This window comes from Typopeltis vanoorti, chromosome 19 (genome assembly GCF_054136105.1).
Source record: "Typopeltis vanoorti isolate ZY-2024b chromosome 19, IOZ_Tvanoo_1.0, whole genome shotgun sequence".
Lineage (NCBI taxonomy): Eukaryota > Metazoa > Arthropoda > Arachnida > Uropygi > Thelyphonidae > Typopeltis > Typopeltis vanoorti.
In genome coordinates, this window is record NC_143567.1 from 54,398,187 (window position 1) to 54,542,365 (window position 144,179).

The window sequence follows — 144,179 nt, forward strand, 5'->3', positions numbered from 1 at the left end:
GTTCTGATATATAATTCATATACAAATATTTCATATTTACTGGAAAACAATCATTAATGGTCGGTAGCCGCGATTTTATAGGTGTCGCTAGACCACAAGTTAATAAAAAATAGTTTTTAAATTATTTTTAAAATATTTCCTCAGTTCTACAAAATGATCAGTATTTACGCTTTAAAGATATAACCTCTAGATATTTATAAAACATATCTCTTACACACACAATACTTCTAAACACATTTCCACATCGTATGCAAATAATGTACTGTAGTTGCAAACTAAAGTCATAATCGTTTTTTTTGGTGTTTATATACTAATAGGGTATATTAGATATTATGACAGTCTAACACACTATAATTAATTTCCGATCAATAACTATGCTTCTAAGCTGGTCTGTTTGTAAAACACTTCTATCTGCAACCCACATGATCTTCGCTTCCTCTAGATGCTTTTTTCAAGTTTTGCCGTAGACACTTCTTTTATTATTATAAGACACCTTTATGGATTCCGACGACCCATCGAGGGAGGTCACTGTATTACAAACACTTCACGATCTACCGTCTGCACTACACGACTGTATACAGTTATTTAGGCGTTCTTTAGCCGGTTTTCTTGTATACGGAAGCAAATACCGAGGGAGGGGGGGGGACCATTATTAACTCCGCATGAGATCGGCTGATTGAAAAAGCTTATTGAAAGATTTCTCAATTCATGACGAGCAGTGGCGGCTTAGGAACATTTCCGTATTGAGGCAGTTGCTAAGGGCGCTGGTGTTAGGCGTCAGTGACAGAATATATTTTGCCAATTATCGAAAGAGAATTAAAGGCGTTTAGCTGTGCATTCGTCAAGGGCTTTAAAATCCTAGTCACACTGCTCATGACTGAAAATGACTACCTTAGGTCATTTTCTAGTGGAATGGCGCAATGTTCCATTGTTCTTCCAAATGCACTACAAAGGGAGATGCTTTGCAAATCCTTCATTTCCAATTCTACTCAAAGTGCCCTACCATCGTAGATTAGTTCTTACACATTCTTGAATATTGATTAATTACTTTCTGATATCTTAATTTTGAATATCCCCATTGAATTATGTCAGCTTTAATGCAACTTTCCTAGTTAAACGTCCATACAGGTCATACTGTAATAAATGAATAAATTATTAATTAAAAAAAAACCACTGATGTATCCATAGAGATCATAAATGGCACTGGAAATGTATCCATATGGATGAGAGATACTGCAGTTGGCTGAGACTTGACAAAAAAAAAAAAGCATTGTTTATACTCAAATTCAGGTGAAGATAACAGAGTTTTAGGTAAGGTGTTTTAGATAACAGGTAAGAGGGTTTTTTTCTACCGGAAACTCGGTTTTTTTTTATCCCCCATACAGGCAAATCGGCCTTGAGAACACACGCAGTTTATAGCGAACGATGCTGATGGCGGTAGTGGTATTCTGTGAATTGGTGTTTTACGAGTGAGTAGTGGAGACGGAGGGTTGTGTAGTAAAATGTCCTCCTTGGAGGTGTCAGGTAATAATAATAACTGACTGCATTACTGTCTCAATAGACAGTAATGCAGTCAGTTATCACGCTATCGAACGAAAACGTCCCACAAAATGCTTTATAAAAGTAAGTTTTATAGTGCATGGTTATTCTTAGTGACTGTCCTCCCCCCATGATATACGCCATTTCCTTTTGATAATCATGATCAGAATCTGCCAACAAAAAGGACAATGAGCAAAAAAAAAAATCATTACTGTAGTGTAATAGGTGTTATTCAATTCTAGATTTAAATATACCTTCAATTTAGCGAACAAAATCAACAGGCAATCCATAATTTACTATACAAGCAAATCCACTGTACTCGTACCACTTCTGTTCAGTTTGTATAATTATGATATATAGGGAATGAATTAATGGTAGTGGTGGATATATTCAGTTTGCTGATCACGCTAAGCTGGGGAGCGAAATGGTTGATAAAGGTGATGTAGCTATTTTGCAATGTGATTCAAACAGTTTGAGCGAAGAATAATGGCTGCTAATTTAATGTTACAATATTTAAGGGTATGCACTTTAGGACGAAGAGATTACATACTATCTATCACATTTGATGGTACTGGATTGCAAGAAACTGACGAGGCTAGGGATCTGAGTGTCATGGTGGACAAAGTTGAAGTTCAGATGGCAGATTACAAAAGTTGGCAAAATAGCTCATAAGGTCACTTTGATGTTAAAGATCATACTGACGGGTAGGGAGGTTAATATGCCTCTTTATAAGACGATGGTCTGGCCGCATCGTGACTAATATGTTCAGATATGGTTGTTTGGGTTTTATGGGGGAGGGATCAGGAGGGTCCTGAGACGAGCGATCATGGTCACTATAAAGATAAATTTAAGGTTCGTGGATTGTAAAGTCTGGTGAAAAGAGGAGACATGATAGGAGTTTTATAAGATTGACACAAAAAATTTCAATTCAATACACGACGAGTAGAGAGAGAAAACTTGTCATGTATTGAAAGTTTTTTTTTGTGTGTAAGAGTGTGCGGGCTAGATTTTTTGCCTGGAGAATGATTGGAATGGATCGCCAAAGGCAGGTGAGTGCCTTGCCAGTGAATGATTCAAGGTATGATTGGTGTTCTGTAAATAACGGTTAATGTGGGTCTCCGCAACGAGTCGTCTGACTCCGTGGAGATATGTACAACAATAATAATCTCAAATCCTTATGCCGCTTTATTTGATAAATGTAATAATTAGTAGAGAGATTTCGGGAAAATTGTAGTGAAAAAAAAAAAATTAGCGCAACCCGGATTGTAGAACCTGAGAAGCTATGGCAATGCCAATTTGGCTATCTTCTGTTCCGCGTGGGCTGCTTTGATCATTGCTTCTTCTTTCTATTATGGATTTTAGGCTAAGTGGCTTGTTCCGGTCTCATTCTATCGCTTTTTTTTCCAATTCCATGTAGTATTTTTGGCAATCTGCTGCTGTCCATTCAATTTAGATGTTCTATTCATTTTTGTTTATATTTACTTTTATATAGTAGTTAATCAGTTTTATATTCAGGGATTGTAAAATGTCATTTATTTTATGGTCCCACTTGGTATATCCAGCTGTTTTTCAAAGAAATTTCATTTATGTTTGAATCCGTTTTTTTTTATTTTTCTTTCTTATGGTCCATGTTTCACTTCCGTATAATCTTCTTCTGGTTCCCATCTGCCATACGGCCGCGGGAGGGTAGCTAAATGCTACCATTCTAGGGAGAGATGATTATGAGCAAGGTGGTTTCCCGTTGCCTTCCTTGCCGTAAGTATTTATGACTGTAACCTGTGTTCACGGGGCCGGTTTGCCTGCTTGCGGGATGAAAACCCCAGAATAAACTGGGGAAAAAACCCTGCTGTCCACGCCCAAGACCGGCTAACTTGGCTATGGCTGAGGAAGATCCTTAAGCTCCTCACGTCGTGGACGGGAATCGAACCTAGGACACTCCTTCCCCAGGCATATGGTTGCGAAGCGCAAAGCCACTAGGCTAACCGCGCGGTTTTCCGTATAATAAAATAGGTTTAGACAGGACATTATATATAGTCTGTTTCTGGTGTGTTTTCGTACAAGGGATGGCTTAATTGTATTATTTATTGTGCCGTTTACTTTTAGAAAACTTGTTTAAAATTTGATCATTGCTTGCAACTACGATAAACTGGCTTTGCGGACAGTGTAGATAGCTAGCATGGAAATGGACGAAAAAGAAGCATCAGCATGCTGCTGCTTCTTATATATATATATATATACACACACACACGCACACTTTGAACATCTCTTTACAGGCATGCAGCAGTAACACAAGCTTAATCACAGCTGCCATTTCCTAGACTGGCGCCAAGGCCATCAACGTGTACAGCAGAGATTGTGCAAAGTTATAAGACAACAAGAAAGTTACACGTGTGGGATTAACTGCAGTACACTCTTATTTTTGATATTTTTAACTAGAAATTATGTTTTTTTTTCTTCCTACTCATCACTTTTCTTCACGCAGCGACAGATTTCGGTCACTTTGTTTTACGTCTCGATCACACAAATGGATTATTAGTGGTCAAGAAACGTACTTCTAAGGTGACAAACGACAGAATAAACTGCGATTTATCCTAACTTTTATACCTTTAAAGTACATATAAACAGTACTATATGCGTTATAGGTCGATAATACAGCAAAATAATACATTTTAAAAATAATATGACAGTAAAAAATGAAATAAAATAAAATTGAATAAAAAAAACCTCATCTAGAAATCACATTCAATCACGTACGTTATTTAATAAATGCAACCATGCGAAGAGGTAAACTAGATAAACTCAACTGAGCACAAATAATTAAAAAAACTATTAAACAACAGTATGTATTATTATTATTAACAGATCTCCATGGAGTCAAGAGACTCATCGTGAGACTCACATGCACTGCTCATCTTATCTAGACTTAAATACATTCACTAGCTCTGCACTCACCACACTCAGGCAATGCATTCCAATCACCCACCACTCTAAATGCAAAAAATCTACTCCTCACCCAGGGAATCCAAAGACTCATCGAGGGAGAGTGTGCCAACAGTGTCGAACGATTGACCCCTTCCAACTACTAACCGCACTCAAACTTGCTTAACTTTTTACAAGCCATTAGTAGCAGAGGCTCTACCAATCGACCAACCTTTGATGGCCTCTACCTAATAGTTTCGCATATATAATCCTTTCTCACAAAAGTCCTGATGTGGCTGGCCACTACCCAAGTGATCACTTCATGGTCACTTTTATTAACTTGGGGAAGATGTGACACTTCATTTAGAACAATATCTTCTAATGAAATAATCAAATCTAAGACCCTCGATCCACGTGTGGCCTCTGCTACATACTGCTCAAGGCAGTTATCCCTTAAAAACTAAATTCGTTCTTTGGTTCCTGATGGTGTATCCTCATTCCAGTCTATATTACCATAATTGAAATCTCTCATAATGATCTCCCTTTTCTTATTAGCCAGACAAATTTGTCTAAACTATTCCTCCTCACTGCCTTCTACATTACCAGGCCTATAGCAACACCCTCCTAAACATTTCACCCTGCTTCTCTGCAATCATCCATAATACTCCTCCCTTTTTGCTTTGTCTTTGCGAAAGACAACTCCCTCTATCTCTCTTCCCAAAAGATCAACTTCGTTCAGTCATGTCTCACTCATACCAAAATTCGAATATTTCTAGCATTTGTAAGCATACATGCTAGCTCATTTGTTTCTATAACAAGTCCCACTGACCTTACTTCTCGGACAAGATTCTTCTACACTCTCCCCTGCCTATCATCACTGATATTACATTACATCCCTCCCCAGACCTAAATGTCACCACATCCTCTACTGTCTTATTCCTTTCTTGTGCACTCGCACATCTACACTTTTCACACCGCGTCTCCCTGTCCACCCTGACCTAGCCCATTTCCCTGTCTACTGTATTCCTTCTCTTCTTTTCTTCACTCATTCAACTCACCTCTCCATTCACAAACTTGCCTACCTTACTCCGCTGCTCTTCCATTACATTCACTTTTCTCCCTTCAAATGTGGCCCCGTGTCTTTTATTCAGCTCTATCCGCCCCTCAAACTTATCTCACATTCACAAAATAAACTCTTATCCTCACACAACTGTTAACATACGCTGGGCAACACTGACTACCTTACCTCACTTATCTTTCACTCTCCTTAACACTCTCGTGATATCCCTCCTTACATTCTTCTTGTTACCAGTGAAATCATTCGCACCAGCTACCACAACCAACTATTTTGCTCTTGCACTCCTCTTAGCCAATGCTTCAACCATGTTGCTCATTCTACCTTCCAGATAATGGACCTTGTGCACCTTTTCACTCACACCTCTTATAGTCGAACCTCCGTACATTGCCACTCTTAAATCATTCAATATTTTTTTCATCCCATTCTCCTTAGTTCTGCATACGTTTAATCTGTTGCCTCATCTTTACCAACTCCACTTTCATATCCTCAAGTAGGTTTTCAGTGCCATTTACACAATTGCATTTTCACTACCTTGCACATCTGCTGTCTTACCGCTCACAGTCGCTACCTACGAACGTTGTCTTACTAATCAACATCGCTAACTCATCGCCACTTTCGCCCGCTGTCTTACTGTTACCCTTTAAGCGCTAATATAATATAATGTATTCTGTTGTAATATATGTTTATTTTAACTTATTTGCATAATATTCCAACAATCACTGAATTAGAGTTATTCTTCCTGGCTTCCGAAATATCCTTAATGTTTCTTATTAATTTATATCATTTGTATTTAAGTTTTGAGGCAGCTGGTTCCGCCCTTGATTAATCTAAATAGTCGAGTCACCTTTGCTGATAAGTTTTAGACTTGCAGGTGACAAGAATACAGTAGACATCATTGTATGTTATTATTGTAAACTTTTTTTTTTGCTTGGTTGCCAAATAAATTATACTAGAACAGCAAAATATCCCTGTTACAACTCTTTATGCAAGAGTAAAGAAAGTTTACGGACTGAAGTATCTTCACGACGGGGCTACTTATATACAAAAGCTCCAAATCAATTTCATCAATGAAAGAATTAAAACAGGTATAATTTAATTTGCCTAAAAGGAGCCTGTGTGTAGCTCAGTGGAAGTGATGTGTGTGTATTTTATCATTGAATGCACGTGTGAGAGAGGCATCAGTTAATAAGACAATTTCTGGAATGCTAAATGAACCATAGGAAATAAATGTGTAATCAAAGAACTGTTAAAACAGTTCTTTGATTACACATTCCTATGTAATCAAAGAACAAGATTTCTATAAGCTCTGTCATGAATTAGGGTTTCCTTCAGAAATAGGATGGACTACAAACTCTTGTATATTCTTTAAGATAGTATATTGTGGAAACATGGGGCATGTAAAAGTTGCATTTTTTAAATATTATACAAATGCTTCCTGGAGTCAAGACTCAAGGAAGGCTATAATAAGATACATTCTAACAGAGATAATGTTTGTCATACCTTGTCTTAAATTGGTTCAATGTTTGTGCATTCAAATTTTATTCAACCATACATTCCACTCAACACTCTTATGCACCAAACCTTATTAACAACTTTCAAGAATAACCTCTTATCTCTATCCTCCTTCAAACTTTCCTGAGTATTTATCTGATAAATATCTCTTAACAATTTACATCTCAATCATATTGCCCTTCCTCAGCCTATTTAACTGAATCTGCAGTTTACATTTGCTCAACCCATCTTCAGTTAGTATTACACAATCCCAATACTGTATTTGTTATATGGCCTCTGAACTTATTCTGGAGCTTGTTTCTCACCCAGGAAAACAGGTGATCAAATCAGTGTGCAGTAGTCCAGATGTGGTCTAAACAAAGCTTTATACAGAGAATGACCACTTCTACCTCCTGTAATACAAACGCCTCCAATATGATACGCAGCTTTACTTTGAGATCCAAAGTGCAAAACTTTACATTTACTGGTGTTAAATTGATATCCCCACTTGTCTGCCCACAGCCACTTTATTCAATTTGCTTCAGAGCAATTTGAAGCAAGTGGCTATGTGAGCACGCATACACTCATTTTTTCTATTAACTTTGCCCAACTCAGAATCATCTGCAAAGATCATATCTGCTTACAAACCACTCATAATACCATTAAACAGCAGTGGTCATAGAACAGAACCCTATTCTAGGACCACAATGATCACTGTGGGACTCCACCAGTTACTCTACTCTAATAGATGGTTCCTTTATACACCATTTGATATTGATTAGAAAGCCCATTTCTTATCCAATCAACTAACTGATTATTCAAATCCATTTGCCATAAATTATACACCAGATTTATTATGTGGTTGCTTTGCAAAATTCAGAAGTATCAGTAACCATTATCCAGAACTGTAGTCACCTTATTATAAAATGTAACTAAATCAGTAAAAAGACTTCACTTTAACAAACTCATATTGACCTCTATACAGAAATTTTTTTTTTAAATCTACCCAATTCTGTATTCTATTCCTCACCAACCTCTCCAAAATCTTAACCACTACAAAAATGCAAACAGGTCTGTAATTTGAAACATCTGTTGCTTCCACCTTTATGCACTGGAACAATCTTGCCCTCTTTCCACTCATTAGGAATTGTTGAGGACAAGACGCTCTCATAATCCAATAGCCTTATTCACATAGAGGACAAACTATTAGACTTCCTTATTCACCTTCAAGGAAATGAGTTGAAGTATTGTTCCTCAATTTCCTGCTACCTTAGAAAGTTATTACCACCAGTTTGAAAAACCTTGGCAAAATGATCACTGAACAATTCCACAATAACTTCTTTGGTCATTCTTTCATCATCTCACTCCCATAATCTTTTTCTTGCTAGATGTATAATGAGAAACTCCCTAAGATTTTTCTTAACCTGTTTTGCTAGTCTCCTCTCTGTCTAATTCCACCTTTGTTACACTTTTCACTCTTCTTGCCTGCACTTTATAGATTTCATGTAACTGTTCACCTCTTCCAAGTTTATATTTTCTTCATAATCTTCTCTTTGAAGTTAAATAGATGAATAGGGAAATTAGTCTAACATTATTTTGTTAATCTGTTTTGATTTAGGCACACAGTTTGCTATTGCCAAATACTTCTTAACTATGGCCCATACCATATTAATCTTTTTCTTCGAGTTCTTTTCCCATAGAACTTCAAGCTGTATGATCAACTGTCACAACTGGTGATAGCATATGTTGTTGACATTCACATTATCTGATTTTAACAAATCTAATACATTTTGACCACAAGTTCCTTCCATCACTAACTGCCTTTCTCCCATTGGAGCCCGTGTAGCTTAGTGGATGGGTTTTTGTAGACATGGCACTTGACCACACAAAGACTCAAATCTAGTCTGCAACTAGAGAAAACGTTTGCCAGCCTGGTTGGAGGAGTGGTTAGCATATCTGCTCTCCAACCAAAAGGCTCCAGGTTTGAATCCCACCATGGGCATGAATGTTTATGATTGTCTGAAAATGCTAGTGGTGGAGGACGGCAGTAGATTTCATTGGTGGAGACAGTTGTAGAGTAGGTGCCCTCCCTCAATGAGTCTTTGGACTCCCTGGAGGTGTTACATAAGCTATTTCTCCTTTCCAATCCCATAATTATAATACTTTCTTCACTAGCTACACTAATTTGCCTAAACATTTTCATTTCCAGGTCAGTAACAGACCATCTAAATCTAATATGCCTTTCATCAAAATTTGCTACATTATAAAATGCAAACAGATTATTAAACTATTGAGGACAAGACTCTCATAATACAATATCTAGTCCAATAGCCTTATTCACATAGAGGACAAACCATTAGACTTCCTTATTCACCTTAAAAAAAAGTATCATCCCTTAAATCCATATTAGCCTATACAAATAAGGCTGGTATTGACTTATTCTGTATACAAAGCTCTTGCTAATTTTTCTAAAATCTTAACCAGAAGAAACACAAACCACTCCATGGTTTAATATACTATTATACCAGTAACCTTATGCAAATAAGGTAGGTTCCTTAGCTAATCTAGTTACAAGACTTTCATTACACAGCTAGACCAAATGGCATGGTCAGTTCATTAGAAAATTCCTTAAAACAAATGAAAATTATCTGTCTGCTATCTTACTGACATCTAGATTGCTTAAGATTCAAAATTGATCTTATTTCCAATCCCTCAACCTTCTTTATCCTTCTAGTAAAGAAATTTGATTTACCAAAATGAAACATCCTAACAAAGTAAGCTGCTTTACCATATTAGCTGCATTCATCATCCAACATTTCCATCCAGCAAGGAGATTAATCCACAGTTGTTTCTCCTGCTATTGGTCACAAAAAACTCCTTGAACTGAAATACTAGTCATCCGATTCAGTTTTTCCTTGTTGCTTTCCAAGATTGAGTTATATTCCTCATGTAACTGTTCATTTCTTTGTCTTCACCATAACTTTGTCTACTCCAAAATCATCTTTCACTAGGTATGCAATTTTCCAATGCTGCTAATAAATATTTCTCAACTAGCTCCAATATGATTTCTTCCTTCAGATTTTTGCATTCATTGTACTGCCTCATGTTGGTTTCTTTTGTAATTACTTGCCTTTCTACAAATTTCATTTTTCTTGATACTCTTTGAAACACTATCTATTAAGACTACATGATTATCAAATCAAGTAAGTTTGAGTGCAAGTTCATCTGCTATCAGTAATATCCATCATCTTGTTCTTTCTACCCTGAAAAACAGTAAATCATTATTTCCTGGAAACTCGCTGTTGGACACATCACTAATAACCAGTAAGTTTAAGCCAAGAACTAAACCAATGCCAAAAACTCTCCCCTTATCCCAGATGCTTCTGATATCAATATCAAGTGCAGTAACCCTTTGGGCCTGAAGTTACCCAAACACTTATATTATTGGCTATCCTATTCACTCATTACTTTTGGAACTATTTGGCTTTTTTTTTAAATTCATTCTCACTCACTTCAAATGATACAGCAAAGTTGGTCAATTGGTAGAGCCTCTGCTACTAATGGCTCACAAAAAGTTAAGCAAGTTTGAGTGCAGTTAGTAGTTGGAAGGTGTTCAATCATTCGATGCTGCTGGTACACTCTCCCTCTATGAGTCTTTGTACTCCCAGGTGTCGCATATTATTCTTACCTGCATTCCTCAATTCCCTGATTTTGCATTTCCAATCTCACTTCAGCATTTTTCCATATGTAACTTCAAATCTAGTGAAAGTTCACAAGAAAGGATGATGGAAGTGTACAGGAGAGAAATTCATTTGTAAAAAAAAAAAGACTCATTTTGTACATTCCAAACCTTAAGATGAGCAAAAAAAAAAAACTAATTTAAGCTGAATTATAAGTATTTTCACATTTTTCTGCAACTTCTTTAATAGGATAGTTTTAAACTAACAAAGGGTTGCTACCTTTAATACTTTCTAGATGTTTATTCTAGTGATTGAACAACTATTATTAAATACTTTAAATGAAATGGGGGATATATCAAAATGTGTTTTTGAGGGCAATTTTACCTATTTTGACGCTGATGGTGAATGACCTTTGTGATTGCTAAAGAATTTTCTTGTTCAAAAAAACACTACACCATCCATTTGTGGAAATATTTTACTGACAAATGCATTAGAAAAATATTTACAAATGAAAGATTTTGCTTTCAATCTATTTGCTGTAGGAAATAGTTTTTTCTTTTTAAATCTGATAACTCATTCTACAACTACAATAATTTCTTTTAAGAAATTGACTTATGCAAAGCCAATAACACAACAAGCAACTCTCCCTCCAGCATTTCCTGTAGTTTTACTTGCTGGAACACCACCTCTTCCAAGGTCATCTTCATTTTCGTGAACCTATCAGAAAGAATAAATAGCTCAATTCTATTCCAGTTGAAATTAAACAGCATGATGGCATGGTTGGAGAACTAATTCTAATTCAATTACTTATGAAAACAAATTCAGTTAGTGAAAGGTTAAAATGAAAAACAATTCATATCCAAACAAAAAAGGTACTCTAAAAATCTAATAAAGATATTTACTGCATATTTCAGTTTATTCAAACTATTTAATCTAGAAGGTAAACCATATTGTACCACAATCATACTGTTAGTCATTCAAAAACAAAGTTATTACACACGAATCACAACGCTTAACATTAAATCTTAGCCACAGCTGCTAATTAAAGCACTGCACAAGCTTGGATATTTACTCTTGTTGATAGAAAAGGAAAGCAAAAATGCTCCTGATTAGTTTAAAATTATTGTATGGAGGACACATTCCTTTCATTGGGATGAGTTTAGAAAACACACTGCTAAAATTGTGAGGACAGCATGATGCAGAGGAAAGTGAAAACTAAGGAGTTTATGGTTTCATTGTATGAGGCCTTGATTAGGCTGTATATTGACTATGTATAAATTTGGCCACCTGGTTTTCAAAAGGATGAAGATATATTGGAAAGGCTCCAGAAGCAATTAAGTTAGGTGGTTTCTGGTTCTCTAGAATTTTGAATATGAAAAAAGTTGAGAAAATGAAAATTGCAGCATGTAGTAGATAGTAGATATAGACAAATAAGAGGCTATACCAGATTAATGTGATTAAGTTTTTCATAGAATGGAGAGAGGGAAAAGGACAAGAGAACATCCTTGAACACTGTATAAGCAGGAGGGAGAAAGTTTTTACATGGATAGCTATGACAAGTATAGTATAAGGAAACTTTGAGTATGTGAACTTGTGGAATAAATCCAAGGGCAGGAGAAAGTTTGTGCTGGAAATAGCCATTTGAACAAGTAACAATGTGAAGCTGAATAGGTTGATGAGAAGCACATGTTCAGGCAGGAAAATGAAAATTAGATGGAACTCTACGCTATCAGAATAACCGAGATTAATAGTGATGATGATATTAATGAGCCTGCCTCAAAGGCTAGGGACATGCTATGTTTATTTTCTTTTTAGCCTGTTTTTTTAATAATAAATAATTATGCTATTGGCCAAGTGGTTAACATGTTCGCTCTCCAGCCGAAAAGGTTGCAGGTTCGAATCCCACTGTGGGCATGGAAGTTTGCAATTGTCTATGAAAATACTAATAGTGATGGGAGGTAGATTACATTTGTGTAGTTGGATTGAGTGGTGGAGGCAGAGTAGGTGCCCTCTGAGGAGGGTTTGGATTCCCTGGAGGTGTCAATAATATACACTAATGTGAGGAATAAAAGAATAGTTTGTGTCTTGATAAAATTAGTTGGTCAAATTATTGCTGTCATGAGATGTGGTTTGAAGAATTATCTCAGAATATTTTAAGGAATATGTTAAGACAAAGGATAGGAGACAACTGATCTTAGAAGAGGAATTTATCCTAAGTTTCCACATGGAAAGGAAGCAGTAGAAATATTGACTTTAGGACATTTGGTGCAAGCTTGAGATGAACAAGAGTTTTAGATCTAAACTTCTTTCTTACCTTAAACAAAACCCAAGCAATAATCAGAAGTTATTCTGAAATTGTTTCAGGTAGACATAACCATCAAGTGATCAACTATGGAAGCATTGACTAAATGCAGGAGAGTAAGGAAAGTTCCTTGAGTTGCTTATGGCAAACCACTTTACATAGCACACAGGACATGAATGTTGGATTAACAGATGTCTGATAATACAATAGAAGTCATAATTCATTTTAGACAAATTATGGATTCAACAACTGTGTTATAACTATTTTAATTTCCCAATATTTTGATCTTCATATTACAGTCAGCTGTAGTATATACACATATACAAAAACAAGCTCTACATTACATTTCACACAGTAAGCTACAGACAATGATTTGATCAACAATTATTCTACTGGCATGACCTCTAGTGAAAAAATAAAAAAATAAAATAAAATAAAATTAAAATAAATAAGGAAATAAAATAACTATATTCTATTTAAGATGAATATTCTTTCATAGATTTTTTACTGGAACAAAACACTGACGTGAGTGAAATCTTGCATGTTTTTGCAAGTAGCATTTTTATCTCTTAATGTATTCTCTTAATCCCTATTCTTTTCAATGGATATTTCTTTAAATGTATGATTTTATTTATATGCATGATCTTATATTTTCTGCAGTTCAGACACGGGGGGGGATAATTAAAGTAGATTTAAGATCCTGAATTATCTATGGTCCTATTTATACTTGCTTAGGGAAAGGTTAAGTGTGTCAAATGTGCCTTCCATATTCCTAGGATTTTTAGGCCATCATTGTTAAGATTAGGGTGGTTGATAATCTCGCAGGCCTCTTTAAATTACATTCATACCATGTTTTGATGTGGTGTAAACAGGTGCTTTTCCAGTCAATTTTATGTCAAGTGTTCAGGGCATGATCAGACAGGCTGGCTTCACCATAGTTATTAAATTTAATGTGCCATTTATGTTCTTTTTTGTCTGATGGAAATTGTGCATCCTGTTTAGGAGAAATTACATATAGGAGAAATTACAGGTGCAGTGAACACGGTATACTCCAGTGGTGGGCAAATGGAGGAAGTAGATCCTTGGATGAATTAAGTTTGATTTTGCAGGAGGTTTAAATAGTAGCTTTAAGGTTGTATTTCTGTAGTATTCTGTTTATTATTTTGTCTGATATCACTTTAATGTATGGAATGGTTGCAATTTATTATTATTCAGGTCTCCATGGAGTCAAGAGATTCATCGCAGGAGGTCCTTCCTAGGAAACACTAAGTCTATCATACCACTCCTTAAACTCATCGACTGTTCTCACCACTCAATGCATTCCATGGTTCAACCACCCTCCATGCAAAGAAACAACCACTCCTCACCCTCGTGCACAGTTTCCTTTTGTAACTTCCAGGGATGGCCCCTTGTCATCACTCCCTGCTGTTCAATCAAGCAAAAGAACTTGCTAATGTCAACCCTGTAACCACCTCTCAACAGTTTAAAAGTCTCAATCAAATCATCTCTCCTATCCACCAAACTCTGCAGTCCACATTCCCTCAGCCTATCCTCATAACTAACATTGTATAGTCCTGAAACCGTCTTTGTTATCTGCTCTTGTACCCTTTTAACGGTTAATTTATCCTCTTCAAATCCTCTAAACCAAATCTGAGAATAGTCTAAGTGTGGTCTGATCAAGATCTTATACAATGGAATGATAACTTATCTCTGCAGGTCAGCATCCTTCTCATTATTGAAGCAATCCTCTATGTTACCTTCACCACCTTTGCAATATGTCCCCTAAATTTCAGGTTTGTATCAGTCATCAACCCAAGATCTCTCATCTTCCCTACTTCCTCCAGTATAGCTCCTCCAATAGAGGAGGCAGAATCCCATCTGTGTCCCAAACCTCAAGACATTACATTTTGCTGCATTAAACCAACACCCCCATTCATTTGCCCATCTGTCTAGCTTATTCAAATCCTGTTGCAGGGCTATCTGCATCTGCACTATTACTAATAACCTTCCCCAGCTTCACATCATCAGCAAACAACTGAATATCCCCTGCAATCCACTGATAATGTCATCGATATAAAGGTTAAACAATATAGGTCCCAGTACTGAGCCCTGTGGTATCCCAATTGTAACCCTCTGCCTCCTTGAAACTGCCCCACCATACACAACTCTGATACTTATCAGACAGTCAATCCTGAATCCAGTTGACTAACCTGACATCCAAACCACATGGCACAGTCAAATGCCTTTGCTAAATCCAAGAAAATGGCAGTATATGCCTTTCGCTCATCTAATGCTCTTGTAACTATTATAAAAGACTAGCATATTACTAAAACAAGAGCACCCCTTCACAAATCCATGTTGACTCTCACAGATAACATTAACCTCATCTGCCCAATGCTGTATATGGTCCTTAACTAATTTCTCCAAAATCTTAACTACTGATGACACAAACTGGCCTATAATTAGACATTTCCAGTCTGCTTCTGCCCTTATGCAATGGCACTATCTTACCTTCCTTCCATTCCGTGGGCAACTTTCCTAGCCAGACTTTCACTGAAAAGTCAGGTCAAAGGAGTTGTCAGTTCTTTAGTACATTCTCTCAAAACTCATGGTGAAATACCATCCAGTCCCACAGCTTTACTGACATCCAGAGTACAGTACTTGGAACACTCTCCTCTTGCACCTCTAAACTGCTCTATCCCTCTGGTATTAAAATTTACTCCTCCAGGATGAAATACTCCAAAAAAATGTTCATTGAACAATTCCACTATGTCCTCTGCATCAGTCACTATTCCCATTTTTATCCGACAATGTCATTCTTCCACAATCATTTCTCCTCCTACTGACCACATAGCTAAAAAATTCTCTAGGATTTTTTTTGGATTTTAGGGCCAATCTCTTCTCATATTCCAGTTTTGCCTTCCTTATAGTCACTCTCCTGGTTTCTGTCTTATATTCTTCATGCATCTGCTCTTCACTTATCTCTATATATCTCTTCCAAAGCCTCTTTTTCACATGAAGTTCCTGTTTAATATTGTTTGTCATCCACTTTACTCCAGATTGTGTCTTCTTCACTTGTGGAATACAGCTTACTATTGCTGCTAACAAATATTCCTTCACAATTTCCCAAGCACTAATGATATCCCAGCCTTCCAATTCCTTCTGCCATGAAACTTCCACGTTGATGTCTAAGACTATTATAATCACCTGTCTTATAATTCCTCATACATTCCTGTCTCTGATACTCCTGCATATCTATTCATCTTCCAAGTCAAAACCACATGGTCACTCTCTCCAACTGGTGGGAGAAATGACATCTCAGTTATTATCAACTCTTCTGATGTTATGACCAAATCCAAAACTCTTGAACCTCTTGTTCCCTAAAAGATTTGTCCCTCAAGAATTCTAGAAATTCCATTCCCTTATTGCTACATGCATCTTCCTCTCCCCAGTTTATACTGCTATAGGTAAAATCTCTTTGCACTTGCAAAGCTCAACTGTCTAAACATCTCCTGGTCCCCACTCTGTGCTCCTTGGTTTGTAGGAACATCCCACTAAATATCCTGTCTTGTCCACCTCTACCTCACACCATATGCTTTCAAAATTATTAGTGACACTGCCTTCCTAAACCTCCACTCTTAGAGGAGGTGTCTTCACTTATCATAAACAGTATTCCTCCACCACCACTCTTTTCCTTCCTATCTTGCCGAAACATGCTATACCCTGCTACTTCTATTCCTGTTATTATATTCTCTTCTGTCAACCACATCTTGGTGATCCCCATAATCTTTGGCCAGGCTGATGCTATCAGCACCATCAATTCCTCTCCTTTATTCCAGATACTCCTGGCATTAGTATAAAGTAAAAACTTCACTGTTTCTATACCCAGCATTATCCCCTCTACACTCAACTGGGCTCAGCATTACCTGATGTCCCCTTCTCCCAAGTACCCATTCCCACAAGATGCCACCCCTGATACCGATGCCACCCTGGGCATTCTAGTTTCCCTGCATTGACACACCGACTCGTTCAGAACATCAATCTCTCCAGATGCCTATGTCCTTCCTCATTCAAATGCAAGCAGTCTCTTGCATATGATTCCTTTCTGTCCTCAAATGCCCTCCAAGCATCCACATATTCCAATCATCTCTTCTGACACATTCTAGCTATTATGATAGCTTACTGTAGTGTTATTTTTGTTTTTAAGTGGGGTCTTGTACAGAATTTTGTGGATAGTATTTTGGCTGTAACCATTTTCTAGGAAGGCATTGCTGATAACTTTTAATGCATCTTTAAGTGCTTGCTCATTAGAGCAAATCTTCAAAGTTCTGTTTTTTAGTGTGTTAATGACACCTAGTTTGTGTTGGTGGTGGTAGGAGTTTACATGTATATATTGGCCAGTGTCGGTTTCCAGCAAACAGTGAAGGAAAAGACTACCCAACGGAAGACATATCTAGAAACTGAAGTGTGTTCTCAGTTTCAATCTCAATTGTATGCAGAAAGTTTTTTTACCTTGGGTATACTATATGTTAAAGAAATAAGTCTAACTATGTTCAGGTGCAAACTTGACTTGTCTGTTTGCTTACCTGGGAAAAAGGATTAAAACCAAGTTTATTTATAAAATTGCTTGGTATCTGTAACATGTTAATTGTTTGTGTTATTTGTTTAGGTGGCTGAGGAAAGCAATGTCTAGAAGCCATGGGGCCAGATAGTGAAAACATGTCTAAGCTAAGAGAGGAATCTAGAGCAAGTTGCTCACAATGTTACATCTAAAAGTTAGCAATGGGAAGGGGGGGAGAATAATGGCAAGCTCATGGCTGTGCCTTCTTTATGAAGGTAGAGTGTTTCGCCACACAAAATAGCCAGAGCATAGTACATGCACAAAGAACACTGATATCGGGAGGGAATTTATCCTCTAATAAAACGATTGTGTCATTGATTGGGACATTTGTGAAGAGGGCACAGATGTCAAACTAACAAATCCTCTTTTTTCAGTGTAATGTCTTTGATTTTGTTTACAAAGTGTTGTATGTTTTTAATATAGGAGGGGAAATGACCTACTAACTCCTTGAGTGTTGACACAAGTTTCTTGACCATGTGATAATTGGGGCTGTCTATACCTTCAACTATCAGCTGGAGTAGTATGTTCTGTTTGTGTATCTTTGGTAGACTGTAAATTCTTGGAGAATGATCATAGTGCAGAAGTGATTTTTTAACCATATCTTTGGGCCATGTAGTGATTTAAGTAGCTTCTGTTTTCTTTTTTATTCAATTGGTAGGGTTATAGTTAACAGGTTGATAGGTGCTGTTCTCTGCGACTATTAGATTCATTTTTGACATACGTAGTGCGATTTAGGATAACTGTGGCACTGCCTTTGTCAGCTCTAATGATTCCAATGTCTGTATTTAATTTTAGTGATTTCACTGCTGTCAGTTTGGATTTCATTAGGTTGCTATTATTAGCATTATCTGAGACCTCCAGAGAGTCTAGGACTCATCAAGGGGCAGCTGTAAATAATCCAACCCAGCTATCATACCTTCCATTAAATTCATTTACACTAGATGCACTCACTACCCTTAAGGGCAAATTATTCCACTCACTGCTCTCTGGGAGAAAAACTTAGCTCTTACCCCTTTCTTGACTGAGAACAATTTTAACTTTCATATTTATTGTTTGTGTTGCAAAACACCATCTTCCTTCAAAAAGGCACAGCCATGGGCTCATCATTACCCCCCCCCCACTGCTAACTTTTACATGGAACATTTTGAGCGACGTGCTGTAGATTCCTCTCCTTTAAAACCAGAAATTTGGCTTAGATACGTTGACTACGTTTTCGCTATCTGGGCCCCATGGCTGCCAGACAAACAATTCACAATTAAGATTGAAATTCAGAACACACTTCAGTCTTTCCTTCGCTGTTTGCTGGAAACCAACATACTAGCCAACACATACCACCACCCAACAAAAAAATAGGCATCATTAACAGACTAAAAAACAGCTTTGAAGATGAATTAAAAGTTATCAGCAATACCTTCCTAAAAAATGGTTACAGCCAAAATACTATCTACAAGATTCTGTAGAAGACCCCCACTTGAAAACAAATAAACCACACTACAATAAAACTAACCATTCCATACAATAAAGGGATATCAGACAAAATAATAAACAGCATACTACAGAAATACAACCTTAAAGTTGCCTTTTAAACCTCCTGCAAAATTAAACTTAATTCATCCAAGGATCTACTTTTTCCATTTGCTCACCCTTGAGTATACCATGTTCACTGCACCTGTAATTTGCCCTATATAGGAGAAACAGAATGTACAATTTCCTTTACATAAAAGTGGCTGGAAAAGCACCTGTTTACACTACACCAAAACATAGTATGAATGTAAATTTAAGGAGGCCTGCGAGATTATCAACCACCCTAATCTTAACAATAATGGCCTAAAAATCCCAGGAATATGGAAGGCACATTTGACCCACTTAACCTTTCCCTAAGAGTCTAGTATAAATAGGACCATAGATAATCCAGGATCTTTAATTCCCCCCCCCCCTCCATGTGTGAACTACAGAAGATGTAAGAGCATACATATAAATAATTAAAATCATTTAAAGAAATGGCAATTGAAAAGAATAGGGATTAAGAGAATACATTAAGCAGAAAAATGCTACTTGCAAAAACAAAATGCCAGATTTGACTCATGTCAGTTTTTACTGTAAAAAAAGAACTATATGAAAGTGTTTATTATATTAAATATAGCTTTGATGTAGTTATTTTATTTCCTTATTTTAATTGTTTTATTTTTATAATTTTTTTCACTAGAGATCATGCTAGTAGAATAACCTTGATTAAATCATTGTATCTGTAGCTTAATGTGCAAAATGTAATATAGCTTGTCATTGTAAAAATGTATATAAACATTTTTAGTGTACATAATATGAAGGTCGAAACATCAGGAAATTAAAATAGTTATTTTTAAACAGTTGTAGAGTCCATAATTTGTCTAAAATGAATGCTGATCACTGTGTAACACTAAAGAAAGGAAGTCATAATGTTGCCAGTTGGTGAGTGATGTGAATTAGAACAGGAGACTGAACTGTTCAAGATCAGTTACTGATGGCAGTCAGACCATATTCCTAGAAAGAGGTGAAATAGATAAATAATCCAATTATGCCAAAACTGCAGAGGATGTTATTATGGAAGTAAAGATATCTATTAATAGCACAAATGTTAAGGCATAAGCCAAAAAATGACAATTGTTACATGAAAGACATTTCAGTATCAGAAATGTGTATGTGAACCTCCTCTAAAGAGTAGGAATGTTCAATCAGTACTTTATTAGTATACTTCATGTTAGGAGATCTGAAGTATTAAACATTTCTAAACAAGCAATTAGAGAATGAACTGGTAGTTTAGAAATGTCAATAGAAAAGTGTATTTTATTTTCTTGAAATATGGAGGAAGATGTTCTGAAATTAAACATGCAGTTCAAATTTTTATTTTAATAAAAATACTCAAGTTTTTTTTTTTGTGTGTGGCTTCCAAAGAAAAAGTTTTGTAAACCTATAGTACATTTGTACAGAAAATAATTGAAAAAAAAAAAACTTTTTTTAAATGATCTGGAAACCTTGCTCTAAAAGACCAAAACTTTTCAAGCCTCCATTAAGCAAGGCAAGTCTAATACCAGACCATATAAAATACAAAGACTGCCCATAAGAGGTACTGTTATATACATAACAAGTTCCAAACTGTGCTTTAAACTCATTCAATGACTACAAATCACTGCACTGTCAGTATAATGCATTCCACTCAAAGGAAACTTGCTTTTTACTCATGCCTTATATGGTTTCCAGTGATAACTTCTATTCTACCTCCTTTCTCCCATTCTATGAGAACTTCTACATTAAGTAACCTTCTTTCCCATAACCAACAAATTATATCCCCACTCTTGCAATTTGCAAATAGGATTTCCTCAATCTTACTTCATACCCCACATTCTAAAGACCAGTTACCATCTTAGTCAATCCTCTCTGGATCCTTTCCAAAATTCTCATCAGAATGAAAACCAGGTAGCCAAATGTGTACAATAAATCAATTTCTGTAACCATAGCTCAATTTCTCCTTCTCCAACACCAAATATACAGATTGGCCTATAACTTGTAGCCTTAGTTCTATCCCAACCTTTGTGATAGAACTAAGGCTACAAGTTATAGGCCAATTGCTGCTGCAAGATTAAACAGGTAAGCCAAAGGCAATGCCAACATTCTCTTTATATGTCAAGTCCTGCTGCCTCTTGCTCACCCACTAGTAAGCCATTTTCTCGCATTTGCTCTATATTTGAACTTCTCATTACTTCACACCAATGAGGATGGAATGCCCTGATGAATTGCTCCCTGAATATCTTGACTGTCCTCTGCAGTCATTACTAATACATCAATATTAGTGATATAATGAATAAAACTGAATAATACAGAAATGGGAATTTCAATCGACCGCGAGATGCGGTGATTAATACCCTTCCCTACATTGTCCTCTACAGATAATGAGGAAGATGAAAAGCATTCTTGCTTCGCCCCTTTAAGTGGGCCGGTGGCGCAATGGTAGCGCATCTGACTCCAGATCAGAAGGTTGCGTGTTCGAATCACGTCCAGCTCATTGTACGTTATTTAATTGACTGGTATATGTGAATGCTTGGAGTGCGTTTGAGGAAAGAGGAATTGTATGCGAGAGACCGTTTACATTTGAATGAGGAAGGATGTAGGCATCTGGAGAGATTGCTGTTCTGAAAGAGTCTGTATGTCCCAGGGAGGATGATAGCAGGGGTGGCCTCTTGTGGGAATGGATACGTGGGAGAAGGGAGACGATGTCAGGTAACGCTGAGCCCAGTGGAGTCTAGAAGGGATAATGCTGGATATAGAAACAATGGCATTTATATGCTTTATACTAATGCCAGGAGTATCTGGAATAAGGGAGAGGAATTGGTGGCACAGATAGCATCAGCCTGGCCAAAAATTATTGGGATCACTGAGACGTGGTTGATAAAAGGGGATATAACAACAGGAAATAGAAGTCGCTGGGTATAGCATTTTCGTCAGGATAGGAGGGGGAAAGCGTGGCGGTGGGGTACTGCTTATGATAAGTGATGACCTATGTCCTCTAAGAGTGGAGGCTTTAGAAGGAAGTGAGACAAATGATTGAGAGCATATGGTGTGAGGTAGAGGTAGGCAAGACAGGATATTTAGTGGGGGTGTTGCTACAGACCCAGGAGCATAGGGACCAGGAGATGTTTAGACAGCTAAGTTTGGCAAGTGTAAGAAGAATGATTGTTATGGGAGATTTTAACTTCAGTAGTATAAATTGGAGAGAGGAAGATGCATGTAGCAATAGTGGAATGGAATTTCTAGAATTCTTGAGGGACAAATGTCTTAGGCAACATGTAACAGAGGGAACAAGAGGTTCAAGAGTTTTAGATTTGGTTATAGCATCAGAACAGTTGATAATAACTGAGATGACATCTCTCCCACCAGTTGGAGAGAGTGACCATATGGTTTTGACTTGGAAAATGAATAGACATGCAGGAGCATCAAAGAGACGGGAACTTGTGTGGAATTATAATGCAGGTGATTATAATAGTCTTAGATGTCAAATTTGAGAAGTTTCATGGAGGGAGGAATTGGAAGGTCAGGATATAGTTAGTGCGTGGGAAATTGTGAAAGAATATTTGTTAGCAGCAATGGCAAGTTGTATACCACGAGTGAAGAAGAGGACACAATTTGGAGTAAAGTGGATGACAAACAATTAAACAGGAATTGCATGTGAAAAAGAGGCTATGGAAGAGATAAGGAGACAGGTGAATAGAGGATGCGTGAAAAATATAAGACACAGGCCAGAAGAGTGACTAGTGTGGTAAGGAAAGCGAAACTGGAATATGAATGTAGATTGGCCCTAAGGTCCAAAGAAAATCCTAGGGAATTTTTTAGCTATGTGGGAGGAGAAATAACTGTGGAAGAATGATATTGTGGGATAAAAATGGGAATAGAGTGACTGATGCAGAGGACATAGTGGAATTGTTCAATAAACACTTTATTGGAGTATTTCATCCTAGAGGAGTCAGTTTTAATGCTAGAGGGATAGGGCTGGTTCGAGGATTAGAGGTACAGGAGGAGAGTGTGTCTCAGATACTGAGTACTCTGGATGTCAGTAAAGTTTTCGGACTGGATGGTATTTCACGAGTTTTGAGAGAATGTGCTAGGGAACTGACAATGCCTTTAACCTTGCTTTTCAGTGAAAGTCTGGCTTTGGCAAAGGTACCCAGGGAATGGAAGGAAGGTAAGATAGTGCCATTGCATAAGGGTGGTAACAGACTGGAAGTGTCTAATTATAGGCCAGTCTGTGTCATCAGTATTTAAGATCTTGGAGAAAGTAGTGAGGGACCGTATACGGCATTGGGCAGATGAGGGTAATGTTATCTTTGAGAGTCAACATGGATTTGTGAAAGGGTGCTCGTTTTAGCAATATGCTAGCCTTTTATAATAAAGTTAAAAGAACATTAGATGAGGGAAAGGCATATACTGCAATTTTCTTAGACTTAGCAAAGGCATTTAACATGCTGCATGATAAGCTGATATTTAAGTTGCAGCACATGGGTCTGAATGTCAGATTGGTCAACTGGATTCAGGATTGGCTGCCTGATATATATATCAGAGTTGTGTATGGTGGAGCAGTTTCAAGGAGACAGGGTTACAAGTGGGGTCCCACAGGGACCAGTACTAGGACCTATATTGTTTAACCTTTATATCAATGACACTGCCAGTGGATTGCAAGGGGATATTCAGTTATTTGCAGATGATGCAAAGCTGAGAAGGATTATTAGTAAGTGCAGATGTGGTAGCCCTGCAAGAGGATATGAATAAGCTAGATAGATGGGCAAATGAATCTGGTGTCAGTTAAATGCAGCAAAATGTAAGGTCTTTAGGTTTGGGAAACATCAATGGGATGCAGCATCCTCTATTGGAGGAAGTAGGGGAGACGAGAGATCTGGGGTTGATGATTGATAGAAACCTGAAGTTTAGGGGACATATTGCAAAAGGTGAAGGTAACAGAGAGGATTGCTGCAATTATGAGAAGGACTGACCTGCAGAGATAAGAGGGTTATCATTCCGTTGTATAAGTCCTCTGATCAGACCACACTTGGACTATTGTTCTCAGATTTGGTCCCCAGGATTTGAAGGGGATAAATTAACTGTGGAAAGGATACAAAGACGGATGGTTTCAGGATTGTACAAGGATAGTTATGAGGATCGGCTGAGGGAATGTGGACTGCAGAGTTTGGTGGATAGAAGGAGAGGTGATATGATTGAGACTTTCACACTGTTGACAGGTGGTTACAGGGTTGACATTGGGGAGTTCTTTTGCTTGGTTGAACAGCAGGAAGGAGTGATGACAACAGGCCATCCCTGGAAGTTGCGAAAGGAAACTGAGCAAGTGGGTGAGGAGTGGTTGAGCCGTGGAATGCATTGCCTGATGGAGTGGTGAGTGCGAGAACGGTCAATGAGTTTAAGGAGTGGTATGATAGACTGTTTCTTAGGGGGGGACCTCCCCTCAATGAGTATTGACAGACTGTTCTTAGGAAGGACCTCCCACGACGAGTCTTTTGACTCCACAGAGGCCTGAATAATAATAATAATACCAGTGTGAATGCTTTGCTTCTGCACAAACTGCATGATGCCATAAAGGAGAAGTAGTGACAAGGAATGCCAATTCATTATGTTCACCTGCTTCACAACAATGTTCCAGTCCATATGGCTATTGTTGCAAAGGCTGCAGTGAAGGATTGGATTCCAAGAAATTGCACACCCACCCTACAGCCCAGACCTAGCACTTCTCAAAACTGAAAGCCTTCATGGAAGAAAATTTGCAGATGACAATGAGATGAAAGATGCAGTTTTAGGCAATTTTGCAGACAAGTACCAATTACTTTTTGTAGGACATGGATATGTTAATTCAAAGATGTGAAAAGTGTGTTGAAGTAAAAGGAAGATTATGTTGAAAAGCGAGTTTTCTGATCATCTCTAAAAGTTAGCCAGGCTGGAAACTTATGCAACTACCCCCATATGTTCTTTCCTCACGGAAGTCTTCACATGGCTAGCCACCACCTAGGTGATCATTATGCTTATTCACTGACCTATAGACAATCGCAAACAAATAAAACTCATTGCCACAGTGGGATCAAACCCACAGCTTGTTAACTGAAGCGCAGACACTAACCACCCAAGGAAATTGATGCAGTTGTCTGTTTTCAAATATTATATACTAATGTAATTTCAAAATTTCCCTTTACTTCCATAAAAGGAAGTGTATATTAATTTTGAAGTTTCACTCATGCTCTGGTTAAAAACTTGCTGAAAGTTATTATGGCATTAGTTCGAAACAGTATATTATGTTGGAAGCTTTTACAGAAAAGCTGACACAGAATATCAGATTTGGCAGTTTTTTCATGCTAACTAGATCCTTAAGAAACTATAATGCAGTGGTTCTTAACCTGGGGTGTGGTACACCCCCGGGGGGTACAAGAAAGCATTTCCAGGGGTGTGAGAGAAGTTTCTAAATTTTGACCCAGATTCGATGGACAGCTATTTAATAAAATATGATCCTATTGAAAAACGAGCCAATGCAAGTATTCAAATGGGATTTGAAAAACTGGACTTGGAACAATTCTGGTGTACACAGTAAAACCTTATCCACAGCTGGCAAAAGAGCACTGCAGACACTTTTACCATTTGCCACCACCTACCTATGTGAAATGGGATTGTCATCACTTTTGCACATAAAAACAAAAGCCAGAAATCTCTTAATCCCTTAACATACAAAGAAGTCTGTGACATGTCTTTTGTTTATTGCGAATTTATATGCGAATTTTGGTTTCACATATAAATACAACCGAATATAAACGCTAGACAATCTTGTGCCGATTTCCTTTCAGCTGAGAAAAGTTGCCAACGGTGTGTGTATCAGCTATTTCATTTGCATTTGCAAAAATTCATCATTTTTCAAATAACTATGAATTTGATCCAGCAAATCCCCTCGCTCAAAAAATTGGCAGACAAACGACAGTTTTCCGATTTTTAATTGGTACGTTAAGGGGTTAAAATGCAAGTGACAACTTATGCATGGCTCTTTCAAAAAAGGAGCCTCACTTCAGAAGTATTATTATGAATAAACAACAACATAGCCATTAAAAGTTGAGATTGTTTTATATGTATGTGTTTATCTTGCAATAGATTTAATTTCTTAAATAAAGAAATTAAAACAAATTTTTAAAGGAGGGTGCAAGAACTTATTTTTAGACTCAAGGGGGTGCTGATCACTAAAAAGGTTAAGACCCACTGATAATGCATTACTACAAGATTGTACAGAACATTTAACATCTTATTCTTAACTCATTAACTTGAAGAGCAATATGAACTTACCACTATTCCTCTTCCAGGAAGATTTTTATACATTGAAATAATACTGTCAGTTATGTCCACAATAGCAACACCAGATGGAGATGCTTCAATATTTCCAAGATCACCAACATGTCTAATGAAAACAATTATTAAAATTTCAAATAATTAAGTTATTCTAAAGCATTCCTATGAATATCATAAATGAGTCTTAAAAAGAAGTTATATTTTACACAGAAAGGAAAATCATGGTTTTTTCCCCATAGGTTGAAACAAGACATGGAAAGCAAATTTAGTATTTCAGGTTGTAGCAGTGGGAACACTTAAGAGGTAAGAGATGCTAATCTCTGAAACCTAGAGAACACCTCAACATGGATGGTGAGAAATGCTAAGAATTGATTGTGACATTTCTATGTACCATGAAAAAATGAATTGTGAACAATCCATTTAGATATCATTGTGGGTACTAAACAATGGGCTGGCAATTAACTGGCTAGGATTTAGCCAATTAATCGCCAGCATGTAATGGCTTAAACCACAGATATTATATCAAATACACTGCCCATGCTGCTCTTTGTCAGGAGAACAGTGAAAGTGAACTACTTAGAATGCACCAAATGAGAAGTATCGATAGAAAAGAATACTCACTATAACAGCCTGCTATAGCAAACTCAGTGCATGAGTTTGCTATGTTGAATATCATTTATTGATATTCATTATAGCAAAACTATCTGCTACAAACCATTTCTATGGTCCCTATAAGTATGCAGCAGTGACATGCTACGTCAACAATTGGTATGTAAGAAATACAAAGTAATTAAAACAATATCAACGGACAGTTTAGGATTCAATAACATCAAGATAAACTTCAATGGCAGACCGTTTCAAGTAAAGTGACCATGAAAATTTTAAAATTTTCATTTAGTCCTATAGAAAATTCTAAAAACTTGTTACAGATCTAAATAGATCATAAAATGAACACTAGACAAAGATGTTTTAGGATAATTTGGAGAAAAGCAAATGTTAATTGTCCATAATTGAAAATATCTAAATTTCTGTTCAAGACATTGCTATAGCATGTGCATTATCAAGAACTGCTCCAACAGGAATAGTCAGGCTGGGAAGGAACAGTATTCTGACAGTTCTTTCTGTTCATGAACTGAGTTCCAGCAAGTATTCCCTAGATCTCTTACCTGATCTCCATCTATTCTGTAATCTTCCTTTAGGTATGTTTCCTTTCAATTCTGATTTCATACATTGAAATTTTTTCTAAATTCACTATTTTTTTATTTTCATTCTCCAAACCACTTAAAGCAGTAGTTTACAATTGCATATGCACACAGTTCTAATATAAAAATTGTGCATAAGATCTCATGCAGAGAAAATAGGAAATGAATCTTTTTGAATGCTGTTGTTGATAGCCATAACTAAGTTATGGCTATCAACTTAGAGATATTTTCATGCTGATTTGAGATACCAGAGTATAATGGGGATTTGAAGAATACAACTGCCATTTAGTTTTGAGCAGGATAAAAAAAATTTCTGAAAAGAAATATGTACAAGTTCTAAAAATAAAGTCTAGCAGCTATTTCAGGTCAACTATCAACTGGCAGAAAGTGATTCATAAACAAACCTTGAAGATACAGTAGCAAAATATGGGAGAGGGGGAAATTGATCAAATGAGAAAAGACATTTAGCCAGAAAAGAAAGTGAACTGCTTGCAAGGATTAAAAAATCCTCAGTTAAGAAGGGTAATCTAAAAAGAAATGCTGAAAGTTTCTAGCAAGTAAATTAACAGGTATCCTCACAGAATACAGAGAAACACAAGCCCAGATATACATAAAAGTTGATAAACAAAATCATATGTACTTTGGTAAATGTAAACCAAAAATGAGTCAAAACATAGTTCGTCCAGAAGGAGTGATGTGGATTTGATGGATGCAAGTACTTATAAAGCTGAAAAATTTTTAATGAAGGTTGGAAGTGCAGAGTCAGGGAAACTAATTTATAAGAGGGGGGCAGAAGAGTATTCTTCTGCAACTAAGTGGGAGAATAAATCAAATGATGCTGAATGTAGCTCTTTAGGTGGTTCTAAAATTTCAGGACAGAGATAGAGAATTGGTTCTACTAATAAAACTGAAGTCAAAAAAGAGGTTCAGCAGTAGGATATGGTGCACTTTAGGCTACCTGGTATGAGGCCAACAAGATGAAATAGTTGGTTGCTGCTAAGATCAGGAGGTACAAGAGAGAATGTGAATGGCATACATAAGCAAATTATGCATAATGAATGCTAGGTGAGTATTATGGGGACACTACAACTACAGAAACAAATTGGAAGGAAAACAGTCAGTCACAGAGAAAGAAGGAAATGGAATTGACACAGCTTCTAAAGGATTACTTGAGACAGAATGTGATGCTGTCTCAAAGGCCTTCAACAATAAGTGACTGCATGGAGATGCCTATATAATAGAGGTTATCAGGATCTGATTTTTTACTTTAAATAATATAAAAATACAAAAATTACTTGTTTTGTAGATTTAAAAGATGCATAACATTATGGAATCATTTAAGTATGGTAGCATACAACCAAGATAAATTCTCACTGAGTTGGTGATGTCTCAAATTGTGGTAATCATATGGAAGTTGCAATAATAAAGGAATGTGTAAGTAAGGTAGGTGACAGAATGAAACCAGCTAGAAGAAGTGCTATGGATGGAAGAACTCAAAGCAAGTGCTTCAGATCAAAAGGAAGTTAATTTTCCTAGCAATGATGAAATGTATACATCAAGCAAGAAACAGCTATAGAGTAAAATGAATGACAAAAATGGGAACCACATATGAAAGTGATTATGGGAAAAAAGGTATAGAGAGGTGGAAACCAGTTGTATGAGTAATATAAAGCTCAAACTGGAAAGTGGCTAGTATAGGATTTGAGAAGACTAACATTAAGATCCATGGAGTTTGTTATAGTCAGTGAGAGGATAAATGATTATGCACATATATTCTTGTTAGATGGAGTAGCTGGTCAGGTGACCAATGCAAAAATAACAGCCAATTTGATAGTCACTTAGAGTATGTTATTCTGCTCAATCTGATTTTCTTCCTGATAGGATTGAAAATAAAGATGTACTTAGTATTGTAAGTATATTATGCAGTGAGACAAACTTTCAATAGAGAAGATGCTAAGATGATACTGACCTGGTTTTTTAGTCATAGTCCAGAAACTCTTGCAGCTATAAGGTAGAATATAATTATGCCTAATGCAATCTACTATAGACCAGTTGGAATTTGTGGTTAAGATTTGGGAGAAATTTGTACACAGAATTAGACAGCATTAATTATGAAAGTTTGCATGAAATTAATGGTTACTCTTGTTTCAGTAATCCAACACTTTTGGATGATGAAAGGCATATTTAGCCAATCAAGAAGCTGTGGGTTATAGGCATGGATTGGATATTCTGTGAATTATTTGATGGAAGATGAATTTCAACACCTAATGTAAACCTACCAAATAACTGTTTTTCAAGCAGCTTGAGAAAGCTCAGTGTTTAATCCTTTAAAGCAGGGTTTTAGAATTATCTAGACCTTTAAGCCATCCACGGTACTGGTACTAATGTACCAGAGGTTAACACCCATGGTTGGGGAGTTGCAAAAAAAAAAAAAAAAAATGTTTTGGAACTATGCAGGAACATTTGATAGAGTGCTATATGAAAGCTCATATTGAAGTTGCAACATATGGATTTAGACATAAGGTTAGCAGACTAAATTGGCTGTTCGATAAAGAACTGCATTTGGGGGAGAAAAGGTGATTTGGGAAAAGGAAGATTACAAATGGAGTTCGGAGAACCAGTAATGGGACCCTTACAGTCCCATTTGTGTCAGATTGTAAAGAGATAGTCAATTGTCTGATGTAAGACTGGGAAGGATTTAGTAACAGTGCCAATGTTGCAACTCTTTGGTATTATTATTTTGGGCGACTCCAGGAGTCCTTAGACTCATCGAGGGAGGCCCTAAACATGTCCACACAACTATGCAATTACATTCTCACAGTATCTATCATACCTTGCCTTGAACTCTTCACTGTCATAGCACCCACAACAGACTCTGGCAGCTAATTCCACTCATTTACCACTCTAAAAGTAAAGAACCAAGCTCTAACACCCCTACTAACCACACTCTTGCCCAGCTTCCATAGGTGTCCCCTAGTTCTCTCACCACCAGTCCTGATCTCAAAAATATCCTCTGAATTAATCCTATAGAATCCCTTTAGCAATTTGAATGTCTCAATCATATCTCCCCTCCTCCACCTATCAACTAGTTTCTGCAACCTACAAATCTTCAACATGTTCTCATATGGTTCATTCCATAGACCTGTTATCATCTTAGTCACTCTCCTCTGGATCCTCTCCACCTCCTCCCCATCAAGAAGGAACTGAGGTGACCAAATCTGGGCACAGTAGTCGAGATGAGGTCTTATCAAGGCTCGGTACAGAGGTACAATAACTTGCTTGTCAAGGTATTTTTCAACAACCAAGTAAGTTGATGAGCTGATTTAGCTACTTTTGCTATGTGCCCCCTAAACTTCATCTCCCTACCCACCAACACTCCCAAGTCCCTGGCCTCAATCTCTTGGAGTACAGTTCCACCGATGTGGTATACTGCTGCTAATCTTTTCACCCCAAAATGCATAACCTTACATTTTGTCACATTAAATTTACATCCATTCTCCTTAGCCCAGAACTCCAATCTGTCTAAGTCATCCTACAAGACTTAGACATCTTCTGCATTCACTATTGCCCTACCCAACTTTGCATCATCAGCAAACAAATGAATTGTTCCATTTAGATCCTTCCCTATATCGTTAATGAACAGATTAAACAGCAGTGGTCCAAGAACAGAACCCTGCAACACACCACTAGTCACAGGCCATCTTTTGGACTCTACTCCTGAATAAACTACTCTTTGATATCTCTCCATCAACCAACCACCTACCCATCTCACCAACCCTATATCCATTCCCATATGTTGTAGTTTACGGATTAGTATTCTATGTGGTATCCTGTCAAACGCCTTTGCCAGGTCCAGCAGTATCACTGTAAACCCATTTCCCTTATCCAGTTCAGCCGTCACCTTGTTATAAAACTTGAGCAAGTTACTGAAACGATCTACCCTTCACAAAGCCATGCTGTCCCCTGTACAGTATCTCATTTTGATCAATCCATTCCTGTATTTTTCACTTGACTACTTTCTCCAAGACCTTCACAACGACTCCTGATATGCTGATCGGCCGGTAATTTGCAACCGTAGTCTTGGATCCTCCTTTATGCAGTGAAACTATTTTCCCCTCTTTCCACACCTTTGGGACTAAGCCAGATCTAAGACTCAGATTAAACAACACGGTCAAGGGCACTGATAATTCTTTAGCCACTTCACGCAAGACCCGTGCCTGTATACCATCCAATCCCACAGATGTGTTCACATTAAGGTTCTGTAATAGACTAGTCACCTCCACTTCATTCATCACTATTCCCGTATAAACTAATGGTTCCTTCATTTTTTCAATGTCACCACCTGGATGATATGCTTTTGCAAAGTGCGCGCTCAGTAACTCCACTATATCGACTGATTCAGTGACCTCCTTACCATCGTCATTCCTTAAAATCATTTTGCCGTGTACAGTTTTTTTCTTGCTTGCAGCATATTGAAAGAACTGTTTGGGATTCTCTTTTGCTTGCAAAACTAGTTTCCTTTCATAATCTGCTTTTGCTTTTTTTTTTTTTTTTTTTTTTACCACACTTGTTACCTTTCTGGCCTGCACTTTATACTGTTCGTGTGCCTGAAGGTCTTTAAATTCCCTCCACAGTTGTTTCTTTTTTTTGCAGCTCAAGCTTAATGGCGTTATTCATCCATTTAACCTCTACTTGTTTTACTATTCGGACCCTAGGTATGCAATCAGCCATAACCTCCTGTAAATGCTCCTTGACCACTTCCCATGCTCTATCGACGTCCAGCCCTTGCAGTTGTACATGCCATGGCACTGATCCAAGTAATCTCCCAAGCTTGTCATACTTGCCAGCATGGTAATTCCACATATACCGTCTTAATCTAAAATTCCACACCTTTTGCCACCTCCTAGGTCAAGACCTTATGATCACTCTCACCAATAGGTATTTACCTGGAAGGTGGGTAGTTGAATGGGGATAAAATTTAATATTAAGTATAAGGTTTCAAATTTGAAATTACAGGTGGAAAGTTACATATACTATTGAAGGAAGCAGCAGAGTAAATGGATGTTTAAGATTGGTGGATACATACCAATGCTTAGGGTGCATACTATAAAGATTAAAAATCCAAAACATTGTTGCTAGCAGAGATAGAAGGGTATTGGGTCCATTGTATAAATCACTGTAATTAGACGTGGCCTAATCAGTGATTAGATCTGGTCACCAAAAAAGATAATCAGGACTGAACTGTTGGTTATATAAATAGACCAAGAGCATGTAATCCAGTTTTGCAAGCAGAAGTGGTAAGACATTTAAGTTGTTTGAGAGCCATTTAACAAGTAGACAATGGAGACAGTTCCTATAGAAGAATAGAAGTCAAGCATAGTCTAAGACACTGCAAGAAGAGTTGATAGTAAGGCATGGTATGATAAACTTGTCAAATGCAGACCTCTCACAATGAGAGAATGAATAACAAAATACAGTACATGGAATTATGTGAAATTAAATATATGTTAGAGTTTATTACAAACAGTGTAGATTGGTGTTTAATCATTCAATATCAACCTTGGTGGCTAAACAGAATTTAGATTATCTAAATAAATACTTATCCTACTTATGATGCTAATGGACAGCAGGTTTACAGTGAGTGGGATTCATGTTTTTTATACCATTCCCATCCACAAAAGACTAAACCTATAGTACATACTAAGGTTTTTTTTTTTTTTTTTTTTTAACATAGTCCAGAAACCCTGCTGTATAGGCCAAAATATGGAACTGTTTCAAGCCACTTCAGGCCTCCAATAAGAAGGGAAATAGTTTAACACAAGGTGATATTCATCTCTATCTCTCACCTAAAGAGAAACATCCATACCAACAGCAGGATTCATACCTGCAGCTTGGAGATCAGATATGCTAACCACTTGGCTAACATGCTGACAGAGTGAACTAAATCTTTTGCATGTGGAAGGCTTTTGGTTTGAATATGTGGTATGGATATATCACACAATGGAATATACTGGGATGGTTTAACTGGTGGTTCACCATTATAAAAAAAAAAAATCTTGATCAACTCCAAATGCTTTCTTTCAGATTGTAGACAGGATTACTATCATCCCATACTTATTTTCAAATGTAAACAAAGATGACTTACATAAAAAACACAATTTTTAGAATGAAAATCAAATGCAGATTTTCCCAACTGCAGGGTGCATATGTTCTGTCATTTTTTTTTTTTTTTAACTGCTATATGTAGATGCAATGTCTTAATCATTGCAAATGTTTTATCACTGCTTTTAAAGCTAATGCTATTGAGTCAAACTGATATTCGTGAGGATTACCAAGAGGATTCCTAAGTTTAATATTCAATCCAGCGTTGTTAGAATCATTTTGTTCAAAAATATGATTAATATACCCAAATTCTTAAGTGGGAAGCAATTTCTTTGGGTCCTACTGCAATCTTAATACTGCCTTTGGGAAGCAGTAGACATGAAAATATATGCTTTGCAAATGTTGCTCAAATATTTATTCAGCAAAATGAAAAAGATTAAATTAATGCTTTTCCTCTTTTTTGGGGTGGTCTATAAGTCACAAGGGGTTTAAACTTTTTTTTTATTAGTTATGAAATACTATTTATTTTATACCCCCTTCATGACTTATAGGTCACCCTATATAATTAGTTACCTGATTTTGTCAGATGGTGCCCCATGATCTACTCCTGATGGATTGTAGTGACCTCCCATACTAGTGCAACCTATAAGGCAAAAAGAATTGAAAAGGATATTAATAAAAAAAACTTGTTCATGTCATGAATTTAGTTATGCACTGACAAAAAACCTTTCAACTAAGAATGAAACTAGCTAATAGAATTTAATACTCTATCCAGAACATGACTGGGCTACTTGTATATATAAACTGTTGACTTTGCATCAATTGCCTTAGTATCCCATGATACACAACACTTCAAATGTATATTGCTATGAATTATGGAAAGGATCACTACCTAGACCAGTAGACTTTCGAGTCTGTCTGCTCAATATCCTCAGCAGGGCTGTTGCCAGATTAGATTATGCCCCGGGGCAAACAATTAAATATCACCCCTGATGGATTAAGACAAAATAAGAAAATATCCAATTGCCATTTTGTTTTTATTATTATAAGAGAAACATTAATGCAAAACGATTACATAATATTAATTAAATGCTTGCTCTATGGGGATAATTTAAATTTAGAAGAGCATTTATAAACTCTTCTAAATTTAAATTATAAGCTATGTCTGCCTCTATCGATATAGTTGCTAGACCAACCAATCTTTCTTGAGTCATTGCTGTTGGCAAATGATTTTTAATCCGTTTGAGCTTGTAAAAACTTCTTTCCGCACTTGCTATGCTAACAGCAATTGTTAGCATGGTGCCGGCACCTACCGCAATATGGCTGAACGAGCACCCTTAAGCTGCACCGTAAGGTAGGCTGCCTCGATGCTACACCTTCTCGACAGTATTGATCCTCCAAAAACTCGTAAGTGACCCAAACTGGTCATTCATAGCTCAGTAACTCTTAAGACTTCTCTACCTAAAATACTGCCGATCCTCATCCCTGCAATGTCTGCTGTCAGGCCAGGCCTCAACTCAGCTTAGCAGCAGACAAAGCCTGCCAGTGAACAAAGGCCTACAGCTTGTCTAATTTAATTTAATCTACAGATCTGTTTACTTCCTGTGAATTAGCTCCCATAATGCAAAGCACATTTGCTTTTGGATGTGTATGTTATGCACCAAATTATCTTTCTGGGTCTGGCTTCCACTGATGAGACCTCAAAGATTGAAACCAGTCTGGCTAGTGACCTTTGCAATAATGCATAATATCCAAAAGGATATGTGTATTTCGCATTATGGGATACTGAGGCAATCAATGTGAAGTCAACAACTTCTATGCACAACTAGCCTAGTTATGAATATACTTCATTTTCACTATGAAGTATATTCACGAAGCTTTGCTTAAACTTAGGTAAATCATTAAACAAGAATTTTGACAAGTATAATTTACTTTGGCACTAAGTGAAAAAGAATAAAAAATTCTATAAATTTTAAAAATTTATATAAACTTTACAAATTCTAAAAACATTTGTAAAGTCCAGTGTTTTAGTTTCAAATCTCATATGCAAGGGTAATTGGTAATACTCCAGAATAAGTACTTCAAAGCTGGGTTTGGTTTAGTATTTATACAATTTCACAAAACTGCCACCTTTTCATTATGCAGTAATACAAAGGGAACAAGGAGTGTACAAGGGTATGCTGAAAGTTGTAATAATCACCATGAAGGAATTAAGGTAGAACAAAGTCCTAGATGTTTAATCAGAACAACAAAGTCCTAGATGTTTAATCAGAACAACAAAGTCCTAGATGTTTAATCAGAACAACAAAGTCCTAGATGTTTAATCAGAACAACAAAGTCCTAGATGTTTAATCAGAACAACAAAGTCCTAGATGTTTAATCAGAACAACAAAGTCCTAGATGTTTAATCAGAACAACAAAGTCCTAGATGTTTAATCAGAACAACAAAGTCCTAGATGTTTAATCAGAACAACAAAGTCCTAGATGTTTAATCAGAACAACAAAGTCCTAGATGTTTAATCAGAACAACAAAGTCCTAGATGTTTAATCAGAACAACAAAGTCCTAGATGTTTAATCAGAACAACAAAGTCCTAGATGTTTAATCAGAACAACAAAGTCCTAGATGTTTAATCAGAACAACAAAGTCCTAGATGTTTAATCAGAACAACAAAGTCCTAGATGTTTAATCAGAACAACAAAGTCCTAGATGTTTAATCAGAACAACAAAGTCCTAGATGTTTAATCAGAACAACAAAGTCCTAGATGTTTAATCAGAACAACAAAGTCCTAGATGTTTAATCAGAACAACAAAGTCCTAGATGTTTAATCAGAACAACAAAGTCCTAGATGTTTAATCAGAACAACAAAGTCCTAGATGTTTAATCAGAACAACAAAGTCCTAGATGTTTAATCAGAACAACAAAGTCCTAGATGTTTAATCAGAACAACAAAGTCCTAGATGTTTAATCAGAACAACAAAGTCCTAGATGTTTAATCAGAACATCTGTCCCCCCCACCTGGTTGCAAAGGACAAAGGAAAAAAAAATGAAGTTACTTGTTTCAGAGGGTTTCTCAATGTTATAACATTGAGAAATTTAAAATACAGTCAGTTTAAACATTAAATTTTACCCATTAACAATGAATGCTACAGCATAACCTAATAAGATAATCTAAAACATAACCATTAAGTAATTACTACAATCAACTAAGCAAAGTTTATTCTTTACATTTTTAAGTGGCTTTTGTGAATGCTGGTGTGATAGTGACATCAAGCAACAATGTCTAGATTCCATGGAGGTCAGGTGTTAATAAACTTAAATCTGACAGCACTAGTTCTGAATGAATGCCGCTTTATTTTGTCTACCATCTGCTGCATTGCAAGTTTTTCTACAGTTATTCATTTTAGCTAATTAGCATTTCTGTGTGATTAAAAATTCTCATTTAGTGATAATGTAAATTAATTGTGAATATTCAATTAATGAAGGAAAGGAATTTATCAATAAGCACAGTTGCTTTGGGTAGCAGATCTTCCTTAAAATTTCATAAGAACCAAGTTCTGTTGATAGACTGAACCAACCTTCAGGATTTATGAAAACCATAGAAGTGAAATTGAAAAAAGTGAGCACTGCCACATTGAAGATCAAGTAACCTGCAACATACTGAAATCCTCATGCACATTTAACAGTTATGGATGAGTGCAAAAAGTTAATCCTCATTCCTTGATCTTCTAGGCATTTATTCTTGGTCTTCTCACTGCATTATGTATGATCTTCAATATTGATCCTGTAATAATCACTTCAACTTTAAAAATACATATTTTTTCTGCTCTCTGCTAAGTGCTGCAGTTTATAAGATGCTAAGGAAATAAACAGGGGTCCTGATATTTCCTTAGTCACGTCTCTGGGTTCTTTAGAGTTCATACTTGGCAACAAATTTTCATAATAGTTTATGTGTGGTCTGATCAAGGACTTATCAGTGGTGCAAGTGCCACCTTATCAGAAACCAGTGTTCCTATGTAGTGATCTTTCACTATTTGCATTGTGCCTCTGAACTTCAAATGATCAATCACACTCCATCTCAAAATTTGGATTTCCTGGAGCATAGATCAATGAGGTTGGAGGAATGTGGATTGCAGAGTTTGGGTGGATAGAAGGAACACAGGTGGTATGATAGATATTTAAGTGAGCGAGGGGTTTTATCCCATTAATCAGAGGATTATAAAAATAAGGAAGAGGGAAAGAACCAGATGTCATCTCTGGAAGTTATAAGAGTGGCAAAGAGATGCAAGGAGTACATTTTTTACATGGAAAACTGAGTGAATGGAGCACATTACTAGAATGTGTTCCATTCATTTAACGCAGGGAGTGTTAAGGATTTTAAAGATTCAGTATGATAAATATGTTGTCAGTTGAATGAACCTCCATAATGAGTCTGCCAATGCCATGAAGGGTGTAATAGTAATAATATACAGTGGCACAGCATCACACATCCAAGGGTATAAACTAATATTAAAACAATTTCTATTCAAGCTAGAGAAGCTTATTTAAAAGCTCGTGAGAACTGTAACAAAAATCTGGCAAAGTAAAACAGATTAAAGAATGAAATTGGGTAAGCAGTATCCAATGACCAAGATGCAAACTGGAGTAAAAACTACTTTCCTAGCCTGCATTTTATACTCTTTGCACTGTGGTCATGACAGCAATGCTGAAAAGGACAAAGAATAAAGTTTATTACACAACACCTTCAAGGAGTCCAAAGACTCAGGAGGGTTGTAGAGGGCACCCACTCTACAACTCTGCCTCCAATAATCAGTCCACCAACCACAGCAAACTGCATCATCTACACCAATGCCATTTACTGCCCATCACTAGTATTTTCACAGAATCACAAACATCTATGCCATGGTGCAATTCAAACCTTCAGCCTTTTTACTGGAGAGCAGATATGCTAACCACATGGCCAACCAGGCTGGCAATAAAGAAGAGCAAGAACTACGTTAACATAGCATAAGAGTATAAATTGTACCATAATATGGTACACTGCGCCCTTCGATTGGAATAGGCCTAAGTTCGCTTCTCGTCGCGACAGGAGGAATCTTTATCTGGACGATTTTCAATCTAAGGTGAGTTAGCCGATCTCATACGGAGGTAGCAGGGTTTTTCTCCCAGAAAAACCTGGTTTTTCATCCCACATACAGAAAAATTGGCCCTTCAGAACACATGCAATTTACAGACATAACATACTAGTTGTGGTGGTGATGGGCAGTAGATGATGTTGATTCGTAGTAGAGGTTCGGTGTAGTGGTTGAGACAGTTGTAGGTGTCCTGAATAATAATGATTGCAATTAGGAGATAATATACCCTATCCCTGGAAAAATGGAATGTAGATTATCCATCAAATGCACTGCAACTGGATTGGTCTCTCATATTGCATTTTTCTAGGCTACATTTTATACTCTTTTTCATTTTGGTTATTGCCCACTTAAATTTTCCCAGACCATATGGAATGAGTCTTTCATACTGTACCCATATTATCTGGTTACTTATTCATGATTCTTCTAGCATTTGTATACATCAATTCTAATGTTCCCCTTGAGTCCACAACTACCCTTTCATCTTTTGAAGACTCATTCAAAATGCAAGACAAAACTACATTTAGAATTTTATTCATTCCCATTCTCTCAAATTAAAAAAAGGTAAGCCTACACATGTGCTTTCAGCACTCGTAAAAGTCTAGGTTTCCTGATTTTGCATTTCTAATTAAACAATGCTTTCTCCAAATACATTCACAAGTGCAGTCTAGTTATATACAAGTTCATCCATCAAATGTACTATACATCTATAAAAAGTGTGTTAAATTCTTCCTGCTCAACTTATGCATTGGCTCAGTTGCAATCATGGTAGAATTCACTCACTCTGGCAACAGTGTAGTCTTACTTTTTTTTTTTTTGTTCTTTCTAGTAAACAAACCTCATTCCATACTCTTATCACATTTCAGATCACCTGTTCTTGACAAAAACTATCAAATCTCACCATCTTTACTTTTTAATTGCATCATTAACATCCTTAGTCTTCACACCAGAAGAACACTTTCATAACAGGTGTGCTTGAAAGCAGGACAAAACCTTAAAATTTCTTGGTTCCTTCATTCATATTCTCCCTTCCACTTCAGTCTAAATTATTAGAATTAGTTGCAAATTCAGTAAGTCTTCTTAAACTTATTCCCCTAATAAAGAACTGGTAAAAAGGGAAATGAGCAAGCTAAAAGATAAATGGGATACAGATTTAAGTTCAAATAGCACTTTTGAAAGTTTGAAATAAAAGAAAATTCAAAGACTAATTTTGCTTATCTATTTCTCTTAATTTACAGACCTATGAACGACAGTATGTTGCGTCTTTCGATTAGAAAAAGCGCAAGATCGATTCCCGTCGTGACAGGAAGAATCTTTATATATGGACTTTTTCAATTGAAGACTAGTTAGCCAATTTCCAGGAGGAAAAAACCATGCTACGGAGGTAGCATGGTTTTTTCCTCCTGGAAACCAATTTTTCATCCTGCATACAGACAAATCGGCCCTTCTGAACAAATGCAATTTACAGACAAAATACTAGTTGTGGTAGTGGGTGGTAGATAATTGGTAGTAGAGGTTCAGTGTAGTCAGTGGTGAAGGCAAAGATTTGTGCAGTAGGTGTCCTCCTGCAATGAGTCTGACTCCTTGGAGGGGTCATGAATAATATATATCTGTCTCCAGGAGTTATTCCTATAAAAAACAATTAATCTAATACTGGTCATTTCAAAAAAACTCTAGTAAAACAAGATAAAAAATTAAAAAGGGTAATATAAACACCAGAACTGAAGTATTTACCATCAGTGAGGTTTCCATATTGGTGAACATGGAATCCATGAAGGCCAGGAGACAACCCTGTTACTTCTCCAATTACACGAACTTGACTGGCTTCATTCTGAAAAGAATACTTTAGATTGAGCTGCTTTCTATGCAAGATCTAAAACTACTCCAAGTAGTTATTAGCTTATGTACAATTTTTTTTTTATTTTTTTTTTAAGGAGTATAAAACTTCTTTGTAAAACAGACTATATATACACTATCTCTACTATACATTTAAAAAAAAAAAAAGTATAGACAGAGGCTTACTACTAAAACAAACCTCTGGAGAGTCAACCTTCCTGAGACAAATCAAGGACCACCAGGCTCCTCTCTCTTTCCAAGGAGTCTACAGTATCCCATCACTGTGGGAATCCAATATTTTGAACAAATAGGACAGGCTACCTTTGTAAGAAGAAAATAAAGTATTTAGTATGTTCAAACTAAAAGTGAATAGCTTGGATAAAGTCCACATCAGATGGAAGCCAGGCACAGATCCCCATTTCAAATTGCATTGTTCATGGAAGTGGCTATGTTCTACAGATACCAGTGAACTGTTAAAATGGTGTAACCGTACAAAACAGACACCACCCTATCCTCCTGTTAGCAGTAATCAGAGATCACCATTGAGAGTGCAATTGCATGGCATGGTCCTTCGAGGTTATGTCAATCTTCCGAGTGCACTTTGATAATGCTAGCTTGGCTGAAGAAAACTGCCAATGTTAAAAGATGCAACTGTTCCATAAATTTTAATCAACTTCCCAATGTCACAAACAGCAGTTTACTTAAAATGTACTTAAGTAAAATGTAGCCCGGTTTAAATTCGTTATAGCAATTCAAATTTTAAATTAAAGGGTTTCACATAAGGCAAATAGATATTTTTTGAAAAATAAACGACACAAAAACACCGGCCGATCTGAATTAGATCGCCATGCGAGTTTTGTACTGGAAACATTCCAATGTGTTCATTGTCAGATTTTACCTTCTTTAAATTGAATTTCATTTTAAAGCTGTCTCGTGCATTGTGAAAATTCATAAGATTACTTTGGGTAATCTTATGAGTAAGTGAAGGTCAAGTAATTATTATGGGGAATTTTAACTTTGGGGATATAGATTGGGAGAAGGAATGGTCACAAGGAACAAAGGAAATGGAGTTTTTACAGTTCTTAAGAGATAATTACCTGAGACAGCATGTGATGGAAGGGACAAGAGATTCTAGAGTATTAGATCTGGTCATAACATCAGAGAACATATCAATAAGTAATTTAGTTACAATGTCTCTGCTTAAGGAAAGCGATCATGTGGTCTTGACCTGGGAGATTGAAAGATGTGCTGAATATTCTATTAAGAATGGGTATATTTGGAATTACAAGGCTGGTGATTATGGCAAGCTGAGAAGTCAGCTTTCAACTGTACTATGGCATGAGAAATTCAAGGGAAGAGATGTTGATGGTGCATGGGAGATTCTCTAGGAATATTTGAAGAAAGCTGTATCAGACTGTATTCCCAGAGTCAGAAAGAGAAATCAAGTAGGAGTAAAATGGATGAATAATACTATTAAACAGGAGTTGCAGATAAAGAAAAGGTTGTGGAGGACGTATAAAGAAAAAGGTGACGAGTGTTCCAATGAGCAATATAAAAAGGTACAGGCAAAGAGAGTAACCCGTATAGTAAGGAAAGCCAAAGCTAATTATGAGAGGAAGCTAGCTGATGAATCCAAAAGAAACCCTAAAGAGTTCTTTTGCTATGTAGCTAGTAAAAGGAAGAATAACCATGGAAAGATTACTTTAAAAAGTATTGATGGTAGGGAAATTACTGAAGCTAATCAAATAGTTGAGTTGCTTAGTGATCATTTTACAAAAGCATACCATCTTCGTAGTGATAGTGCAGTGTCAGATATGCCATTGACTGATGAGAGTAGAGAGATAGATGAAATTGAGGTGCTTAATATATTAAAGAACCTTAATGCTAACACTGCCATTGGGTTAAATGGCATATCTAACCATGTGTTATGAGAATGTGCAAGAGAATTAGCAACTCCCCTAACCAGAATTTAATTTAAGCCAAGGTTCTGGTAAAGTGCCAATAGAGTGGAAAGAGGGGAAAATAGTACCACTGCACAAGGGAGGCAGTAAGACTGAGGTTGCAAATTATAGACCAATCAGTATATCTGGAGTGGTGGTTAAGATTTTGGAGAAAATGGTTAAAATTAGAATTTAGGACTGGGTGAACAGCAATATGATACTTTATGAAGGGCAACATGATTTTGTGAAGGGAAGGTCTTCCCTAAGTAATTTGCTTACTTTCTATAATAAAGTAACAGTGGAGTTGGATAAAGGAAATCCTTACTCAGTGATACTGCTTGACTTTGCAAAGGCTTTTGACAGGATTCCACATGGAACTCTGTTACATAAATTAGAGCAAATGGGTATGGATCCGAAGATGGTGATTTGGATTAAAGGATGGCTGGTGGACAGATATCAAAGAGTAGTTTACGGAGGAGCTGAGTCCAGGAAAAGGCAAGTGACTAGTGGTGTACCTCAGGGCTCAGTTCTTGGTGCTCTATTGTTTAATTTGTACATCAATGATATTGGAAATACCTTGAATGGAAATATCCACTTGTTTGCTGATGATGCAAAATTGGGAAGAGCAATAATCAATTCAAATGATGTGGATATTTTACAGGATGACTTAAATAGGCTGACGGTATGGAATGAGGTAAATGGCTATCAGTTCAACGTGGCTAAGTGTAAGGTGATGCACTTCGGGAGGATGACATCGCATGCTGTTTACTATATTAACGGAACTGAACTGCAGGAAGTTGATGAGACAAGAGAGTTATTGTGGACAGAGAACTTAAGTTTAAAGGGCATATTATAAAGATTACCAAAACATCACATCAAATTACATGGTTGTTGAGGAACAACCTAACAAGCAGGGATAGGGAAGTTATCGTTCCACTCTAAGGCATTAATAAGGCTGCATTTCAACTATTGTGCACAGATCTGGTTGCCAGGATTTCTTGGTGATGTGGAAGTAGTGGAGAGGATTCAGAGGTGGGTTACAAAGATTGTTGCAGGTCTGTGGGATGTTCCCTATGAGGATAGATTGATGATCTGTGGGCTCCAAAAACTAGCTGACAGACGTAGGAGAGGAGATATGATAGAGGTATTTAAATTGTTACAGGGATTTTACAGGATTGATACTGATATTTTTAAGACCACTGCAGGATGTGAGAGAACGAGGGGCCATCCCTGGAGATGGTGTAAGAGTGTGGTTAACAAGGGTGTTTGGACTAGATTTTTTACTTGGAGGGTTGTGAATGGGTGGAATGCTTTGCCAGAGGTGGTTGTGAATACTTCAACTGTGAATGAATTTAAGGAGAGGTATGACAGGTATTGTGTAAATAATGGTTAGTGTGTCAACGTCTGGTCTACCGCGATGAGTCTTTTGACTCCATGGAGACACCGTTAAAATAATAACATTACTCCGTTTGTTTGTACATGCGTACAAGATTGAAGGAAGGGCGCCGTTTACTAGAAAGTAAATAGGCAGACGTTTGACTTGCAAAATTACTAATTTTCCAGTTTATTTCTTGTGTTTTATACAATTTCATTATTGTAAAATTCATTCGAGAAGGCCTCACTTGTTTCATTCAAAAACCGGGACAAATCTGGTACCTTTCGGGACAATTGATTCGAAACTGCTAGCGTCAAGATAAACTGGGATTCCGATCACCTCAAGGTAATTTAACCGCCGTTATAACATTGAGGAACAGTACACCACCTAACGAACGGAAATCAAGCGATCGATTTTTATTACTTGAATAATATCGTATAATTTTCGGTTAAAATAATTTTGATAACTAGGAGACTGACAGGTGAAAATTATATTCAAGCAATTAAAGACAAGATTATAGTCTGTCATGTGCTTGTACTCTAGTTTGTTTTGAGGATGCAAATATCCGAGAGTAAAATCACTAGCCGTGATTTTACTCTCGGATATTCATTAAGATGTAGGACTTCCTTTCGTTGCGATGAACGCAGCAATTCTACAGTCATACTTTCCACAAGCGTAGGCTAACGATAAAATAGGGATTTTGGAATATGCTTCTGTAGAGATGCAATGGCGTCCCTTGATCTCACCCGACACTCCACTTCATCCCATAGAGGTTCAATAGAGATCAGGACTGGAAGCCAGTCAAATGTGGTGGCGTTCATGTCTACAAACCATGCAGTTAGAGCAGCAGCCTTATGACATGGTGCATTGTGTGCATGTGCACTACAAACAGGTCCGAAGCCAAACAAATAAAACAGGACCATACATCAATGCCATAGTTGGGGTTATACACTCTGGAAAGGGATGGTCACTGGGCTCCTGTCACACCCACACCTGTCCATCTGCTCGGTAGATGGTATACAGTAATTCGTCGTTTTATCACAGCTTTCCAAGATTTCGTATTCCACTGCACATGCTCTTTTCACCACTGAAAGCGACGCTGCATGCTGGTTAAGGTAATATGGGATTTTCATATTGCAGTCCTACCATGGAAATCCAAGTGAGCCTCAGCTCTGCAGATTCATATTCCAGTCGATGAATGGAACGGGAACTCGCATTTAACGTGTTGGCCGATGAACAGCAGTTTTTACATATCCTTCGAAGTACTCTACAGGCACGTTCAAGTGAGTGTGGTGGGTCGGCCACTGTAGTTCTTTCAGTGGACTACACCTGTGCTTCCATGTCAGTATGGAAGCTCTGACTGCTTACCTGGGATGGTCCAATTTCTCAACATTTACCGAACAGTTTGGCCTGCAATATAACATCCTATCATAATGCCTCTAACTCTGTCAGTTCCATTCTCATGGCCATTTCAGTTGCACTGCCGGATTTACGTATAAGCTAAAAAAGCTAGAGCTTAAGGCCTCGCAATCTGCCAGGGCCTCAAATAAAAAAAATAATAAAAAGACCAGCTGATGTAATTTAAAATAGTAGGGGCCTCTGGGATTTGTATAGCTTAGGGTCTCAGCAAGTCTAAATCCGGCCCTGCTTGGAAGCATCATATTCCTCGAATTTATATCGGTTACAAACTATTCGTTGTGTGGCACGATGTACCTTGCCCATGGGGAGGATCCACTGACTTCTATGAAATAGCTTGTCTATTAACTGGGTGCGTTCTGTGTTATGCAAGATGATAAACTTTATTTTTCACAAAAAGTGTTTTACCTCACAACCCTAGCCTGAATCCAGGAATGCAAGGGATTAAATGCTAAGAAACTTCAGAAGTGAAAATCAATCCAATAAGAAAAATTGGACTGTACTTCGAATATTAAAGGGAGACCGAAGCAAGATCTTTCTTTTATGAAAAGACCTAAAAGGATTGAAGTTCAGATTATCTGTGGTCCCCACTGGAAAAATTAAGACTATCTGAAAGAACACAGTTTAGATAGCATGGTTTGGCGAATGAAGAAGTGTCATCAGCAAAAACTAAACAGTATTTGTGGTGAATAAGAGAAGGGTGTTAAATGGAGTTTAGCAGACATCTGTCCACTAGAATGGCATCCACATGGTGTTAAAAAAGGCAATGTGTGTTAAGGATTGAAAAAAATACAGTGTATAATTTTTGTAACATGTATTTGTGTTATTTTATTTACTTTCTATTTAAGTTTGTAACGTATGGAGCAGTTTGAAATTTGTAGCTTTGATATTATTCCTGACACCTCCAAGGAGTCCCAAGACTCATAACGGGAGGACACCTATAACTGTCTCAACCACTACACCGAACCTATATTTTTCAGAGGGTGGAAGATCCCAAAATCCCTACCCCAGGAAAAAGTATAACATCGTTTAAAGGATGACTTAAGAGGAAGCTGAACCACTCTACACCTTTTTTCATTCATGAAAAAAAAAAATTTTTTTTTTAAAGTAACTCGTATAAACAGTAGATCATATCGTTGGCGCTGGGAGAGAAGCTTCCTAGTACGTTTTAACAAACATTCCATTCGTCTGCTTAGAAGTTTATTTTAAATTATGTTTAAATGCTATCCTTTAGCAGGGAGGGGTAAGAAATGCGATATTCTAACAGAAGATGGCTTTTATCTGTAACAATGTCGCATCATAAATTCAAAGCATTTTCGTTGAAAATTTCTTTTGAATTTTTTGAAATCAAAATCGAACACCTCGACATATTTTTTAAATCATAAATTCGTACCGATTTCAAAACCTGATCGCGACGGAGGGTGAAGTAAAAAAATACCAATAGGAAATTTGGTTGTCCACTTAATCGAGAGCGGTGTCTGCGTAATCTTTAAACAATTGTAGTGTATGTTAAAGATACCACGCAATTTTACAAGCTAGGTTTTAATCCTTTTTTCCCCAAGTAAGCAAACAGACAAGTCAGTCGAGTTTGTGCCTGAACGTAGTTCAAGTCTGAGACAACTCGTGGTAAAGGTGAAGTAAGTTCCGATCACTTTGCTTAGAATTTTCCCCTAATGCAAAAAGCACATACCCTCGCGGAAATGTATGATTCTATGCATTAAAGGCAAGGGCCACTACCCAGACCGGTTTCGACCTTTGAGGTCTCGTCCTTTACAACGAGTTGCCTCAGACTTTAACTACGTTGAGGCGCAAACTTGACTTGTCGGTTTACTTGGGAAAAAGGATTAAACGATTAAAACTTAGCTTGTAAAATTGCTTAGTATCTTTAACATAGTATATACCCAAGGTAAAAAACTTTCTAAAGTCTAGTGTATATTACAAAGTTGCTTAATGATCATTGTAATCACTTCTCTACACAGATCCCTACAGAGGCTCTCATAAAAAAAAATAAAAGTAACTATTTGATTAAATCTACTTTTCTCCTCATTAGTTCTGAGGAATTAGATATGATAATCGGCCTTGATATTGTCAACTTGTTTATGAACATACCATGTAAAAGATATTTAGATTTCCCAACATGGCTGAAATTGATTCCGCCATAATTAATGCTGGCCGCTTTTCTTTTTTTAAAAGAAAGAGTCAAATGGGTTCGTCCATCTGACTTTGACCTACTTCGGTAAACTATTTTATGGAACACTTAAATGGAGGAACTGTATGCAAAAGTGTGACCTAGCACAGCGTTTCCCAAATGGTGGGTCACGAAAGCTAAATGCTGCGTCGCCTAAAAAAGAAAACCAAAGTGTTTCGTTTTTGGTTTTTTCTTTCACGAAACTCTAAAATTCAAGTAAATAGCATTTAATCGAGACTAATGAATATATAATTTAATTAATAGAGACGAAAAACGAGCTCCGTCCACGAGCGCGTTGCCATTTCACAGTCTTTGTTCACGTTAAAGCGGCTCAACTAATGGCGAGACTGCGCGGAGGCAAACGCGCCACTAGCCGAATCGTTTGGCCGTCTGGTATTTGTTTTACTTGACCGCCACGTACTCACTCTGTTCAGTTTGAGTTCAGCATCGAGAGAGAGCGTTTTTTTTATTTTTTTTATTTACTGATTACGTGTGTGATACAGCACTCAAAAGGACATCTTCAACACAATACCAGTGATGGATTTTTGGCAGTCTTTGTCTTCAGCAGTACCCAGTTTTAGCAGAAAAAGCGATAAAATTTCTAACGCCTTTTGTCATAACCTATAAGTGTAAAACAGGCTTTTCAACACTGGCTTTTTTAAAAAATAAATATAGAAACCGATTGGAAGTCGAGCCGGATTTAAGAATAAAGTTATCTTTTCCTCCAAACCCGAAATTTCTAGTTAAAACAGCATCGCATTTCTCATTAATAAATTACTTGGCTTTAATTTAATTTCTTTATATTTGTGTAAGAGTAAATGCTTCTTTATTATAATAAAGAAGAATGAAAACTGAACATTCAAATCCGTTTTATTTTACCTATGGACATAGTTTAGCGGGTCACGAAGATGAAGTATTAAAATAACTGGGCCATGGGAGAAAAAAAAAAGTTTGGGAAACCTTGACCTAGCAGATACACCAGCATCTTCAGATGCTGGTGTACCCTCGGGGTACAGACCATGGAAATAAACGAGATCACACCTGTAATAAGCAAGAAGTCAATGCTTTTAATTTGCGCATATACCAATCCAATTGGTCACTAATAACGAGAGTACTACGTGGATATTAATAAATTAAAATCAGCTAACGCCTTTATTCTCCTATAAAGAGGAGGAGAGGCCGTTTTAGCCCTATCTAACTTTCGAAGAATGAAGAGTCAGTTCAATCTCTACCGGCCACTGATCAGATAGCTATCCCCCAGATTATTACTAATTAGACTTGCCATACGGTGAGAGGCGGCACAAGTGGTACCATCTCGTGGTCCCTAATCCTGTTTTTATTATTATTATTTGAACGCTTGTAAATTTATTTGTAAGCTTCCTATAATAGTACAAAATGTTGAACAATCACATGTGTAACCTAAGAGCAGCAGCCCATCCAGGTTACGATATGAATAAAGTTACAAAAATTTATGTAATACATTTTCATTATATACATATGTACATTCATATAATATACATATTATAATATAATTACATAATAAAATCACAGGAGACATGCAATTAATATGTACAGAGAAAGTTGCGTAACAATTAGGAACAAAGCAGTTAAATAGCATTTAAAGTTTTACACACGAGACTAGATCTTTGAATACAAATATGCTAAAAACCAATCATTTATACAAATATTTTGAACAGAGCTTCATTCCTGTGGGAAAACACTCTTTGATTAGGGTTTTTTTTTATTTTTTTTAATTATTTCTTTGGGTTAGTTTCATTTCTTATTGTTAAAAAAGGTAGTGTGTTGAATACTTTTGGCGCTAAATATGTTTTTGTATTCCTAATTTATTTATTTTTGGAACTATATATTTTAGGCTCTTATGTCTACTAAGGAAATATCTCAGTTGATATTTACGTATTCGTTGTAGTTTTTTTTATGAATATTAGTACCCTATAGACGTATAAATATCTAAGGGATAGTATGCTTAGTATGGTGTATTTATTATACATTGCAGTATCCTTATATTTGTTTCTAGTTAAAATTTTAATTATTTTATTCTGAGTCGAGACTAAAAGGTCTCAGTGTAGTGCGATAGATTCCTCCCAACTTAATATACCATATTGTAGCGTGCTTTGAATCCAGGCAGAATATAATATTTTTAGCATATTTAAATTTAAGAATCTGTTTAGGTAGTAAAGTCTGTTTAATATAATTACTTTATTTACGACATCGGTAATATGCGGTTTCCAGCTTAAATTTTTTATCAATTTTTAATTCCAAGTAAGTTATTACACTGACTTTTTCTATTTTCTCTCAGTTGCAATTTGAATTTGTCCTGCAATTCCAATCATGCAAAATTAATTGTGCACTGAAGTTCATTTTGCCAGTTGTATTTCGCAAGTTAAAATTTATATATTTAATTTGAGACATCCAGACTAAGTTTGTTTGACTGGAACCAATTTGTTACTTTCAAAAGAAAAGCATTCACGATGGTTTTCATTTGTTCGGCTGTGTCCGTAGAGAAAATTAGTACTGTATCATCTGCAAAAGTATTTATTTTACTGTTTAGTTTAAGATTGCAGAAGTCATTACATCTCTACACAGGCTATTTATTGTGCAGGGATATACCGTACAAATTTTGATAGCTATGCAGACAGTTATCCGATGCAGGTGATCATAAAGGAGTAACTTAGCTTTTATGATTACCTGCATCAGATTACGAGTCCGTTTATAATCTAATCTCGTGCTTGGCGGCATCCTCTCACTACCTATCTCCAGTCCTCTCACTTTACCCAGTCATGCCAGGACTGTAAAATCAATTCAAAATAAACTTTCCAGGCACTGGAAAAGCATAACATGCAAAATTAGAAGTGCGAGCTTACAAACGCCCTTGAAGCATTGCTTCAATACAAAGACGTGCTGAATTCAATACCCGATCCGATCAAGTCTCAAGCAATAAAATTTGCTAAACAATTTACACACTATGATTTTGTCCGACATCGGCTAGCTGGATCGATTTAAAAACCGATGTCAGTTTACAATTGACGGTTTGCTTAGGAGTGTGTCTAAAATTTATTTCAAAATCTTTTCTTCTTAGACTTACAGATTCAATTCCTGTCGCCAAAGAGGAAATTTCGTTTTTTTTTTTTTTTGTTTCACCGAAATATACCTGTCAATTTTCGATGCAGGAAAGTAGATTTTCTTGCCGAAGGAAATGATTTTTAACTTAATCTCATGGATCTGAGCACGAGTGTACATGAACTAATAAATATTAGTATCGAGCATGCTCAGAAATGCAGTGATACAAATGGTGGAAATCGGCCACTAAAAATCGTTTATAGGAGAAAGATGGATCAGCGATATTTCTTGAATTGTGAAGGAGTAATATGGGACGAAAATCCTTCATCAGGTGCGAGATCAGGTAATTCCTCCAGCTGAAAGCTCTTAAACGGGCTTGGAACCTACGTTTTTTTTTTTTTCTTCTCAAAGAAAGGGAATAGTCGTTGCCGACGGACCTACGCTGGCTTACAGGCTTTCCTAGCTGAAAATATGGATGATAAACGCAAATATGCTGATACGAATCAGTTTAATGATGTGTCATTTAAAAGGACATTAAACTATTTATATAATGAATAATTATTCAAAGAGGTACGTATTTTAGGTATATGCAATTCATCTTTCAAGTTTCGAAAATCGAGGTGGTGCTATTTTTTTCAATGACGCTGCAGGAAATAACGAAAACAAAAAGGTGACCTATGATTCGATGTAACATTTGGTGACTTTGCAAGTCTAAGAGTAGTAAACAGATGAATCACTCCTGAGCAAGTACTCAACTGTGTCTCTTCCCTGTACTAGCTTTGGAGTGAAGGAGTAATATGGGGTCAACTGAAATTAGCATTTTTCAGTTGTCATCCCTCGACTCCTCTCCCACGCTATAAAAACACGAATAGAACATATTGGTACCAACAAAATTTCAAAACTATGCGATAAATAGACTTCATTCCACACTTTTTTTGGACGCGCCTCCGTTTCCCCTCAAGAAATTCAATTTATAATTAAGAAAACGTTTTTTCTGTTACATTCCTCTATGTATTACTGTGTGGGCCCAATAGTGTTAGCATGGAATAGCTGTTTATTTTACTGTTAGTGTTGTCTTAAGCTAGCAGAAGTAAGATTGAGACAGTTGAATCCCTTCAAGCCAAGAAATCTGTTAAAAATTGTTTATAGGAGAAAGATGAATGGACCAGCGATATTTCTTGAATTTCTTCCTTTGAACAGAAGAAAGAATTTTATCTAAGCCGCGATGTAATAAATGGTATTTTAAGCCGATTTGTAGAGCGTGAGTCGAATAAAATATATAGTTTAAAAAGTAACTTATCGGTGAAAGGTTGGAAATTTGGCGTATCGTTTGGAATTAATTTACAACTACGAAACAGACTATTAACTAGGCAACCAAATCTAATTCTGCATGTTTTGTCTGGTTTGTCTCGCGGGATTCTGGAAAGGAAAATCATGCATCTTCATATGAAGCAGGCTAAGTCTTCAAGTTGAGAAGGCGCTATAAAAATCTTCACGCCCTAGATGGGATTCGATTTCTCGTCTTTCTAAGCAAGGTTATCGTCGATAACGACTGAGCTACGGAGACAAATTGTCAATTAAAAAAAAAATCTTAAAATTTACTTCTAGTTATCAGTGTTACATACCACTGCTGGCAAAGTCTCTCCCAGGGAGCAAGGAATCAGAAATCGTACAGGTTCAACTGCCATAGAGAGAAAAGCAGTTGAACCTGTACGATTTCTATGATTCCTTGCTCCCTGGGAATTCAAGTTGTACTAAGGGTTGGCCACTTAGTCTTGTATCCTGGTTGCATGGCCAGTCCAATTTCAATATGCTATGGAACATGATTATCAATTAGCCAAAAATTATATGAAACTGAAGATTTGGAATATGACAAGGAGGCTATGAAAGGTTCGTGATTAATGGGAGTCTCATATGAGACTGTCATTCAAATCTGGTCGAAAGCGACTGAACGATGAGACCTGAAGGGTTGGCCACTTTCTGCAGAGAACAAGTTAGGAAATAACTTTCAGTATTGTAAACACTTCAATAATATTTAAAACGACAATTATTAACGCGCGATTGCATTCACTGGACATTATTAATATCCCAAAAAGTATCGATTAAATTACCAGCGTCCATTTTTACAATGGAGTTGCGTACTCGCACATGAAAAATGCATTTGTCTGCATATTACTACTGTCCAATTTTAACAAAAATTGGAAAGCGGATTACAATGCGTCCTGTCTTGCAATATCAAGATCTAATGACTCGTTCTCGAATCATTTGTTCAGCACGAAACGGAGTTCTGTTCACATGCGATGCTGACAATGGGGCTTTGCAGTTTATAAAATTGTAATTCTTTAATTGGATTTGATGCTTCGAATTTATATATCTTGTCGTTGAAAGAAAACTAGGACGGCCTCTTAAAAAAAAAGATTCAATGATGACTTCTAAGGCTGGAACAGACCACGCTATGCCCAAATCCTTGATACGCATGATGATCTTGTTAGCAAATCCATAATTATTTCCCAATGGAAACTGGAGTTTCAGGTAGCTAGAAATGAAACGCTACAACCAGGGATGACTAGTTTTTGGCTTAAGGATCACTCAGAACGAAGGAATTAAAAATATTTAAATTTTTTTCAATTACAAAAATTCATTATTCTCTGGTTTTCTTCATAAATCTTGTGATGTATCCTCCATCATTACTAGCGTTTCTTGCTTCCAACTGGTCAAATTTCCATACTTGACCAGCAGACTCAAGGATTTGGGTTTATCTCGGGGATTACTAAAATATCCGAACAATAACTTTTGTTGTTCAAAGTCAATGAAATGTTTCAAAGTTGTTGCCTGCGACATCTATGAATTGATTATTAATTTCTGTAACTATACATAAAGCTTCCCCAGAACGAATTCGTGGAAATTTTTGAAATGTTTTGAAATTTTGGCTTAGTATATGGTAATAAGAAAAAAACAGCAACAGGAATAAATTTAAGAGTATCAACGGGATTCATTCAAAATGTAAAGGCTTATCATTATCTAAGAGTAATGATTACATAAAATGGAACCAAGGTTATAGAAATAAAAAATCAATAATAGCTGAAGCAAAAGAAGCATTTTAAAATAAATGCTATCAATGACCGCTGGAATAAATAAAGACTAAAATCCTATGTATGGTCCACATCGAATTATGGATGCGAGATGGACATATACAAAATCCATAATCAGAAACTACAGCAGTTTGAGATGTGGTGATACAGGCGAACATTGAAGATTTCTTGGAAGGAGAGAAAAATAATAATAATAATAAAAAAAGGTATTGAAGTTAATAGCATCCAAAATAGCATTCATGCAAGACCTTATAAAGAGAAAGTGCAAGATGGCAGGACAACAAGAATTAGTAGGGAAAACTATTCTGGAATTACTGGAGGTAAGATTAAGCGGAAGATCTAGTGGACCAAGAACTTACGTTGATGTAAAGATGGATGACAGGAGCTAATACGAGATCAAAAGGATGGCAGAAGAACTGACACCTGAGTATCACGATTGATAACTCCCAAATTGGAGAAGTTACTTAAGGTTCAAATTTGTTGTTTCTCTATTTTATTATGTATAGAGAGGGGAGAGAAATATAGTTTATGCAATAGTAAAATAATTACCTAAACACATGATGGATTAGGACTTTGGTTTTAAGTGTTGGATATGGTGATAGATGAATTGTCTATAACTAACGTAGCAATATTTTACCTCCGAACTAGTCAAGTGATCGTGCGGTGCTATCTCTGGGATGACTCAAGCACATAATTTTCTATTGAAAAAGAGCTACGGAGTGATTATTACAAACTTAGAGGAAGCATAAAACTACAAGGAAGGATCTTAACATTACATGGGAAAGTGATCAAGGGAAATTTAAAAAAGCAGCATCGGAATGCCTACTTGGGTCATGCAAATAAATTCAGTTAATCAGCTGTGTAGCACCACTATGTGACAGTACGTGGAAGAATGGTTATGAAAAGATCTTTAATAAGCGTCTAAAAATGAAGATAAGTTTCCTTCCTATAAACGAGTTTTTCATCCTGCAAAACAGACAAACCAGTGCCAGAAGAACACACGTAATTAAAACATCACACCTGATCTCAGTCTTAGTTGCTTCTACCGCGATTCTAAAAAATACGCCTTTAATAAATGCTTAACGGTATTAAGGTGGAGACAATGCAGCAAGTGGTGGGAGAATGGAGGTGTGCAGACTCAAGGTTCTGGATATTACTGAATCTCAATTCAAATACAGGCATGGTATTAGAGGATATCGGCGATTCGATTATGAGAATGTGCAGGAAAAGGCACTCCTTTTCCCATGACTCAAACATTAGCAAGGTCCCAAGAAAGAAAAAGGGGATAAAAGTTCGTTACTTACGGGTGGACCACAAATAGTAAATTTGTGCTATTAATATCTCGGAATTGTTGGTTAAGGTTTGATACACTGAAAGCCAGAATTCACACATAGGCCACCTACAAAGAGGACTTATCGCTTTACTCTGCTTCTGATCAGTGGTAATCTGTCAAGTTGGATCACATGAGGGATAGAGCGTTTAACAGAAAATGGAATGGAATTAAAAAGGAAAGGCAGGTGATCCATAATGTGTCACAAGGCACTGTTCTGGTCCACTGCTATGTCATTTGTAACTAATGGTACAGAAGATAATTTTAAACTTTATAATTCAGTTGTTCGTTCAAGATGCCAGATTAGCGAGGACAAAATAAAAGTGACAGATCTTGCAGAGCGACTCGAATAACCTGCTTTGGACAGCAAGGGATAACGGTAGTTTAATGCGACACTGCAAAATGACAGGTGTGCACTATCGTGATAAAATTGAGAACAGGGATTCAGGCAATTGAAAGACTTGTTGCAATAGTAGACGAAATAGCGACGCTGACCACTTTGATCTCGAAAAACGCAAGCTGTGATTTTTTTTTTTTTTTTTTTTTTTTTTTTTTTTTTACAAATCTTTGATACATCTCATCTAAAGAAGTCTGATGCGTCCAGTGTATCAAACATGGATGGTGAAACCAGAATCCACGATTGGCCATCTCTTCATTACAAACAAAATTTCAAGATAACTATTTGTTCATAGAAAAATCGTTAGTGGCAGATGACAAGTTTGGCATTTTATAAAATAAATTATTTAAAAATATAAATCTTTCAGTGCTGGATATTATCCAAGGAACTCGCTTTCTCCAACAAAAAATTACTTTATTTTTATTGATTGATTCTCCAACCTCATTTAAAAAAAATGGACCAAGTAAGGCAGGAATTGACTGAGATTTAGGCGATTTTTGGCTCAGTAATTTGCTGATAATTAAAATTCAGTAAAACCGATTTAAATGTCAGTCTGACTCATCGGAACTCTGCTTCCTTTGAGATAAATATCGTATGCCTCGGAAAGTAATTAGTATATTAAATATTTTAGACTCACGAATCAAGTAGATGAGGAAATGAAACAAGTGTTGGGATCACAAATAGAACTAACCGGGAATAATGGAGAAATATTAATAAATCTTTGCCTTGCAAATAATTTATTAATAGCGAATATTGTGTTCAAGCATAAAGAAATCCATAAGTTTACCAGGGAAGAGCCTAGTAGAAACGAAAAATCTATAGACGACTACGCCATCATAAGCAGATCGTACTGGAAGTATACAAAAAATGCAAAAGTCTATAGAAACAATCCATAAAATAAAAGTTGAAAAATGTAAAAAAAAATAGCAAGGAAATAAAATGTTAATATAAAGAAATACAAGCTAAAGAAAGAAGAAACAGCCATTGAGTATAAAAGCAAAATTAAAGAGAAGATGAAAGAAGTAGAAAGAGATATGAAGACCAAGATGTTGAAACCTATGGTACAGGTTCAAAAACACTTTTAGAAACAAGCACAGAAATTTGTGGCGCATCATTAAATAATAAACAGCAGAAACATAACACACCCTAGTGGACTGAAGAACTAAAAGAAGAAATTAAAAAGAAAAATAAATTATGGAAGAGATATATAACATCAAAGCTGCAGGTTGATAGAGAACTATACAACATCCAAAGAAATAAAGTTAAAACTTTAGTGAAAGAAAAGAAAATGCTGGGAAGACTTCGGACATACTTGAGAACAAAATTTTAAAAGGAAACCAAACTCTTCTATAATGTTTTAAGAAGAATTAGGTTAGAGAAAGAATGCCCCATAAAGTTTATCAAAAATAAGAATGGAAAGTTACTCACAAATTCCGAAGACATCATGGAAAGATGGAAACAGTACTTTCAAGAATTATTGGAAGATGCAGGACCTGGAAAAAATAGAACCCTAAGAGCAAGACACACAAGCAAAATAGAAGATCAGAGTGAAGAAATTCATGCAAATGAACTGCTAGTAGAAATAAAATAGAACTGGGCAAATCAGTAGGCCATAACAAAATAACACCAAAAACGGTAAAGAATTTAGGAACGAAAACAATAAAATTTCTTTTACACCTATTCAATGTTGTATGGAAAAAGAAAATTATTCCCAAAGACTGGGAAGTAGCTATAATAATCCCTATATTTAAGAAAGGAGACAACCGCAAATGTGAAAACCATAGAGGAATTTCGCTTTTAAGCGTTCCAGGAAAATTATCTGCCCGTATTTTAGAAGAGGCTTCGGAATCAAATAGGGGATACACTGGATGAAATACAATATGGCTTTCGAAAAAATAGAAGCACGCAGGATCTTATCTTCAGTCTTAGACAAATATCAGAGAAAACATTGGAATATGGAAAAGAACTACATTCATGTTTTATAGATTTTGAAAAGGCCTTTGACCGAGTTCCCAGACACTTAATATGGCAAACATTAAAGAAAAACAAGATACAAGATAACTTAATAGCAGCCATACAAAGCCTCTACGAAAGTAATAGAAATTATGTAAGAACCTGTAATAGATTAAAAGAATTTGAAACAAATGTAGGAGTGAGGCAAGGCTGTATCCTCAGCCCTCTTTTCATGATAATGGATGAAATTTTAAAAAGGCATGCCAAACAAAAAAGTTCCACCTGGGATACAGGAAACTGAAAGAATTCAGGATTTCACACATGGCTTTTGCAGATGATGTAGTGATCCTAGCAAATACAGCTGAAGACTTTCAGTACAATATCAACATTTGGTATGAAGAAACAAAAGAAAAGGAATATGACCATAAATACAAATAAAACTAAAACAATGATATTTAGAAACCAACAAAAACACAATAAAAATAGAGAATCACCAACTGGAACAAGTCCACGCCTTTAAATACTTGGAATCACATATACAAGATGGTAGACTAGACACAGAAATTAATAACAGGGGGAACAAAGTTATTCTATGTAATGAAAGGCCCACTCCTAGATAAAAAAGAAGTCACCCAAATGGCAGTGTACCGTTCAGTGTCTCTGCCAACAGTTGTGAGTCTTGGTGTTTAACAACAGGAAACACAAATAAACTACAAACAATTGAAATGAAATATCTCAGGAAAGTGGCACGAAAAATAAGACTAGACCGAATAAGAAATCAAACCATAAGAGACAGCCTTCAAGTTGCACCTCTGAATCAATTCATAACAAGCCCAAATGAGATGGTTTGGACATCTTAATCGAATGGAAGGAGGAAGAATAGCAAAAACTGTATACGAAAGCCAGAACATAGGAAAAGAAACATAGGCAAACCCAGGAAAGGTTGGAAAAAGGAAATTAAAGAAAAATTGGAAAAGGGAATTAACTGGAAAGAAGCAAAATAACAAATCTTTGGCAAAATCGACGCTTAAAAGCATAAGAGATCATAGACAAAGATGACTCACGAATAATTCTGATTAGTTTAGTCGTATAAAAGCATTTTCCATCATCTTGTTCGCTTCGATAAAAAAACCGGCACAAAAATGCAAGTAAGGAGTCTCTTCCATCAAATAAGACTTGCTTATTGCATCTGCCCTTCTTTACGTCATGAAGGACAATTGTGAAAAATTGTCAGGGAGCACTGTTTAAGGGCATCCTCATTAATCAAAACAAATTTCCACGTTAATAAAAACGCTAGTAAATATTCAGTGACATCATTACTAAAACAAAGCCTTGACCAAATGTCTTCATTCAACGTTTACCTCGAAGAAATTTAAGCTATGTTGTAGGTTGTTATGAATATCAAGTGATAGCTATATGTTAAGAAATGGTTTATAAAAAATGCTAATATAACTGGTATAATTTATTAGTGTCAGGAGGTACGTTATTAGAATTGAAAATGAAGAAGGAAAGAATTGGGCAATCAGACAGCGTGTGTAAAACAGGAAAAAGAAACGTGCCGCGTGTAATACACGAATGAACACTTACTGATTCCTTAGATGTATCGGGTTGTAGTATTAACCAAATAATTTCATATGAAAAATTTACAATGGAAATAGTTTTATCATCAGGAATTTTTATTCATTTAACTGTTAGGAGTGCAAAGAGATTTGAGGGTAGAAATTCTCAAAGCTAAAACAATAAGATTTAAGAGCTTTCTTTCGCTTCCCCAACAGATTTAATTCATTTTTGCTTTAGTAGTCCGCATATTTCATGATCTCAAGCGTTTTATCCAGGATCATCTTTGAATTCTTTTAATATTAAAATGTTATTTAGTATACGAATCATTAAGACGAGTAAAAACGGAGCTGTCCAAAAGGCATTATCGATTTCTCTAAAATTGATGGAAATCAAAATATTTCCAAAATCGGAGGAATCTTGAGACCCATTTAGCATGTTAAAGTAGTTGAAAGTAATTTAATGTCAAGGGCATATATGAAAAATAATTTTTTTTTTTTAAAATTGGATCAAAAAAATTGTTCTATGCTAAGGAATAAGGAGTATTCCTTAGTTAAGTGCCCCGTTGTAGTAGTTGCATGGTACTGCGCATTAAATGTTTTTAGTCAAAAAAAAAAAAAGAAAATATCCAGTCAGAGCCTTGAAATATCTTCAAAACTACTTATATCTTAACAGGCGATTTAAATTAAAATCTGGCATTAGAAAGCTGCATTTCTACTCGACATTAAACCACTTCACCTAAAAACTACAAAAGTTCTGTCAGAAGGATCCTAGAACCACTCTTTTCTCCACATCAGGATTATTATCCAATAAGTTAGTTTTACTGTTACTGCGCTTTATGAGAAAAATAAAAGAAGAAATTACTTATGGAATTTAATATTTTCTGTCTCTCCACAGCGTCCACTAACATACCAAATCAAAATAAGAAAAAAGTTGCTCCAAATATGGAAACTAAAAAAAAAAAGTTCGTGCTATTTAAGAAAAGCCAAAAAGAGAAGAGACCAGGAGATAAACTGGAACGTAACTGTTCCAGAAGTGCATTTATGAATGTTCAACGTTCTCTTCTACGTAGGCAATTATGATTACCTAGGATTTTTAGGACCTCTTTCTAATCCAAGTTCTAGTCGGCACCTCTTCAATTCTGTTAATGAAATGCTATTCCTAAATTTTAGGTTACTCCCACCCACAGAAGGCTCTAAACCAGGGGTTTAGATTGCCGCAGGTTGACTAAGGACTTTTTTAGAATTCTAATGAGGGGGGGGGGTCTCACCTTAAGCGATAAAAAAAAAAAAATCTCCAGCCTCAGAAGACGATCACAAACATTCATGCCCATGGTAGGATTCGAACCACCAACAGGTTGTTAGTTCGAATATTTCGGTTCATACAACAGGAATTGAATACGTTTCGCAACAGTCGTATTTTGCTTTATTTTTTAAATGTGATGCTGGTGATATAGGATGCTATCGAATTTATGAATTATAGAAGCATCCTTGTTGCTTAAAGTGGCAAGACAAAGTCCTAACAAGCTGTGGTTCAACTAGATTCTTGAAATAGCCTTCAAAAAGGACATTCCTCTGAACATTTGTATTTTTTTCCCTATTAAAATGCACAAGGATTTCCTAGTACACGATTCTTTTATTAAAATTTTTTTCATCATAGTTGGTCGTTCCCCTCCCCACCCTTAAACTGAAATATTTCATTAATATCCTCTCAATAAAGTAATAAAATTTGCTTTCATGAAGTGTTGACTTTTTTTTGCAATTGAAATAAGAAAAATTTCCTCCATGGAATTGAACAATTTATAAAGAAATTGTACAACGGTAGAAAACTAATTAACAGACTAACTTAGAAAACTCAAACAGGTTAGCATGTAGGTCATACGCTATTCTTTCTTTTACGAACTTGAAAAAAAAAACACGTTAATTTTGGAGGACAGAAGTCAAGCCGATTTTAGACACTCCCAGTGTGGTTTATTTAGAAGAAAAAAAAATCCACCCATAAAGGAGAACTATAGCTCATTAGTACGCTGGGTAGTTTTCCAATAACCAGAGGATTAAAATCTGAACATTCCCACAAAAATCCGTGTTAGTTATCAGCCAGGAGCATTTTTTATTAGGCCGATCAGAAGAGCGATACATGGAGAAACACGTTAATATCGTTCCAACGATGGGTCTTAATACCAATCGTGGAGTATATCGGCTTGCGTACGGCGCAACTCCTGGGTCAGGATTTTCCTAACCCAAATCCAAAATAAGAGATGATAAAGCACTCAAATGGATGTCGGTCCATTCGACTTTTCAGCTTGGGGCTCGAGAATGAAATGAGTTTTCTTCACACAGACAATTACAGTCCGTCTAGTTCCGGGGTCGGCAACCTTTTGAGTCGGAAGAGTCAAAAATTACAATTTACAAAATTTCAAAGTTTTTAAAGAGCCACAAAATTTTAAAGTTTTTAAAGAGCCACAAAATTTTAAAGTTTTTAAAGAGCCACAAGATCTTATTGTCTTCAAGGCATTTTTGCACGGCATTCGCTATATCTTCCCCTCTAGTTTGTCCCGAGAGCGGTAGCAATCCTAGAAGTTCTTCTTTTGGACCTTGGGAAGACATACCTGACAAAAAGGGCAACTTGTGCCGTGTCTTTTATGTCGCAAGACTCATCTATAGCAAGTGATAAGGCAGAAGAAGGTTGAATATCTTCCACCTGCAAATATGTTACATTTGAAGACATTTTAGCTATTCTATCTTGTACTGTTTTAGCGGATACGAGAAGCTGGGCATAATGAAATATAATTTATCAAAAAACATTTTACAACGATATTTCCCAATTAAAAATACTTACCTAAATAAATAATTCTCTAATAATTTAATTATTAAAATAAATAATTTAGACACGAAACACTGTCTCACTCTCTCACGTACTGATTGACTATAAGTACATAGTTTCGTCGCATCTGTGGTCGCCTTCCGTGTGCGGTGATCGCCGACTGGCACGAACGGACTTGTCAGAACGTATTTATCACGGCGCAGTCTGCACATTTTAGTTTTTTTTTTTTAATTTTGGCAAATATTAGATACTTAGTTTACGAGTAAAGGTGTTATGCCCAGCTATGCCGAAATCAATGAAAATTGCCAAACATATAAACTTCCGAGAGCTTCCGACGGACTGACGACAGTGACGATGCGTGTCACGGGGGAGGGGTGCGGTGAAAAGCGAGTACAAGTGGCTGAGAGATAGAATCGGTGCCTAATCCTCGTTAATCGATTCAGAACGATTTTTAATTTTTTTTTTTTTTTGATAAAATAAATAATATTTGCGTATGGAACTAAAGAGCCGCAGCTTCACATCCAAAGAGCCGCATGTGGCTCGCGAGCCGCAGGTTGCCGACCCCTGGTCTAGTTGGATTATCAAGTATTTCAAGATGCAAACAAAAAAAGGATTTTTTAGTTGTGTATTAAGACATTGATAAGATTAAGAGTACCGCCAATTTTAATCTATTTATGAAATTTCAAGTGTTTGTATTGTTTAAAGATAAGAGCACAGCACTTCATTTATCTTTTATACTTCTGGCCTAGATACATTAAGAACCAGCATGAATTTGTCACTGACACTCAACACCAAAATAGCAGACAGGAACTGCACAATATTGTCAGCGGGGCAATGTAATCGCGGTATGCATTCGCTTTAGTATTCAAAAAGGCATAACCATGAACTGACAGTCTGCTTTGTCTTATCCGGTGGATTTTGTGTTTGAGTATGTAAAAATCCTATTATCTGTTGTATGCAAGTAACAAATACCATACATTTCTCCTTGCTACCGAAATATTGATAGTTAGGATTAATACGTTTTAAAGTTTGAAAATATGAACAATAACTTGGAGATATCATTGAAACAGCGATTTTGACTAGTCCCTCACCTTTCTTTACTGAACATTCTTAATGCATAATATTTGAAGTTTAAATATCCAAATTTTGAACCAAAATTATGTCCAACTCCGTCCCCCTTAAGCCAAGTATCGTACACACGCTATCTATACACAACATTTGGCATAAAGGATATTACCTTTTGGAAGATCCTGTACTATTTTACAAAAAAAAACAACTGTTTTTTTGTTCCTCATTACTATGGAAACGAGTCCCGAAACTAAGAAGGGAACAAGAAATTTAAAAAATTTATTGTATTCGTTTCATTTAGCATACTTATGAGACGCTGAAAAATGAAGTCCTCAGTTTCTTCAAGTTAACAGTAAAGAACAGCACAAATGATCGAAGCATTTTTAACAACATAAAAAGAAATCGAAACGACATTTTGTAGAACTGAAAAGAAAGCCTAGAAGAAGCAATGGTTTAATTTTATCATTTATGTGCATAGGCACTGCAGCACCCCCAATTTTTTTCGATATATACCTAAATATATTTATTAATATTTGCTTGTAATATTTAATTTTATTATCAACAATCCTATACAATTCTCTTATTTTGTATAAAAAAAGAAGAAAAATCCATCTTGTAGCACTTAGGAGGGAGAAGGACGCTAGCAGCATTGTGTTCACTACAGTGTCATATTGCTACGCGCGCAAGCATATACACGTCATAGTGAGATGTGAGCTATTAGCGTAATGCGGTACTGCCCGTCGCGCAGTTCCACTGTTGTTTATATGCAGTTTGCGGCAGTAGTAGAGTGTTCGTAGTTTCATTTCGTAGAATGTAAATCCATTCCCTTAATTACAATTAAAGGAATGGATAAAATTGATATTTTATCCAAAACACGTATACTCTACTTACAGTGTGTATGTAGGTTTCGAAAGTTGCAGCACCCCCCACGATTTCAAGCCACGAGCCGCCACTCGTTATGTGTAATTTATTATTAAATGAGATGTTTGCATTTTGTTTTTCATAATAAAACAGCATTTCATTGCGTCACATAAGAACGAACAGTGAGAAACTTACTCAAAAGGTGAGACGAATACAAATGAAAGAAGGAACTATTAATAGCATATCGAATTTCCATGTTGCGCCAAGAATCCTTGACTAGGATTTTATCCTAGTCAAGGATTCTTGGCGTCAAGGAGTCATTGCATTAGTCAAGGATTCTTGACTAATGCAATGCCATTCTGTGACAGATTCTTTAAGAAGTCTGTAAAGAAATAAACGTTTGTCCTATTCGAATTATAATGCAATTAATAATAAACGTTTGGTTAAAAATGAAGTATATTATATTAAAAAGGTGGGTTAAAACTAATGAAAGTTTATCATCACTCTCCTAAAATTCAGTTGAACCTAGAATACTTATCACTTTAGCTACATATTAAAAAATAAAATAGCAAGTTCAAAAATTTCGTTTTAAGCAAAGAACCATATAATCAACTAAATTATTAAAATATAATTTAGACATAATTCGTCATACGAATTACTTACTAATAACGTGACATGAAATGATATTAATCATTCTGATCAGATGCATGCAGTACAGCTGTTTATGTTTCCCCCAACCACCACTATGCGTTCTTTTGCTTAAGCACAAATAACTGATATTAGTGGAATTATTATAACTTCAAGGTAAGAAGCAGCCGAATTATGATCAGCAACTTGGCATAATTTTAAAAAATGCGTATTTCATTCGTCTGTTATATAGTGAAAGTGTTCTGTACTGTGTAACTAAAAATAAACAAACCAGAAAATTTACTTAACTACTAACATCAAATTAAATACTGACTGCTCAATCAGTGATTAAAAAACTATATACCTACCTCCTGGGTGAAACGAATCGTTCCTTTTACAACACCGTTGCCATGGCCGAGTACGCAAACGCCAACAAGCTGTGCGAAACACGTTCCGGAGTAGAAAGTGATGATACAACATAAAAATAAGCGGGTTGCAAGTTGTCCAGCCATCATAAAAATTACGTTACCGTTATCTTGACTGGCGTTTAAATACTAGCTATGTTTCAAGACTCACGGATTTCGTCAAACGCGTCATTTCACGTCCCACTTCTCAAAAGCAAATCACTGGTGGCGCTCAAGGTTTGTGTAATTGGTACCTATGAATAAACCAGTTTATGAAAGGAAAGTATATAAAAAATAGTAAAAATGCAATACGTATATTAAAAAATTGGAATTTTGTATAAATTGTTTTATTTGGATTTATGTTTTTATTTATATTTAATTTCCACCAACTTTGTTTATAGGATATAATCTGTATGATGTAGTAGTTTTTTTTTTTTTTAATTGCCGAATTCTGTCTAAATTGAATAGGTTCTAACCTTGTCTTCAGTGATCTTTCACTGTGCATTATAAAAGAAACTGGTTTGAATTGGGAGTTGCATCTCCATGACACAATTACTGTGGATGTGTTTTGTATACATAAATTTACGTAACATTCAACAACCGTGTTCTATTTAAAACATATAAAATACATAATCAAAAGTTACTGACTACTGTTGTCAGTCCATCCCTTTTATTCATCACAGACATTCAGCAGGACACAACTTACCAAATTTCAAACATTCATTCCAGTTAATGAAAGAAAGAGCGTCACATAAAATAAATAAATAAATAAAAAGTCCTAAATGCGTCGCTTGGGGCATTTTTTCCTTCTACACTTGTACAGGTATTGTTCACCCGATTTCGACAAATTTGGAATGTGTGTGTGTTTTGCGTTTTCCTCCAATAGTAACCCTACCAGGAGGTAATTTATTCCTACATGCTCCATTGCATACAATGTTTATATTACATGTGGCTTACAAGTATTGATTAACATTTATATTTATATTTTTGTATCAGTATTTACATTTATATTTTTATATATCCATATATTAACACCATATAATTCACACAATATCAGTAATTTATGTTAGATTACAAGCACTGGAAGTTGATCAAATTTAATTAATTCTGAGTAATACTTTTCGATAAGTCTCTGGTTTGATACTGGCCACTTGTCTCCAGAAGTGATGGTGTGTTGTATTAGGGGCATCCGGATGGAGTCCAGTAGCTGACAGCATGTGGTCAACAGTCTATTGAAGGTGGACTACAAGTTCATGATGGCGATTCCAGGATATGGAATCTGTGTAAGTAGTGTCTTAGTTTTCCATGTCCCGTTAGTGGTGTGGTTAAACCTGGAGAAATGGCGTGTCTTTTCAGCTGGAGTCTGCTTCTGATGCTTGGCAAAAATTCTTTTGTTGTTGATCCGTTTTTTGATGTCTTCCATTCTTCTTCCCACAAGTCTAGGCTTTTATTTTCTGCATGTGTTTTTATAGCAGATTTTGAGTACTTTTGGTAACTTGTTTTTAGCCATTCGTTTCTAGCTGCTTCTTTAGCCAGCTGAGCCGCTCTCTCGTTTGCAGATTCACCCAGCATAACTTGATTTCCCATCGCTCTAGAGCAGCGCTTCCCAAACTGTGGGTCGTTCTCCCCCCTCCCCCCTGGGGGCCGTAAGTTTTGTTGAGGGGAGCCGTGAAATAATGAAAGCAAATTTAAAATGTTTTAAGACTAAGTCGATTTTTTAATCTTAAAAGAAACGTATTTGATTTTTATTATTTCTTTTTTGTTCTTTTTTATATTTTAATGGAAAAAATCACACATTGGTGTTGGTTCACAAATTTTGCATCTTGCGTATTTCGGCGATTAATGAATATTAGTAAATATATGCTTATTCATATAAGTTTAATTTCAAAAGTATTGATAAGAAACACAAAAAAGATTACAAACGCAAAATCTTGAATTTAAATACAATAAATATAATAATAATATATGTCTATATTACGATTGTTTTTTCGATGGGGGCCGTGAAATATTTTAATTTTTCCAAAGAGGGCCTTGGCATCCATAAGTTTGGGAAGCACTGCTCTAGAGTGAAATTCCGAACCAGATTTCTTGTCTGTTCTATTAATGCTATATGGTTGTTTTGGTTTTTTATGCCGTCTATAGTGCTTCGACTATCACTGTAAATTGTTGCTGTCTTTTGATGAGAGATGTTGAGTTCTAATTCCCGGAGATATGTAAGTGACTGAACTATAGCAAGTTGTTCTGCTTGGTTGTTGGAACAGAGACGATGCAGCCCAGAGCAGCGTTCTTGTATAATGGACTGTATGTTGTATGCAGTGAAAGAACAACCGACGTTCCCTTCGGTTTTGCTTCCGTCAGTGTATATTTGAAAATCATCGCTTTAGGAGCTTTACTTCTCCTTAATGTATGTTCTCTTTGCTGGGTGAGGCCACCTACTGTAGTGAAGCGGGCGTTCGTAGTAATTTAGATCGATGTTGTAACTTTCATTATATCTTCCGGAAGTGACGTCATATACAAGAGATAATTCTTGTAGAAAGTTTTTTACCTTGGGTATATATTATGTTAAAGATACCTGTATTACTTCACCCTTGGCATTTTTTAGGTCTGGCTCCCACTGATGAGACCTCAATAAAGATCGAAACCGGTATGGGTAGTGACCATTACCTTAATGCATAGCATCATACATTTCTGCAAGGAAAATGTGCTTTGCAATAGGGGAAAATTCTAAGGAAAGTGATCAGAGCTTGCTCCACCTTTACCACGATATGCCTAGTGTTGCACTACGTGCAGCCGCAAACTTGACTCACTTGTCTGTTTGCTTACTTGGGAAAAAGGATTAAAAAACCTAGTTTATGAAATTGCTTGGTATCTTTAACAGATAATTCTTGTATTTTCAGGGATCGGTGTTAGAGCTGCAATAACGCAAGCTGCCTCGAAAGATATTGTCCTGTATCCTTTAATTATACGTATGGCTATAAGGCGTTGAACTCTGTTTAGTTTTTGTCGGTTTAGCTTTCATTTTAGTGTATGTTTCCAGGCAGGTACAGCATAGGATATTAGTGGTAGTATAGCACCGGTATATATTGTTTTCAGCGCTCGTCAGCCTAATACTCACTTAACCCTTGCCGACTTAGCTAGGAGATTTACTACTTGTAAACTTTTTTCGGCAACATATGAGATGTGCTTATTGAAGGTAAATTTGTGTGTGTGTGTGTGTGTGTGTGTGTGTGTGTGTGTGTGTGTGTGTGTGTGTGTGTGTGTGTGTGTGTGTGTGTGTGTGTGTGAAAAATCCCAATGAAAAATCACATGAAAAAATGACAGATTTCAAAGAACAATGCGTGATGTTAACGAGTTCTGATTCATAGCGGGAAGGACTTCCACAGAAACCTTGAATTCAAGCAGCAGTTAAAACTTGCTTTCAAGAAGAAAAAATGAGAAAACTCAATGGCATGACTGATTTCTGAGCCTTACCCAACAACAAGCTGTCCACTGGTCATTTCGAAACTTCGAATTTTTTGTTGGGCCCATCTTCCTGCTTTGAGGAAGGTGGTTATATTTATAACAAAACCCAAATATTTGATTTATGTGGTTAAAAATTTCGGGATCATCTCTTTTGATGTAATGAGCATTGCATAGTGCTTCCCAATCATTATATAGCTGGGGACTGTTTCTTGTTTATATTTATTATTTTTTTTTCGTATTATTTTTTGCAATCCATCACTTCATATCTACATACATGTATATATTTAGACTGTCGAATTAAATAAACAGATTTATAATACCAGAAAAAAAAATCTTTATTGGTATCTGATATCGATTAGGCTATGGGCCTGGACAATAGTTTCACATTTGTTCAACAGACAGTTCCCACCGTATTTGAATTTTTATATTTTCTGAGAACCATCATTATTCTCCCCTACACCGACCTAGACCGCTGGGATCCAGACCACACATTGGGAAACGACAGCCTATAGAATTGATCAATTCGTTCCCAGAAGTAAAACTGTGAACTAATTTCTGTTCGGGTTCAATGTCATTCCTTGCAGCCTGTAGAAAACTAGAGATAGTTACTTCATCAAAACATTTTTTTCTCATATTGTCTTTGTTTGTGCAGGAATTTATAGCACATTAATACCTTTGTTCCTATCTTTTTTTCACTCCTCACATATTGTACCCTGAGAAGACATTTCATTTTTTCCAGCCACTCAGACGAACACTGACGGGAGGTCTCATGGCATCATCACAATATATATAATATATATATATATATAAAATACAGCCTATATTTGCCAACATCAAAATACGAACTTTTGCAAATAGTATTTATGAATTTATGCATACGTTAATGGCTAATTTTCAGGAAAAAAAAAAAAGACGTGTTGATGGGAGAGAATCATCCTTGATTTCTTACCCTTACCTTTCCTGAAATTGCCTAATAAAATTCCTTTCATCATCTGAACATTTCCAAGCTAAGTGACACAGCGAAATCAAGCATAAACCATGACAGAAGGGAAAAAGAAGAGGCTTGCAACAGCTGAGATCAGTTTCACGAATAACCCCCTGGATACACCAGACCAGAATAACGCAAACATATTTGGAAATATTTGATTGATATTTATGCCAGCTGTAGTTAGCATAAAAATTGTAGATAACTATTGGCAGTTATTTTTAATTTAAGAAACCTGCTTTCTTGTTCCACAGTAATTGGGAACATTTAATTTGATCACAGCCAAATGATAACTTGACGTGGAGGCTAGAGGCTAGGTTCATGCAAAAAATTAAACACAGTATGAAGGATGACACAAGATGAAGTAAAAGAATAATCCCTGAAGGATAATAAAATATCAGCATGTCTAAATTCGACTATATGGAAAAATAAAGATCTAAGCAAAGAAAGAAAATTAAGAATATATAAATCAGTAGTCTGGCCAATATTGACGTATGCATGTGCCACAAGATAGAAACATTAGAAGTACAACAGATAAATACAGCGTGAAATAAAAACATTAAGAAAAAATAGTTAACTAAACGATATTTAGCCAACCTTTTTCTGGAACACCTAGAAATAGAATTTTCGCTCTTGAACCAAAACTAAAAATATGGCTACGATATGTTGATGGCGTCTTTGCAGTCTGGAGTCACTCTGAACAAGAACTATACTCATTTCTAGATAAGATCAACAACCTTCATCCTCGCATCAAATTCACATTAGAAAAAGAATAATCACTAGTATCTCCTTTCTTTATATACACAAGATGGTTCCATTTGCACTTCTGTCTATCGTAAACCAACTTCTTCAGGTCGTTACGTCCACAATTCATAGGCTCACCATCCATCTCAAAAATATGGCATCGTAAAATCGTTGGTATCTAGAGTACACAAATTTTGTTCCTCTGAAGAATCTTTAAAACAAAAATTGGAAATTATTAAAGCTACTGCCTTATTAAATGGATACAATCCAAAAACAACTCAAGAAATCATCAGTCATTTCTCTACACATCAACCCAGACAAGAAGTCCGTAGGACTCCTATACCATATGTCAAAAGACTTTGGGAACGTCTGTCAAAAATTATGAAGAAATACAAACTTGCCGCTACTTATAAACCAATCGACCATATCCATAATTTGTTACCTTCTCCAAAAGACAAACTCTCACCTATGATGCTACTTGGCGTACACGAAGTTCCATGTTCTTGTACAGACAAACAGGAAGATCTCTAAGTAAACGCGTCTCTGAACATCAAGACCACATCCGTCTTATCAAACCGCACAAATCTGGCTTCGCACAACATGGAGTTGAAACCCCTAACCATGGGATCCAATGGAAAAACACCGACAGATCTACATAGATCCTTATATAAACATGAGCGTTTATGTAAAGAAAGTGCTGAAGCCTTACGTCACAGACCCAATCTGAACCGTAATGACGGTCTCACAATCCCAAAAGTCTGGGAAATTATTATCCTCAATTGTATAAAATAAATAACTAAGTTAATTTTAAATTATAGCTGAATTTTTTTTTTAATTCCTCAAACACGCTACTGCACGTATACAGGAATTCCAATGTAAGCATACGCACTAACTGTTCCTTTGAATGTAATTCCTAGCATTGTTTGTAAAAACTGTACCGATGATGTCTTAAGATACTTAAGACGAAATATCTATATATTATTAAATTTTAATTATTATGGCGTATGTGGAATTTTTAGTTACTACCCCGGGAGGTTCATTTCGAGGTTCACAGAATTCCCGTACCCTTCACGTACCCCTGATCTCACATCACTTGATGCCTTCGTTTGAGGATATGTCGAAGGAATCGATATTTCACCATGACCAGCCTTCAAATTTTGTTGAACCAAGGGATAAAATTACACGATGTGTTCAGCAGATGTCCCGACCTTTCTTCTCCAAGATGACAGAGCACCTTCGCACATACGAAACCTGTCTTGAAAGACAAGGTACCCAATCCAAAAGAGGCTTGCACAGGTTTGATCTTCCTTCGAGTAGAGTTAAAATCCTGCGATGTAGCTATAAAATATTATCTGGAAAGATATGTTTCTGCACAGAAGAGGAAATAAGCTTTCTAGCGCTTTAAAAAAAAAAAAGATAATTCGTCGTACTTTTAAACTGGACTTTTATAAATTTTTTTTTTTAATCTGCTGTCTTGAACATCCCTCCCGCTGACTCTGAACACGCGCGCGCACACAGAGATACAGAAATTACAACACTCAACCTATTCTAATTTCTCCCACAGCTTTCCACTTTTTACCATAACCAATTTCTAAAGAAACTATTAGCATTAAATGCAGAACTTCCTGTTACTTTATTGTTTTCATAACTTCCTTGTTAGTAAATGGCCGTGTTTAAACATTTCAGTATAATGGTGCTGACGAATAACTTCTCTCTCATTTTCTCCCCTTAATATTCTACGTTATACGTATGATGTTTAATTCCAAGAAAATACTTAAATATTTCTCCAAGAAATGAAACACACTGCGCTATCACCTGGTTGTTATTAACAACCAGGCGATGGCGCAATGTGTATCTTGCGCAAAGCTTTTTCATTTACAATTCTTCATGCAAAATATATCCCACACGTTCTTTTGAAATGCCTACAGTCTCAGCAATTTCGCTCATTTTGACTCGCCGGTCATCCAATACCATATCGTGCACTTTGTCGACTTTTGTGGTGGTGGAAGGTGGGGTAGGTAACGTTAAAAAAAACGAAGTTGAGACAAAATAGTGATCGACAATTTTGACGTTAATTACTGATGATATATGTATGGATGGGAGCCCTTATGTTGATATGATCAATGCATAATTGCGTTAGTGAAATGTTGAGTATTTCTTGTGAGAGATTCTGCATGGAACTGATCAAGTTATGCATAAAAATCTTTTATCATTTAGTGGAGAAAAGGTGTTTAGGGGCAACTCTCTCTCTCTCTCTCTCTCTCTCTCTCTCTCTCCATATGTTTATCAAAAACCTGAAAGCCGTTTAAATGCAATGTTTAAATTGCAAATTCCACTAAGAATACACATTTGTTCTAGAACCCCAGTTTTCTTGTATTGCCTTAACCGCATTAAATTTATTAATGCTTTCAATTACTTAAATTTATTTATATTTGTATTGTCCTTTATTTCTTTTAAACTTTATCTATGCCCCACCTCTCTTTTTCCTGCCGTCCTCTCTTTTATTCTTTATACACCGCTTGGATAAAAGGTATCTGATACCAGAGTTTGAGAAATACACAGCCTTAGTGCTGTGCTCACCTTAAAATGTAGGACCTCCTTTCGCTGTGATGACTGCAGCAATTCTACGGGACATACGAGGGTGTTGACTGAAACGTTCTTGGCCTCGACCATAGATGGCAACACTATCGGCAAGATGTTTTTTTTTTTCCTAACTTGGTACATCTATCAAAAGCAACCATGTGAAATTGCAAGTCACTCTAACAAGTAGCTTCTTTTCTACAGCTGTCGGAAGCCAACGTGTTGTGTGTATCCCTTGAAATGAATACAATTCAGTATCGTGCAGATATAAAATTCTTTCTAAAAGGTTTAATGCCAAAAGAAATTCATTCGAATTTCATAAAAGTTTATGGGCCCTCTTCTCCTTCGTTTTTGACAATTAAGAAATGACAATTAAGAAAAGAGGCAAAGTGCGTGAAATTGCTGAGACTATAGGCATTTCAAAATCACGTGTAGGATATATTTTTCGTGAAGAATTGCAAATGAAAAAGCTTTGCACAAGATGGGTGGCCACGCTTTCTCACAGCAGATCAAAAACGCACTCGCATGAAAATCTCTAAACAGTACTTGGAGCGTTTGAACAAGAATAAAACTGATTTTGTGCGTCGATTTATTACTATAGATGAGACTTGGATTCACCATTACACACCAGAATCTAAACAGCAGTCAAAACAGTGAACAGAAGCCAGTTGTTCAGCGTCAAAGAAAACAAAGTCGGTTCCATCAGCAGGAAAGGTCTTGGCATCGGTGTTTTGGGATGCTAAAGGCATTTTATTTATTAATTATCTTGAAAAGGGTAAAACAATAACCGGGAATATTATTCCGATCTTTTAACCAGACTAGAAGAAAACAAATTGTGAGAAAAGACCTTGTGGAAGAAGAAAAAAATCATCTTTCATCAGGACAATGCACCTGATGAAAGATGATTTTTAATTTTCCCATTGCTAAAACACCACAAAGGTGTTTTGGCAATTGGAAAATTAAGGGATCTGCGCTATGAATTGTTGGAACATCCATCTTATTCCCCAGATTTGGCTCCCTGTAACTTCTATCTCTTCCCAAAACTGAAACTCTTCCTCGCTGGTCAGCGTTTTTCTTCGAATCAAGATCTTACTGAGAACCACTACAGGGACGGGATGGCGCTGGAATAAATGCATTAGTCTCAAGGGAGATTATGTTGAAATATAAAAATAATTTTGAAATTATAAATTAGTTTTTTTCATTGTTAGGCAGAGAACTTTTCAGAACACCCTCGTATTTTTGGCAAGCACACAATAGGTCCTGGACAGTTGTGGGACGGATGTCCCTCGACCTCACTCGACTCTCCGGTTCTTCCCACAGATGTTCAACGGTGTTGAGATCAGGGATCTCTGGAGGCCAGTCAAGTGTGTGATGTTTATGTCCACAAACCACACAGTTACGGTTAACTGACCACCGTCTCTTTCTTGCTGAAAGAGACAGTGGTCAGTTCTGTAGAAACGCCACAAAGTACGAAGCATTGCCAGAATGTTCAGATACACCCTCGGAGTTCAATGTTTATGGCACCACAAACAGAGATTGGAGGCCAATCCAGGAAAAACAGGACCATAACATCACACCGCCACCTCCGAATTTCATAGTTACGCACTCTAGTAAGAGATTTTCACCGAGCATCTGTTCGGTAGAGGATGCAGCGTGATTTGTCGCTCAATAACATAGCTTTCCACGTCCCACTGTACACGCTTCTTTGCATCACTGAAAACGTTGCTGCATGTTGGTTCGGATAATGTGGCTTGCATATTGCGGTCTTACCATGGAAACCCATATTCTTACCTTCGATTCTGAATGTTTTTTGCAGATTTGTGTTCCAATGGATGCCTGGGAACCCACATTCAAATTGTTGGCAGACGAATGGCAGTTTTTGCATATTATCCTTCGTAGCACTCAACAGTCGCGTTCGGTGAATGTGTGAGTGGTCCACTCTGGGTAGCACTTGCACTTTCATCTTAGTATGGAAGCTCTGGCTGCAGACCTGGAATGGCCTAATTTATCAAACATTCGATAAATTAGGGCCTACAACACGGCATCGTATTAAAACTCCTCTTTCAAACTCCGTCATCTTTCTGAGCCTCTGTAATTCCCTTTTCGCAGCCATTTCTTCCCGGACATAGTTGCATTGACTTGGGAGCATCATATTCCTCCAATTTATACCGGCTACAAACACGTCACTCGTTATATGGCCCAATGTACCTTGCCTATTGGAGTGTCCGTTAACTTCTTCCCAAGCAGTGTACAGTGACTCCGAGTTTCTTCTAGAGGAAACACCCTTCCATCTCTGTCTGAGATCGGTACCCAACTCAACCGAAAACCCATCCTAAATGTTCCTGCTCCTTAGACCAAGATATGAAACCATTTCCAGATATTTCCAATCAAAATAAGTACATCATCATCATCGACTGTCCAAGCTCTTCTTTAAACAGGGACGAACCTCCTTAGCAAATTTCAGCCAGATTGGACATTGGTTCTCTGCATAATGATATTAATCTAATTGCTTCAAAAGAGAATGCGGTTCATCTAATCAGAATACTTCGAGTGATGTTTTTCAACATTTTTGGACAGAGTTTGCGTGCATTTCGCAAACTGTGATTCCAATCACAGTTTCGTTTAAGTGATTTAAATCTATTTCCGTTAATATCTACAACTACCAAAATAGGATATTAATTCGGTCATTTGTCATCATCATTATGTAAATACCCGAATAAGTTAAGACACCTACTCAGTTCTTCTAAAGATCCTCTTCCACACCTAACCCACCCTGGGGTATGCAAAATACAATGCACATGTAACATACCATACATAGGGGAAACAGGGGAAGTATCCCAATCAGACAAGACGAACACAAACGACACACTAAATACCTCCATTTTGGAAAAAGTGGCCTTTCTGACCACGCACTCCAAACATACCACAGAATTGATTGGGAAAATACTAAGTCCCTACACCGCACCAAAACCTGGTTTGAGAGAAAATTTAAAGAGTCATGTGAAATGCTCAAACACAACCCAAATCTCAACAAAAATGATGGCCTAACCATTCCGAGAATGTGGAGGACCCATCTAAAACCTGTATAACAACCTAAACTAGCCGTAGAAAAATCCCACTACAAGAAGACAACCTGGTGAAGTGTTTGTAACATTCAACAACAACTGAAGGAAATCTTATTATAACAATCAGAACTGTACAAAGCCAGAAGAATATTAATACATGAGGACGTTGGCAGTTTATTGTATTTGTATTTATTTTTTAATTTTTAATTTTTATTTTTATTTTATTTTATTTTATTTGGTTTTTTTTATCACTAGAGGCCAGGCTAGGGAAAAGGATTAAATTAATTAACTACGTAGATTTAGTTTACTGGTATACAGGGCTAGAGCAAGTAGCTTGATTCCTTATACATTTGTATCCTTCCGATGATGACCTCCATACAGAGGCCGAAACATCAAGTTTTATTTTATTAGTAATTAATAAAATAATCTGTTCAACATGTGTGTTTTTGTGTCCCTAAATTTATAAATATGAATCATCATTATATGTTTCGACGCAAATCAGAAGTTTCGACACATGATTTCCCGTAGATTTACCATAACAGTATCTGAATTTTATATAGGAGTATGTTTCAAGTTTATTTACGTATTTAAAAATTACATGATGCAGTTTTGAGCTGTTTTTATTTCTCAAGTATGTAATCACTTCCAAACTTGTAGTTGCCCAGCGCTCTCATCTTTGAAAATTTCTTAGTGATGAAATTTTAATATCTACAACTAGCAACACAACTGTTTGTACTTCATCTTTAAGATATTATTCAGGCTGATCATAATAAATAAAATTAAAGTATATTTGAACTTTTTTTCTGCAATCAAACATAGTTGATAGCAAGTGTGCTCCGATTTAAGATTTTAATTAATTCGGTCGGAAGAACGCTTATTTATTTATTGAACAAAACTTAGATTGTCGTCTGCTAAAATATGAAATGGTGCAACGCGAATGGATGACGAATTTTCAGCAAAATAATACTTACTTTTAGCAGTCGTCTGCACCAGAGAATTAGAAGTCACATACCGAGTTATTTTCAGTGTTTTATTATTATTATTATTATTATTATTATTATTATTATTATTATTATTATTATTATTATTATTACTACTATTATTATTATTCCCCAATCTGTTTTTTGTTGATATTCCCAAGTAATAAATTACAACAAAAAATTAATAAAAAATGGGGTTAAACCTAACAAATATACCAGCATGGGTAAAATTTAACTTAAAAACAAACAAAAAAGAATACTCACTGATGTGTAATATTAATAGGAATTATTATTATGTGACACCTCCAGAGAGTCCAAAGACTCATCGATGGAGAGTGTGTCAACAGCATCGAACGATTGAGCCTTCCGACTACTAACCGCGCTCAAACTTGCTTAACTTTTTGCGAGTCATTAGTAGCAAAGGCTGTACCAATGGGACACGGTCAACTGGGCGACGGAATAAAAGATGAAATATGCAATTTTATTCTTTTGATCTATTACTAGGTAAAAATGAGTTACAAGAACGGTATAAACAAAAAAATTGAAAAATCTTGCTTATAATTTTTATTTTTGAGCTTCACTGCGTAAGGTGTCTTGTTTGGCAATTTATCATTTGGGCGTTTTGTGTGCGGTTATTTAGTTTAATACGCATTCACAAGATATTTTGACTTCTATTAAAATTATAACTTGCTTATAATTAAGTTTATTTTTATTGTGTAGAATTACGAATTGTATTGAAGTTATATTGAAATTTCCCATAGAATTATGGTATAAACATAAAATTTGAAAAATCTCGCTTATAATTAAGTTTATTTTTATTGTCTGAAGAAGTATTTCTGAGCTTCACTGCGTAAGGTGTCTTCTTTGGCAATTTATCATTTGGGCGTTTTGTGCGTTAATTTTGTGTCTTAATTAGTTTAATACGCATTCGCAAGATATTTTGACTTCTATTTAACAGTAAGACTAGTTGTTTGTTTGTTTATTACATCGTTTCCGATATTTGTGTCAACGTTACCGTTACCACGTGCAAAGAACAAGTTTCAGTAAATAAAAAGGTATGTATTCAAAATTTATAATCTTAATCGTATACTAAATTGTATACGTGACATCTAAATTAATTTAAATAAATTTCAAACTCTTGATTATCTCTCAAATGAAACAAATTGCTAAGTATAATTATATAGAAGCATAGAAATACTTCACTATTGATATGAATTTTTTCAGTACTATTTTTCAAATAGTACTGAAAAAATTCTTAATTATATCAATAATGAAAACTTTTTAAATTTTATTTTTATATTTATATTTCTTGTTTCTATTCTTCAGAAATGGATAATTCAAGAATATTAAGTCAAAGAGACAAGAAAAAATATGTTTGGAATGGGTATCTTTATGATAAAGACAAGATTGATAAGAAAGGTTCAATTCAATTTTGGCGATGTGAAAATAAAAACAAAGGATGCAAAGGTAAAATCTGGACAAGTGTCAGTGATGGATCACTAATTTCTGAAAAACAGGAATTAGTGTTCTGGAAATGCGGCCAGAGTAATAACGCAAAAAGTTAGTACAACATCCAAAAAAAATTAGCGGATACGACAATGAGCAACCCATCACAAATCAGAACTCAAGTTCTACAAAATGTTTCTTCTGCGGTAGAAGGAATGCTTCCAAATCATAGCAGTCTGTGCAGAAATATTCAAAGAAGAAGAAGATTAAAAAATTTAAAAGCACCAATTAATCCTGATTCTAGGGAAACAATAATTATTTCTGAAGAATACTTAAATTATAAATTCAGTCCATCACAATTTGAACGTTTTTTATTGGCTGATTCTGGATCAGAACAGGTCGACCCCATGAGAATAATTAATTTTTGGTCGTGAAAGCCATGCAGCGTGGAGCCAAAGCATGAATGAATTATTTATGGATGGCACATTTTTACTTTCTCTCCCTCTTTTTGCTCAAATTTTTATTATTTTGGCTAGAAAGGATTGAGTCCTGTTTTCCCTGTTTTATATATTGTTTGTTACCTAATAAGACTCTTGAAACATACACAAAATTATTTTATATGATACATGAAATGTGGCCATTACTAGATCCCGAAAATATAACTTTGTTGATTTTGAAATTGCCATTCATCAAGCGTTACGTATAGTATTTACACAAGCTAACATAAATTATTGCTTTTTTCATCTCGTACAAAATCTTCGTAAGCATTTAGCTTCATGCAGTCTTTTAACCAGATATAATTCTGATGCGCAATTCGCTTTAAATTCAAAAATGATCACTTCGCTTGCTTTCGTTCCAGAACAAGATATTATTTACGCTATTTCTGAACTTGAGAATCATTTATCTAATGAATTTGCACCAATTTTAGAATGGCTTACGAACACATACATAGGTCGTCTTAAGGAATAACAGAACCAGGGCTCCACCGATTTTTCCCTCAAACGTTTGGTCTGTGTACCAAAGAACAATAAATGGAAGCGATAGGACAAATAATTTTGCGGAAGCCTGTCATCGAAAACTGCAATTGAGCTTTGGCAGCAGCGCAAGTCATCCAAATTATGGATTTTTATAAATGGACTACAAAAAATTCAAAAAACATATGATGTTGATTATGAAAGAGCAGTAGCAGGTTTTCAGCATCAGCACAAACGTAGACGTTACGATGAAGCTGACCAAAGAATTTTGAAAAAAAATTATTAATTACGATAGGGAAAATATAATAGAATATTTACGTGGTATTGCATATAACTATAATATGAATTAATAAATTCAAAAAAATTGTCTTGAAATTCATATACTTTTTTGTTTTATTGTATATATGTTTGTTAATTACAAAATAATATTATTAAATTAATTAAAACAAAACTATATTTTTTCTTTTTTAACTTTTTTTTTTTTTTTTGAAAATGATTCTCCAAAAATTATGAAGCATTATATGAAAAAGTATTCAGTTTCTAAAGTGGTAAATAGAGTATACTATATATATCTGACATATGGTATTGTTTGGTCAGATTGACTGTTTTTGCAAATAATGAGTGTAGTTTACTGTTCGTTTGCTTTTCTCTTTTTTTTTTCCGATAAAAATGACATTATAGCAAAATAAATAAATAAATAAATAAAATAAATGCCAAAATTCCATAAAACATGACTTTTAATAAAGTTACGGTGTTAACGAATCTAAAGCGGGGCCGTTCTATTTAAATGAACTCATTTTGCCTCTAACATGTTTTCTTGCAGATTGTATTTGTGTGTTCTTCACACTGCATGAGTCTTTATGATGTTTTCAGCATAAAATACCCTTTCCGATTCTATTGTTAACAATCTGGAAACAAATATTAGCCTGTCCCCCTTTTTTTTTAAGTTATTGTTTATTTTGTAGGCACATACGCAAATTTACCATCTCTGTATTATTGATGGTGAGTGCATATCAATATACAGTGTCCACCAAAAATATACTCACATAATTATATTGACAGTTAATTTAACAGATATGGTAACAAATATATAATCTAATGTACCTTTTAATTTTCACGAAACCAATCTACAGCGTATTATGTTCAATTTGTATTACATCACGCATTCAAAATTATTGGCAATGAAATGATTACAACATAAAAATACACCGTTGAGAAATTTTAACTAGAATCATTAAGCTAATAAGAGAGAGTTGCTATTTTGTCTTTCACTTTCGTGGTAAGTAGAATTATGGTTCGCTGATATTTTCCAAGAAGTCATAATATAAGGTGAATTGTGCAAGCAACGCTAAAAAAACCCGGAAAAGCTCAATCGGATTTCTCATGTAACCTTGAAAAAGATTTCCGGGAAAAAGCATTACTTATGCAACAACACACGTATCTAAACACGTTTTGTGTTTAATTTTTATGGCAATTTTACGAAGCATCTTCGGACAAAAGACAAATCTTACTGAAATAAATAATGTACTGTATATAATCTATAGATCAAATTGATTTGTCGATCTCATGGGTGCATGCGCAGTTGCCTTTTTAAGCATCCTTAAGGTGAGGATTCAGTATTTCAAAACAAGTTGCAATGGCATATCTTACTGAAGGAAACAACGAAGATTACAAGTGTACTGATAATACAAAAATTAAAATAGTAATATTATCAAGGACTAAGAAGAAAAGTAAAGAAATATATAAAACGCAGAACCGTATAATAGCACAGAGTGGAGAAGATAAAGGAAAAAATTGGCAAAAGCGGGCGTGCCAATATTACTATTACTACATAAACAATATTAATTTAAAAAAAAAAAAAAAATATATATATATATATATATATATATATATATATATATATATATATATATATATATATATATATATATATATATATATATATATATATATATAAACAAATAATGCAACTAAATATCAGACAAAAATCATACAGATACGATTAAAGTTCAAAAAGCATTTAATAAAGTTTACAGGTGCTTACGATCCGGAAGAGGAGAAACAAGAAATAAAAGCAAATGGGGAGAAACATCATCATCATCATCATGCATATCAAGGATTTAGGCCTAGCATGGCCTGTTTCGCCCTTAGAAGTCATCAATCGTTTAAGAGGAAGTCCTGGTTTTTCTTTTTCCTAATGGCTTGTACTTTAGGGTAATCTTTCTGTTTTCATTCTTTGAACGTGTTCCTTCCATTTATGTTTATATTTTTTAATTTTTTTTATTACTCGTTCTTGGTTTAATTCTTTCATAATTTCTTTAATAATTATGGACGAAACACAAAATTAGTATTTATAACAACCAGTTGCATGAGAAATACAAAGAGCAGGCGAGGAAGGTGACCAGCTTGATAAGGGTAGCAAAAATGCAGTATGAGCAGCAGTGAGCTAAAGCGGCCAAAAAAATCCTGAGGAGTTAGTAGTAGAGTAGCCACTCTGAACCAGATCAATAATCAAGATAAGATAAGGAATAGTGACGCCATTGGTTGATAAGAAGATGACGTCATTGTGGGCGTGACGTCATGAGATTAGAATGTTAGGAATTTCCCTGGGGGCATATGTGTCAGTGAGGTGATTTCTTGTATTTTGGTTTGCGTATGGAATTACGGGTGATGGTAGAGATAAGGATTCGTGTTGTGATTGGTGGGACACATTGAACCAGATCAAGATCAAGATAAGATAAGGAATCATGTCATGGGTGTGTGTTGTTTTCAGATGTAAATAAGTGACGTCATTTATTGTTGTCAATAAGTGACATCATTTGTTAGTTGTAAATAAGTGACGTTGTTGTTCTGAATGGAAAGAAAGATATATTAGTGTATAAGGAATCGTGTCGTGATTGGTGGGATACTTCTGACCAGATCAAGATCAAGATAAGATAAGGAATCATGATGTGGATGTTTGTTGTTATAGAGTTTGGAATGTTTGGAACTTCGCTGGGGCCCCTCGTCTGTCAGTGATGTCAATTCTTGTGTTTTGGTTTGCTTATGGAATTATGGGTGATGGTAGAGATAAGGATTCGTATTGTGATTGATGGTGCACTTCTGACCAGATCAAGATCAAGATAAGATAAGGAATCGTGACGTGAATATTTGTTGTTATAGAGTTTGGAATGTTTGGAATTTCACTGGGACCCTCGTCTGTCGGGGTCACATGGTGTTTTTGGTTCGCTTAGTGCATTGTGGGTAATATTTAGAGATAAGAATCGTGATGTTATGTGTTTGGAAATTTCTGGGAAACATATGTCTCTCTGTGATATCACATGGTGTTTTGGTTTGGCTATGGAATTGTGGCCGATGTTTTTGAGATAAGATATCTTGGAATTTTCCCATGGTGACACACATTTGTCATGGTCGTCATGTTTTGTTTGGTTGTCAATAGATGGGTGTACTAATTTCCAATACATTATGGGGTATTTCTTTCATGTTAAAGGGTGGGAATTCTTAGAGTAAGTCGTGATGGCGGATGTGTTTTGAGCTTTTCTGAATAATTTAATTATATACTGGTGTCCCTCAAACACACACACTTTTTCCCCATAGCTCATCTGTATTTTCTTCTATATTCATATTCTAATTCAAATTCATATTTTATTCATAATTCATCCGAATATTTTGATTTGTCTAAAATTAAGATCTTAAAGTTCAATAAATAAATAAACCGTGTGTGAATTCACGGCAATTTCGAAAGTGATCTTACTTAAACATACATAACACATCATGTTTGGTCTTTTAAGTTTACATATTTATTTCACAGATATTATTTACAATGCAATATGCAGAAATAGGAATTTACAGATATCACGAATGCATAAAAAACTATTCAGTATTAGAATTATGCTTACTGAAACATACGAGAAGCGATTAGTGAAATTATAATTATCAATTGTTATGTTTAAGTTAAAAAAAATTAACTTACATTTCTTTCCAGAATGGGAACATCTTGGCACTATCTAGGTTTTCAGAATATTCCAAATTGTTAATTTTTAACATATATTCATAGCACAGAACACAAACAGAAGTCTCAAAATGCAGTTGACTTTTCATCATAGGTTACTGGGGATAACATATTCACCACACCTGTCTTTTGGTGACATATGTATCCGCCAGCTATCAGTTGCTTTCCTATCTCTCAATGCAGTTTTTTTAAAAAAAATTTACATGCTGAAAGTATTTCAAGCTTTTCTGAAGAATTTAATTATATGCTGGTGTCTCTACAGCATTTTAAAATTAATAAACTAAAACAAACGGCCAGTTAAATGGATTACAAAACCTTTTGTATGTATTCTAATGATAATTTAAAATTACAGCTTTCCAGAATGGTTCTTCTAAATACTAATATTCCAAAAAAAAATATTCCAAAATAGTTGAATTTTATATCCACCCCACAACACAAACAAAAAAACCACAAAGAACGAAATTTCTGTAAATACTGTAAATCAGCCTGTAGATGCTATGTTATCGTCATGAGCAATATCCCCAGTGAGCAGTTACTACAAATCGCGGTTTTCTTCAAAGGGGTCTTTCATGAAGATGACATGAGTCATATCCGTAAATTGCGGTATTGTTCAAAACGTATAATTTTCCCAAGTTTGAATGTTTCTCAAATACTTACATATGACTAAGTGATTAGCATTCACATGATTGTGAATCATGTAACACATATTCTAAAAGTATTCATTCTTCGTTCCTGTGGGAAATTATTGCTGTAGTAAATTAACGCTTACATTTATTTTTTAAAACCAATATTGACTATTCATTTTACCTGCGATTCCTTGTGCACTTAATCTATTTCGGTAACTGAAATTTATTTATTTTATTTATTTATTTTCTTTAGCATTAGTAATTTTAAGTAATGGACATACGACAAACAAAGTTTTGAACTCGTTGCATTTTCTTTTAGAAATTTCTTTTGCCAGCACAACAAATAAATAGTTATTTCTTATTATTTCAAATGAATATTAGCTCTGTAATATATACTTTGTTAATTTCTATGTTACCTTTTATTATTTGTAATATTATTAACAAATGGCTCTGTAAAATAGCAAAATTCCTACAGTACTGTAATTTTTCAGGTGAAATCTTCTGCACTAAAATTCTGGCTATTAATTTAATACCTGATTATTCCTTTTGCTTCCAAGAGTTGAATATTTCAAATGACTATTAGCTCTGTAATATATATATATATATATATATATATATATATATATAGTTTGTTAATTTCTATGTTACCTTTTATTTGACTGTGATATTATTAACAAATAGCCTGGAAAATAGCCAAATTCTTACAGTATTGTAACTGTTCAGATGAAATCTTCTCCACTAAAATTCTGGCAATTAATTTAATATCTAATTATTCCTTTTGGTTCCAAGAGTTGACAGTTTCATGAAATATTTGAGGCTTGCATGAACAAATAAGACTTTTAATTCACTGAGTCAAGAAAAAAAGCCCCTGGTTACTTTGTGGCATGAAATTTCACAAGGAAAAAAATGTTATGGTCTTACTTAAATTTGTATAACACATCAACTACACCCAATTTGTTCATTTAAATTTACACATTTTATTTGAATGAAATATTATTTACTAATTGTATTTACTGAATCTAACATACAGAAAACAAATAAATTGAAAAATACATCAAAGGTTCTTTCCCATGCTTGTGGAATTGCCATCATGTGTTTTTTTTTGACAATGTGACTCTCATCTGAAAGTTAATTTTTCATTTGGTGATCATTTGCAATTTATCACTGTACTAAAATTAAGGGTTGCATATTTATATTTTTGAAACCAATACATATACTTCTGAGAATTATTAAAAGCACAGAATCTTTCATTATGTTTCCAAAAGTATTTAAAAGTGCACATCATGTTTTCACGTTTTGGGCATCCAATTTTATTTAAATCAAGAACAGGCCTCCCTATTAACCTCGTTAATGTTTTTGATTTTTCTCTCCCTTTGGCAAGTAATATATGATATTTGCATGTTGATTCTATCATCCTATTTCTTAGTTTGTCCAGAGATAGTGAACCAATTTCCCACTTCAGCTGATGGTTATATTTTATTAACCAAGAATTCTGTTTTTTAACTCTTTCAAGTAATTCTTTCCAACTACAAGGTGATTTTGTCAATGCATATCTTACAATAATTCCATCAGAAATACAAATTTCTTTAGGAAATAAATTTGAACTCTTATTCAAATGAAATTGGCAATCAATTATCCCAATGATAACTGAAAATTCGTATTTTTCACCCACTGTCGATTTTTCATAATCGTTTTCCTTCATTCTTCTTCTTAGATTACTTCATATGGCACCACAAATAGTTTATTATTATTATTATTATTATTATTATTATTATTATTATTATTATTATTATTTCACTGATTATTAGCTCTAATCGTATATTTATGTTAACTTTCTGTTACAAAATTCTAAACAAGTAGAACTTTTCACAAACAAACTTACAAAGAATTTGTGGCTCACCCATTATTTTTATATTACCAAACACAAAACAGCAGCTGCAGTGGATGAACGATTACCTTAAGTCCAAAGTCACTCGACTCTATGGTATTTTCTTATAGTACTGTTTACACTCACCATGCCCTACCCTGACCGTTCCTTCAAAAATGAACCTTTTGCACAGATGACTCAATGACATGTTTTCGCATGCTGCTGGATATACTGTTGGTGTCTTTTTATCTTACTTTGTGTGGGGAAAGGTAAAATTTGTATATGTGTTATCTGGAGAGTACAAACATTTTTTCTATAACAAACATTAAGAGTTAAAGTCACATTTTGGGTTAAATATCTGCTCCCTCTCTCTCTCTCTCTCTCTCTGTAAAACAACCAAATTCTAACAGTTCGGATTTTCGATTATGTGAACGAATTGTTTTCAGATAACTCAAACAATGTCAATAGGTAGCATTAGACAATTTCTAAAATAATCAATACATGAATATCAGTTTTCAACACTTTTCCTCCATTCCTGGCATTAATTTTACAGTTGTGATTTTTTTTAAAAAATAATTAAACAGAATTGCATTAAGATATAAAGTTGTGGATTTAAATATCAAGTTCTAATCAGAATAACTGAGTAAAAAATCCACTGTGAAAAAATACAACAACAAAAGCACACATCTTTGTTCATTTAAGTTTAAAAATGCATATATAATTTGTTGAAATACTATTTACAAGTATATTCACTGAGAAAAATTCGAAACATGTAATTGCGTAAAACTATTTCACAATATTTAGTTTAGACTCTTAACATTTTCCAAAGAGTTCAATGAATAAAATATTTGTTACTCACTGTTTCTTGGTTACATTACATCAAAATAGCTGGTCATGCAAAAGAGTTTTTAAAACAGATACCATGGTAACCACACTTCCATACATTTGATATTGTGTCAGTCTGGAAATGACACCATGCCTCCCTAAACATTCTGTGTATTCTTTTGTCAGCAAATATACACAAACAGTTTTTGTAAAATGTTCGTAAATATTCCAAAATAAAGAATCTTTATCAAATTGGATAAAATCTTGAAAGTCTAATTTTACCATTGATGAATTTAAATGATTAGCGATAATTTCCCCCATGATACGAATAGATGGTAATTCAGTTTCCAAAAATAGCAAATGATTATCAATGTCGTACATTTTTGGTAAAAATCTCTCAGCTTCTTCACGACTAATAGAAAAAACTTTACTTCCATCAGCTCCTGTATCATCAAGTACTAGTTCCCCATCTTGGCATTTCAGAATATTATTATTATTATTATTTATTATTATTATTATTATTATTATTATTGTTCCGGGAAACTCCAAGGAGTCGACAGACTCATCGAGGGAGGACCTAACATCATGTCAAGAACAACTATTCAACATTCACACAGTATCTATCATACCTTGCCTTGAACTCATTCATGGTCGTAGCACCCACAACAGACTCTGGAAGCTTATTCCACTCATTTACCACTCTCCAAGTAAAAAACCTAGCTCTAACACCCTTATCCACCACGCTCTTGCCCAGCTTCCATGCATGGCCCCTAGTCCTCCCACCACCAGTCATATTTTCAAAAATATCTTCTGGATCAATCTTATGAAAACCCTTCAGTAATTTGAATGTCTCAATCATATCACCCCTCCTTCGCCTATCATCCAATTTCTGCAACCCACAAATCTTCAACCTATTCTCATAACGTTCATTCCACAGACCTGCTATCATCTTGGTCACTCGTCTCTGGACCCTCTCCACTTCCTCCCCATCACGAAGAAACCCTGGTGCCCATAGCTGGGCACAGAAGTCCAGATGGGGTCTTATCAAGGCTCGATACAGAGGAACAACAACTTGTTCGTCTCTGCATGTTAAAGTATTTTTCAGAAGCCAAGTGATTTGGTGAGCTGTTTTAGTTACTTTTGCAATGTACCCCCTAAACTTCAACTCCCTATCCACCAACACTCCCAAATCCCTGGCCTCATCAATCTCCTGGAGTACGGTTCCACCAATGCGATATACTGCTGCTATTCTTTTCACCCCAAAGTGCATAACCTTACACTTTGCCACATTAAATTGACATCCATTTTTCATAGCCCAGTCCTCCAAACTATCCAAATCATCCTGTAAAATTCTGACATCTTGTGCACTCACAATTGCTTTACCCAACTTTGCATCATCAGCAAACAAGTGAACACTTCCTCTCAGATCCTTTCCAATATCATTGATGAACAAATTGAAAAGCAGTGGTCCAAGAACAGAGCCCTGCGGCACTCCACTAGTCACAAGACGTCTTTTAGACTCCACTCCTGAATAAACCACTCTTTGATATCTCTCCTTCAACCACCCTCTTATCCATCTCACCAACCCTATATCTATCCCCATCTGCTCCAGTTTACTGATTAGGGTTCCATGTGGTATCCTATCAAAGGCCTTGGCAAGGTCCAGTAGTATCACTGTAAACCCATTACCCCTATCCAGTTCAGCCGTCACTGTGTTATAAAACGTGAGCAAGTTACTGAGGCATGATCTACCCTTCACAAAACCATGTTGTCCCCCATACAATATCCCATTTTCATCTATCCAGTCCTGTATTCTTTTCTTGACTAAGTTCTCTAAGACCTTGACAATGATTCCTGATATGCTAATCGGTCGGTAATTTACAACAGCAGTCTTGGAACCACCTTTATGCAGTGGAACTATTTTCCCCTCTTTCCACCCGCTCGGGACTAACCCAGACCCAAGACTCAAATTAAACAAAATGGTCAAGGGTACTGACAATTCTTTAGCTGCTTCTCGTACAACATGAGCTGGTATACCATCCAATCCCACAGATGTATTGACATTGAGGTTATGCAATAGACTACTCACCTCCACTTCATTAACCACAATTCCCGTATAATCTACTGGTTTATTCGTTTCTGCAATGTCACCACCTGGATGATATACTTTTGCAAAGTGCTCACTCAGTAACTCAACTATCTCAACTGATTCAGTTACCTCCCTACCATCGGCATTCTTTAAAATCAATCTGCCATGTACATTTTTCCTTTTACTTGCTACATATCTAAAAAACTGTTTAGGATTCTCTTTAGCCTGCATGGCTAATGTTCTTTCGTAATCCTTTTTTGCTTTTCTTACCACACTCGTCACCCTTCTGGCCTGAGCTTTATACCGTTCATGTGCCTGCCGGTCACACTTCTCCTTAAATTCCCTCCATAGTTGTTTCTTTTTTTGCAACTCAAGCTTAATGGTGTTATTCATCCATTTAACCCCTACTTGATTTATTATTCGGACTCTAGGTATACAGTCAGCCATTGCTTCATGCAAGCACTTCTTAACTACCTCCCATGCACTATGAACTTCTAGTCCTTGCAGTTGTACATGCCATGGCACTGAACCAATCAAACTCCTAAGCTTGTCATACTTTCCAGCCCGATAATTCCTCATGTACCCTGTCTTAATTGAAAATTCTACACCTTTAGCCACCTCACCAAGGTCCATTTCATAGTCAACTCTTCTTTGCAAGTAGCCAATGATATCAGACCACTTCCTGCATAACTTTTCTCAAGTGGTCCTGGATAAATACATCACGATGTATGTGACTTCTAAAATAATAATCGGTTTCCATCCTTTTAGAGCTAAGTGAAGAGTTTTGTGTCGTGCTATTTTCCTGAAGAAAGAAAATTTCAATGACTTTTGTGGCTCACCCAGTAATCTACTTTACTTTCCTGGATACCAATCACCACAACACAATACGATAGTTGCACGGGATGAACAAATTGTCGTAACTGCAAAGACACTTGACTCATTTGTTTTTCCTTATAGTGCTGTTTACCTGACCCTTAACCTTGATCGTTCCTTCGAAAATGAAACTTTTGCACAGGTGATTCACAGACATGGTACTACGTGCTGTTGGATATGATGTTGATGTGATTATCTTACTTCGTGACATCATTGAGCAAATCTTATCTCTGTGGCTCGAACGGTATTCTATATTATTTGTCCTTATTATGTTAAGTATTTTATCCTCAAAAAGTGTTTTTGATGTTAGACCATGTGACTATTTCTCTCACTCATATGTCTGAAATTGTTGGGACGGGACAAAAAGTAGCATTAGGTGGTGGAAGTGAAAAGTTCATGAAGAGGGTAACTTCCCTGCAATGCTCCCCCACCTCACCCCACCCCTCCCCCTAAAGACTCCAAAGGGGTCTTTCATGTCAACTTCATGAAAGACCCCTTTGAAGAAACTGCGATTTGTAGTAACCGCTCGCTGGGGGATATTGCTCATGACGATAACATAACATCTATGGGCTGAAATCTAAAGAAAGATGTACTCAACTATTTCAGGTTACAGTATTTACAGAAATTTCGTTCTTTGTGGTTTTTGTGTTTGTGTTGTGGGGTGGATATAAAATTCAACTATTTTGAAATATTTTTTTTGGAATATTCGTATTTAGAAGAGCCATTCTGGAAAGTTGTAAGTAATTTTAAATTATCATTAGAATTTCTAGAATACATACAAAAGGTTTTGTAATCCATTTAACTGGCCGTTTATTTTAATTTATTTATTTTAAAATGCAGTAGAGACACCAGCATAAAATTAAATTATTCAGAAAAGCTTGAAATACTGTTGCCATGTAAACTTGAAAAAAAAATCTGCATTGAGGGATAGGAAAGCAACTGATAGCTGGCGGATACATATGTCACCAAAAGACAGGTGTGGTGAATATGTTAGCCCCAGTAACCTATAATGAAAAGTCAACTGCATTTTGAGACGTCTGTTTGTGTTCTGTGCTATGAATATATGTTAAAAATTAACAATTTGGAATATTCTGAAAACCTAGATACCAAGTTGTTCCCATTCTGGAAAGAAATGTAAGTTAATTTTTTTTTAACTTAAACATAACAATTGATAATTGTAATTTCAATAATCACTGCTCGTATGTTTCGGTAAGCATTATTCTAATACTGAATAGTTTTTTATGCATTCGTGATATCTGTAAATTCCTGTTTCGGTATACTGCATTGTAAATAATATCCGTGAAATAAATATGTAAACTTAAAAGAACAAACATGATGCGTTATGTATGTTTAAGTAAGATCACTTTCGAAATCGCCGTGAATTCACACACGATTTTATTATTATTATTATTATTATTTTAACGGTGTCTCCATGGAGTCAAAAGACTCATCACGGGAGACCCGACATTGACACACTAACCATTATTTACACAATACCTGTCATACCTCTCCTTAAATTCATTCACAGTTGAAGCATTCACAACCACTTCTGGCAAAGCATTCCACCCCTTCACAACCCTCCAAGTAAAAAATCTAGTCCAAACACCCTTGTTAACCAAACACCCTTGTTACACAATCTCCAGGTACGGCCTCTCATTCTCTCACCTCCTGCACTGGTCTTAAAAATGCCATCAGTATCAATCCTCTAAAATCCCTTTAATAATTTATATGCTTTATCATATCCTCTCCTACGTCTATCAGCTAGTTTTTGGAGCCCACAGACATCAATCTATCCTCATAGGGAACATCCCACAGACATGCAACAATCTTTGTAACCCGCCTCTGAATCCTCTCCACTACTTCCGCATCACCAAGAAATCCTGGCAACCAGATCTGTGCACAATAGTCCAAATGCGGCCTTATAGAGTGGAACAATAACTTCCCTATCCCTGTTTGTTAGTGTTTTCCTCAACAACCATGTAATTTTATGTTGATGTTTTGGCAATCTTTGCAATATGCCCTTTAAACTTAAATTCTCTGTCCAAAATAACTCCCAAGTCTCTTGTCTCATCAATTTCCTGCAGATCAGTTCCATTACTGTAGTAAATAGCATGCGATGTCATCCTCCCGAAGTCCCTCACCTTACATTTAGCCACGTTGAACTGACAGCCATTTACCTTAGTCCATACCGTCAACCTATTTAAGTCATCCTGTAAAATATTTACATCATTTTAATTGATTATCGCTCTTTCCAATTTTGCATCATCTGCAAACAAGTGAATATTTCCATTCAAGGTATTTCCAATATCATTGATGTACAAATTAAAAAATAGAGGACCAAGCACTGAGCCCTGAGGTACACCACTAGTCACTTGCCTTTTCCTCGACTCAGCTCCTCCGTAAACCACTCTTTGATATCTGTCCACCAGCCATCCTTTAATCCAAATGACCATCTTCGGATCAATACCCATTTGCTCTAATTTATGTAACAGAGTTTCAGGTGGAAATCCTGTCAATTTGTTTATTTATTTATTTATTGAACTTTAAGATCTTAATTGTAGACAAATCAAAATATTCGGATAAAATATGAATTAGAATTAGAATACGAATATAGCAGAATATACAGGTGAGCTATGGAAAAAAAAGTGTGTGTGTTTGAGGGACACCAGTATATAATTACGTTATTCAGAAAAGTTCAAAACACACCCGCCATCACGACTTACTCTAAGAATTCCCACCCTTTAAGAGGAAAGAAATACCCCATAATATATTGGAAATTAGTTCACCCATCTATAGACAACCAAAAAAAACACGATGATAATGACGGATGTGTGTCACCCTGGGAAAATTCCAAGATATCGTATCTCAAAAACATCGCCCACAATTCCATAGCCAAACCAAAACACCATGTGATATCACAGAGAGAGAGACATATGTTCCCAAGAAATTTCCAAACACATAACATCACGACTTATCTCTAAATACCACCCACAATGCACTAAGCGAACCAAAAGCACCACGTGATGTCCCTGACAGACGAGGGCCCCCCCCAGCGAAATTCCAAACATTCTAAACTCTATAACAACAAACATTCACGTCACGATTCCTTATCTTATCTTGATCTTGATCTGGTCAGAAGTGCACCACCAATCACGATACGAATCCTTATCTCTACCATAACCCATAATTCCATACGTGAACCAAAACACAAGAACTGACGTCGCTGACATACGAGGGCCAAGCGAAATTCCAAAAATTCCAAACTCTATAACAAACATTCATGTAACGATTCCTTATCTAATCTTGATCTGGTCAGAAGTGTCCCATCAATCACGACACGATTCCTTATACACTAATATATCTTCCTTTCCATTGAAAACAACAACATCACTTATTTACATCTGAAAACAACACCAACCCACGACACGATTCCTTATCTTATCTTGATCTTGATCTGGTTCAGAGTGGCTACCCTACTACTGGAGTTTTTTCGACATGTCGCCAGTAGAAGAAAGAATGATTGTGGTAGGATGGGATTGATTGGTGAAAACGGAGGAATGATAACCGCTGCAGAGGCTATAGTTGAGATATTTAATGAGCAATTTATAAAGGTATTTCATTCTCATGAATGTGACTCATGCAGAACTGGAAAAGCACTCGGAAAGGAGGAGGAGGAACTGTCAGTAAGTGAACAGGAGGTATATAACGAATTGAATAGACTTGATGTAAATATAGTTGTGGGACTTGATGCTATTTCACCACGTGTCTTGAGGGAATGTGCCAGAGAGTTAACAACAGCTTTTGTATATCTTTTCAACATGAGTCTCTCACTGGGTCAAGTTCCAAAAGAGTGGAAAGAGGGTAAAATTGTTTCAATTCACAAGGGAGGTGATAAAAGTAAGGCTTTGAATTATAGACCTGTCTGTGTGTCTGGAGTTGTGGTGAAGGTATTAGAGAAGTTAGTTAGGAATAAGATTCAGAATTGGGTTGACAACAGAAAAATACCCTTTGGCGGCCAGCATGGATTTATTAAAGGAAAATCGTGGTTTAGCAACCTGCTTACTTTTTATAATAAGGTGACAAATGCATTGGATAAGGATGTTGCATATACAGTGGTATATTTAGATTTTGCAAAGGCATTTGATATATTGCCACATGACAAGCTGGTAATTAAATTGGAACGGATGGGGCTGAACAGTAGATTGGTTCGCTGAATTGGAGATTGGCTGTCTGATAGGTATCAGTGAGTTGTTTATGGAGGAGCGATATCCCAGAAGAGGAAAGTTACTAGTGGTGTACCTCAAGGGTCTGTTTTGGGTCCATTGCTGTTTAATTTGTATGTAAATGATATCTGGAGAGATCTAAATGGTGATGTGCAGTTGTTTGCAGATGATGCAAAGTTGTGGAGAGCTATCAGGAGTAGTGCGGATGCTATAGCTTTGCAAGAGGACTTGAATACAGTCTGAATGGGTAGATAAGTGGGGATGTCAATTCAATGTTTCAAAGTGTAAGGTTTTGAAATTTTGGAAGGAGAGATGGGATGTAAAGTACACAATCAGTGCAAATATCTTGGAAGAGGTAGAGGATATGAGAGATCTGGGAGTGATTGTAGACAAGGACCTAAAATTTCGGGGAATGTTACTAAAATAGTGAAGACAACACAGCGGAAAATAGGAATGATGCGGAGGACATTGACTTGTAGAAGTTAGGATGTTATGGTTCCTTTGTATAATACTTTGATCAGGCCACATATGGATTACTGTGTACAGATCTGGTCACCTGGTTTTCAAAAAGATGAAACTGCATTGGAAAAAGTTCAGAGGCGATTGACTAAGGTGGTTTCTGGTCTCTGGAATGTAGAGTATGAAGACAGATTGACAATATGCAATTTTCAGAAATTGGTGGATAGAAGAAGGAGGGGGGGGATATGATTGAGACATATAAGCTGTTAAGAGGTTATTACCATATTAATGTCGGGGAGGTTTTGCACAGAATGGGTGAGGATAGCAGGAGAACAAGAGGTCATTCCTGGAAGCTGTATAAGGAGAGTGTGAGCAAGGGAGTGAGGAGCGGGTTTTTTGCATGGAGAGTGGTGAGTGATTGGAATGCTTTGCCCAAGAGTGTAGTGTGTGCAGAGACAGTAAATATATTTAAGGCACAGTATGATAAACTGTGTGTATAACAGTGGACCTCCCACGAGTCTTTGAGTCCATGGAGGTTTTTATAATAATAATAATAATAATAATAATAATAATTTCTTCGTTTCTTTTGTGATCAAATAGAGTATACTTTGCAGTTTTTCTCATAAACTTCATTTCTGCTGCTGTTAATCTTTGTTTGTCTTTTTGTTTTATTGTCCAGATTTCACTTCCATACAATAGGACTGGTAGGGCTAATGTATTGTATACTTTTAGTCTAGTTTGTTTTTAAACTAGGTTTGGTTTAAATATGGAGTTAATTACACCTGTTATTTTTAAATATTTTGCAATTTTTACGTTTATATCTTTTTCATTTTCATATGTGATCATACATCCTAGGTACTTAAATGAATTCACCTGTTCTAAGATCTTGTTATCTATTAGTATTTTAGTTCTTGCTGGATCTTGTCCTTTAAAGGCCATAGTTTTTGATTTTTCCGTTGATATTATCATTCTATAATCTCTGGATATCTCATTTAGATTTAGAATAGCTTTCTGTAAGTTATCTTCAGAATTTGTAATTATTATTTGGACGTCGGCAAAAAGGAGAGTTTAATTCCTTGATGGAAATTTTTATTCCATTTTATTATTATTTCATTTAAGTAAATATTAAAAACAGTTGCTGAGAGGGGACATCCCTGTCGTACCCCTTGGCTTATCTCTCTCGTATATGATAGCTCATGATCGAATCTTATTTTTTATTTGATACAGATTTGATAATTTTACAAAGATTTAGAAGACCTATAGATAAAATAGAAATGAACAGACATGATCAATATAGTTGGAGGTTTAAATGCAGGCAAGTTGAGTTTTTTCTCTCGGAAAATACCTGCTGGGGACTGTGAGATAGCAGCAGTCTTCGTATCCTCTGAAGCACCGATAAATCTTGAGCTCGGTTATCAACGAAGGCTGAAGAGGGGAGTCTGGCTGCTAACCGATCTTCAAAAAGTTACTTAGGGTTAAAGAAGATCTGTTCTACTTTCTTTAGGGAAATAAAGGGCCTTAGAGGAGTTCTCTTATTATTTATTTATTTAAATGCAAGCATTAAGATCAATGTAATACAAATAAATAAAAATGAAATTTAAATTAAATGTAAAAAAAAGTACAGAGATACAAAAGATACAAGTGGATAGAATTGATATAGAAAATGTTGAACAATTCACATATTTGAGAAGTAAAATGACGTTTGATTTGGACTGTAAAAAAGAAATAAAGATCAGGATTTTAAAAGGAAGAACAAATCTGAAGGTCATGGATAACATCTTGAAAAGTAAAGTGATCAGCCCGCAAACAAAACTAAGAGTACTGGAAACATCCATCTTCAGCGGTGTACTGTACGGATCTGAAACGTGGGTAATAAATAAGGAATCAAGAAAAAGAATTTTGGCATCTGAAAGAACTTGTTACAGGAAGATTGTAAGAATAGGATGGGTACAGAAAGGCACAAATGAAGAGCTCTATCGGAAGATACAACCAAAGGAGAATCTAATGCGGAAGATTATAAAACGGGAACTGCAATTATTTGGACACATCTGCAGAATGAGTGAGGACCGGAAGATAAAGACATTCATGTTTGGCATTTTGGATGGTTTAAACAGAAGAGGTAGACCATACAGAGAATGGGTAAACGACATAAACTATTGATGTGGAATGGATATGCAGAAACTGCGACACTGTTCACTGGACAAAGAAAGATGGAATAAGAAGATAGTGAAGGAGGCGTAGGAAACCAACGGGCAGTGAGCCCATGGTTCGTGATGATGATGATGGGTAGCTGTAGATTACGAAAAAAAAAACAGATTTTTTTTTACTTAATTAAAAAGCTTTTATTATAACAGCATGTGTTTGTGTCGTAAAAACTACTGTAGAGAGGATTTTTGTATTTTAACTGTGTGTGTTCTCTGGAGAGTTTGCTTGTAGAAGAAAAACCAAAACCCTAGCATTCAGTACAAGGTATCTTGTTTTCGCTGTACGATCCTGGCTTACTCACCTTCATTTGAAAAAGCACATGAAAAACATTTCTTTCTCGTCATTATGAGAATTGTATCCAAGTATTTTTAAATCGAAGGGTGCATGTCCCATCATGTAGGTTTTCACTCATACAGTGTGGTCGGCTTGCTCTCAGAGATGCAGAAGCAAGCACTTACTGTTTATTATTTGCCCGTCGATAGCTCAGTTGGCAGAGAGCGATGGACTGTATGTATACGTAACGGTTATCTATGAGTTTAGTCGGTCGCTGGTTCGACTCCGGCTCAAGGAAAGCTTGTTGTTGAAGAAATGGAGATGCTTGAAATATTGCAGAATCTCAATACGAACACAGCCATGGAATTAGATGGCATGTTGGCCTGTAGATTACGAGAATGTGCAAAGAAATTATCAGCTTCTCTTACCAAGCTGTTTAATTTAAGCCTCAGTACTGGGAAGGTACCAGTGGAGTGAGAAGAGGAGAAATTAGACTCATTGCATAAAGGAAGGTCCAAGACAAAAGTACCAAATTATGGACTAATCAGCATCTCAGGAATGCTGATTAAGGTATTATAGAAATTAATGAAAGCCAGAATTCAGGACTGTATTGATAGAAATATAAATTCTATATGGGGCATGGTTTTGTGAAGGGTAGGTCTTCCTTAGTAATTTCATACTTTTCATGTAGCTCAGTGGATGTGGCTTTTGCACGCCACGGCGCTTGGCCGCACGAAGGTAGACTTGGTTTCGAGTCTAGTCGGCGACTAGAGGAAATTTTTCTAAGCCTTTTTTCGACCGGTTCCCGAATTAGTCGATCTCTGGCACGGGCCAGCGGGTATTTTCTCCCAGAAACACAAGAAAATCGACCGTAGAACCCACATTATTTCAGACATTAAATACGAGTATTAGGGTTAGGGACCAAGAGATGGCGATACCTGTAGAGCCGTCTCTCTCTTCACCTCATGCCGCTTAATTAGTGATAGCCTTGGGCCAGCTATCTCTGATTGGGTACCAGTGGAGATTGAACTGTCCACTCAGTCTCCAAAAGTTAGATAGGGCTAAAAACGGCCTCGCCTACTCCCTGTATATACGGGAATAAAAAGGCGTTAGCTGATTTTTTTTTTTTCATAATCAAATGGCATTATAGTTGTTGGATAACAGAAATGGCTACTCAATGATATTGCTGGACTTTGCAAAAGCATTTGACAAGATTCCACAAAACTCTATTCAGTGGTAAGGATAGTTGGGCCCCTAGGCAAATTATATTTGGGGCCTTCCAAAAAAAATAATAATAATAATAATAATGAAATTTTGTACTTTTGAATTTTTTGAACTTCTGGATTTTTCTGCCTGTTAAAGAGTTAAAGGATGATAAATAATAAAACTTTTTATTTATTTATTTTTATTTATTTTTTTAAAAATTTTTATCAGTTTTTTTTACAATTTTACAAAGTTTTTCACTTGCACTACACTCAAATAATGAAAACACGAAAAGTCACACTGAAAAGTGATATTTGAAACAAACACCTCACTTTTACGATTCAATAACAAATGAAGTTAAGAGCAACCTGGCGAAACTTCCTATCTCAGCAATGCAATCAGTTTTCGTGACCTGGAAGCTGTCAACAGCACCGTGCGCCGACATTGGTAATACGGTTTAATTTAAAGCGTAGATAGCATGCGCTGTTCAAAATACTAAATACGAAGTTTGTCAACTAGCGCCGACATTGGTATTGAGGCATTATTCAAAGCGTAGATAGTGTGCGCTGTTCAAAACACGTATTAAAACGTAATAATTGTTTAAAAACATTTTCGCTTCAAATAATCAAGATTTTTATGATGTTTATTGAAAACATTAATCTATTTTAAAACACTATAGGAAAATGTCTTGACTTGGGTCCCCCCCCAAAGCTTGAGGCCCCGAGGCACGTGCCTCATTGCCTTAATGGGTAATCCGCCACTGACTGTACTGCATAAACTGGAGCAAATAGGGTAGATATGAATCTGATGATTTGGATTAGAGGGTGGCTGATGAACAGATACCAAAGAGTGGTTTGTGGAGGAGTTGAGTGCAGGAGAAGGCAAATGACCAGTAGTGTACCACAGGGCTCAGTACTTGATCCTTTTTTTTAATTTGTATATCAATGATATAGGAAATAATTTTACAGCAAATATTCACTTGTTTGCTGATGATGCTAAACTGGTGAGTGCAGTGGTAACTGAAGGTGATGCAGAGATACTGCAGGAAGAGTTAAACAGAATAGCACTATGGGCAAAAGTAAATGGCTACCAGTTTAATGTAGCCAAGTGTGAAGTGATACAGTTTGGGAAGATATCACAAGCTGTGTACTATATTTATGGAACTGAATTGCAGGAAACTGGGGCCAGGGACGTGGGTGTGATTGCAAACAGGGAATGAAGTTTAGAGGGCATATTGCAAAGTTAGCCTAAAGAGCATATCAGATTATATGGTTGTTGAAGAACACACTAACAAGCAGGATAGAGAGATTATTGTTCCCTTGTATAAGGTTTTAATGAGACCACATTTGGACTATTGCACACAGATCTAGACTCCCAGATTCCTTGGGATGAAGAAGTTGCAAAGAGAATCCAAAGGCAAGTGACAAAGATTGTGGCATGTCTATGGAATGTTCCCTATGAGAATAAATTAACGGCCTGTCGGCTTCAAAAATTAGCTGATAGGCAAAAGAAAGACATGATAGAAGCATTTAAGTTATTAAAGGGTTTCATAGGATTAATAATGAAGACTTTTTTTCAGTATATGGCAAGAAAGGAGAGAGCAAAGATTCACCAGTGGAAGTTGTGAAAGTGTGATTAACAAGGGTGTTAGGACTAGATTTTTTTTTTGCTTTGAGGTTGGTGAATGGGTAGAAAGAGAGTATGATAGGTATTATGTGAATGATAGTTAGTGCGTGAATAATGTATCTCCCACGATGAGTCTCCTTTACTCCATGGAGATACCTGTATAATAATAAATAGTATTGAAAGATTCCACCGACTGGAATAATTGAGAAAGCGTATTGAGAATTAGTATTTTTTTTTTTTTTTGCTTTGAAACAAAAGCAAATGTTCGATTAATTACGATGTTCTGAATTCAAATATGAGCTTGAAATAATCATTCCCTTTCATACTGCATTTTTTTTTTTCATTAAGACTTCAAAATTATGTGGGACACTAAACAAATAAATCGCTAATGCCTTTCATTCCCCAAAGGGAGTAGGTTAGGCCTTTTAGCCCTGTCTACCTTTTGGACATTGGGGACAATAACTTTCCAACTATAGCCATTACAGATAGCTGGCCCAAACTATCATTGATCTTAAACTGGTGAAGAGAGTACTGCAAGTAATGTCGCCATCTCGTGATTCCTAATACTATATTATATTATTATTACATGACACCTCTAAAGTGTCCAAGAACTCATCATGTGAGGGTACAAAGCTCCAGTACTTATTGTCTGAAATAGTGTGGATTTTGCGGTCATTATTATTGAGTTGTTAGATTAAACAGTCGAATTTTTCAGAGGAAGAAACCATGCTTACCAGTGCCAGAGATCGATTAACTCTGGAACAGTCGAAGAAAGCATTGCAAAAAGTTCCTCTAGTTGGCGAATAGAATCGAACTTAGAATATTCTTTCTTCGGGCACCCTAGTGCTATGGGTACAAACATCATTTCCACTGGGCTACACAGCCCTCAGAGAATATTATTTGTCTCTCAATGTTAACAAGTCAAGTCTTTTATAACGAACTTTTAACAGATATTAGAATGGACGCTGTTTACATAGAAAACATATAGGTGCATCGTGTATTTAGCTTTATTTATTTTTGCCTAATTTAAAGCTCAACTCAAATTATCACTGAGAAACAATTGATTTTTTTTTTTTGCTTTGAAACAAAAGCAAACGTTCGATTAATTACGATGTTCTGAATTCAAATATCAACTTGAAATAATCATTCCCTTTCAAATTACATTTTTTTCCCATTAAGACTTCAAAATTAAATGTCAGTTGATATATTTATTGCATCGCGAACAAACCTATACGGTTATGCGAATTCATTTATGTTTAAAAGTCTTCTGATTCTAGGTGGTGTCAGTGATTTCTTAGAACCAGCAAAACCCAGCAATCATACAGAAACTCCGATTACGCGAGTCTTGTTGTTGCGTACAATATCCTGATGGAAACGTAAGTCGTTTCCATCAGAATTCAACCAGACAGTACCCAAGTTACGAAAAAGAAATCCAAATGTGAATGCAGAAAGTATACGTTAAACATATCTTCTACGTCTATAATCCATTTTTGAGCTAAACCGAACATTTAACTTATACCCTAACTATTTGTTAGGGTATAAGTTAAATGTTCGTGACACCAGTTTCGACGAGCTCTGTGGTGGTTTGTGGTTAATGAGATATAAACTACTATCTTCGTTGCAGAGTCCACTTGAATCAAACCTTAACACAGTCTGGTTAGAATTTTCACCCGTGCTGCAGCAAGTCCCAAGAGACAGTTGGTGATAGGACATCTTAGAGTTCTCTCTTACTGTTAGAAACAGATAGGGGTATGTTCTGGTTGATGTAGCCCTTGGGAGACCGACACTTCGTGACACTAAGCTAACGTGCTACCTTTGCTTGACTTCAAGTCGCCCAACTATCCATCACCTCAAAGTGTCATCTAAACCAGCGTTTCTCAAAAATTTCCGAGCCCAACTGCAACTTTTATCGATAGGTCATATTATACCACCAGAATGAGCGTTCATATGCCTGCCATAAGCGCAAAACCGTGTGTAGTTGTAATACATACACAACCTTAATATATTTCAGTGGAAAATTAGGATAGGATTTCACGGCGCATTTCTCACCCGCTCGCTGGCCTCCGGGATATTATGTACACATCCCGGCCTCTGAATTAGAAACTTTTATTTAATGCAGTGTTGGACTCCTTTAGCCTAAATTACAATACATATACGGTTTGGCATTGAATTGAATCTACATCTACAATATACCAGGCTTTCATTAGACAGTCTATTAACTTGCTCAAATTTGATGAAAAGATTTTTCTCCCAGATCTGTTTTACTAACACGTCCCATACGTTCTTCATGCGGTTCAGAACCGGGCTTCGTCATGGCTGGGGAAGATTAAAGTTGCTGTACTACCACTGTTGAACAATTCTTGCACAATGGATAGTAACATGGTCTTGTCTTCCATGAAACAACCATCACCTGCTGAATAAAAAGTCAACATTGATCAGAAACAATGTTAGGATATTCCTTGAAGGACATCAGGCCTTCCAGAAATATCAGGGGACCCGTTCCTTGCCAAAGGAACATGCCCTACACCACGACACCATCTACAGAACCTTGAGTTTTTAGAAGGAAAGCTGTATTAATTGCTTCATTGGCTCCTGCCGAATTCTCTGTCTACCATCTGTACAGAACAAGGTGTACTGTGACTGGTAGGACCAAGACTTTTTTCCAGTGTCCAGTGATAGTGTTCCTGACACCATTGTAGACGAAGTTTCTGGTTCTTTGGATATACGATCTCGTTCCCGACAAACTTAGGACCACAGTTACGTCTCATAGACAAGCAATGTGGGTTATTTTCTTACTGATTAAACACCAAGATATCTCACCCTTTGAGAAACCGGTCAGGTCTGCTCTTTTCAAAATTGTGGCTCTGGTCAGACCAGCACCCACAATAAGCCTTTTATCGAACTCGGAAAGATCCTTTGCTTTTCCCATTGTGATCAACACTGTTGACGATTACTGATCAGCAGCATTTTAAATAGTTGCCTACAACAGGGATGTGGGTACATCTGCATAAAAGTTTCTAATTCAATAGCCGGTATGTTTAGTCGTCCCATAACACTTGGAGAAATTTTCTGTGGTTTAATGGAATCAATGCTAAGACGAGTGAAAGCGAATATTTCGGCAAAGGAGGCCACGCTATCAGGTAAGTGGTCATAACGCTTTGGCTCACGAGTAATAATACAGACTATTACTATAGTCTGTATTATAGTAATATTTCCAGATTTTGTAAATCTGAAAATATGGCAATGCGCCAGGGGAGAAAAAATGATCAGAATGCTACAATTAGATGGCGTAAACGAGACGTTATATCGAGTGATACAGCCTTTATATAATTAGTTGTAAATCAGTAGTTAAAAAAACTGATGGAGGTACAGGAAAAAGGCCTGTGTAAAAATAAGGTGTGATAGACAAAGATACACCACCATCTCCACTCTTATTCATCATCTATATGGATCATATAACGAAGGTAAGTGGCGTTAAATCTGATATCAAAACTGGCGATGTCATCTCGGCTAATTACTTTATGCGGATGTTGTTATACTCCTAAATAAATCCACTAGAAGTGTTCAGGTTTTTCATAAGTAGACTGCATATCTGCTGACATAAACTTGGTGAAAATCAGCGGTAAAAAAACAGACTATGAAAATAGGAACAGGAAATATGAACGTTCAGCTGCATCTGGTTGAAGAACTAGTAACATATTCCAATCATTTTAGTCACATTTTTAGTCAGGTTGGTAAACTGAATACAGAAATATCGATTAGAATAAGCAAAACCGCAATGGCGAAAGTCAACTGAATAAATTTATGTGAAATAGAGAAATTAGTCAAAACACCAAACTATGTAGACAACAGTGTTCAAACCTAATTTCAACTTATGAATCTGAAAGTTTGGTCACAGGAGAGAGAGGGAAAAAAAAAAAAAAAAACGTTCTTGATCAAAGACTGTAAATTACAGATATGAGAGTTTTGAGAAAAATTAGAGGAGCGAAAGATGGCGCCAATGGCAGAATCATATTAAAATTGAAAATATTATAAAGAACTTGCAACTGAATGCTAGCAGTGGTATGATCACTGAAAGAGAATGGGAAAGGAACAGTTAGCAAAACACGCGTTACTGCCAGGATAAAAAACCAAGAGGAAGACAAAGATCTAGGTGGATTGTAGAAGACTCAGATAGAAGATATCTCCATATTGGAATTCTGACAGGTACGAGTAATTTACAAGGAAATGATTGATAAGTATTCGACAATTTTAATAGTATCCTGTGCAATTCCTTGACGGTACTTATGACACACACACACACAAAATATCAACAGTCTTCCGTATAATCTTCTTGTGTGTTGACCACAGAAAATAATTCGCCCACATCTTTTTCTTCATCAAATGGAGGGATCACTACTTAGTGCTAAATTTTAGAAAACTGGCTGGCGGCTAGTCTCTACTTTTATCATCGCCAGAAGAATTTTTATGGTCCCTATCAAGTATACAGAAACGAAAGAATACCAAAATATTTTATACCACTACTGCCATGTTGTGTTTCCATTCCTAGGTAGTATTTGATGAATATCCTGTAAGTTCTGGGGTCAATTTTTTTGAATTTGAATTTCAGCAACCTAAGTTTATTATAATCCGAAAGAGAGATCAGAACTAAACCTTTTGTGTCACTTCTGATGAAGTTCCTGTTGTTATTTACAACTTTGACACAATTCACGGAAACGCCTAGAAGTAGGGCCGGATTTAAGGTGGTTGTGATCCTAATCTATAACTATTAAGGGATATCATCTACTGGGTAGATTTTAGGTTATCTATATTGAGGTGGGGGCTCCTGTAATGTAAGGTCTTAAGCTCTAGCTTAAGACTAAATCCGGCAGGATAGAAATCTATTCTTTCCAAGTTTTCTTTTCCAAAAATAAATAAATAAATAAAATAAATAAAAGTTCTTCCCTCAGAATGACAATCAATTTAAGTAAATGAATAAAGAATAAAAGTAAAAAATTAAAAAAGGATGATAATTATATCCGGTTATCCTGAAATAACTTAGATACACACTATGGAGCAAAAATTATGTGGACAATTGCCAATCCTTTATTATTTTTATAAACATCACTATATCCATTACTCACCTTTGCCCACGATTACAGCCAGCTTCCACTCGTCTCCAGGACAGACCTTACATTAAATAAAGAAAGCAAATAACTATATTTTAGCCATTTCTTTCCTCCAAATGGCACTCAGTTTCTGTAGTTAAATTAAAAGCGTCGATCGTGATCACAACCAAAGTCTTAACTTTTCCCAAGGATTCATATGAATATCCATATGTGTGTGTGTGTGTAGAGATTAAAAGTAAAAATTATGGAAAAAAAAAAAAATTATGAAAAAAAAAAAATATATATATATTGACAAAGTATTTGGAAACCTAGTTGTAAAAAAAAGCGTTTTGATTGCATTTCTAGTAACAAGTGGGACCGCCGTTGGCCTGAATGACAGCAGCTATCCTTCGAAAAATGCTTTCATCCAATTTCTGATACGTCGCAACAGGAATATTCTTCCATTCCTCGGGCAAAACTTCCTCCATTGCAGATGCTGCCCGCTGTGTTCTGGAGGGAATTCGGCGTTCGAATTCGTCTCAAAGATTTTCGATGGGGTTGAGGTCTGGACTTTGAACAGGCCAGTTCAACACTTCAACGTTGTTTTGTGGAAACCAGCCTCGCACACGCAGTGAAGTATGGCATGAAGCATCGTTGTGCTGAAATATGCAAGGCCAAAGTACTTCCAGTCCTCAGAATCATGGAATTGTCTAGGATGTCCAGGTAGCTATCTGACGTCATGGCTTTTGGACACATCTACCAATCGACCAAGCTCCATCCAGCTGAAATACTCCCATACCATTACTGAACCTTTACCAAACTTGACACAAGTCCAAACACCGATTTGCGTTGAAGGGTAGGGGGAAGTATGACTTGTTCGTAGCATATTCGGCGTAATCTAAGATATGAAACTCTCTGTGGACAGTCATAGTTCATTTTCGAGGTTGACTGAAAGGTTGTTGATCTCGGTCAGTGAATGTCGGTGACCTCCCAGGGTGTTTTCCTTCTGTGATAGCACCAACTTTCCACCTACAAGTAACATAACAACAGTGGATTTCGGTATACGGGTAGCAATGTCACATAGAAAGATCACTGATGTGACACGCAAGTACCATCCCACGCTGAAAGTTTGTCAGTTCAGTTGAACGTGGCATCTTGATATCAAGTACAGTACAAAACAAGCAGCACATCCCACCTTTTATCAGCGGACTTACGCAGCACTCCGTGAATACTTGCATGTGGTAGGATACGAAATTTGCATGGAAAGTAGGGTGTCCATATATTTTTGTCAACATAGTGTATATAAAGTATATATAAAACACTGCAGTTGTGCAGAATGTACTTACAGTATTATACATTCATAATGAAAAAAAAAGTACTATTGCATGTTCTTACCATTGCATATGGGCAAGAGGCTACCTTGATATAGGTTCATTTTCTCAATGTTCTTCTTTTCATAACCAGAACCTGTTGTCGCTTTAATTATCCTTTGAAACCAGCGTGTATGTCGAAAATGCATCGCATTTAAGCACCATTCAACTTCTTCGGAACGAATTAACCACGTAAGCCAAAAAACCTACTGAAAAAAAAAAAAAATCAGCTAACGCCTTTTTAATTCCCGCATAGAGAGTAGGCGAGGCTGTTTATAGCCTATCTAACTTTTGGAGAATGAGTGGGCAGTTCAATCTCCACTGGTACCCAATCAGAGATAGCTGGCCCAAGGCTATCACTAATTAAGCGGCATGCAATGAAGAAAGACGGCTCAACAAGTGCCGCCATCTCGTGGTCCCTAACACTCGTATTTAATGTCTGAAATAATGTGAGTTCTACGGTCGATTTTATTGAGTTTATGGGGCGAAAAACCCGAGTTTCCGGGAGAAAAAAACCCGCTTGCCCGTGCCAGAGATCGACTAAATCGGGAACCGGTCGAAAAAATTTCTTCTAGTCGCCGACTAGATTCGAAACCCAGAAGTCTTCCTTCGTGCGGTCGGTCAAGCGCCGTAGTGTGCAAACGCCACATCCTCTGAGCTACACAGGTTCTGGTGTGTGTGTGTGTATTATACACATGTATATAATGTATAAACACCATTTATACAAGAAATATTAAGTTTTTATTTTTTACTTATATAAGTTTGCATAAAACATGCTTTTAACTGACGACACTTTTTTTTTTTTTTTTTTCTGGATCTCGATTTAGAGCCTTGAAAGTAGAGTGATCCAATTTCAAGATGATTGGTCTCAGTCATCAGTCGTCCAAGATCTTCGCTTCTTCCTCATATATGAAAAGTGTTTAAGCGATTTCCTGCAAAGAATCTAAAATCTTCATAATTTTATTTCTTATAGTTGCTAATTAAAAACTGTTGTGACATTTCTATTGAACGATTTGCTTTTAAACTTTTAGGTTTTTTTTTTTTTTTTTTTTTTGTATCAGAGAATTGATATGTTCTTCGTAAATCTAGATTATGGTAAGCACATAATTAATTTGGATTTGATATTTTGGGAACTACAAATATACTCGATAGTTATGGAACAGGATGGAGAGGGGAGTTGGCATTCATGATTGTTGTTTTAGGGTTAATTCAGCTAAAGCTGCTAAACGAGCGTATTAGACTGTATAATGATATTAATATAATATTAACAACTTATTATTGCGAATGTTTAGTTCGCTTAGAACGATGAATTATTCACCCTCGAACCAGTTAATAGAGTTGTAGGAAACGCAAGAAAGATATCCGGAGTGGATTTATAGTTTTCGCGGGGGGGGGGGGATACGAACTATAAGTAATCGCCTGATGGAAAAAATAACGTTATTAATTATCGTAGCAGATAGGTTTATCTGTGTTGATCAGGGTTTAATTCAGTTCGTAGTATAAGCTGTTACATGCGCAAATTAATTCACATATTTCATTGTGAAAAAAAAAAAATTCTTTTAAACTAATTTTTCATGCTATATATTTGTAATGCATGACTTTATTGATCAGCCATTATTATTAGCGATTTCAGAGACGTGGGATGCTTTTAATTAAATAAAAATATAATTGGGAACTAAATTAAACATTACACAAATTAGTTTTTATGTTTTCCTGTGTTTTATTGTGCTCAGTATTGAGCTATGTATTTATGAAATTTCTATTTTATTCAAACGGGTTGATGTGCATCTAAATCATTGTTCACGGGAAAAAGATAATCGAAATTCAATAGCTATTGATTATCTCCTTATCTTACCAAAGTCGTGCTATGCGCCAGCAGAAATCCTGCTAACCTATGCAGCGCCTTCATGCTGAGAGAACCAATCGTACACAAAATATTTCAAAACAATTGCGGAATATTCTGTTTTTATTTTTAAATGGTTATGATTAAATCTTGATCTTTTTTCGTTACCTCTCATTTAAGACAAACAAGGTGATATTCTCTCTCTCTGTCTGTCTCACACTCGCATACAGTATAATAAAATACCTGTTAACTATAACAAAATACGCTACCTAAATTTATATGGACTTTTTCAATTAAAGGCAAGTTAGCCGATCTTATACGGTGGTAGCAGAGTTTTCCCTCCCAATGGCTCGGATTTTTTCATCCCGCATACAGGCAAATCGGCCATAGAATACCCGTAATTTACAGACAAAAATACTATTATTTGGCGCTGAACGGTTTAACGTTGTAGACAATGGTACTTGCATTGTTTGTAGATGGAGGATTAAGTAGTCTAGAAGGTAGGTCATGCGGAGTGAAGCACCCTCACATGATGAGTCCCTCGACTCCTAGAAAGTGTCACGCAATAATAATAAGTTTTGTTTAAACCATTTAAATTCAAATAGTATCCACATATTATGCAGTCAAATGTACGTATTATGTAATAAAATAAATAAATAAAAACCATGTAATTGTGTTTGCAAGAAGATTTGGACATTCTTAAATTTCTATGATCATTCTATGAGTTATTATAGGGATTTCCGGACAACTTGAATGATTCAATGAATGCGCAGTAGACGGTTTCGTAGTTAGGGTTCGTCCATGGATTTAGTAACGCTATTGGCCAGACGATAGGGTACCAGTTTTGTGAAGGTGATATATATATATATATATATATATATAGACTTAATAACAGGTAACGTACAAAAAATATTTTTACATTTGCTTTTTTTTTCTGATACAATCTACAGTATATACACGTGGATTTCATAGGAGAACCGTTGTTTGCGATTTAGTTAAAAATAATAAAGTCGCATTATTAAATAAATATTGCTTTTTTTTGTTCATTCAATGTAGTTTTAATTAAGCTTGAATTTTCAAGTCTATGCTTTCATTTGGTTATATGACAACTTAAAACTTCGGGATTAGCCCAATCGTAGATAATCTTGTTTAAAAAAACAACCAAATAAAAACGTGTGAAAATAACAATTTATTAACATTTAGTTAGCAGACGAAACATTCAAAACATACTTCGCTTCGTTTACTATTTAAATGTTTCATGCATTTTTCAGAAATCAATCAGAAAAATTAAGTCCACATGACTCAATAAAAAATAAAATAAAACAAAATGAAGTAGAATGGCGTTACGATGAATTATATGACGAATCGTAGACTTCCCGGTATACTGTATTCATTAGATGACATTTTAAACATTCTGCAGACAAATCCAATAAAAAAGTAAATAAATAAATCATCTACGTAACGCTCAGCACTTTTATTTATTTTTAGATCTCACGTTTCAGAAATTTTATTGGCCCGGTTTCCAGCTTGCACCACTATAGCTGTCGAATACATTATCTGCTGGCGTGTTAGTTTAAAGAACACGAGAATGTGACAAACTACTGCTGCCATCTGGTGATTTCAACGCGTATTATATGTAGGTAAGCAGGCGCATTCTAGAGTCGATTTTTCTTTACGTTACGGAGGTAAAACTCCAGCTTCTTCGGAAAGAAAAAACCCTACTTACCGGCGCCAAAGATTGACTAACTGGCATCAGCTGAGCGGACAGCTCAATAAACTAAAGATAATAAATAAAGAATTCTTATTAATCACTATAAGAATTTGTTTGTTAATTTATGTTATTTCATAATTTAAATGAATTAATAATGCACTAAAAGACGTTAGGCTCCTCGCGATGAAAAGGACAAGGCTTGAAACATTGATCTAACGCGTCATATTATCCATGAACACAAACAACGTAATTAATTTATTTGCAATGAGTTAATTTCCAGCAGCGAACAACAACAAAAATAAATAATTAATTCAATGTATCAGTTTTTAACAAGATCTTTTAGATAGCAAGTGCAAACATGCACTGATCATTGTATAAATTATGAGTTTACTGTTGTCAAGGGATCGTGACGTCACATCCGTCAGTCGACAGTAAACAAAACCATTATCTTATTATATAGACATACATTTATTTACATTATAAATAAATATAATTCCCTGTAGGGAGGTAGTGATAGTCTTTTTTTTTATCTCTAAAACTGAGAAATTGATCAATTATATTTGTTGATCGATATACATTTAGTATATATTATTATAATCATATTAAATAATATTTCTATTTTATAATTTTATAAATTTTGCAATTTTGTACAATATAATTTTATTATTTTAATTATAACGTGTTTTAATCCAACACGTTTCTTCCATTCTGCTGTACTGAAGATACCATTACATCTTCTCAAATCATAAATTCTGGAAGACCTGGAATTGCGGATCGATGCATGGCCATGATACTCCAGTAATGAAGAGTCTTTCTGATGGTTGTTGGTCATCACTATTAGATCAACAGGAACAGCTACTGGACTACTTCCTGGCCTTGCGATGTTATGTCACCCTGTTCAATTTACAAGAGGTTCTAATTGTCAAGCACATTTGCAGATGTAAAACAAGTACCTTTAGTATGGAGGAAAAAAAATCATTTGGTGTCCCATCTGTAATTTGGCGAATCGATAAAACTCATATACGGCAAAACGTCTCCTTCAGGAATGATTATGTCATTGCTTTGAGTTACCAATTTGTGAATAAGCCATCTATGTAGCGTAATCTTCTATCATTGAACCACTACCTAGATGCTAAGCAATATACAGTACTCTACATACTCGTTTGAAGTTCCTTAGCAATAACTAAGAAGGGTGTGAATACATTTTATAATATCTTTAAGAGAAAATAAAGATTCAAGATCTATATGCATATATAAATAATAAACACAAGCAGATCTCTTTTCAGCAAGGCTGACAAAAACAATGAAGTCATAGGCAAAAATTAGAAGAGGGTCGGGATGAAACTGTGACCAAGCAATAAGGCTAAGAGACCAGACTATTTATGCTTGTTAATGGCATGTGTTCTACGGCTAGTCTATTTGTTCTGCAGGTGGAAAAAAAAAAAAGTTTTCAAGAGAAAAGAAGATCGTGTCTTAACATTAAGGTGAGGAGAGCACAACAGTTGAACGCCAAGCGCCCTCTATAAACTAAAACTGCTCTGGTAGTTCAAATCCATTCTGTTACTGTTCCAGAACCCAAAATGAAGCAAAAAAAAAAAAAAAAAATTCCAAATCATTTCTCAATCCACAGCATCTAACCCGTTTGGTTTCTTTGTCAATTGGTTATTTGCAATTGATGAAATTTTACGGTAGTACTTTGGAGCTAAAGAGTATAAAGAATAAAAATCTAGACTTTTAGGAGAAGACTGAAAAATGAGAATAATATTTTTGTTTTATGAATATTATTTACTTAAAATTTTCGATTTGCATATATAGTTTAATTAAAATTGATTATTTTATGTATTTATAAGTTGCCTAAATAGCTCTGTGGAAGGCATTTGCTTCCATAACGTTGTAAGTTCGATCCTGGTTTGTAACGGGAGAAACTGATCATAGGCCTTTTTTCAACTGGGCCGTTTAGCCCTCATTTACTCCCATTGGAAATAAGACTTTAGCGAATTGTTTATTTTTTGTTTGGGTTTCCTGATAGAATGATCGCCTATCTTCACTTTCCCTCTGACCTACCACTGAACATTAAATGCAATTAAAATTTCCTGCCTTATGAAAGGGATTGTAAGCATCCAGAATACATTAATTCCATTATTAAGTGGAATTCATTCCACTTTCCCCTACAACCCACATTCGACACTACTTAAACTTCCATTTGCCACCTGATTGGCCGAGTGGTTAGCATAACTGTTCTCCAATCAACAGGCTGGGAGTTCGAATCCTGCGGGTATGGATGTTAGGCAGGAACGAATAGCATCACTTAGTGTGCGATCACTGTCCCGCTTATTGGAGATCCGAAGTGACTTGAAAAAGTTCCATGTTTGGTCCCTACAGCAAACTTTTGGTCTATGTAAAAATAAATAAAAATAGAAAAACTCCTTAGCCCACTCGTGGTACTAACGCAGTGGTTCTTAACCTTTTCGAAGTCAAGGAACACTTTTGATTATAAGAAAAAATTGGGGAACACCAAAAGCATTACGGTCATAAAACTAACAATAAAAATATGCATGGATTTGCCTTTTATTTAATGCGAGACTTGGGCTTAGGGTTACTTCGGAGAATTTCATTTTTAGAGTACCATCCTTTGACAAGGTAACTAATCTTCTTCTTGTAACGAAAATTCACAACTCGATGTATGAACTGTGCCCAATGAATTTCGTATCCAGTCATAATTGTGTACATTTAAGGAAGGAAAGTAACTTGAAATATTTTCTCCCGATATTGTTAATTGTTCCCTCGATATTTTTTTATTATGGAGCGAAGGAAACATATCTGCTGTATTATTTTTTGATATGCGGTTTTTCCAAAGAAATAGAGATCAGAGTAGCCAGTTACACTCAGATTGTGTCATGTGACACTTTCATCGGCGGTACACTTGTAACCAGTTCGCGGAAGAACACCGGTTAAGAACCAATCTACCAACGTATCACTATAGTTAAAACTACATTAATTTTGTAAATCTATATTTAGTACTACAGGTTTACAAAAACTTTTCGTAGTGGGGGGGGGGTCATTAAAAAAAATTATAAACTACGTATCTAACGCCCTTGTATTTTTTGTCTGCTTTGTAATAGTTAATTAAATAGCTGCGTCCCCACCCCCACAATATAATTTTCTGTTTTTACAGTAATTCGACTTTAAGAATTTTCAGAATGTTTCGACTTTCTGGCTCTTGAAGATGACCCCCCCCCACAATTTGTTATTATATCATTACATAGATTGGAATAGGCCTAAGTTCGATTCTCGTCGCGACGGGAGGAATCTTTATCTGGTCGATTTCAATCGAAGGTGAGTTAACCGATCTCATACAGAGGTAGCAGGGTTTTTTCTCCCGGAAACTCGGGTTTTTCATCCCGCATACATACAAATCGGCCCTTCAGAACATACGCAATTTACAGACAAAAATTACTAGTTGTGGTGGTGTTGGTGGGCGGTAGATGGCGTTGATGGAGGTGATTCGTAGTAGAGGTTAGGTGTAGAGACAGTTGTAGGTGTCCTCCCGCGATGAGTCTTCGGACTCCTTGGAGGTATCAGGAATAATAATAATAATAAACATCACTATTGAATATGCATATGACACATGTTCATACTTCCAACGTGTACATCTTTGGCGCCATAGCAACTCTCACCTTGTGATTCTAAAAAAAAAAAAAAAAAAAAACGTATTTCACACAAAAACTTTTATTAATACAGCTTGTGTACAAATTCCAATCGAAAAAATATGAGAAGACAATCAACGTCTGAAGGCTATCATTTTAAAACAAATATTTCATGATCTAAACATGAAATATTTGCACACAATCAACTGTGTTGATTTATCTTACATAAGAAAAACCTTTTTTAACTATCAAAATATAATAAGAATGAAATCTTTTATAATCTTTTCTAAAACATTTGATTGGCTACTGGTTTAACCATACGATTGGCCACTAGAAAAGAGAAGGGCAAAGATAGCGCATGCGCTTATTTTATTTTCAAACTTGGGCGCATTTGTTATAGAGGAGTTGAAATAATAATTCCAAATAATCTATACACTGCCGAATAGATTAATTTTTGTTAGGTTGCCTTATGAGTTTGTCTCTTAATATGTTTCCAAAAAAAAATTTTTTTTTGGAAAAAATAAAAAAGTAAACAAGAAGAACAAGGGGCTCGCAAATTTGAGAAAAATTTAGCCCCCCACAAGCCTCACTACTCATATATAGCTCACCACTGTATGTATACCAAGATTTGCTGCCAGTTTATCACTGAATGCCTCACAAGATAGCAAATATTTGTTTTAATATGGTATAATAATCTGGAAGACAAATAAAAAAATCGGGACAAAAATAGGCCAGCACATGAGTCTGTTTCGGGAACTGTTCTCGAAATTTAGGGACGAATGGACATTGATTACATTCAGCATGTGAAATACACTCGATGCCTTGTTAAAATTCAGTTAAACACATCATGCAAGGAGCTTTTTTCAACTGACGCCATCTTGTGGAAGAATGTAAAACTTTGTTGTAAGCAACCGCTGTAGATCAATTCAGATTCGTACAATATTATGAAATATTAAGAAATCTCTGTAATATTAGAATCTTAACATTCTACGAAATTAACTTTATTATTTATTACGTTATTATTTTCTTCATGTTAAAATGTCAAGAAATGTGTAATATTTAAGAGGACAAATTGATTATGATATAAACAAATGATAAAAGACCATCGGCAAACATCAAGAGTGAAATATATTTTCGTTACCATGTCTGGATACTGAAAAGAACTAAAGAACTGATCCCATATGCCATTTTTTTTGTACATATAAAAACAACGCGGTGTTGTTTTCTCTCTTCAATAAAACTGAGTTACATCACGATAGTTCTACATTAAACTTTCCATATCCATATGTGTATATGGATCGGGTGTTGTCAGTTGCTGCTACGAAAGCCAGTCATATTTAATTCAATAAAATACATAACAATGCACAGTGTGATTTGAATAGCGTGCAGCAAAGGTTGAGTGAAAAGCGGATACTAATTTGCACAGCATCATTTAAACAACGTGCAACCTGTAACTATTGCGTAATGTTTAGTGAGGAAGCATTCCTACAGATTTGGTTAAGTAATTCACAAAAATAGCAGCAACGAAAATAATATTAAGGATGCTAATAGTGAACTAATATTGATAGTAGAAAGCTACTGACGCACACCTTACAAAAATGATATCGAAGTCACGGAAAATTGCATAAAAAGAAATGAATTGAGTCAATAACAAAAAGTGAGTTTCGTATTTTTGTTCGTCAATAATTATCACAGTAATTGCATTAACGTCAGTTTTTAGTTAATGTACTGTCCATAGTTGAATTTATGGCCGTTTTGTTATATTTTTGTCTGAATTTTTACTCTAAAAATTGCTCAATTTAAATCAAATTTGAAATGCGAAAAGTTGAAGCCTGTCTTAGTCCCTTGCGAACAGTCTAAGTTAAATGAAAATTAGAATGACTCGACAAATTTCATAAAAATTCAAAATAGAAAATTTTATTAAAATTCTCTCAGCCAAAGAAGCGGAGTTATACGATTACAGACGGACATACAAAACGAATTGAATACCGGTCATGCCGAATAAAATAGGGTTATTACTTAACTTTGAAGATATGGTTGCATCCTGATTACGGGCATCAGTGGGATGACCAAGTAACAAGATTCACTTCCGTTAAACTACTTTTATTGAAATACTAATATTATGATAAGACTTGAGTGTTTTATCAAAGTGAAAATTAGCAGGACTCTTAAAAATTTAATATAAAAATCGAATGCTACAAAAGAGTAAGCATATTATGCTAATCAATGATGTAACTGCGTGCTCAAAAGCCAGTCTTATGATTCTGCAACTAAATGAATAAAACACAGTAACACATTGTATTCTCCAACGTTTAGCCTTAACTTTTTCTAAAGACTGGTAGCAGGAAAAAAAAAAAAAAAAACAGGGATCAACAGGATGGGTTCTTCAAGAACAACTTCCCAGAACAAGTTTCATTCAATCATTTAAAAAAAAAAAAATTCTTTTGTTAAGGTTACGCGAACAGAGAAGAACCTTACCGTTTTCTTTGAAAAGCCTTATCACATTATGCTTCTGTGCGAGATTTTAGCATCCCCCCCTCCTCCGGGGCTATATATATATATGTGTGTGCTTTCAATGACATGTTCTTCAAGACCTAAACTTTCTACTTGGTTATAGCGAATATGACTCCCATTCTCATCTCTGCGGATTTTCCGGTTTGAAAATAAGCAAGGCCGTGTGAACGAAGAATGTGGTAAATACGTGAATGAGATAGCCGATGTTCTTGTTCATCTTTGAATGCAAGGAGTGAAGTTAATTTTAATACTGGTCGGAATGCACCACTATGATGTTTCTTAGAATTCCAGAAATATTCGAAGACACCAACAGCATACGAAATCGAGATGTTTTGATGATTTCTTGACCATGTTAAAATTATTAATAAAAACTCAGACTTATAAATCATTAAGAAAAAAAACAAGTTTTGATCGTATTTCAGGAGGACAAAGGGTGTGGACTGTGTGTAAAAGGGTTGGATAATCTCTCACTTCTGTTCAGAATGATGATGCGAAGTAATTGGGAAGATACGATGAAAAGGATGTCCAAAACTGGAAGATCATAAGTTTCAGTTTCCAAAGTGGAACCTTAGATGAATCCAACTGAGTTTTTTTGAAGGAAGTCTTCTAATTCGGCGTGAGACGCCTTTCTAAACCAAATATCCCATCGATAACGCGCAGCATCATATAGGAGAACACGAAACAAGACACTTGCTATACGTTCTTCTAAGTACCCCATAAAATAGTTGACCGAAGTAGGTCAAAGTCAGATGGACGAACCCATCTGATTGTGATTCGTTTTTAAAAGAAAAGCGGCCAGCATTGATGATGGTAGAATCAATTTCAAACGAGTTAGGAAATTTAATATCTTTTCCGTGGGATGTCCGTAAACAAGTTGACAATATCAAGGTCGATTATCACATCTAATTCCTCTTAGAACTAATGAGGAAAAAAAAAATAGATTTAATCAAATCGAGTTTATTTTTATTTTTTTTTTATAAGAGTGCCTCTGTAGGGATCTGTGTAGAAGTGATTACAACGAGCAATATAACAACTTTGTAGAACTGCTGTAATATACACTAGAATGGTTTAAAAATTACGCAGACACCGCTCTCGATTAAGTGGACAACCAACAAATTTCCTATTGGGGTAATTCGTTTATTTTATTTTATTTTTATTTTTTTTTATTTTATTTTTTTTTTATTACTCCACCCTCTGCCGCGATCAGGTTTTGAAATCAGTACAATTTTATAATAATTTATGATTTAAAAAAAATATGTCGAGGTGCTCAATTTTGATTTTAAAAAAATTCAAAAGAAATTTTCTATGAAAATGCTTTGAATTTATGATGCGACATTGTTACAAATAAAACCTATCTTCTGTTAGAATATCGCATTTCTTTCCCCCCCCTCCCTCCTAAATGGTTACATTTAAACATCATTTAAAGTAAACTTCTACGCAGATGAATCGAATGTTTGTTTAAACACACTAGGAAGCTTCTCTCCCAAAGCGAATGATATGATTTACTGTTTATACGAGGTTGTTGTTGTTTTAATTTTTTTCACTTACATGAATGGAAAAAAGTGTATAGTGGCTCAGCTTCCTCTTAAGAGTCATACTTTTCCTCGGGGGGGGGGGGGGGGGGTAGTAATTTTAGAATCTCCCACCCTGTCAAAAATATCAGAACTACAAATTTCAAACTGCTCCATACGTTAAAATATTTAAATAAAGAAAAATTAAATAAAATAACACATAAATACATGTTATAAACATTATACACAGCATTTTTTCAATCCTTAACGCACTTTGCCTTACCTTTAACACAATTTGGATGCCATCCTAGTAGAATACTTCCGCTAAATATTGATAAAAGAGCACAGGCATTTCGGTCCAAAATAAAGATTAATTTTGTCAATCGGCTTAATTTGTAAATTCGTATTTGGGAATCTGAATCCTCCATCTTTGGGAATTTACAAATTCCCAAAGATGGAGGATTCAGATCAGTGTGTGCTGGCCAGCCTAACCTTGATACACTCATTTTCTATCAGAACAAACCTTACAATGTGACATACTGTATTACCATGCTGATCCATCTTGGTCATTTCAATCAAGTCACCACCACAGCTTTAGCAACGCAGCACTATCCAAACTGTTAAAATAAATAAATAAATAAAAAAGTGGTGTTCATTTCTTCTAGCACTACGAAAAGTGATACTCAGTATTCTTCTTTCATTACGCGTTATTCCCGCATCCTATGCAGGGTCCGCGTGTTACTTAGATGCGACTACTTGTTAGTACCACTCCCAACCAACCTGTCGCCTAGTCTGCCGCTGGGAGGGGGATATATTTTTGGCTGCGGATATATATATTGTTTCGTGCGGCTTGTACTCAGGACCTCTCTCGTGGAAACCAAGAGATGAAGTGTAGTGTGTAATGTTCTGGGGACAACTTCTATAGCTGTAGATGCCATGAACTTCCAGTTGAGAGAATGTACCAATGCATGATGGGAGAAAGGTACACACTTCTCTCCTTTTCGTTGGTATATGTAGTTTGCGTGACATTTTTTTCCCCCGCTATCACGTTCCCATCTTTTTAATGATATAAGCTACGGTTAATCCACTCTCTTCTAAATGGGCTGTTATCTCGTGAACTGATTGATGGCTAATAGCAGTCTGATAACATCTTGGAGGAAGTCGCTTAACCGTAAACCCAGCCCATCTCTAGGATTCTACATAGTTACTGTCATTTAGGAGCTTGAATAGATTTTCTTTTCCTTTTCTTTATACTTTACTGTGCCAGATTTTGTGATATGTAGAATTCAAGGAAAATGGAGGGAGGAATGATTTTGGGGGAAAAATAGTATACACAGTTTCGGTTGTTTATTCCCACCATTGCTTATTCTAATATCTATTATCCATATTTCATTCGCCATCTTCGCTAAAAGTTGTGCCTACATAGCATGAAGTATTTTACTTGTTTTATAGGCTCCTCAATGAAAATGTAGATGTTTTCCATGTTCCTATTTTCAATTTCTGGCTTCCTCCCCACCCCCATAATTGCAGAGTTTTGAATAGCTTTTCTCTTGGCATTATATTCCTATGGCTTCTCCACTATTTTCCTTAATGTAAAAACTGGATCCTCCTGAAATTCCCTAAAACCAGCTGTTCATTCCAAAGTTTCTCTTTGATGCATGCTTCCATTAATATATCGAAACACCCCCATAGGGAAATTCCTCTGTAATCGTCACATTCAGTTTTATTTCCCCTTTTTTATATTCCAATCATGCGGAATTCGAAGTTCTCATTTAGTACTAAAGCCACTGTAAAATATTTGATCCTGCATGTTTGATCATTTCTGGTAGAAAATCTACTCAAGCTCCATTTCCACTTAAGGTTTCTGATGGCTTTTTCCAAGTACAGTATTATATATGGATGTACACCTGCATGCATTTCTCTTGAATATTTTCTACCAGTGTTCTCTTCCTCATATTTAAAAACATTTTAAAGAAATTATTCCAGTATTTTCCTCTCAATTTCTAAGCATTTTTCAATAACCTCCAGAACATTTTTTTTTTCTCGATACGTTTTCTTCTTTTAGCAAGATTCTCTTCATTAGTTCCTTGAATCCAGAATGAATTTCGGATTTTTCTCTCCTGCAAACAAGTTCACTACATGCCTCCCTAGCTGCAACCAACTTTTTTCCCGATTTTCCACCGAGTATCCTTGGTTTAGTTCTTGTTTCCAAACTCTTTCATCCTCTAATATTTGTATTTTTAAGTCTACAGTTTTAATGCTGCTCGATTATGATTCTTTTAGCAAATAATTTTCTCTTCGATATGATATTTATTTTTGTTCTGCTGAAATTTAAATAGTGATCACTTCCTATTCTTAAATTCCCTGTGTACCACCATTGTATCCTGAATCAGGACCAGGAATATGATAAAGAGATTAGAGAAAACAAATGACAAAGACAAAAGAAAATAACATTTTTCTTATATCAACTATCTTCTCTAAAAACTGGAAGAGTTTCCAGAACGCCAGTACGCAAATAGACACAAATTTTATTTTCAAACTTCTCTTCTGTGTGTCTTGTGAGAAAGTACAGAGGCTCTTGCATACAATGTAGATGAAGGAAGTGATTATGTTTGAAGAAACTTGTCAATAAACTTAGATCGCTTTCTGGATCCAGTGAAGATCCTCACTAGCTCTGATTGTATCGGCAATCCCTTTAGTTGGAAAGAGCTAAGTTTGAATTCTATGACGCGAAGAATCTTTATAAGGACTTTTCAGCTGAAGTGTGACCAGTTTCATATGCAACGGTAAGTTATTTCCTTATAGAAACTTGAGTTTTTCAGAAGAACACAAGCAATTAATACATAATACACTGACCTGTCTTGGTTTGATGCTGCCATATTTCTAAAGAAAAACATACATCTCTGTTAGAAGACGGACAATAGTATTTTGTTATTGGTACTCCTGTGGAACAACTGCATTTATAAATTATTGACTTCAAATTACTTTTTATCGGCTTAAATAATTATAAATATTTATATTAAATTTAAATATTTAAAAATTAATGGACCACAATGGCAAGTTGGAATTTTATTTTCGCCTATATATTACTTTCAGTCAGATAGTTTATTCTGAACAACGCTAGTGACTTCTTTTATTATCTGAATATCAAAATATTAATTAAATTAATATAAATTTTTAGAATTAAAACAGTGGAGTAGGTTAACCTTAATGGACACCACAACCTTGTGGGTAGGGGGGGGGGAGAGGAATGTTTGGACACAGTGCGTATGCAGTAGGATAGTCATAATCCTCATGGCAGAAGAGAAAGTATAACTTCCGAAATGTAAGAAAAAGTTACGAAAACATTGTGAAAGTTTTTGTGTTGTGATAGCGTCCAAGCAAAGGAAGATGAATGGGAACAGGTTTTTAATTTATATGAGAAGAGCGAGCAAACTGTTGCGTTTTTAAAATTTCCAGTCGATTTAATATCTTCTGAAGTAGTTGATAAATCCAAGGTTAGAAGAAAAGGTGAAATAAGAATGAGAGAGCATCAAAACATGTGATGATGAAACGAGTATAAATTGAGGAAGTATTATAATAATTGTTGAAAAATAATTAACTTCCATTAACTGTAAATTACTAAAAGGAACATTAAGGGATAGGAAAGAAATGTGGAAAGTTCACAAACGGAATGGTAAATCAAGGGAACATTAAAAGTGAGACAGAATGAAACAAACAAAAACAGGTTATGATGATTAAGCAAAACATAGAATCAAAACTTATCATTTGAAGGGGAAAAAATCCGCTAATGAAAAACCCGTTTCCAGGAGAAAAACAACAACTTGCTATCTCTGTACGAGATCGGCTGACGTACCTTCAACTGAAAAAAGCCTATATAAAGATTCCTCTGGTCATGACAAGAATCGAATTCGGGTCTTTTCAATCGAAGGGGGATTATTGTTCCATCATATGAGGGTCGTATAGATGGCAACACTATCGGCAAGATTTTTTTTCTAAGTTGGTACATCTGTCATAAGCATCCATGTGAAATTGCAAGTCATTCTATCAAGTTGTTTGTTTTATGCAGCTGACAAGCAAAAGTTGCCTGTATCCCTTGAAATGGATAAAATTGAGTATCGTGCGGTTATAAAATTCTTTGTAAAAGAAAGTTTAAAGCCAAAAGAAATTCATTGGAAATTCGTAAAAGTTCATGGGGACTCTTCTCCTTCGTTTTCGACAATTAAGAAATGGGCTGCCGAGTTTAAACGTGACCGTACCAGTCTTGAAGATGATCCACGTGAAGGACGTCAAAAAAGTGTAACAACACCAAAAATCATTGATCAATTGCACGGTATGGTATTGGATGACCGTTGAGTCAAAGTGCTTGAAATTGCTGAGACTATAGGCATTTCAAAAGAACGTGTAGGATATATTTTGCACGAAGAATTGCAATGAAAAAGCTTTGCACAAGATGGGTGCCACACTTGCTCACAGCAGATCAAAAACGCACTTGCATGAAAATCTCTGAAGTGCTTAGAGCGTTTTAACAAGAATAAAACTGATTTTGTTCGTCGATTTATTACTATGGATGAGACTTGGATTCACCATTGCACACCAAAATTCAAACAGCAGTCAAAACAGTGGACAGAAACCTCTTTGTTCAGTGCCAAAGAAGACAAAGTCGGTTCCATCAGCAGGAAAGGTCATAGCTTCGGCGTTTTGGGGATGCTAAAGGCATTTTGTTTATTAATTATCTTGAAAAGGTTAAAACAATAACCGGGGAATATTATTCCGATCTTTTAACCAGACTACACGAAACAATTCGTGAGAAAGGATCCAGTTTGCAGAAGAAAAAAATCCACTTTCATCAGGACAATGCACCCGCTACAAAGGTGTTTTGGCAATGGGAAAATTAAGGGATCTGCACTATGAACTGTTGGAACATCCACCCTCAGATCTGGCTTCATCTGACTTCTGTCTCTTCCCAAAACTAAAACTCTTACTCGCTGGTCAGCGTTTTTCTTCGAATCAAGAGGTGATTGCAGCTGTGGAGGGATATTTTGCAGATCTTACTGAGAACCACTACAGGGAATGGGATAATGGCGCTGGAGCATCGCTGGAATAAATGTATTAGTCTTAAGGGAGATTATGTTGAAAAATAAAAATAATTTTGAAATTATAAATTCGTTTTTTCATTGTTAGGCCGAGAACTTTTCAGACTACTCTCGTACTTCTATCTGCATTATGAAGGAATTTGTGTAATATAAATTAGACAAGAGAGTATGACAATTGGCAAACAAACTCAACATTAACTGAATAAGAAATACAGTAATTTGTTTATTAAATACGAGTATATTATGATATAACATAAGGATAAATGAATACGGAATAATTAACACAACTGCGCCTTTGCTTATGCTTGAAATGTATTTGTTAATAAAAAAAAATGTGTTATTTATAAATGACCACCGGCTGGTCATTACAGTTCATCCAGCGTGATGGGCAGTGAGTTTTCTATAATGAAGAGAAAGTGGGATACAAATTGATTACTTGCATATGGAGTTATTAATCGTGTACTTTTGTTCTAATGAAAACTAATCAACACGAATTGCGTTATGTAATTTAAGTATAAATAAATAGTACAGACAAATCGGCCCTTAAAAACACACGCAATTTACAGACAAAAAATACTAGTTGTGGTGGAGGTGGGCGGTAGATGGCGTTGATGGAGATGATTCGTAGTAGAGGTTCGGTGTAGTGGTTGAGACAGTTGTAGGTGTCCTCCTCCCGCGATGAGTCTTCGGACTCCTTGGAGGTATTATTATTATTTGGCACCTCCAGGGAGTCCAAAGACTCATTTGAGGGAGAGTGTGCCAACAGAATAATAATAATAATAAAAGTATCTGTTCTCTGATAAGCGATCTCCTGAAAGTAGTGAAAATTGATACTGTAATGTGATATTGTCAGAACCAGTGATATGCATATCACCATGTTTTACTCAAAGAAAAATTTGATTGGTTGATGTGACACTCAAAACAGACTGAATAATTAATTTTCTGGCACAATAATAAAATTCAGAATTTTTCTGGCTATATTATCTGAACTTAAAATCATATACGTTTTTAAGAACCGTATTACCATACCCCTAGGGTAAGATAGCGACACAGTTCGAAAACATCACAAAAAAACTCCATAAATAAAAATAATATCGAATTCAAGCATCAGAACATTTCTTATTAACAAAATTTCGAATGAGATAAAAGTTTTAGGCTGGTCTTTGTAGACGTTTCTTATTCCATGGCAGATCACCAGGTTAAAAAAAAAGAATTCCACCGAAAGGAAGAACATTTTCTTCTTCAGCCAGTTCTATCAGATCTTTAGAAAAGGCAGTGTTTTTTTTTTTTTTTTTTTTCCCATCCTCAAAACTAGCGTTTTTAACATTGCGGAATTAAACAAAAAATTAACTGTAGAACTCGCACAATTTTAGACATACCAGTTATGATCGAGGATCACGAGATGATAACCAAGTACGAGAGGTAAAATGATTCGCGAACAGGAAACTGAAACTCACACATGAAACTCAGTCGCCTATCGTGGTGCCAAGAGTGTGCTATCACCAAACTCGGACTCAAGGCATAGCAAACGACTGCAAGATAATAAGATAATTCGCTTTCAACGTTTCAATAAAGACAACCGATAGATGCAAAAACCTTCACATCACTGCCATCCGTTAATATTCATGGCGTTCAACTGTAAAAGTGACAATAAAAATGTGCATGTGCCCATTTTTATTAACTATCTTCAAAACGTTTCAGAATAAACATACATCCTATATCGTTTTCAATCTTTCCTACTCATCCATCATCTCTCCACTACTGCATGAAAGCAAATTCAGCCCATTCAAAAAAAAAAAAAAAAAAAAATCTTATGGCTTCCACTTCAGTTTCTGCTTTCTCTTTTGCTACTGGAAGTCACTGTCATCTCTGATCGTTCACTACATCTCATGGTGGATTCTGTATTTTCACTTCCCTCCTTCCTCCTATATATAAATAATCTCTCACCGACTACAACATTTCTAATGATAATACATTCCAATATCTTTCATGTAACAAACCTTATGGTTCATATATACTAATATTTACAGCTTCAATTCTGCTTTTCTTGCCATTCTTCAGTGGAGTGAGAATAACGTTGTCTTCACAAGAAATATCTTACTTCATTCCATTCACCTTCGATCCTACACAAATCATCCAACAAAATCATTGCTGATTGGGCTTAATTACACCTCTAACATTTCCTTTCACCAATGCACCGCATCAGTAGCTTCTTCAGCCTCGAAAAAAATCAACAGCTTTTCATTGAAGACAACTTCTCGTCTGTATGACTACTGACAGTACATAAAGTCCAAATCTGCCCAATATTTGAATACTGCTTCATATATCGGGATGATGCATCAAAAACCTGCTTAAAAATGGTCGATGTATTCTATCCAGAAGATGGCAACAATCTAGTCGAGCATTTCTTTCTTTCTCACATACTTTGTTTCGGTGAGTACAGCTTCCAACTGTTCAAGAAACCGACAAATTCCTACTCCCTCAACTTCTAGCATACATGCAGTCTTGATGTCCATATGTTTTGCAACCTGCCATTGTGAATTAACTAAACATTATTCTTAGAATTCACGATGCATCAGAAGCAGTACTGTATATCCATCCCTAACTGTATTTTATGTAGCTTGGGAGGAATAAATACTGAGGGTAAGAGTGTATGTAGTTCAATGCAATAAATGGATTACTAGCGTGACATCAACTTGCTTGTGCAAGTATGATATAAACCGCAGTTCTGCTCATATACAACACCGAAAATAATCCAACAATAAGGCGGTAGAGTTTGGTGACTGGAAACAGCATGCTTATGAGGAAACATAGTGGAATACAAAAGATCAACCTGTCACGTATACGATATAGCAGAAAAATTTTATTAACTTTCTTTGCCTGCGAAATATCGTTAGCCCTGTAACTGTACGTCGTTAGTATATATTCCATATACTAACGACAGTTACAGTATAGCGATAGCAGGAATCGGTCATATCAACAAACTGTTAGCTGGTAGGATTTTCTTAATGTTATATTCCCTGATATAAATTAGCTGACATCTAAATGTCACAGCCTACATTAAGCATTGTTTCCGACCTCTTTAAGCTTACGGTTCATCCACAATAATGGCTGCTCCAGGGAGATTAATGCACTGTCATACCTCGTAAAGGAAGAATACTAAAACCAAAGGTGATTTAATCATATCTATCATATTTTAATGTCCTACTTAGTCAACGGGCATCGACGCAACTAAATATGCGTGTGATGAGGTGAAACAGACTTATCTGCTGTTCAGAATTACGGCCGAAGTTACTAAGGCTATGGAGGCCAGTGTATTGGGTGTGTGTGCGCGCGCGCGCGTTGGAGATCCGTGTGTGTTGCTCTGGCCGCCTCTGTTTGATGGGATGAAAAACCCAAGTTTACGGACGGGGAAAACCTTAACCATCCCCCGTATGAGACCAGATAACTCATCCTAGAAGAGAACAAATTAATATCACGATAAGATTAGCAAGCCTAAGTTATTTAATGTTCGTGATTGCGATATAAGGATTTTTCTTCCGAGAAACTCGTTCCCCTCTCACCTTCCTTGCAAAATAAACCAACTAAGTAGAAAATAAATATCATTGCTCGGTATATTACCACCACATTCACCACTTATTGAAGGCCTGAAGTTCCTTGCTTAGTTTCTAGAGAGTTTGCGGATTATATTAAAAATCCTAGCAGATTAGAGTTAACTGCCGCCGAATCAACTCAAATTAGGTTTATAACAAACCATGACGAAAGATCACCTAATGTTACATTTTAATTATTCGACTTTAAATGAAAAACTTAATAATAATACAACGGCGAAAAACATCAAAATTCTAACCCGTGGAGTGGAAAGAGTGAATGATTGATTTTCGATCAGATGTGACCGAGACATTAAAATAAGAAAGAAATACTCTTCAGCCATTAAAGGAGATATCTGGATTTCTAGTCTCCCTTCTGCAATATCCAGATGTTAAAATAATATACAACGACTGCTTCATGCCAATAGGATCTGAAGAAACAAAGAAAAAATGTTACCTTGTCTGGAATAAAAATCTCAACAACTAATTTTTCTTTGTCTTAAATCGAATTTTAAATTATTCACGCAATTTCCTTTTCCTATTTTCAAACTGCATCTGAATGCAAAGTATAACGCAGAATATATTTACTGTGAACAAGGTGAGTGTGTGTAGCTTTCTGTTTCCGAACTTTCACACTAGTGTGAATGGCACCGTCGGGTTTCGCTACCGCAGTCATTCACATCGCCAAGGTCAAAAGGGGCGAGTGTCTCACATAGGTGCTACGCTTGTGAGAGACGGAAAGCAACGATATGATCGATATTACCCAAACCATCGTCTTTACACCACACCACATAACGCGGTAACTAAACAAAGGCTATTTTGTGTATTAACAGAAATCACGTGAAATGATCGTCATCCAATAGACTTGTAATCACCTGTGAATCAACAATTTAGAGACTAATATGTTATAGGTGTAATTAATTCAATCGTTGTGGCGATGTAAAATAGTTTAGATAATCAAGCGTTGTACATTATTTGCAGAACAATAAACCTTTGCTGTTACTTATTTGTAATATACTTTAAAATATAACGATATTAGAAATCAGATAAAGAAGATGCAGCTCCACAACAGCAATACCCCATCCCCCTAAACCTTAAAATGGACACGTCTTGACCAGTGCTTCTAGTTCGTTTTTAAATGTTCTTGACACTAGGTAAGGCTTGGCTGTTTGTCCTGGGAGATTTCATCAAGGAAGTAAGGCAACCAGAACAAGTGTTTCTCGGCATGTTATTTTGTAAAATACATAATTTTTTAGCTTAAAAATTATCGACCTGTACTTTGCCTTCGGTTTAATCATTACAGTTTAATTGGTATACTATTTATTTTTCAATAAATAACAGAAATAATCCGAAAGCAGAAATAATGGAGTCAATATGTCTATTCGTGATTTAAAAATAAAATAAAATAACATAAAATTTAAACGAGATAACATGCATAAGAAATTATTTTCAAAAGACACGCTTTGGAGCAGTATTGGAACTACTTTTGCGAAATTATGTCTATCTCCAATATTTATTTCAGAGGCAAAGCTTCCTTCAAATGAAAGAATGTGCCTTAGATCTTAATTTTTTATATATTAATACACAAAACTCTTCTTATTTTTGTATACGTTGCGCCAGGTGCGAGTACTTCAAGTTATGGCATTACTTTGGAGGGTGTGTGTGTGTGTGGGGGGAGTCACCATGGCAGGTGTTTTTGTTAAGGGAGGAGGTGGCCGTTTTAAATTATGATTGAAGAAACGAAGGCTTTGACGCCAGTATATTATTCCTATCAATTGCGTTTATATTTTTATTTTATATTTATCTGGCCAGTATACAGTTTGTGGGAATGTCACCCCCCCCCCCCCCCAAATCTAAAAAAGTCCTTATAAAGGTTCGCCTCCTAGACAGTTTCGAACCCCCCCCCCCTTTTTTTTTTTCAAACAAAGGGCGTTTGTCATTACTGATGAGAGGAAAGATAGTATTTATATCAAGGATGGTCATGCTCCAAAGCATTTAAAATAGAAAACATTTGAAAATTACAAACGCGGTGTTCTAACATTTTGAGTCTTGAAATTTGTTTAAAAATTAAGAATGGAAGATAATTATTGATAGTTTAAAAACATGTGCAGTGGAAATAAAGTTATGATGAAAAGTTTGACAAAAACTTCATATATTTACATTAAATTAAATAAAAATATAAAAGGAAAATGGTGATGAATATACACACAATCGAAATCCTACATATCATTAATAGTTTGTGGACAAACATTCTTTCTACTCGCATTATAAATGGTAACTGTTCCAGAAAATGTCCAGATATCCCAGAAAATCATCAGTCTGTATTGCAGAGTATATTAATAAGAAACCACAGCATGTAAAAATTTATTATTATTATTTATCTAATTATGTATTTGCAGTGGTATGTAATGCGTATCCAAAAAGTGTCAAAATATTTCTCTCCCAGATAGTTTCATCTACTGCATACCTCGATTAGAGGGCGCCCCTATCATTTTACTTAATCAATCTACAAATATTTTGCTGTGTACTTTTTATTCGTGGAAAATATTAGGAAAAGAAAAACCTTTTTTTTTTTTGCAGCTTTGTTATTAATACTTGATCTGAAAAATACCAAAATCCAATTTCTTTTATTCATTACAAAAATGTGCAGATTACTTTTTGGTCTTTAGTAGCTGCAAATGTTTTTATTATATCATTGTAATAACTGATAATTACAGATCTTTCACAGAGTCAAAAGTTTTGCCAGAGATGGTTTGCTATATGCAGCATGAAGCCTATTGTATACACTGTTTAAGACTTATTCAAAGTCTACACTTTTACTATATATATAAATGATTTAAATGATATTCTCTTTGGCAATGTATTCCATGTATCCATCATTCTCCAATAAAAACCCGTTAATTCTCGCTCCTTTACACAACTTCCAGGAATTATCCTTTGTCACTTCTCTTTCCTTGCCTTATCTTTTGGAAAATCTCTTCAACATCAATATCTCTCAACTCGCGTCTCAACCACGGCTTATCCTTTTCTCACTTGACACATTACGCGTCCTGATATCATTTTGGTTACCTACCCTTGTACCTTCTCCAAAGTTGCTTCACCCCCCCCCCCCCACTAGAAATCCAGGCAACCAAATCTGTACATCAGGTGCAGTCTGATCATGACAATGAAACCAACACACCCATATCTCTCGTGGTCATTCAATATCCTCAGAGAATAGCCGGCTTGTCTTCACCACATTTGCAATGTGTTCCTGGACCACCCTTACCCCAATATTCCTTTCTTTCTCCATTTCCTTGGGTACGGTCCTACCAATCGAATACATGACCTAGCTTTCCCATCTGTAGACTCCATAGTTTAATTCCTTACACTTAATCACATTAAACTGTCATCCCCATTCATCTTATCACTTTTGCATTATCAGATTTGAATAATCCTTCTGAGCCAAACTGGCTCGGAAGAATTTGATTCCGCCAATTTTGCCATTATTTGATTCAACTAATTTGGCGATGTAGTCCGTTACAGTACCTAAATGCAAGCTGTTTGCAAATGCAAAGTGGAGAAGGTTATTTAGGAACAGACTATACAACTAAATCAATAAGGCACTGACTGTATTTTAAGAAATACTCCTTTACGAAAACACAATATATTTGCATTGCCCTCTCTCAATATGTAAAAAATAAAGTACTGCATAAAGAACATAAAATTGAAATCACCAGACTTTGTAAACTAATCATCTTTGGATAAATTCACTGTGAAGCAAGAAAAACAGAAATTATCCTTCCCAAACAGTTTATAATATTCTTTAAATATAAAAGCTTTCACCCACATATACCGACCAGTGAGAAAGATACAGCACCCATAATCCTAGAGGAAGAAGTAATCCTTTCACTGAATCAAATGCACCTGGAATTGATGAAATACCCACAGAGCTCTATAAAAATGGTGGACCTCATATAATTAAACTACTAACCAAACTTTTCAATATTCTTTTCACTGATACTATATCAAATGACTGGAAAAAGACAAAATCTTGCCCTATACATTAAAAAAATGTAATGTTCAAGAAGAACTGAATGGGGATGACACTAACATTTATTTTCAAATGCTATCAGAATACAATAGTATTCTAAAGTGCATTAGTAGTTCAATATAAAAATATCACAACTAAAAAACTTGAAATCAAACGAGAAGTTATTAAAGGATGCGCATTCTCCTCATTCGTTTTTAATATTTTCGTCCAGGAACTCATTAAAGAAGCAAATCGTCTTCAAGAAAAAAGGAGTAAAAGTCAATAGAAGATCAATCACGAATATCATGATGTAGTAACTATAAGAGATAACAAATCAGATCTTCAATAGCATCATAGCTAATACCACTTCAGTATAATTCAAATAACCAAAACAAACCATATTCTGCTGAGAACCCCGATTTCTGATAGAAAAATGCCCCTATGAAAATTTTCACGCATTTTATATTCCCATTTTTTGAAAGTTGTGTTCAGATGAAAGGTACTGTGCTACTTTCTTGCGGAAAAAATCTTCCCTCACAAGGTGACTGGAATTATTCTTCTTCCTTATGACATAAAATCATCATCATCAGCCATTATCAGTTCACTGCTGGATGTATGCCTTTCCAAAATAATTCCAAGACAACCTGCAAACGGCTTTTCTTTCCCGATGTCACTCCTGAAAATCTCATGATTTCCTCACGCCATTGTTGAGGTGGTTTTTCATCTGAACAGCTGCTCATCCCAATTCTCACTCTAATATGAAATGAATTTATATGGAGTGGCCAACCCTTTGCTGTTTAATAGCCTTCTGGGAAGGCTTTCCAATAGGTTTTCGTACAATGCTCCAGTAATTCTCTTCCATTCTTCCAGAACATTAGCGAAGTCAGTTATTGTGATTCGCCCCGACTCGTAATTTGAATTCCAATTCATCTAAGTGTTCAACGGGGTTGAGATCAGGACTGTGCAGGCCAATCATATTCGTGGCCAAGGATATTTTTGTGCTAATACAAGAAAGGACCTTCACCAAACTGTGGACACAAAGTCAAACAGAGATTTATCTAGAATGTCATTATAGGCCAGTGTTAAGATTCCCCGTCACTGGAACAAAGGACCCCCAACCCAAACCATGAAGCCTCCTCCTCCACCAAATTTCACAGTTGGCATAACACATTTTGGCAGGTAGCATTATCCAGGAAGCCACCAAACCCAGACGATGAGGCATAATTCATCACTCCAGCAAATCAGTCCAATGGCAGTGAGTTTACATCACTCACCTGATGCTTAGTGATGTTACCCTTGCTGATGATAGGCTTGTGTGCAGCTGTGGCCATAAAAACCTATGCTCTTCACTCCCAGCAATAGTTGTGGTGCTGGCATTGCTTGCAGAAGCATTTTGGAACTCGGCGAGTGTTTCAACTGATGACGATCTGCTGGATGGATCAGCTTCATGCACTCTCAGTATTCACTGGTCCTGCTCTGTGATTTTGTGACCTACGAGGTCACAATTGTGCTGTTGTTGCTCTTAAGAATTTCAACTTCGCATTAGCATCACTTGCAGTTGATCAGCAGAACAAAAATTTCTCAAGCTGAGTTGGTGCAAAGGTAGCATACTATGATGTCATATTGAGTTACCGAGTTATTCACTATGGCCCGTTTTTATTGTTAATATTTGTCTGTGGCTGACGCATATAGCCATATTTACTACTATGAAGGGGTGCCTGGATATTTTTGATCAGATAGTATATATGCTGATTTGATGGGCTATACATGTCTCCTCTTCATTTTGATGTCTTAAGTACTGCAAGTGTTTATCAAATCAAAGGTTTCACATAATCAATAAAACCAAGACATAATAGGAGTTGGCATTCATTACCTTGTTCATCAGCAATCGATTAACAATATAAATATGGTCCGTTGTGCTGATACCACTTCTAAAGCCTGTCTGTTCTTTTGACTGGAGTTGCACAAAGCCTATGAGCCAAGACTTTTGTAAACACGTTGTAAATCACTGAGTAAACTGATGGGTCAGTAGTTTGAGTCTTCTGATGCCGTTTTTTTTGTATATCAGAATAAAGCAGGCTTCTTTCCGTTTCTATTAACACACCATTTTTCTTCAGTCACAGGATAAAAGTTTGGCCAAGATTTGGTAGATCACTTCTCCACCTGCTTTTAGAAGTTTAGCTATGACTATCCTTCCTGCTTTTCCATTTTGCATGCTACACAACTTTTTCCTTGTGACACTTCAGTTATTTCATAGCTGTCTTTGTTTTCCTCCTGAAATAAAACTGACTAAAATTCTTCAATCATTTTTGCTATCGCATGTCTATATCTGGTTATGCTCTCATCTTACAGTTTAACTGCAATCAATGAATTGTTGCTGTTTGGTTTCCTGAGGATATCACAGTCATTTGTTGTATGAATTTACATTGAATTAAATAGTACTAAGGTCATTAATCACTGTGAATTTGGGATTGTTCACATAAAATTAACATATACAGAGTGGGCTAATTCACACACAGGAAGATTATGGGAGGAAGGGAGTATTGCAGTTTATATATACTCATGCTCGAAGTATTTGGAATAAGTTCAAAGAATTTTTGTCATTACTTAGTACAACTTGGCCAAAAATTATAGGAATTAGTGAGACTTGGTTAACTAAGAATGATATAGTTATAGGGATTGAATGCAAGGGGTACAGTATTTTTAGGCAGGACAGAGATGACAGAATTGGGGGAGGGGTTTTACTAATGATAGACGAAGCATTAAAGCCAAAAAAGTAGAAGTGCCTCAAGGTGACAGGTATGTAGAGGGCAGTTCATTTGAGCCTGTTTGGTGTGAGATAGAGCTCCACAGGGCAAAATGTGTAATCGGTTGTTGTTATAATCCAAGGGATATAAGGGAGAATGTAGATACTATGTATTGGCAAATTAGCACGATGAGTGAAGGTCGAGTAATTATTATGGGGGATTTTAACATTGGGGACATAGATTGGGAGAAGGAATGGTCACAAGGAACAAAGGAAATGGAGTTTATACAGCTGTTAAGACAGCATGTAATGGAAGGGACAAGAGATTCGAGAGTGTTAGATCTGGTCATAACATCAGAGAACATATCAATAAGTAATTTTAGTTACACTGTCTCTATTTGGGGAAAGCAATCATGTGGTCTTGATCTGGGAGATTGTAAGATGTGCTGAATATTCTGTTAAGGGGTATATGTGAAATTATAAGGCTGGTGATTATGACAAGCTGAGAAGTCAGCTTTCAGCAGTGCTATGGCATGAGAATTTGAAGGGGAGAGATGTTGATGGTGCATGGGAGATTGTCAAGAAGCATTTAAAGAAAGCTGTATCAGACTGTATTCCCAGATTCAGAAGGAGAAATCAAGTAGGAGTAAGATGGATGAATAATATTATTAAGCAGGAGTTGCAGATAAAGAAAAGATTGTGGAGGAAGTATAAAGAAAAAGGAGGTGAGCATTCTAAAGAGCAGTACAAGGTACAGGCAAAGAGAGTAACCTGTATGGTAAGGAAAGCCAAAGTTAATTATGAGAGAAAGCTAGCTAATGAATCCAAAAGAAATCCTAAGGAATTCTTTCGCTATGTGGAAGTAAAAGGAAGAATAAGCATGGAAAGATTACTTTAAAAAGTGTTGATGTCAAACCATATGATGGTCCTTCAAATATTGTAGCTGCTGATAATAGAATAGTTCTGAAATATATATATATATATATATTTTTTTTTTTCCCCCTTGTTACTGAGGGTGAAGTCAATTTCACTATTTCTTCCATTTGGGATTTTGTTTGTGCTCCCTTCCTACGCATTTTCTTTTTAAATGATTCATTATATATAGAGGTTATCTTTTTCCACAAATTCTATTAGTCTTACTCCTCTATCGTCTCTTGTGCCATATCCAAAATCTTATACCCAGGTTTCATCTGATACCATTTCTAGCATTAAACAATTTTAACTGCTTTGGCAATAATTCTGGATTCTACTGAGTGAAAAAAGTTCACAATTCTCTTTGAATGCCCAGATATTTAGTTTTGACTTTAGGTACAGAAAAATTTCAAATAAAGAAAAAAATAGAAAGCTTAGTGCTTTGCATGCTGCAGAGGATATAGATATTGCAAATTGCAGCAGATCTAAAAAAAAAAATAAATAAAATAAAATAAAATAAAAATAATAATAATATATAAATATATTATATGAGTATTTCCATGGAGTCAGAAGACTCATTATGGGAAGATCCATACTAACAATTATTCACACAAAATACATCATACCTCTCCTTAAACTCATTTGGAGTCAGGGTACTCACAACGACCTCTGGCAATCCATTTCTTATTCTCCAGTCACCAAGCAAAAAATCTAGACCTAGAACACACAGCTTACTAACCACTGCCTTATGCAATTCCCAGGAGTGATTCCTAATTCTCTCTCTACTTGTCATATATTGAAAATTTTCTTGTGTCAATCTTATAGAACTCTTTGGTAAACTTATAAATTTCTGTCATGCTTCCTCTGCCTGTCAACTTTGCACCCCATACAACTTGTCTATTTGCAGAGACAGCACTCCACAGACCTGTCCCCAGCTTAGTCACTTGTCTCTAGATTCCTTCCCCACCTCCTAATCCCCAAAGAAACCCTGATTACCAAGCCTGTGTAAAGTAGTCAAGATACAGTGGAATCATAACCTTATAAACAGGAATAACAATCTCCACCCTTATCTTTACTTGTATGTTTTTCAACATCCAAGCAATACTTTGAGCTATTTTGTCAACATATGCAATATGAACTTCCAACTCTCTGTGGACTATCAATTGCCAAGCCCCTAGCCTCATCAATTTGCTGCAATTCAGTAACATTAATATGATACATAGCATGCAATCTTTCAATCCCACAGTACGTAAACTTACATTTGGCAACAACTTATAAGCCCACACTGCCAATTTATTTAAATTTTCCTGCAGGATATCTACATCACTTGTATTAACTACTGACACCCACAGTTTAGCAGCATCAGCAAACAACTGAATACCCCCCCCCCACTTAAATCATCCCCTATATATCAAGATATAAGAGTACTGGTTTATATTCATTTTCCTGAAATTTTCAGATTTTTAAAATATACTAGAATGCTGCAGTTTTGATCTGAAAATTCCAAATTTGTGTATAAAAAATTGGAATTTTCAGACTTTGAAAATTCTGAAATTTGACTAAAGACAAACAAATTCAGCCAGTTTCATATTGAGATAGCAAAGTTTCCTCCCCAGAAACACTGTGCTTATGGGAATTCATTAGGTTGACCTATTAGGACTCAATTGAGGAAAGGATCTGTACTATACCTTTTCTTCAGACAATACTGTTCTGGCATATTCAAGAAAGTGAGGAAAAAAAAAAGATTGGGGTAGGTACCTGTTTACTAAAAAAAGTTCTTGTTTTAGATGTCTTCCCCATTCCTGTTACAAAATTTTCCTTTTTATAATTCTTCTAATCAAAAACAGTGGGACATCAATTAAGGATAGAATGATCACTTAGACAGATCTAATAAGGAGGATAATATTAAGAAACCTGAATCCCCGTCCCTCTCTTTCTAAAATTATTATTTTTATTATTTTGACACCTCCGGGTAGTCCAAGGATTCATCGAGGGAGGGCACCTGCTCTACAACTCTGTCTCAACCATTCAATCCACCAACTGACCACAACTACACCAATGCTATCTACTGCCAACTACCACCACTAGTATTTCCACAGGCAACACAAACATCCATGCCCACGGTGGGATTTGAGCCTGCAGCCTTTTGGCTGGAGAGCGGATACGCTAACCACTCGGCCAGCTAGGCTGGCATGGTACTCTGTTCTTCTATTTTGGAAATCATGTGAAACAATAAACAAGATGATTTCTTTTTTTTTTCAGTGTGGTAGATTTATCACAAGTTTAAAATCCTGTAAAAGGCTACTGTGGAATTTTTGGTACATCAAAATACAGCCAAATCCCAATTTATGAACATAACCTGTTCATGGAAATACATTTGTAAGTTAAACATTCATAAGATGATTTATTCTTTTCAGAAGATATGTTATTAAATTTTAAATGTGTTTCTGAAATAAATTACTCAACCAAAAAATTTCTAGTTTCCCTTTGGCCAAATAATTTCTCCATCTCTTATTCTATGGTGACTTTTCCTATGCTTGGTATCTACTCTGTGCTTAATTTTATCTATCTTTTGTCCATTAACCTGGTAACATAGTCAGCACATCATCATTTGATGCTTTACAATAAGCAAGATATCCTCTAATCACATATATCTATGGTGCATTCTTCTCTCTGAAGATATTTAGGCCACTCACAACCTGTCTTCCCATTTCTCAGTTCCATACATAAACACTGGCACAATGTACAAATTAAAAGTCCATATGAGAACCTCTGTTAGAAAGGAATACATGTGGAACTATAATGCTGGTGATTATGAGAAGCTCAGAAGACAACTTGCAACATGAAGAACTGAATGGAAAGGATCTCAATGTTGATTGGGCCCTACTCATTGAGGCAATATCAGAAATGGAAATGGATGAATTAAGGGATAATGCATGCAATCTGTAAGAAGGAATTATGGAAGCAACATAAAATGAATGGTAATAACCAGTTGCATAAAATGTACAAAGAGCAGGGAAGGGAAGTGACTCACTTGGCGAAGGTAGCAAAAGATCAGTACCAGCAAGTTAGCTCATGAGACTAAAAAAAATCCCAGGGAGTTCTTTTGATATATCGCCAGCAGAAGAAAGAATGATTATGGAAAGATGATACTGGTTGGTTAAAATGGTAGAATGATAACAACTGCAGAGGATATAGTTAAAGTGTTTAATGAGCATTTCATAAAGGTGTTTCATTTTTGGAAATGTAACATCATGCAGAATGTGGTGGGCAGGAGGAATGTGAGGAATTGAGTAAGCTTGAGGTTAGTAAGACTGCGTGGCTTGATGACATCACCGTTGACATGCCTTTTTAACACAAGTTTTGCACTGGATTGAATTCCAAAGGAGCGGAAAGAGGGTAAAATCATTCTGCTTCATAAGGGAGGTAATAAGACTAAAGCTTTAAATTACAGGAAAATCTGTTTGTCTAGGGTTGTGCTTAAAGTATTACAGAAGTCGATCACGACTAAAATTCAGAACTGGGTCGACAACAACAGCATTCTCTTTAATGGTCAACATGGGTTTACTAAAGGAAAATCGTGTTTTAGTAATCTGCTTACTTATAAAAAGGTGACCAATGCATTGGATAAATGTATTGGTCACCTTTGAGTAGTTCTTGGAATAGACAAAAATGGAAGGAATGACAGCTTTTATGACTACCTACATCAGATCATGGGCTGCTTTATAACCTAATCTTGTCCTTGGGAATCATCGCCGCTCTATTTCCAGTGTCTAGCCTTCGGTCCTCTTCCCTCACTTTATCCAAACACTGCCATGACTGTAAGATCATTTAAAAATGAACCATTCCATTGGAAACGTGTCTACTAAAATGTCAAGATTATTCGTAAGTTAGAATGTGGTGCAAAAAATGTTGATATGTGTAAAAAGTTTTATTTGTCCTCTTCAACAGTATGAACATTATAAAAGAATAAAGATGTTTACATGTTGGCACTAGAAAACAACAAACGAAAAATTTAGAAAGTGCAAGACTGCTGCAAACATCAGTGAAGAATTGCTTTTCTGGTTCAGTATACAAAGAAATGCTAAATTCTGAATAGACGGTGCAATTTTAAAGGTTCAAGCGGAAAAATTTATTAAACAATCGGGACTTGACGATTTTGTACGTAACAACAGTTGAATGTATTGATTTAAAAACTGGCATAACATTGTTTAATATGGTGGTGAAAGTATGGTTACAGAAATGCACCAACTATGTAATATGGTATGGAAAGAAGGGAAAATGCAAGAGGAGTGGGTGAAATCAATATTAGTAACATTATACAAGTAAGGAAATAAGCTAGAATGTAAAAATTATAGAACAATTGCCTTGATAAGTCACCTTGGTAAAGTGACGATGATCATATTGACAGAAAGATTGAGAACACAACTGGAAGCATACCTTGCAGACGAGCAAGCAGGATTTCGGAAGGATAGAACTACAATTCAACAGATTTTGACAATGAGGTTAATAGCAGAGAAAGCTAGGAGAAAAAACAAAAACATATATACTTGCTTTGTTGATTTTCAGAAAGCATTTGACAGTATTGACCAGAAAGTGACATTAGCAGTTCTGGAATCCTACGGAATTGATAAAAAACTAATAGCTATATTAAAAGATGTTTATCAGAATGCAGTTGCAGCAGTTAGAATAGGTGATGATTTGGAGAAATAGTTTAAAACAAGTAGAGGTACTAGACAGGGAGACCCAATATCACCAAGCATTTTCATCGCACATTTAGAAAGAGCAATGGACAAACTGAAGGTGCCAAAGGAATATCTGTACATGGAATGAGAATTAACAATCTGAGATTTGCAGATGACATTTTTATTATTGAAGAAGACGAAAGAGAACTACAAAAAAACTGAAACTGTTAAATGAGGAAGGGAAGAGATTTGGACTTGTTATGAACTTGGAAAACACAAAGACAATGGTATTTGGTGAGAAGAACATGAAACAAAAGATACAAATGGATGGAACTGATAGAGAAAATATAGAACAATTGACATATTTGGGAAGTAAACTGACATATGACTTGGACTGTAAAAAAAAAAAAGAAATAAAGATTAGGATTGCAAAGGGAAGAACAAATCTGAAGGACATGGATAACATCTGGAAAAGTAAAGTTATCAGTCTGCAAACAAAACTAAGAGTACTGGAAACATGCATCTTCAGCGGTGTACTGTACGGATCTGAAACGTGGGTAATAAATAAGGAATCAAGAAAAAGAATTTTGGCATTTGAAAGAACTTGTTACAAGAAGATTGTAAGAATAGGATGGGTACCGAAAATCACCAATGAAGCGCTCTATCAGAAGATACAACCAAAACAGAATCGAATGCAGAAAATTATAAAATGGAAGTCGCAATTATTTGGACACATCTGTAGAATGAGTGAGGACTGGAAGATAAAGACATTTATGTTTGGTATTTTGGATGGCTTAAACAGAAGAGGTACAGAGAATGGATAAACGATATAAAAGACTGGTGTGGAATGGGTGTACAAAAACTGCGACACTGGACAAAGAAAGGTGGAAGAAGATAGTGAAACAGGCATCAGACATCAACGGGCAGTGAGCCCATAGTTCGTGATGATGATAATGATAACATTGTTTGTCAGTTTTTAAAAAGACTAATTGAAATCATCAATTATTAATTAATAGTTTTAATTAGGTTGGTCAAGTGGATAGCATATCCACTCTCCAGCCAAAAGGCTGTGGGTTCGAATCCCACCATGGGCATGGATGTTTGCAATTGTCTGTAGAAATACTAGTGGTGGTCGGCAGTAGATGATGTTGGTGTAGTTGCAGTCAATTGGTGATTGAATGGTAGAAACAGAGCTGTAGAGCAAGTGCCCTTCCTCGATGAGTCATTGGACTCCCTGGTGTCAAATAATAATAATAATAATAATTACAGAGAATTGTGTTTAATATTAAATGAATTGTAGTTTATACAAGTATATTCATAAAAATAATATCCAGGTATGTAATTATATTTTTTCTCTCAAATAATTTTTTAAATCTATTTTTATTGACAATTTTTAAAAAAATAGGAGGAAAATTTAATTCATCACTGATATCGTGAGTAATGGATTTAATGAGGAAATTTTAGTGCTGTGGTGTTCCTTATAATCAAGTTCAACTGTATTCAGATTCTGCGAAGACATTTGATAGACTGACACATTACAAGCTGTTGATTAAATTGAAAAAGATGGGATTAGATAGTACATTAGTATGCTGGATAAGAGACTGGCTGTCTGATGGGTATTAGTGAGTTGTGTATGGAGGAGCAATATCTCAGAAGACGAAAGTTACTAGTGGTATATCCCAAGAGTCTGTTGCTATTTAACTTATATGCTAATGATATTGGAATGAGTTTGAAGGGTAATATGCAGTTATTTGCAGATGATGCAAAGTTGGGGAGAACTATGACCAGTTGTGGCTTTGCAAGAGGACTTAAATGCACTGGTCAAATGATTGGGGTTACCAGTTCAGTGTTGCAAAATGTAAAGTTTAAAAGTTTGGGAAGCAAAGATGGAATGCAGGGTATACAATTGGTGGGATCACATTACTAGAATTGTGAAGACAGTACAATGGATTATGACAATGATGCAGAGGGCACTGATGTGTAGAAGGCTCAGGCCCGGCTGGTGGCATGTGCAAAATATGCAATATACACAGGTGGTGCAGAAGAAAAGGCACCTAAAAGATGTCAAAAATATGAGATAAGAGTTTAAATGAACAACAAATGGTATATATAATTATGAATGTATGTCATCTTCTGTTTGGGCCCCTTCAGATCTTCCCGGAAACGAACAAATAAATTCTGAAATTGTATCCTGGACCCGATTATATCACTGTAATTTTTTATTAAAATTTATGAAAATATACCTAATGTAGTTCTTCATTTTTTGATGTATCATAAATCAACTTATGATTAATTGTTGAGTTCCGTGTAAAATAAATTTGTATAAGCAGGACTAATCCATAGGTAACATTATACTATAAAGCAGTTTTCATTTCCAGTTCGTTTTATTCACGCTTTATTCAAAAAAAACTTTTTTGGAAAGGTGCCGAACATTAATCGCACACACAAGAAAAATACTAGGCGCTGGCACTGAAAAGGCTGTTATGTTTCCACTGTATAAGGCTTTGATTAAGGTACAGATTTGGTCACCTGGTTTTCAGAAGGATGAAGAGATACTGAAAAAGGTCCAGAGATGATTGACTAAGGTGGTCTCAGGAATGTTAATTATGAAGACAGATTAAAGAAGTGCAAATTGCAGAGAATGGTGGAGAGGAGGGGGGGGGGTCGGATTTGATTGAGACATAAGTCATTAAAGGATTATTATCAAATTAATGTGGATTAAGTTTTACATAGAATGGGGGGAAAAACGAGGTCATTCCATGAAGCTGTATAAGAAGGATGTGAGCAAGAGGGTGAGGAGCAGGTTTTTTTGCATGGTGAGTGGTGGGTGATTGGAATGCATTGCCTGCTGAGTGTTGTGATTGCAAATATGTTGAGTGTGTATATATATATATGTGTGTGTGTGTGTGTGTGTGGCATGGTATGATGAACTGCGTGTGTGTGATAGTGGGACATCCCACAAGTCTTTTGACTTTATGGAAGTCTGATAATAATAAATACAAATCCCAAGTCCACCCATCCTTAGAATACTGTTCCTATGCTTGAAGTGGTACAAAGGATAGCAATTCAATTGACAGATCATCCCTGTTTGTCTGCGTGTGCCTCTCTCACATGCTCACAATGACTCCCTTCAATCATTCTCACAGATAGTGTTCCAGCTCTGTCTTTTCTGCAGGTACTTCCACTAAGAATAGCTAGTGTTAAAATATGAGCACTAGCTACTTAATATTCCCTTTATAGTCCACATGCACTGAACCTGCTTCCTCTTTTCTTTCACTTACTCTTGTTCTCTAGAAACATTTTTGTCATGAAGTGTTCCCAACAATTGCAACCTCCAGCTTTTCAAGAAAAATGTCCATAGATTCCTTCTTTCCTGATTTTACTTTTTCTCTACATACAGCACTGTGCTATAAGTTCCTCTACCTGTCTTGTGTAAGGCATGGATATTAAAAAATCTAGGAATGAACTAATGAGCAGGGGATGAGGTATGAGAAAGGGCCAAGTCTCTGTGGTATTAAACAACTATTTACTAAGAAGCTTAAAACAGTCAAAAACAATGTTTGACACCAGAGCAAAATATGCAGTTTACCCCCCCCCCCCTCCATTTCTTATAGCAGGCAATCCGAGCGATGTTTTCCAGTTACATCTGACATTACAAAGAGAGAGAATTTTTTTTTTTCCTTTTTTTGAGAATATAGATTTAAAATTGTTATTCCACAGAATAGCTAAGAGCACACTGAGTTGAACCTAACAGTAACAGTTTACAAGGCTTTCAACAATTAAGCTTGCTACTTTTCTGCCAGGTGTACCTAGAGGCATTTCTAGTATGCTTAGAGACACTGCTGATAGTACAACTTGCAAAGCAGTTGGGCAAAATTCACAATGTGTATGGCTTAGTAAAGAATATTACTATATACATGCAATGTCCCTTTCAGTTTCGATTCACATTAAACAACAATGAAAAATAATGCAAAGATAAATATATTATATGCAGAAAAAGGTAAACCATTCAGATTTATTTCTCAAATATATACAATCTTAGTTCCATCATCCTCAATGATGTCCATTTCCATCTCAGCATCTAACAGAAATGCAAATAATTTCATCTTCTTCATTACTCATATCTATCTTTTCCCAACTATATGATCTCACATTTTCTTGCCTCTCAATGGTGACATCATATCTTTTCTATGATAAATAACATGCCAGAGATTTTAACTTAGCATTTCCTCTTTTGGATCTCCTTTGGATAAAAATCTGTTTTATTCTATAAAATTCATCTGCTTTCACTATCGCCATGTGAACTTTGATTTTCTATCTATCTAACAAGCAGAGATATGAAATTTAATTAGAAGAAACACACGTATAAACCACAGTGAAAATTATTTAATTGTAAATATTTCATCCTAAGTATCTTAGGACATCATCAGTACAGTATTTAAACAAAAATTAGGAATAACATACAGTTAGGGCGCATGATTACAATAGAATCTCATGAAAACATGCGTAACGTGCTAAAGTAGTACACGCGCACAAAAAAAAAAAAAAAAAAAAAAAAAAAAAAAAAAAAAAAAAAAAAAAAACATTAATTATTTAACACAGTTTTGTATAATAATTTCCCATACTTTAGGAATAGTAAGAACATCGTTGCGGTTTAGGTTTGGTCTGTGTAGTAGGGCTTCAGAACTTTCTTTGTATAAATGTTCATTTTTAAATAAAGATCTATGTAAAAGTTTAGCCTTTTCCCAATGGATCCTATGGTTTGGATTTTCAATTCCGTGTTGAGAGAGGCCAGATTTCTGCGGTTTAAGAAGACGAATGTGGTCTTGATGTTCTGAGATGCGTTTCTGAACAGACCTACCTGTCTGTCCAAAGAAAGATAATTTGCATGAGCATGGAATCTCATAAACACCAGGTAACATCAAGGGTGAGAATTTGTCCTTAGGAGAAGGTAATAAGTTGTAAAATTGGTTGATAGGTTTGTAAGTAGTGGCAAAATTGTATTTCTTCATAATTTTAGAAAGACGTTCTGAGATGCCTTTAACGTAAGGTATGGGAATCCTATGCACTTCTTCCTGTCTGGTTTGATGTATGCAGAAGTGACTGATGATTTTTTGTTGTTTTGGGATTATATCCATTTAGGATGGCTGTATTTTTGATAACTTCTAATTCCTGGTTAAAGATTCTTCAGAGGAACTTTTCAGTGCTCTGGAAACTAGTGATTTAATAATGCCAGATTTCTGAGATGGATGATGAGCAGAAGAATTGTGAATGTAGCGACCTGAGAATGTAGGCTTGCGAAAGACCGAAGTGGCGATGGAACCGTCTTCTTTTCTTTTGATGTGTAAATCCAAAAAAGAGATACCCTGTGGAGATTCTTTTTCTAACGTAAAGTTGATGCGATGATGAAGGTTAATTTTATCTAGAAACAGTTGTAATTCAGGTTCGGAATGATTCCATACTGCAAATACGTCATCGACATATCTTAGCCAAATTTTTGGTTTGGGTTCAAAAGTGAATATTTTTTCCTCAAGGTGTTTTAGAAACAAATTTGCTAGGTTTGGTGATAAAGGAGATCCCATTGCTGTTCCTTCCTCTTGCTTGTAAATTTGACCTTTCCAGGTGAAGTAACCTGATGCAATAACAAACTTAAACAATTCAACTATATCAGACGGAAATTTTTGAGTTAGTAATTCTATTGTTTCTTTATGGGGAATGTTAGTGAAGAGGGAGATAATGTCGAAGCTGATTAACAAGTCAGTTTTTGATAGTTGAATGGCTTTAATTTTTGTGTGAAACTCAGTAGAATTTTTGATTGAAGAGACTGAGTGGCCTATGTGAGGGCGGAGAAGGTTAGATAAGAATCTTGATAACTTGTACGTTGGACAGCCGATACAGTCTACGACAAGTCTAAGTGGAACATTAGTTTTGTGTAGCTTAGGTAAGCCATAAATTCTAGGAGGTCTTGCATGATATGTCTTAAGTTTTTTGATTGTTTCTATTTCATATGACCGAAAAATTAATTTACTTCTTCGAGATCGTAATACTTACTCCAAATTGGATTTTGATCC

The 144,179-nt window shown here is 35.8% G+C and overlaps 1 protein-coding gene and 1 non-coding gene across 2 annotated transcripts; one reads left to right on the top strand and one right to left on the bottom strand.

Annotated features, from left to right (window-relative positions):
* Nucleotides 1-11,166: 11,166 nt before the first annotated feature.
* LOC150096133 (superoxide dismutase [Cu-Zn]-like) lies at nucleotides 11,167-65,088 on the bottom strand. The gene is made up of 5 exons (XM_090408966.1): nucleotides 64,832-65,088; nucleotides 40,657-40,753; nucleotides 34,364-34,433; nucleotides 26,484-26,595; nucleotides 11,167-11,424 (listed from the first exon to the last, which is right to left on the bottom strand). The coding sequence occupies exons 1-5, from the start codon at nucleotides 64,976-64,978 to the stop codon at nucleotides 11,320-11,322; spliced, it is 531 nt and encodes a 176-aa protein (XP_090265092.1). The 5' UTR covers nucleotides 64,979-65,088; the 3' UTR covers nucleotides 11,167-11,319.
* TRNAW-CCA (transfer RNA tryptophan (anticodon CCA)) lies at nucleotides 21,598-21,669 on the top strand. Its single transcript has one exon. It is a non-coding gene; the product is annotated as a tRNA-Trp (tRNA).
* Nucleotides 65,089-144,179: the final 79,091 nt, after the last annotated feature.

Bases quoted from the DNA above. Each gene is read 5' to 3' on its own strand.
- LOC150096133 (XM_090408966.1), bottom strand. From the start codon at position 64,978: ATGATGGCTGGACAACTTGCAACCCGCTTATTTTTATGTTGTATCATC. The intron at 40,754-64,831 runs GTAGGTATATAG...TATTCTTTTCAG, and splicing joins CGATTCGTTTCACCCAGGAG to AATGAAGCCAGTCAAGTTCG. The intron at 26,596-34,363 runs GTAACTAATTAT...TGTTTTCATTAG, and splicing joins GCACCATCTGACAAAATCAG to ACATGTTGGTGATCTTGGAA.